The 144,179-nt window shown below is 45.7% G+C and overlaps 1 protein-coding gene across 2 annotated transcripts; it reads right to left on the reverse strand.

The window, feature by feature from the left end:
• Positions 1–34,501: 34,501 nt before the first annotated feature.
• On the reverse strand, positions 34,502–100,817 carry LOC144781736 (cofilin-1-like). Of its 2 annotated transcripts, none has more exons than XM_078660712.1 (4): positions 99,705–99,737; positions 77,865–78,163; positions 37,240–37,316; positions 34,502–35,442 (listed from the first exon to the last, which is right to left on the reverse strand). In XM_078660712.1, the coding sequence occupies exons 1-4, from the start codon at positions 99,720–99,722 to the stop codon at positions 35,330–35,332; spliced, it is 507 nt and encodes a 168-aa protein (XP_078516838.1). In that variant the 5' UTR covers positions 99,723–99,737; the 3' UTR covers positions 34,502–35,329. The 2 variants fall into 2 exon arrangements, with proteins under 2 accessions (XP_078516838.1, XP_078516839.1); XM_078660713.1 differs by lacking the exon at positions 99,705–99,737 and adding an exon at positions 100,660–100,817 and having other exon boundaries at positions 34,503–35,442.
• Positions 100,818–144,179: the final 43,362 nt, after the last annotated feature.

The raw sequence follows: 144,179 nt of genomic DNA on the forward strand, positions 1-144,179 counted from the left end.
TAGTATTGTCGCTAGAAGCTTCACCTCTACATTTAAGAGGGAGATGGGGCGATACGACGCACAGTCATCTGCCGGCTTACCCTCCTTGTGTATCGGGATAATTGTGGCCAGACGGAGATCCAAGGGTAACTCTCCCTCTTGGGCAGCCTCCTCGAAAAGCCCCAGCAGATGGCGGGCCAGCAAATCCACTGTCCTTTTAAAAAACTTCTGCAGTGAATCCATTGTGACCAGGGGACTTCCCCGCCCGGAGCTTGGCTAGGGCTGCTGTAATTTCATCTAATGTGATGCTGTCCTCTAGATCTCTTTGATCCTCGTCCGTCAGGGCCGGGAGCTCAATGTGTTCCATGTAGTGCAATGCATCCTCCTGTGTCCCTAAATCTCGAGCTTCATAAAATAGCTTGTAATATTCGGCAAAGGTCTCCGCTATCTGTTCATCCGTCTTTACCTAGCTCCCCAGGGCATCCCTAACCTGCTCCACCCATCTGGCATCCCTCTCCTTTCTACTGAGCCATGCCAACAACTTCCCTGACTTGTCCCCCACATCGTATAAACGATGCAGCGTCGCCAGCGCCTGCATCCTGGCCTCTCCCATCACCATGTCTCTATACTGGCGCTGCAGATCCAACATACGTCTAAGGATCCCCACTGCCCTAGTTTGCTGGTGCTCCTTGTCCAGTGCCAATATCTGGGCTTCCAAGGACCTAGCCTCCTCCTGCAGTTTCCTCTTTTCCCCCGCCAGCCTATTCTGAGCCCTGTCTCGCAGGACCACCTTAAGGGCTTCCCAGAAAACCACTCTCGAGGAGACGGAGCCCTCGTTCTCAGCAATATAGACTTTCACATCTGCCCGGAGGTCTTTTAATACGGTCGCATTCTGTAAGTCTTAGGCTGTTAACCTCCAGGCCCTGCACAACCCTTCCCTCCTGCCCCCCCACCACAGCCAACAGGGGCGAGTGATCCGATATACCTCTCGCCAGGTACTCTGCCATGTCATTTACAGTGAAGGCATGTCTAGCCATGAAAATGTAGTCTAGCCTAGAGTATACAGTGTGTGCGCCAGAGAAGAAAGAGTATGCAGCAACCTCAGGATGAAGCCATCTCCATATATCTATCAGTCCTAGGGTATTCATCGTCTTGGAAAGCAAGGTTGGGGTCAGGTCCCTGGTCCTGTCCCCTGTCCTATCTTTTGCCAGGGCCATCACATCGTTAAAGTCTCCCCTTAGGATCTGAAGGATGTCTGTGACTACCTTGAGTGTAGGCGCTTGCAATTTCGGTGGTGCATATGCCGAGATGATGGTATATTCCTGCCTTCCCCAGTGTCCCCTCACCACCACATATGTCCCCTGAGGGTCTATCCATGGAAGTGCTATCTGAAATGGTGGATTCTTTTTAATCAGTATGGCTACCCCCCTAGAGCCTGTGGTGAAGCCGGCATGTGTAAGGACTTTATACTGTCCTCTAGCTAAAAAAACACACTTGGTGCCCTGTAGGTGCGTTTCCTGTAGGAGGAGGATGATGATATCAGGGCCTACCCACTTCAAGTATGTATGGACTAACCCTCTCTTTATCTTACTGCCGAGTCCGTTAACATTCCATTTTAGTATCCTAGCCCCCTGCTGAGCCCGCGTTGTCTCCACGGTATTATCCTGGATCCGGCTCGGTGTCATGGTGCGATGTGCATAAAGTCAGTGGCAACAGAGCATCTAGGTCGCAAGTACGTTTCACCAGTTTGACATGCAATAACTCTCTCTCTCTCCCTCCCTCCCGTCCCCTGCAAAACACCCATGCCCCCCTCCCATCCCCTTCTTGAATCCCCAATCGAACATCTGTACACTCTCCCAACTCCCCCCTACCCCTCCCGCAAATCCCATCGTCGCAGAAGGCTGCGAGTAGGACGCCCGGGTAGAGAAGGTTTGTTGCCCACCCCAAGAGTACCCCCTATAGAACAGCTCTTATGCTGCTATCTGAAAACATGAAATACAAAAACCACCAGTCCCTGCAATTGCAGACAAAAAATAGAAACTTGTCAATGAACAAAGAAGCTAAAAATATAGGGGTTGGAATAACCTGCATGCTTCTCGGCTATAAGCCTGCATCTCATAAGTCCAGTGCGCCCCAGGTTCATGAGTGCGAGTCCTGAATGTCTTCCTGGGAGGCTCCCGCCTCTTTGGCCGATTGCTGGTCCATCTCCTTAATTGCCACCACCTACGGGTGCATGGATTGATCCTCCGGTTCCTCTTCTCCTTTCCGAATGTGTGCTCCTCGCAAGGCAGCGAAACCTAGAGCCCGCCTGGTCCCCCAGGGCCGGAGACACCGAGTTCCGACTCCGCCGACTGTCCGAGGAGTGTGCTGGGTATGGTGTCGTCTTCCTACTCCTACTATCCCTCACTCTTCTTGTCCTCTGCTTCTTTGGCAGTCCCCACTGGGTCCCGGCGCTGGTCTTCTCTGCCGCCGTCTTACATGACTCCACCTCCGTTCTCCGTAGTGGGGGGGGCGCTCCTCTAGCCACTGCCACACATCCTCCGGGTGTAGAAAAAAGTACGTCTTGTCTTTATATATAGTTTCGCCGGGAAGAGCAACATGTACTGAATATGCAAATCCATCAGCTTGGCCTTCACCTTGTCAAAGGAGCGTCTCTGCTTCTGCACCTCCTGGCTGTAGTCGGGGAAGATAATGATCTGCGTGTTCTCCAGCCGGATCTCCCCGAGTTTTGTGGCCTCTCGTAATATCATATCTCGATCTGGAAAGTTCAGGAAGCGGGCTATGACCGGCCTTGGCCTCGCCCCCACCAGTGGCCTCGCATCAGTGCTCGGTGTGCTCTTTCTATCACAAAGCAATTTGAAAATTTTGCGTTTGGAAAGTTGTTCACCAGCCACGAGTGCAGGAACTCCGTCATACTGGCCCCCTCAATTCCTTCTCTAAAGCCCACAAAACGAAGATTTTTGCAGCGGGCCCTGTTTTCTGCGTCATCCATTTTCCATTGGAGCTGCTTGTGTGAGGCCTGTAGCTCCGCCACGTCCTTCTTCAGCGTATGAATGGTGTCTTCAGCCTCCCCAGTCTTGTTTCTGCCGTAGTCACCCTCTCTGTCAGATTACAGAGGTCTTGCCGTAACAATGTGACCTCTGAGCCTACCTCCCCTATTTTGACCTCCAAGGGCGCACGAGAGGCCTGAATACCGTCCCTGGATGCTTGTATAGCTTCCATCAGTAGAGCAGTGTCTGAGCACGGTCCAGGGAGATCTGGCGTTGGTGGTGGGGGGGGGGGGGGGAGGCGTTGCGTAACGATCCAGGGTTCCCTGGCAAAGGGTTCTGGCGGCCGTCTCCTTTTTGCCCATCTTGCAATTCCCAATGGCCCAGGAAGTAGTGATGACCCCTCTGGTCCGATCTCCACCTCTGCCGCTCCGGTCTCCGGTCCTCGACCCCCCAATCCACTGCCCTGTTGGGCTGGCTCTACGCTATGCCTCCAGTCCGTGCACTCACGTGAATTGCGCACTCCTAGTAGTCCCAGGAGGAGGGGGTTCCCAGTACCAATGTCCGGTTGCAGTGGAGTTGCCAGCCGTCCGTTCCCTGCCTGGTACCAGGTCAGGAGGCCCCTCAATAGTAAAAATTTGTCGCCAAGATGTGTGTGTGGGTGGGGGAGGGAGTGATCCGGAGTGTGGGCTCCTCTCTTCCAGCTCTCAGCCCGCCAGGCTTGACCCCCTCCTCGGCCCGACCCCTCACCTCAGCCTCCGGGCCCAGCGTCCGGTCCACAGGCCTCTCATTCAGTGCTGTTCTGGCATCTGCTCCCTTGTGGGCAGCCCCTGTTGAGGTGCATTGTCTTCTGACTCAATAATCAGTGAAGCGGTCACTACAAGCAGGCAGGGGCTGCACAGGGCCCGCTGTATGGCAAATTACAATAGTTAGGCCTCTGTCCACTGTTCCGGCCCCAGGCGGCGCAGCCACGGCCTCCGTTTGTGTGCCACAGAATTCTAGGCACAATCTTCGGCTGTATTGCCCGCACCCTCCTCTTTCTGCAGGACAGTAGTTTCCGCCCGCCGCGCTGGTCTTCCCGGCCCCACAGAGCCCAGGGGGACACCACAGGGCTCCGTCCGCCCGAGTCGGGCGCCGATGCTGCTTCCACCGTCAGTGAGGCCCACTTCTCCCGGGCCTCCGCCTCTGCCCCTCAGAGCCGCCCAGGCCGATCACCCCAGCGCGGCCCACCCGAGGTCTTCAGTGTAGTTGCCCCGAATCCCAGGCAGCCTATAGCAGGGTCTGTTGTAGCAATTCACGCTGCTGCCTCCGCTCAACCTCCGGTTCGTCCTCTGCCGCAGCTCCGTCCGCTCCGAGCAGTGCCTCAGCGGGCCGCCATCTTGGGTCCCAGTCCGCGGCGGTTAGGGTCGCTGCACACGTTCGCCTTGGAATGGCCCTTCCACACCGCATCGGTCTCTATCCCGCATTCCCTGAGCTCAGCTGCACCTTCAAAGTGCCAAACGTGGCAAAAACGGGATCAATCCGGCTCACCGGAGCTGCGGAGGCTTCCGACTTACTCGGCCATGCTGTTGGCCACGACACGCCCCCCCCCCCTCCTTTAGAGCACTCTTGAGAGAAGCTCCAGTCACTCAGATTTTCCCTAGCTCAAGAGCCGAAGAATCATAGGAAGATGAAAGGCGAGCATCTCAGGAAGAGGGTGGGTCACATGTGAATATTTGAAAGATTCCAATACCGGAAAACTACAATTACAGGTAAGTAACTTATTTCCTTACTCCAGTATTGGATTCACATGCTTGAATCAGAGTATAATGCTGGAGTGAGGCACATTGTAAAGTCAGTTGTGGATAACTCAAATGTCTACAGAGAATATATGTCAGCAAATATCGAGACATAGCTGAACCCAAAACACAACTGTGTACATATGTTAGAAGAACCTGTTAAGCATAGGAAGACTAAGACTGAAGAAAGAAAAAAACATTTTATTTCAAACAATCTGCAGAACTAGCGAAAGGATGGTGGGAAGACAGATAGCTCACCTTTACCGGAAAAGATGTCTTCGGATCTCTTGGCATACTGCTACCTCCCCTTGAGGAGTGGCATTGAAACAGTAATATTGATTAAAGTTATACCTATTCATCCAGGAAGCTGCTCTGCAAATGTCCTGGATTGGCACACCTGCAAACAGTGCAGTTGAGGTTGACACAGCTCTGGCAGAGTGTGAGCATGGACCGAAGTTTGCAACTGCTTTCCTGCAGCTTGGTGGCAAAATCGAATTGCAGCTGATATCGATCTAGCAATGTTTTGTAGAGAATGGGGCTGACCATTTCTTGGTGCACTGTAAGCTACTAACAACATGTTAGTCTTACGGAAGGACTTGGTCCTGTTGAGGTAGATCTTGATGCACCTCTTAATATCCAAGGAATTAAGAACCCTTTCCGCTGGTGTGGACAGGTTTGAAAAGAAGATGTGAGAAGTTGGCCTGGTATATGATGTCCACTAATTGAAGTGGGCACCTTGCACCAGTCCAAACAACCCTTATGGTGATTTAAGAGGTCAAAGATATCCTTAGAAAGCTATCCAAGTGATAGCTGTGGCGAGCGGCCTTGAGGATTAGTCTTGAAGGAATGTTAAGCAGCTTGGTTTACCAGAATGCAACTGTATAGTATTGGTTAAATGAAAGAAGAACCACACAATAGTTATAAAAATATGTATTTATTAATATAACACTCTAGTACGACACAGTACCCTCTACACAAGGATACTCACAAAGCACACAATACTATAGCACAGAAACAATAGTAAATAGCACAAATACACAGTGGGCCCCAGGGGCAGACCAAACCATATACTAAAATAGTGGTGTAAGAACCACAACTGGACCCAAGACTTTGTCTGGAGGGCGTAGATTCACTGGCACCCCAAGGAACCACCCAAGGTGAGTAAGTAGGGACCCCAAGGAGGACGGGTGCAGTGTGGGAACACAACCACGTGCTCTGTACAATTATATGGGGAAGAAGTGGTTAAAGTTTTAAAATTAAAGGACCCTTCTCGATAGACTTTGAAGAAACCCCGTTGATGAGGTTGGCAAGCCACCCCAGCCTTGGATACTGTAGTATCCGAGTTGTCTATCTCAGGGAAGCCGGGAGCAAAGGCCTGAAGTGGCATCGGAAACCGCGTTCGACTTCAATGGAGGACTTTGAAGAAGAGCCACTGCTAGAAGGAAGAAAAGTGTCTGTTAGAATCCAAAGTTGGATTCCGATCAAACAGTATCTGAAATTAGAGGGGACAGAGTCTGGGTCACTCAGGAGTGACCAGGGGCTCGGTAGACGAATGCCCACAGATGTTGGATGCTTCAGATGCGTTGAGGGGGTTCTTGACTCTGCAGCCATGGGGACCATGAGACGTGGAGGACGAACAGGAGCCGGATACGAGCTGCCCCACGAAGGATGTCCCTTGCTGAGAGGTCGGTGTCCGGTTGGAGCACCAACAAGCCTTGGACACGGAAACCCACGCAGGTCAAAGAAGGTTACGGTTCGGACCAGCAAGGTCCAGGAGACTCACCAAAGTAAGGGAAGCCCGGGCAGGCTTGGAACAACGAGGGGAGCCCAAGAAAAGAAAAGTTGACACTCAAGTGGACTCACAGGCCAGAGGCACAGGAGTCGCAAGAGGACCTCGAGCAATTTCACCAAACAGCAGCCCACGGAGCACTCTGTGTGAGGATGCCAGAGTTCTTGGTAGGAAATGGTGCCAGAGGTTGTGATCTACTCGGAGCCCAATGCACTTGCTCGGAAAACACCAACAAGCATATTCACTTGCAAATGCACACGGGTACGGGTATTGCAGCCCCTACAAGGGACTCTGGCCTCAAACTTGGTAAGAGGGCAGATCTTCGATTGTCCTTGATGCTCCACAGGTCCTGCACGGAGCCTGTAGGGGGCACGAACACAGATGATGCTTTGGACTGAGAGGGAGACAAAGTTGGGCCAAACTAAGTCCAGACGGTCGAAGTTCAGTAGTTTCTGGTTCAGAATCTTGACAAGGGACTCTGGCCTCAAACTTGGTAAGAGGGCAGCTCGGATCTCAAGGGACGTAGGAACCCACCTCCTGTATTGCTGGAGACTTTGTAGTCCATAGGAGCTCAGGTGCAGCAGACTGGTCAGTAGTGATGTGGTGCCTGTGGATGCTGGGCAGTGACTCCACTCCAAGGGAGATATATTCAGTTGTCCTTGATGCTCCACAGAGCCTGTATGGTGCGTGGGCACAGACAATGCTTTGGACTGAGAGGGAGACGAAGTCAGGCCCAAACGAAGTCCAGATGGTCGTAGTTCAGTGGTTTCTGGTTCAGAATCTTTTCCACGTCGAATCTAGGGTCCTAGCCCTTTTTTACCCAAGAGAGAGGATTGGACAGATTCAGGGGACCCTCCCAGGGGAGGGTCTGGACAGTGGGGAGGTTACTCCCATGTCCTTTGTCCAGTTTCACGCCAGAGCAGGAGCCAACAGCTCCCAGGACTAGTTTGAACTGGACTATGCACAATGACACCAAATGTGCCCCTCATGCAGACTTTTGGTCGCTGGCAAGTGCACGCACCCAGCCTTAATACACTAAATCCTGTCTGGGGGGTGGTCACACCTCCTGTGATAGGATGCCTATTGTTCTGTCTTTCTCTGCTCAAGCGTGGCTCAGCAGCAGGAGGGCAGAAATGTGTCTCTGGCAGGCAGCAAACCTTTTGGGCTGCCTGGGACTAGAAGGCTGATACAGGTAACACCAGGGACCACATGAAGCTCCCTTCTGAGGGGTGGAATCATACCTCCCACACTGGTAACTGGTGTGGGAGGTAGGATTCCACAATGTTTGATACCAAACACAATAGGGCTTGATTCAGCCACTTAAGAGTTAGTCAGTACGTAGTCGCATAATGCCACTCTATGTCATATATGGCTGTATCACTGACACCCGGGAGAATGGACTCTGTAGGCTGCAGGTGTGTTCAGCTCGTGCTAGGACTCCCTCTCACTTACAACCAAGCACCTTGCCTTCTGGATTGGTAAGGCTTGCTATAAGGGTGACTTGTAGGTTTTAAGTGCAGTTACTGTTTGGATATAATGAACCTGTATCTAAAGTACGTGGTACATGCACCATCTTACACAGGCTGCAATGACAGGCCTATAGTTCCATTTTGCATCCAATCTGGAGTGTACCCAAGTACATAGCATAACAGTTTAGGGATAAAGCAGATAGACTGGGGTTCTGATTAGCAGGATCCGAGTCAGACTAGTCACAAACTAGTATCACATTTAGCAAAAAAGTGGGGGTTACCATAAGAAGCAGATCCTTTCCTAAAGAAGGTCTTCAGAATTAGTGGCTCATTGAGATGAAAGTTCGAAGAGATTTGAGGTAATTCTATCCTCTCTAATCTGCAAGAAAGGTTCCTGAATTGTCAGAGCTTGGATCTCACCGACCCGTGTGACTGATGCGAGAGCCACCTTCCAGGATAGGAACTTTAAAGCGGATCTGTGAATGGGCTCAAATGGCTGCTTCATGAGTTGTGGGAGGACTGTTCAGATGCGACAAAGGAGGGGAGGGGGGGGGGGGGGGTCTAAAATGAGGGAATACCGTGAATAGTACCTTGAGGAACGGTTTGATTATTCTGGAGGACTGTAAGAAGGGTGTGCTGTGTGAGGTCTAAAATGAGAAATGGCCACCAGATTAACTCTGATGGAGGCATGCGCTAAACCTGAACTTGCCAAGACCAATCAATAGGGTAATATCCGTTCTGACGAGGATGACAGTGGAGGAATCTGTTCCTGCTGGACCCATAAACAAAACTTCTTCCACTCGTAAGAGTAAGTCTTGTTAGTGCTGAAAGGTCTGGCAAGTATGCTCCTGTACTACTGAAGATGTTCAGATGGAAGAACTCATGGTGTTCATAAGCCATGCTGGCAAATGAAGAGATTCAGGATTCGGGTGCAAGACCTGACGCTTGTTCATGGTCAGATGTGGGGAGACTGTCAATGGGATGTGAGGTTTCTCAGACCGCAGTAGGGGCTCTGTGAACCAGTGCTGGTGAGGCCACGTTGGGGCTATTAGTTTCAGTCTGCAGGGCTTGACTTTCTTCTTTGTGAGTATTCTCGGAATTAGGGGCAACGGGCGGAAAGGAGTAAGCAAAGATTCTGTATCATGCCATAGAAAATGCCTTCCCTTATGATCCCGGACGGTGATGTCTGCATAGAGTTGGCATTTGGTGTTTTGTGGACTGACGAAGAGGTCGAGATTGGGTATTCCCTACTGCGAGATTATGCGGTTGACCGTCTTCTGATCTAACTCACACTCATGAGAGGCTGATCTCAGTCTGCTGAGAGTGTCCAATATCTTGTTTTGTTTCCCTGGGACATGGTCTGCTCGTAAATGCACTTCATGTGCGATGGCCCAATTGAAAATGTCTTGTGACTCTTGAGAGAGGACAAGAGACTTTGTACCTCCCCGTTTGTTTAGGTAGTGCATTGTGGTTGTATTGTCCGTTCTGATGAGAACTTCTGAGTTGTCAACCTTTGGGAAAGCATACAAGGTCAGAGAACTGCTTTTAGCTAGAGAAGATTGATGTGCGAACTCCGATGAGGCTTCTGCCACTTGCCGCTGACCAGTAGGTCTACATCTGTACAACAGAGATGGCTGTGGAAGGAAGGAGAAACCAATTGAGATGTGCTTCTCAAGTCCACCAAGTTAGAGATGTGATCATGACCAGAATGACAGTGATATAGTCAAAACCTATGGTGGCTTGAATCCATTGAAGGCTTCGCTCCTCCTGGACGGGCTGTATTCGTAGCCTGCAGAATGGAACTAGCAGAATGCATGATGACATCCCCAATAACGGCATACTGAAAGAGACCCTTTTTTCTGAATGACTATCGCCAATGCAATCCTCTTGCCAATGCAATCAGTCGTATTTGCCTTCCTGCAGTGGGACAGGCTATGTTGGATGTGGTATCCAGGTTTGCCTACAAAAAGGTTGTAGTCCTTAAAAGGTGTGGATTTGACTTTCACCAATTCAGAGGGAGTCCTAGCTCGTTGAATAGGGCTATGCAAGCACTTGTAGATGCCTGTGCCGCTTGAGAGGAATTTGCCTTGATGAGTCAGCCGTCCAAGTAGGGGAGGGAACACCTGGCGCTTTTGTTTTCTTAAGAATGCCGCTAGTTCCAGACAGTTTGTGAATATCCTGGAGGCTGATTTTAGACAAAAGGGTAAATCCCAAAATTAGTAGTGGCTACCAAGAACCTTAGGAAATTCCTGTAGGAAGGATGGATGGATGGGGATAGGAAAGTACGCATCCTGCAGGTTGACATACAACCCCCATGGTTTAGACGCAGGAGAATATCTTGCAGTGTGCTCATGCAGAATGATTGTTTCTGGAGATAGATGTTGAAATCTCGGCGGTCGAGAATTGGCCTCCATTCCTTCCAGTTTTTGTGACTTAGAAAGAAACAGAACCCTTTTCCTTGATGCGAAAGAGGGACCCTCTCTATCGCTACTTTTTGAATCATGGTCTTGACCTCTAATTTGAGTTGCCGTAGTTGTTTGGGAACAGATGAGTGTGGTGGGTTGAGAGGAGGATTTTGGACAACTGCTAGAGTGTGGCCGAATTGAACAAGGTCTAGGAGCCACTGGTCCACTGTTATCTCCGGTCAACGATGAATGAATTTGGATATTCTGCCTCCCTAATCTGAAAGGTGATGGGATGGGTTAGCCAGGGCTTGAGACAGGTCATTGGCGACAAGTAGCATCCTTTCCCTAATGGGGTGCCCTCCCTCTGGTCACAGGTCCTTCGTACACTGCTTAGGGAAGTTGTCTTTGGGTGTATTCCAGACAAAACAGTTGGGAAGTAGACGTGTAGGAGGGTTACTGGTATTGTTGATAACCTACCCTATATGAAGGTATGCCACGTCCTCTGGCTCCACAAAAGGAAAACTTCCTGATCTGGACTGCTCTGAGCGATTTTGCTTTATCAGTGTCATTTTTTAATAGCCTGCAAGGCTTCATTGACATGTTTGCCAAACAAAGCTTGTCCATTGAATGGGCGATCTAAAATCTTATTTTGCACCTCCGGGAGAAATAAGTAGCTTTTAGCCAGCATGGTCTCCTGGGCACAGCTGAACCTGCAAGATGATGAATTGGGGTGGCAATATCCATGGCACCATCAATAATTTCTGCTGATGTCCTCTCTCCCTCTTGTAAGATCTTATTTGCTTCTTGAGTGGCCTCTTCTGGAAGCGAATCCATATATGGGGCGAAATCAGTCCACAGCTGTCAATGGTATCTGCCAAACACGGCTAGAGAATTGGCAGCCCCAACTATCAGTCGTGAGATAGATGACAATACTTTACCGATATGGTCTAAACGTCTGCCCTCCTTGTCAGGAGGTGCAGAAATCTGGATGAAGGTTTTTTTTAGATTGCCTCGGAGCTGCTTGGGTAATTGCTGAATCTGGCTTGGATGACCAGTTAGACAGACCGGATCATCCTCTGGGGCTTTATACGGATTTATCAAGGCGCAGAAGAACAGCTGTGATTGTAGCAGGATTTTTCATTACTTTCAAACCTTCCCCCCAAATGTAGTGGCATGGAGCGCACACTTTCCGGAAATGGCTCCTTAAAGTCATAAAAAACAGTCCATCTGCTTGCATGGCATGGGGAGGGCAAATGTTTTAGCTGCCCTTTCGAGTTAATTATGAAAACTTCCAATATCCTCAGAAGGGGAGTAGACTGTCATGGGAGGAGGAGATGATGGAGTAGGACTCAGCAGACAAACCATGTCTTCCTGAAAAGGGTGCTCATGAGTGGCATAATATTGTTGCTGATAGTACTCATAATATTCCTCCTCCTGACATTTCAAATTCTACTGGGAGGAACTGTGTGCAATCCCATAGGGTCCACCATCGTCCAAGTCCTTCTCTCCCAGAAGATCAGTTGTTAATAGGGGTGTTACTTTACTCGGATAAGTATGTAGAGAGGTCAACAATTTGGACTTGTTGTTTTAGCCCTTTTTCCATTGTTGATGGGGTCATGGATGAGCTATCCGTCATTGGCAGAACAGTCTTAAGGGCCTCGTGGTAAGTAGCACTTCGAACAGCGTAGACGTAGACTCCCTCAGCATTGTCAACGACTAGGAAGGAGCAATCTTGAGAGTTGACAGTCTAGTAATAGAAGAATACGACAATGTCGCCATCAAGGAGGCAGACGTGGATAGCGAAGTGATTGTGACTATCAAGGTCGTCAATGATATTGCCGTACAAGTCTTGGGCAGACACTTTCTTTGATCATGGGGTGCTAGTCAACGATTTATCGGTAGATAGAGCGGAGGAAGGCTCTTTGAAATCATGAGAAATTTTAGGAGGTGGTATAGGCGGCTCAGAAGGTTCTTTTGTAGACCTTTTAGTGCAGGAAGGTTCTTTTCTGTACTTTACTGAAGAATGAGACTTGGGTCTGTGAGGAGACTTTGAAGGGCTTCAGCCTTTGTAAGACCTGTAAGTGGTATTTTTTAGGATGATCAGAAGGATTTGGAATGAGGTGATTTCTCTCTTGTGGAATCTCCTAGATGACGAAGAAGAGTCCTCACTATCAGAGTCTGAAACTGGCTCTTTCCTAGTTTTTAGCTTTTGAAGCCAGTTAAGCAGCCTTGCTTCTCGGTCATTTAATGTTTTCGTAGAAAAAGTATGACATACCTTACAGACCTTTGCAGAATGATCTGGGTAGAGGCAATAAATGCAGTGTTGATGGGGATCCTCCGAGGGTAACTTTTTTTGCTGCAAGTCTTACAGGGTCTGACAAGGTTTTTCTTCTCATTGTCAGTCACGATGGAAGCCCTCTGAGAAGAAAAAAACTGAGAACTGAAGGGGACAACTTTTACAGTAGTAGAAAAAATAATTATAATCTTATAGAAGTATCCAAATAGTGAAGAGCTCAGTGGGGACTCTGTAACAGGACATGAGAGAAAATCTGAGGGACTTCAGCATCTTTCAGGAGTATTCTAAAGGTCATTGCAGTCTTATTGGCTGAGGTAGAAGTTTGGTCTCTTTTCTTAGACTATGATAGATCGCAAAATTGAAGGGCCTATGGCCTTCTTGCTCTATTTTTTACATTGTATTAGTTGATAATGGGGACTCCCATCTCGACGACGGGAGAATCATTCAAGCATGTGAATCTATGAAAGATTCCAATACTGGAGAGGTTCAACTTATGCAGTAACTTCGTCTAGATCTAATTTCCAGAAACCTTTACGAAACACTTGCACTCACTGGATAAGGTCATCAGTGAGGTCACTGACCACATCATGAGTGATGCAATGTGCGAGGTCATAAGCAGTGATTGCAGAGGCATAAGTTATAGATAGCTTTAACTGCTGAATTTCTTTGGATGTATAAAAACTCGGAGCTTAACTAGAATTACCCTGAAACCTTTGTTTTTTCAGTGAGAAAAAAAAAAAATATATATATATATATATATACACACACATACACACACAAGTATGTAAATATTTTAGAAAGGTAATATGTAGTTTCTTTCAACATGTGGAAGAAACTTGTTTCGGAAGAGATCTGTTTTAGCCGTGACACCTCCCCCTGTATATATTACAATGGAGGAGTATTTCAATCTCACCTTCAATTCCAGACTAAATCAAATTAACAAGACACACAGTAGACTCTCCTGTGCAGTTATGGCTTTGCATAACCTAGTTCAGCACCACCAATGACTAACTATTTGGAGGGAGAGACATCCACATATGAATACTTCTATTAATCTTCAGTCCATAAGAGGTCATCAAGAATCTACTTTTGGTACAAGAATTGTATGCCTGCAGACGCATACAATCCAATACCTGACCAGTACCATATATGATAATGCCCTGGTCAAACCTGGTGTCAATCTCTCAGCTCCCATGCTCAAGAGCATGTCATGTTGTTTATCCCCTGCAGCACTCTACAATGCAGTATTCAAAGTAAAATTTGAAGTGGCAGTAACTAGTTCACACCAAATAAATCTATAGATGGCCGCAAAACAGTATGGAAGGTATTCAAAGTGGTAATTCGAGGGGTATGTATAGAGAAGCAGTCAGGAGTACTAAAAGCCATAAGCACAAGACTCTTCTCCCCCCCCCCCCCCCCCCCCAGGTCACGGAGAAGACAGACTGAACGGGACTGGTATGTCCCATGAAAGTAAAACTACGGACCTCACTGTGGGCAATGCTCTTTCCAGACTACACATTGGCAGTACAGCCTCAGAGGAGCTCATTCCTGTCAGTTAAACGCTGCCTTAGCAACCTAAGTGTGCAAAACCCTGTTATCTTCCCAGCCAAACTCAGGGTCTTGCTTGATGGCAAATCACTTTTTCCACTGATCCTAAGGAGGCATGGGGCTGGATTGACACAAGACCTTCATCACAGCAACCTACCCAATTTGGAGATAAAGCACTGGGGCTCTCCCGCTGGGATGGCAGTCCTAGGAAGAGCACCCTCCAAGCATCAGGTCTACCCCTGATCTGGAAAAGTTGGTACAAGAAAGATGCCCTGCTCTGCAGAAGGTAGCCAATATCGGATACAGTGCACCCCAATTGGATGCTAATAAAGACTCAGTGGGGTCCTCGAGCAAGACAGCTTGGTCACAGTCTGGCCTTCCAAGACATGATGCGTGGCCACTGCCAGAGATCACAACGCAAACGGCAGACCATCATTTGAACTTACCACTTATACTATGCTACTTTCTGTGGCACAAAATTATTTACAACAAGGGGTGGTGATGGACAGAGTCTCTGAATTAAGCAGAGTACTCTCACCCAGTCAAGAGATCAGGGCTAGATCCAACACCGTTTTTTAGCTCATTGCACCATCCCAGTTTCAGAACCTGGCTGTATGCAAATTAGTCTGTCCCTGGCCCAGTGCATCATGGGAACAGGGCAGACCAGACTACAAAAGCCAATTCTTACACTGGGAAGGAAACAAGCTTCCGGGGACCGGTTTCTGCCATTTCAGGCGTCTTCGGCCCGGCTTGCTTGAATCCTGATGGTGCAATGAGCAAGGGACTCACATCTGAGTATACCCTTCCACGCTTAGGGTGGACAAAATTATTTACAACAAGGGGTGGTGATGGACAGAGTCTCTGAATTAAGCAGAGTACTCTCACCCAGTCAAGAGATCAGGGCTAGATCCAACACCGTTTTTTAGCTCATTGCACCATCCCAGTTTCAGAACCTGGCTGTATGCAAATTAGTCTGTCCCTGGCCCAGTGCATCATGGGAACAGGGCAGACCAGACTACAAAAGCCAATTCTTACACTGGGAAGGAAACAAGCTTCCGGGGACCGGTTTCTGCCATTTCAGGCGTCTTCGGCCCAGCTTGCTTGAATCCTGATGGTGCAATGAGCAAGGGACTCACATCTGAGTATACCCTTCCACGCTTAGGGTGGACAAAATTATTTACAACAAGGGGTGGTGATGGACAGAGTCTCTGAATTAAGCAGAGTACTCTCACCCAGTCAAGAGATCAGGGCTAGATCCAACACCGTTTTTTAGCTCATTGCACCATCCCAGTTTCAGAACCTGGCTGTATGCAAATTAGTCTGTCCCTGGCCCAGTGCATCATGGGAACAGGGCAGACCAGACTACAAAAGCCAATTCTTACACTGGGAAGGAAACAAGCTTCCGGGGACCGGTTTCTGCCATTTCAGGCGTCTTCGGCCCAGCTTGCTTGAATCCTGATGGTGCAATGAGCAAGGGACTCACATCTGAGTATACCCTTCCACGCTTAGGGTGGACAAAATTATTTACAACAAGGGGTGGTGATGGACAGAGTCTCTGAATTAAGCAGAGTACTCTCACCCAGTCAAGAGATCAGGGCTAGATCCAACACCGTTTTTTAGCTCATTGCACCATCCCAGTTTCAGAACCTGGCTGTATGCAAATTAGTCTGTCCCTGGCCCAGTGCATCATGGGAACAGGGCAGACCAGACTACAAAAGCCAATTCTTACACTGGGAAGGAAACAAGCTTCCGGGGACCGGTTTCTGCCATTTCAGGCGTCTTCGGCCCGGCTTGCTTGAATCCTGATGGTGCAATGAGCAAGGGACTCACATCTGAGTATACCCTTCCACGCTTAGGGTGGACAAAATTATTTACAACAAGGGGTGGTGATGGACAGAGTCTCTGAATTGAGCAGAGTACTCTCACCCAGTCAAGAGATCAGGGCTAGATCCAACACCGTTTTTTAGCTCATTGCACCATCCCAGTTTCAGAACCTGGCTGTATGCAAATTAGTCTGTCCCTGGCCCAGTGCATCATGGGAACAGGGCAGACCAGACTACAAAAGCCAATTCTTACACTGGGAAGGAAACAAGCTTCCGGGGACCGGTTTCTGCCATTTCAGGCGTCTTCGGCCCGGCTTGCTTGAATCCTGATGGTGCAATGAGCAAGGGACTCACATCTGAGTATACCCTTCCACGCTTAGGGTGGACAAAATTATTTACAACAAGGGGTGGTGATGGACAGAGTCTCTGAATTAAGCAGAGTACTCTCACCCAGTCAAGAGATCAGGGCTAGATCCAACACCGTTTTTTAGCTCATTGCACCATCCCAGTTTCAGAACCTGGCTGTATGCAAATTAGTCTGTCCCTGGCCCAGTGCATCATGGGAACAGGGCAGACCAGACTACAAAAGCCAATTCTTACACTGGGAAGGAAACAAGCTTCCGGGGACCGGTTTCTGCCATTTCAGGCGTCTTCGGTAGCTTGTCTCCTTTCTGGTGAAGAATTGGCTTGGTAGTTTGGTCTGCCCTGTTCCCATGATGCACTGGGCCAGGGACAGACTAATTTGCATATAGCCAGGTTCTGAGCTGGGATGGGGCAGTGAGATAAATAACGGTGATGGATCAAGCCCTGATCTTTGGACTGGGTAAGAGTGGTCTGCTTAATTCAGACACACTGTTCATCACCACCCCCTTTTCTGTATCGTTTTTGGCCACTATAGGTGTGGCAGGGTATACTCAGACATGAGTCCCTTTCTCACTGCTCCATCAGGATTCAAGCAAGCCGGGCCGAAGAGGCTGAAATGCCAGAAACCGGTCCCCGGTAGCTTGTCTCCTTTCTGGTGAAGAATTGGCTTGGTAGTTTGGTCTGCCCTGTTCCCATGATGCACTGGGCCAGGGACAGACTAATTTGCATATAGCCAGGATCTGAGCTGGGATGGGGCAGTGAGATAAATAACGGTGATGGATCAAGCCCTGATCTTTGGACTGGGTAAGAGTGGTCTGCTTAATTCAGACACTCTGTTCATCACCACCCCCTTTTCTGTATCGTTTTTGGCCACTATAGGTGTGGCAGGGTATACTCAGACATGAGTCCCTTTCTCACTGCTCCATCAGGATTCAAGCAAGCCGGGCCGAAGAGGCTGAAATGCCAGAAACCGGTCCCCGGTAGCTTGTCTCCTTTCTGGTGAAGAATTGGCTTGGTAGTTTGGTCTGCCCTGTTCCCATGATGCACTGGGCCAGGGACAGACTAATTTGCATATAGCCAGGTTCTGAGCTGGGATGGGGCAGTGAGATAAATAACGGTGATGGATCAAGCCCTGATCTTTGGACTGGGTAAGAGTGGTCTGCTTAATTCAGACACTCTGTTCATCACCACCCCCTTTTCTGTATCGTTTTTGGCCACTATAGGTGTGGCAGGGTATACTCAGACATGAGTCCCTTTCTCACTGCTCCATCAGGATTCAAGCAAGCCGGGCCGAAGAGGCTGAAATGCCAGAAACCGGTCCCCGGTAGCTTGTCTCCTTTCTGGTGAAGAATTGGCTTGGTAGTTTGGTCTGCCCTGTTCCCATGATGCACTGGGCCAGGGACAGACTAATTTGCATATAGCCAGGTTCTGAGCTGGGATGGGGCAGTGAGATAAATAACGGTGACGGATCAAGCCCTGATCTTTGGACTGGGTAAGAGTGGTCTGCTTAATTCAGACACTCTGTTCATCACCACCCCCTTTTCTGTATCACTTTCTGTGGCATAGCGCAGTCTCGGTCAGGAAGAACTGGCCTTCCACTACCGTTCACAGCTGCAGACTCGTGTTGAAGTGCCTTGCACTGCAGACACCTCACCAATGATTCTTATGAACTCACCTGCACCTCGCATATTGATCTAACCTACCTGATTGGTCAGTTGTTGAATGTACGTAAAGTTAATTGGTTAAGACGGAAGCCTGTTGCTGTTCTGCCCTAAGGAATTTTATGGTTGAATGTTTCCTTGATAGGGTCTTTTCTTTATTATTAGATTTTTGTGTGTGCACCAGGCCGACACATACATTGCACCACCTATTTTTTCTGTCTATTTGGTTGAGTGAGGGTTCACCATGCAGAACCCCCACCCCCGCACACTTTGGAACACCGGGACTAAAACAAGTTTGTTCCAGCCCAAAATACTTCCTTACCTTATGTAGATTCTTTAGGGTGATCCCTGGCCGCAATCTAGCTGTATGGTACAGGACTTTTAGAAGGCCTTTGATTCCAGTGGCCTTACACCTTTTGGATGTCTTACAATACTATTGCCTAGGGCATCTCTTCATTAGTTTTGTTAAATTACTCTACACTCCAACTAGCTCATGTAAAAAATGACGTCCTTATCTCCAAACCCATATCAATCCTCAGAAGCACGCGTCAAGGCGGTCACCTTTCTTCTTCTCCTTTTAGCCATCTACACATTGGCACCAACACTCTGCGCCAGATATGGGGAATCCCTTTGGGAGATGGCCTACATTCAGTGTCACTATATGCGGATGACCTCCTATTATATCTTAAAGATGATACCACAATACCAGAGATAGCAGCCTCCATTCCTAACAGATTTGCAACTCTATCATGTCGGAGAGTCCAATGGACCAAATCCGGTCTTTTTCCATTTGACCCTAGAATAGCAGACCAACATTCCACACTTAGTGGAGTTTGTGTACCATTTCAATCGGATATCTTCTGCTATTTGGGCATACATATCTAACATTCGCCCAAACATCTTCAGGATGCGAATCTCATGAGAGCACTGATCAGAGTGTGCCCAGAAGGGTTTATGTCAATCCCTCCCACTTTCAGGGAGGCAGGCCACATCGCACTCATAAAAACGATTGTGGTACCCAATTTCTCTATTTCACTAATCATCCCCTATATATTTGGAAACCCTTCTTCAATCCACTTGAGAGACTGTCGTGATCATTCATATGGCACAACACACTTCATTGTGTGGCGCTACAAAAACTTTATTTGCCTTCAGACAGGGGAGGGATATACAGTCCCCAACTTTAAGCAATATTACTTCGCCTTTTTATCTACAGTGGGTGGCTGGTCTATACATCACTGATACAGAAACTGCCTCCACAGCCTAGGACCTTCCAGCTCCCATTTACCTATTCCAAACCTGTACAGCAAACCAGGCACCTGCCCCACACTATTACGAGTAGCTTATTGCTATTACCAGCGGAGTCTTTTCATCACCAGGGTCGTCCACCCACATGAGCCAGCGCTTACCCTACTTGGCACTTCACACAGAGAACTGACCACCCCACAAGTGGAACTGACCACCTGGCATGCCACTGGGATCAACACGCTCAGAGATCTATATCAAGATAATTTCCTTACCCCACCTGACACCCTGATAGCAGAAGAGGGCTTGCCTATAGGTCAATTCTTCATCTATAACTCACTGATTAGGTGGTGGTGGTGGTGGTGGTGGGGGGACACAGCAGGGGTGATATACACAATACTTACACATCTGACCCACTGGTTCTCTGAATGTTTATGAATGCATATAGCATTTTCAATACTTCCCCTTGCACCTTCACTGGGAACCACAACTGGTTCGCCTGTGCACATATAAGGAATGGGGCATAGCTTTCGAAAGTCCGGACAGGATTCCGTGAAATGCTCACCTCCTTCCATCCATCCCGAATTATGCTCTACAGGGTGTATTTGACCCCACACAACCGATATTTTTTGCGCACTGATGCAGCTGGTCCCAGATGCAAACACAGACGCGGAGTTCCTACACATGCTCTAGTCTTTCCCATTCCTGTAATTATATTGGCACAAGGTCACCACCCATTTGGCAAGATGCACTCCGCAACCAGAGATACATACTTGGAAGGCTTGTATCCTGGAGCTGCAACACTATAGAAAAGCACCTGGCCGCAGAAAGGTTTTTAGATGTGGGTAATTTATTGGCAAAGCAACTCGTCCCATACACATAGCTTGGGAACATTCAGTGCTCGTCTGGGTCCAGGCCTACAAAGGGAGGATGCACTGGGGTTACATAAATAGCCATTAACTGTCAACTGGGCTGCCATACTTGCAGACTTCCATGCCTCCCCTCCTTCGCCAAGAGGACCCCTGCTGAAGACTCCACTGCTACATACTTGCCTGTCCAGACGTTTTGTTTTGCCACAGGCCCACACCTAACATGCCCCTCTGGTTGGAAGATTCCATTTACGATGGTCTCCTATTTGACTGCTCCTCCGACGAGTTTGGCCTTCATGCACAGCCTCTTGTATTTCTACCTAGGTGCAAAACTGTTTGCATTTTGTTGAGCATTCACTTTCACTACATATTAACACATTTGATTCTTTTTTGCAGGTACGGTTACTTGACGTATGTTACGTGACTTATGTGGAGTCATTTCTTATACCTCCTGTTTCTCACCTATTCTGACAAATTTGGTAATGCCTGCATGTATGGCACTTGATTTTGACTTTCACGGACAGTTGCATTCATCTATGATAAGCCTCTACAAGGTACAGCTGCAATTTTATCAGGTTATTTTCTGCACTATATGTATGGAAATTATAGCAATATCATCCCCCTGTTTAAATTGGAATAGAGCGCTCAAATTGTTATGCTGGGGCCACCTGAAAATAAACCAATATTTGTTCTCAGAGGCATGCACAAGATAGCACCAAGGAAGGAGAAGTTATGATACATCCGCAGTTGGACCAGCTAAGGAGGGAAATTAAGAGCCTACCTGAATTCATGATTAGGCTAGTAACAGCTATATAAAAAGCTAATCTAGCAACATTAGTAGCTATCACAAACTGCCTTGTGAAGGATACTAATTACCAAAATGTAATTGGAAATCCCCTGCCGCATGACAATCACGAAAAGGCCCAGAAGACCGCCCAGAGTGGCACAAAACAGAAAGGCACATTTAAACACTCCCAGACCATTAATCTACGGAAGTCTTGTCAGAGGTCAACTGGGTGGTTGGGCTCCAGTCAGGCTTTAGGCCCAGATCCTTGTACTGGGGTGAAAGTATGACATTGTTCTACATTCTGTCCATCAACTGTGTTTTTTGCAATTTTCACACCGAGTGGGCTGGGTATGCTCAGACGTGCGTCCCAGGCTCTCCACACCACTGGAGTCAAGCTATCCAGGCTGAATGAAGGCTGATAGCCAGAAACCAGTCCTTGGATGCTTGATTCCGGTCTGGGAAAGACATGGCTTGGTAGTTCGGACTGGACTGTTCCCATGAGGCACAGGGTCAGAGCTGATTTGCATATAGCCAGTGTCTAACCCAGGGTGGTGTGGAGTGCAAGAAAACGATGGATTTAGGCCCAGATCCTTGTACTGGGGTGAATGTATGACATTGGTGCAAAAAACACAGTTGATGGACAGAATGTAGAACAGTCAGACCAGCAGCATAGGAAGGCATGTTTTTCTGAAAGGCCTTTAGACGTACCATGTGTATGTCCATCTGTGAGGAGTCACTGACAAAATATCGACGTTGAAAATATCGACGCAGAACTATCGAAGGCAAGAATATCGACAACTATCGAAGGCAAGAATATCTACAACATGGCAAGTACAAAAATCGAGAAAAAAAATGTAGATATATCTTTTTTTCTGTAAAAATATAAAAGTAAAATAAAGTAAATAACACTAATAAATAAAATAAACATAATTTTAAACATTAGATATTTATAACTAATACATATATTAATAATAATACATTAAACATACAGAAGATATATAATATATACGCACTTAACAAGTTGTAATAATTATTTTAAGTTCATAAATTAATAAAGAATATTACACATTACAAATACCTTTACAAACAAATAAAAAGTAACGAATTATGTTTAATAAATTAAAAAAATCAAATATACCTTTAATATTTTTAAAATTAATTATATACACTACATTATCTAATTTTATACAAAAAAATTAAACTAAATAAATAAAAATACCATTCAAAATCCATAAATGAAAAAATACATTAATAAAAATGTTGGATAGCATTGAACTTAAAATTACCATTCCCGCTCCAGAGAGCACAATAGTAGAGAAACCGTTGTATAAGCGTAGAGGTAAAAATTACTATTCCAACTCCAGAGAGTGCAACAGTAGGGAAAACATTGGATAGCGTAGGGATAAACCTTACTATTCCAACTCCAGAGAGAGCAACAGTAGGGAAAGCATTGGATAGCGTAGGGGTAAGAATTACTATTCCAACTCCAGAGAGTGCAACAGTAGGGAAAGCGTTGTATAGCGTAGGGGTAAAAATTACTATTCCAACTCCAGACAGTGCAACAGTAGTGAAAGCATTGGATAGCGTAGAAGTTAAATATAACATACTTATAAATAATTGTTGTAAATAAAATAATACTTTTTTTATTTTAAATAACTCTACATCATTTGCAAATACCCATTAATTTTTTACTAAAAGCATAATTACAATTAAATAATTAATACATTAATACCAATAGTTATTATTTAAGAAATATAAATTAACAAATATTGAACACTAAAATATTTTTCAAAACAAAACACAATTAAAAATTGATTAACAATTAAAAAGTGGTAAACACTTTTGTAATGAAAAATTATTTACCAATTAATAAAATGAATTTCCAATTAATAAAAAGTAAAAATATCAATTACCAATTTAAAAAAAATACCAATTACAAATCTTAGTTACCAATTAAAAAAATTAATTGCCAATTAAAAAATGTCATTACCAACAAACTTTAATTACCAATTAAAAAAATTCAGAAGCAATTCAAATAATTAACTGCCAATATTTAAATATAAATAAAATTATCAATATCAATTAAAAATAAATTACTTAATTACAATTAAATTACTTTCCACCCAATTCCCCTATAAACCCACAACCCGCTCCAGCACTAAAACATAACATATAACATTTTTAATATATAAAAAAGTACACAATTCAAAACAAATAAAAAAAACTTACAAATATAATTGATATCGATATTACTTACATCGTTATAAAAAAAATAAAAAACAAACAAAATTGATATTACTTACCTTGGGGTCGATATTCTGTCCAACGATATTCTTCACCTTCGATACTTTAACTCGATATTAATGTTGGTCGATAATTTGGAATCAATATTTTGACTGTGCACCATCTGTGAGGGAGGAGCTAGTGGAACTAAGTATAGAGCAAAGGGGACTGCAGGGAAGAGTGGGTTCAGAAGTGCCTCAGATAAGTAGTACTCCAGCTAATGAGTTGGGGAATGGAGTCATAGAAGAGGTCACTATTAAACTCCTCTTGTGGAATGTGCAAAGCTTAGCAATTTGGAATGATGCAATTTTATAGCCCAGCAGAACAATGCTCTTACAAGATACCTGGGCTGTGGAACCGGAATTAAGACCTGGATTCCTTACATTTAGAGTGCCATCACATATAGGGGAAGCTTCTGGAGATCTGTTAATCAGCCTGAAACAGGACTTCTTCCCAGCTGCCAGGGTTCTTCCATTCAAGAGTATGGATGCTCCGGTTGTAGATTTAAAAAGAAAGCCATTCAGGTACAACGTTATCTAAGCATTGTGAATATGTATCTTAGATCAGTCCCTACATACTCAATTAACTGTGTAGAATTTAGACGCACAGATACAAATAAGGGTGTCCAAATTATCATGGCTAGGGCCTGCAACACAGGTTTCACAATCTTAATGTTGTACTGATGAATCCTCAGGGATTGGGAGAAATGATCAAGTCTTGTGCGGTCCAGGGTATCAGGAAGAAACCTGCCAGGGTGGTAGTCAAACTAGAGGAGCTGGCTGTGATTCGGAGTTTCAGGCTAGTGCATGGGAAACCGAAGCCCGATCGCCTGCCCGACCAACCTTTAAAAGAAGAACATACACCAGCTACCTAGACTATATCTTCCTGGATCATGCCCTCTGGCCCATCTACGGGACAGGACAATTGTTGAAAGATTTGATAGTGATCACCAAGCAATAAACACAGTCTTAAATCTATTCACCAGCCACAGAGCTCTCTAGCGCTTGCAATTCATCCAGAGGCATATAGGTACATCAAGAGATTTATAAGGAATGGGAAAACAACCAAAAGCAGCAATCATTAAGCTTCGAGATGGAAACTGCTCAAGACACGAGATCTGAGAAAGGGCATTTAACCTTCAGTATTGAGGAAACATTGCAGGACCAAAGTTATTGACAACAGAGAAGGCTACTGGCTTAGATGGCCTTCCCAGGGACATGTATTTATTGCACCATGAGTTTTGGGCCCCCTATAATACTTTAAGCAATGGAGTCACGAGGGGTGATGGGCCCATCCCCCACGTCGGCACAGTGCTGTGATAGTGCCAATTTACAAGAAATGAGACAAAGGTTCACTTGCCAACTCTAGACCAATAAGTTTAATTGGCATAGGTCAAAAAAGATAGTTAGTAGACACATTTTTGTCCGGCTTCAAACATGGTTATCTGATCACCACGTTCTTGCTGACTCCCAAGCAGAGTTCAGGAATGGGGTCAGTATTCTTGATCAAGTATTTTGCGCTTCTAAATACTGTGCTGGAAATACATTACCCTGAGACGGGGCCATCTCTATGTCAACTTTATTGATTTAAGGGAGCATGTGACCTGGCCCAGAGGGAAGAGCTGTGGCGGGTCCTTGAATCTTATGACCTGCTCCAGACGCTGAGACTTGCACACACGGACACAGATGCCCAAGGGAGATCTTAAGACTTCGATACCGATAAAGCGTGACTTTAGACAGGGCTGTGTGCTGGCTTCCACTCTGTTGAGTCTTTGCACTAAATAATCTACTGCTCCATTAATGTAAAGCAAACATGAAACACCAAAACTCCTTGTCCTTCCTGTCCCAATCTATGTTTGCAGACGATACCCTCCTTATACAAAGAACCCCAATGGGTTTGCAAGTAGAATTGGACTCTTTTACACAAAAACACAACTTGAAAGAAATCCATCCAAATTTGTGGAATTAAAATCAGCACAAATCGGGGGGGGGATGGGTGTAGGGGATGTTGCCCTAGAGCAGGTGAAGCAGCTTGATTACCATGGGGTAAGAATGACGGATAATCTGTCCTGGGCCCCAAAAATATAAAAAAGTAAAACAATCCTCCATCAAAGGGCCTCAGACATTGGAAAGGCCTCTTCAGGAGGTCCTATTTCCCCCAGCCTTCACGGTGTAAAGCCACAGCAATGACATGGCACAGAATACTGGGGATATAACAACTGTCAAGCCCTCATGCTGTTTGAAAATAAATTCATCAGGTCCTTGCTCAGTTTACCCCCAAGCACCCCACACATACCACTTATATTTGATATGGACCTCAAGCACATCCATTAAACCTTTACTATATTGGGCACACCTCTGGACCACAGAGGAGCTGCATCCTTATAGGGATGCCTTGGTAGAACAGATTTTTCTGGATACTCAAATAAGCACCCCGTGGCGTAGATATGTTAAATACACGCTCATAAAAATTGACTTATAAGGGTTATGGGCATCACCACAGGGGCCCAGGAAGAGTGACATGCAGGACATCAAATTAGGTTTTTGGAACTCTGTACTAACAAAGATTTGGAATGATCAGGCTGAGTATAGTATTACTGGTCAATTCCTTAACAAGTGATTCCCTAATTATGAGCAGTATTTGGACAGAATTTACCAGCCCCAGGCAAAAACATCTCTATGTAAAATTCAGAATGGGTATTTTTGCTCCGAGTACCGTCACAGCCTAATGGGGAACGCTCGGCCAAGATACAAGTGACTGCCCATTATAAAAAGACAGAAGTGCACTTGGTCTTTTTCTGTGCTAAATATAACAGCCCGTGTAAAAAAAATTGACTATCCCATTATGTAAGGTGCTGGTGATTAACGATCAAAATACATTGAGAATCTTGAAAATTAATACAAGTGAACTGATTGAGTTTGAAGTATCTAGATACTGGCTGTGGGCATGAAAATAGGGAGCGAAGGTCTCAAATATGGAGGCTCATGACGTAATCACCTGAGCAAAATGGTGTCAGTTTCACTTAAAGTTCTCCCAAAAAGGTTTTCTGGCTTATTGTACACGCTGAATATAATTGTTGGATTGTTTTGGTATATGATAGTTAGATGCGGTGACAATTTTATGCTTTTATACGTTTTAATTATTTTTAGGTATTATAATTCCAATTTTACATTGGACTTTATTGATATGCGGATGAAACTATTGCAAAAAAGTTATATATGTATTGATCATCATTTGTCATAAGTTCTTTCATGGCATTTTAGCCAATATAAAGATATTACTAATGGTGCAGTCATCAATGACTTTGTCCTAAATTGGGTGGTTAGACAGTAAATGTTAGCAACAATGGAGGCCTTGTAGGCAATGACACCATTGACGATAGGTACTTGGTCTTGCTCACTGACCTCAGAGGACATGGCAGCTAAGCGCCCAGATGCTTTGTCAAATGCAGGTCACTAGAATCAGATCTCTGTACCTTATAAGTAAGCAACAGTGGGTTTCGAGAAGTCCGTGACAAGAGTGAGGAACAGACTAACAAAAAACAATTTTTGATCCATCACCTTGGAAGGAAATGCTACAGGCCGTCTTCACATAGGTGAGTCCTGCAGAGGCAGCTTCCAGGGCATGAAGATGTCCATCACAGTCATGAGGTTGGGTGCTTAAAGTTTGAGGATTGGTTCAATATTTAACCACATATCCAAATATGTGAAGATCAAAACATGCATTTTGAGATTAATCCACAAATCTCTTCTTTACCCCCACCATTGGTATAAGAGGGATTTGTGTTTTGTAAGGCATCAGCCTTAATGATCACAGATAATCCTAGAGTTCAGTCTCCAATCACAAGAGTACATGCCTGGGTAGAAGCGGTCATTAAAAACACAAACATTTTTCAGTAATAAGAACAGAGCTCAAAGGATTCCCTGTCTTAGCTGTATGTGCAGTAGAAAATCTAACAGAGGCTGTGGGGAGGTCCGGGTGGATAGAGTACAGAAAAATCAATGGCAGGTCCAATGTTATTTGCTTGTATATGTACACTTCTACTGTTAGGGAATGATTAAAGAATGTGAATGTATGAAATATTCAATGCCGTCAAAATAATGGACATTGCCTTCATAGGCACACTTGGTCACTTCTTACTATGACATCACACATATCTGCAGCTGCCCCACCAGTGCTCCCTGTAGCTGGTGATCAAGAATTGTAGTGAATCTTTTGAATCCAGCCAAAGGGTTTGGAATAATTTAAGATGCGGAATCTGTGAAAAGATCCATTAGAACACTACAACCTCACTCTACGCAGCTCCTTTAGCAAGAGACTAACAAGTTACTTAACTTTGGTAAAACCTTATTTGATATAGACTCTCTAGCTGCAGATCCCTTAACTTAGAGTAGTGACTCTTAACCGTTTGATTTTTTTGGACCACCACTTAAACCATTAACGGGATCCAGGGACACATGCGCCCCCTACTGTGATCTGGGCACCCCCACTACATTATTGCTGGAAGCAGAGGTCACCTGTTTAAGCATAATAAAGGATTTGAACTGTAAAACTATACACAAAAATACACCAACACACCATTCATCAATAAAATACACAAATTATGAATTTTTATATTTGAGTCACAAGCACCTAAAAAAAACGATTTAATGGAAGGCTGGAGCTTTTCTAAATTCACCCAAGGCGACCAATTGTCCATGCTACGTTTTGTTTGATGCACTTGCACTGTTCCCAGGAATCAATCTGAGGAAACGACATTTTCTGCCCTAAATTTCAAATTCATTTAAAGAACGTTTTAAAAATGTCAAGTTTTACATTTGTCTACTTCACTTCTATACACCTTAATAATCTTTCAACATCATTTAATTTTCTAAGCAGTCATGGACTCCTGAGCACATATTGCAGACCCCCAAGGGCCCCTGGTCCACCGCTGCCATAAGATATTCCCCAAGAATCAGAATAGAGATGGGAAGTCTTGAACAGTACATCTACACACAGGCAGGTGGCATTGAACAGTTCAGTGGCATCTGCAATGGATAAGAAGTGCACAGTGCCTATATAGACACCATCCCTGCATGCGAACTTCAGTTCGTAACTATTCCACACCAGAACGTTTTAGCCCAGTGTGCAAATTCTAAGGGCCTACAGGGAGCAATTTAGGTTCAATTCCTAGAAAGGGGAAGATTGGTAAGGAATGTGAGGCTAGGTCGAGTCTATACCAGATACGGCGTTACCCAAGTAAATTGTTCGTTCATCTGAAAGAAACTTTTAGCCACAGATTACTTACCGTACAATAGATACCAAAGCAACACCATCCCAGAGGTGTCCCTAACTGGCTCAGACCAAAAAGTAATGGAGGACAGAAGGGGAAAAGTGCCCATCACAACAGATCTTACGGTCACGGTAGTAGTGTTTATCAAATGCGTGGAAGGATGTCCATATAGCAGCCTGACAGATATTCAGGACAGGAGTGCCACAAACTAATTCAGTAGATACAGCTCGGACTGTGGTCGAATGAGTCTACAAGCCCTCAGGGGATTGCTTCTCGGCTTATGTGTAGCAGAGCTTGATGCACAGTACAAACCATCGAGAGATGGCCTGCTTCTGCAGTGTTTTTCCCCTTCATTCCAGTGAACCTGATCATCCACCTGGTTTTCATTGGTGCGGTTGATAAAGAATGAAAGTGCCCTTTGAGTCTAGACGATGGAGTCTCTCCTTCCTTTAAGGGGGTGAGGCAGAGCAAAGGTGGTGGACAGTGTGATGCTTTGGCCACCATGGAAAGGGGTCACCACCTCCACCAGAAAAGAGGCACAGGTTCAGAGACCCCGTTTGTCTGGGAAGAAGCTGGTGTACGAAGGGTGAACAGAAGGCCTGCCGCTCCCTATCCTCCTGGCCAATCTAATAGCCACTGAGAAGACTATCTTGATCGTCAGAAGTCTTTGAAGGCAGCAATACATGGGTTCAAAAAGGGAACCCTTCAATAGGTTAAAACTAAATTAACACCTGGGGCACAATAAAAGGTTTGGGAGGAAACGTGCTTTCGACCTTCCTGAAAACATCTCAATGGGTGACAAACTGAGGGTTTGTACGGCAACTGCAAAAAAAGTTGCGATGGTCGAAAGATACCCCTTAACTGTGTGCAGAGACAAGGACAGAACAAACACCACCACTTCAGACAAGGGTACAGAGAGTGGGTCAATAGAATTTTCAGAAACCAGACCACAAACCTATCCCAATGGCAGGCATATACAGCGCTTGTTAATTGACACCTGCCTGCCAGGATGACCTCACAAACTTCAGAAGGAAGATCGAAAGCCCTCAATCATGCTATTTATAGAGGATCAAAAGATCCCTTCCAAAGGAATATTTTCAACAATGTACATAGAAGTCAAATAATTTCTATAACCACTTAATTAGAATCAATTAATGCATGAATTTAATGTAGGGGGGAAAAACGAGTGGGAAACAAACATGACAAAGAACAATTAGATTAACAAAACTCAAAACATTTCCAGAGTAGCTCTACAAATACCAAACAGCCAGTGGCACTTTAAAAAAAAAAAGGTACCAATGCTATCCTTATCAAAATAAAGGTGGTTTGCAATAGTCATGGTAGTCTGTGTCGACGTTTTGATCCCTCATTAAGATCTGGAGACCATCATCAGGACTTAGAATATATGCATATTAGCCTCAGAGAAGAAAAGCCTGTGAAAGGCGAACAATACGATTGGGAGCAGGGCAAGCAAAGATGCAATGCCCAAGATAAGTGCTGCAGCAAGGGCATCTGTTCTGGCATCTAGCGGAACCGGTCATTCAAACGACCAGTTGCTTAAGGCATATATGATGCACGATCACAGCGTGATCAGATCAGGATCCGGGAGGATAGTTGGTCCAATGCTTCCAACCCACGTTTCTGCTCCTGTCCCGCGATTCTGCAACTTGGAGATTTTCTCCACTGGTGCTGCAGTAGAAATCCACTCACAGCAGCTGCTCTCTCCCGGGAAACGGCCACTACAACGAGGCCGTTTCAACGAAAACCATAACCACGCATGCATTACAACGCATGCGTGGTTACAACGACTGCCTTTACCACGCATACTTTTACTACGATGTACGTAGTAAAGGCATGTGTGGTAAAGGGTAAAAATAAAAAAGGGGGGCTTGGCCCCCCAAAAATAAACCACTAACCTTTAGAGGAGATGTGCAGGAAATCGGCGGCGCAGGAGAAGGAAACGGCCGTTTTTTTTGTCTATTTATGACGTCACCACGGAAAAAACGTGGAGAAGGAAAAGCGTGAATATTGTATTCCGTTGTAACGCATGCGTGGTAAAGGCATGCGTTACAACGGAGTTCGTTGTAAGCTCATACAACCCTCTCTCCCTTCGGCTCGGCAACCCAGATGGATACCGCACTTCGCTGCCGTAGATTTCAGCATGACTAGCCGCACTGACTGGACGGACTATCCTCCCGGACCCCGATCTGCTCACGTCGCTATCGCGCATCAGACGCCTTAAGCATCTGGTTGTTTGATTGACCTGTTCCGCTGGACACCAGAACGGATGCCATCGTGGCAGCACCTACCTTGAGCATTGCATCTTTGCTTCCCTTCCCCCCCCCCCCGCCCAATCCCAATTGGATTGTTCTACTTTCTATGGCATATCTTCTCTCAGGCATATATTTTAAGTCCTGATGATGGTCTCCAGATTCTAATGAGGGAGCGAAAAGTCATCGCCATAGAGTACCACGATTATTGCAAATGTTCTTTATTTTGATACGGAGAGCATTGGTACCTTATAGAAATTTTTTAAAAACAAGTGCCACTGACTGTTTAGTATTTGTGGAGCTACACTGTAAATGTCAGTTTTGTTAATTAAATTGCTTGTTGTCCTGTTCGTTTCCTACTCACGTTTGTGTTATTTTTCAATATTTATTCAATTCATGCATCACTTTATTCTAATTAAGTGGTTATATAAATTATTTGATTTCTATGTACATTGTTGAAAATATTCCTCCATAAAGGACCTTTTGTTCCTCCATAAATAACTACATCCATGGTCCCCGACACCTTTGGGTACTCTGGTCTGTGACAAAATACAATCATGTTACAGCACAGTATGCTCCCTCTTCTACTAGAAGGAGCTTATAGTAAGGGCCTCAATTGATAATTTGTCTTAAAATGATCTCAGATATAAGCTTTTATTTATGGGTTTTAGGATATGACCCTAGTCATGTCATACAACAAATTGTGGATGAAAGTACGCGCATATGAACAAAGGGCCGGCATCCCCATTTGTTGCCTTTTACATCTGCAAGTGTAATTCACACTACCCTATGGGCACGCTCGAGGCAGGGCAAGTGCCCTGGGAAGAGGAAGAGGAAAAGGAAGAAAAAAACTAGTGCAAAATTTCACCCTTGGGATATAGAAATTGCGTGGAAATGTTTCCTTAATAGATAGAATAGCAATGGGTAAGAGGGAGAACTGGTTAACACCATAGGGTGCCACAAAAAGTAAATGAAATAATGGGCTTTGTGTATTTATTGAAAGCTCACTTTTTGGTAACATCGAGTGCAATGACGGGATAAGTGCAATTATTACTGTCGGCCGAACTAGGATATTACTGTGGCTGGAAGCAAGAGCTTGTAAATGAAATGTGGAAGAAAGGCTAATCTGTGGAGCTGCTTGTATTTTACAGTTTTTATTCACAAGGATGGAAGGTGGGGAGAGCTATGGTTGCATACATTTTACTGTAAGGATGTTAATCAAACCGCTAATAAACTTTCATTTCACCTGGCATGAAGGTGGAGCATGCAGGTTCGGGTTTAGAACCATCCCAGTTGATGCAACAGGAAATCAGCCTCAGAGGACAGATGTTCATACTCAGGAGCTCTGGATACCAGACTCCACCTAATCCAGCGCCACCAGAATGACTTGGGCTCGGTCAGTTCGGACCTTTTTCAGAATTCAGGAGAGGAGAGGTATCAGCAGGAAGGCGTATAGGAATCCCATATTCCAGTCAAGTTGGAAAGCATCTCTGAGCCTCTTAGAAACCTTGGATGTCGGCTGTAGACACACTCAGTCAGCCACCACTGTAGATTTTTCTGTCTCCTTCAAAATCTGGGCCAGGTTGAAGAGATTCCCCTGATGCTGAGCCCATTGGGCCTTCAGCTGCCACTGCATAGTCCGCAAAAGCCATCGAGTTCGCTTCAACTGCAGAATACCATCAGACCCATCAGTCTCAAAGTCCCCCCCCCCCCCTTGAAAACAAGGAAGGAGGTCGAAACATCTAGCCCAAATGTCCTGTATTCTAGTCTCCACAGGATAGGCGCGGATTTGCACGTGTCCAGAATGGCACCGGTGAAAAGGAGGAGCCCCCCCCCCCCCCCACTGCTGCTAGAAAGCTAGTCAGTGAACCATTGACCTGTGGAGCACTCCAGAAGGGGTCAGGCTGGCCAAATACGATGTGCATGGCCTCCTAAAAGTAAATCGAGTTTCATGGGGGGGGGGGGGGGTTGCTCTAGCAACTACAGAAAAGTAGAGGCATGGAGCAGACCTAAGCTTAGGATTCACTATGCTTAGGATTCACTGGGGAAATCCGGGAGTGATGCCTGATGATTGGAATGGTGCGGCAAATTCTAAGAGTGCTTCAACTTCTTAGGTTTGAGGTTTGAGGCTCTTATCGGACAAGGACTCTGAAAGAGACTATGACCGACTGGAATGACTGAGCGGGCCAGGGTCCTCCCACACGTGAAACCCTGGAGCGTGGAGTCATCCGATTACAGCCCACCACAAGGTTAGTCTCCTGCTCCCGAATAGCTTCGAGATTCATGGGTACGGCAATCAAGCAGCTCCTGGAGTGATTGGCCAGCTCCATGCCCCCCAAACAAACCAGATGGGGGTCCATCACACACATTTGTCTAGGACAGGCTACAAATAGTTAAAAACCCACTGGTTTCTTAGGTGACTCCTTCAAGGTACACTGGCTGCAAAAATGCTCAAAAAGTAGACAAAACGTTGAAGTTTACAAAAAGTGACTGAAGTAGCTCTTCAGGTTCTGCGCTGTTGGTAAAGAAAATAACTGAAATTAGCGTGCTGTGGTCGCACTTATATTGGCACCACGCAAGTCACATCTGGTGCAGATAAAGCCTATGACGCAGCCGTTCAGCACCATTTACCAACTAGCAGTGGAAGTGCTCAAGATTTTCCAGATAAGAGTCCGACACCTAGGGAATATTCTAGGTAAAGTAATCTGCCGCTAGCAGTCTATCAGATAAGAAACCACTAAATCAGGTCTCAGAGGTAGAGAGGGTATTTAGTCTGGATCCTCTGGTCTCCCATTGCCAAGCTTGGAATCTTTTGTCATGGTCATAGCCACAATGGTTCTCCAACCTGATACCATCCTTCTGGAGGCCCATCTCAGAAGACGATCAAGACTATTGAGGAGCACAGCCATTTGAGGGAGGGACTGTGTTTTACTAAAAAAATACAAACATTAACTCCACCCTGGCCATGCTCTCCGTATACAGCTATGTTTCAGAGCAAACCGAAACACAAACACATAGGCAGCCTTCATTCATCTGCAGGGATTGGGAATGTAGAACCTATACAGGGTCCAAGTATTCCCCTTCCTCATTTACCATCTAGGGTAAGTGAACAAATGATTTCCACTACAAAGACAACCACAATGTTTTGAAAACTGGCATCATTACACATTTGTTCGCTCGAAACAAATGTGTTTGTTGCGCAAAAATAAAGTAAAGACATGACTAGATCTCTTTACGCTATCTGTATGAAGCATGGCAGGCCACTACTGACAATCAGGCATGCACCTGGGTACAAAAGGTGGTATTAAAAAAAAAAAAAAAAAAGAGCTACGACAAGCCCAAACTCAAGGAGCATGAATGACAGTACAAATCCGAAAACTGATCCGATCCATTAATAAAGCACATTTATATCAACCACACGCTCTCCTCAGTGCTGTAGGAGTGCCATTATCACTAATTTTGCAGTAACTAAACCCAAGCATTGCTTAAGTAGGCATATGCAAATCTTCCACAAAGGCCACACAGGAACCATCCATTACCAATCATGCACATTACCGTTGGCTAGCATGAAAACACACAAGGATATTACAACATTTGAGGACAACCAAGTAAACTGTGCTTTACAAATACCAAATCCAATACCCTGGCATCCCCCCACCTCCCAGAATGCACCATTCTGTAAGACATACAATAAACAAATCATGTTTTCATTTTTTTTTTAATTAAGCGCTGATTTTTCTTTTTGTACTGACAACAGGTGATGGAAAGTGCTTCTCCATTTTTGAGGGGATATCTGCAAACATCCAGTGATGGTGGGTACTTTAGGATGAGGTTCAGAGAAGAACATCAAAACCAGAGCTGACGTTTGCCACCATGCAAGCCTTGTTTGGTCTTACTGAATTTGGTTATCGGGCTGGAATGGAAGAAATGCTGGATTGGTCTATTTAAAAATTAATCAATCTGAGAAATCAAATAAGTTCCTTTAGGGTGGTTTTAATGCATGTCCATGTAGCCCCTTTTCAAATGGCAGGCTAAGCAGTTGGTCCAAAAAGTTCAGAAGGAAAACAAAAAAAGGTTATCCTTTCGGATTGGTTAAATACAAAAAAATACACATGGTCCAATAAACCGTGGAAATGTGCTGAACCGAATAAATAAAACCTGGAATACTTAAGATGAGCCTCTTGACAGCGCAGTCTGCCCAGACTTCTACACAATGGCATGGGAGTAATACGTACATCAACACCAAGAGTTGCATCAATTTGGCAAATGGTTTGGACAGCAATCCCTTTCAAAAAGAAGCTTGGCAGGCTTTGGGGTGATGCAACCGAATTTTGACATTAAGCTATTAATGTCAAAAAGGCGAGTAACACATGGGGGGACAAGACTTAATTTGAGCACAAGATGCTGAACCCTCTTCCTGAACTCCGTGCCCCATCCCAAATAAAATAAGTTAGCACAAGACAAAGGTGGAAAATCATTCAGCAACTGGCACAGAGACTGCAGCTTCATATTGGTTTGCCCTCCAGGCTGATCACCGTCGTTCCTCCTAGCTTGGTAGCCATATTGCAGCGATCCTGGATGTCTTCCAAGTGGTTCGCCTGAAATTCATGTTTGATACCTGAAAAATACAAAGTTCACAAATAAAACAGAGGCTATACATAATCCCACTAAAATTACATTAACCTAAATTAGCACCCTTGGTTGAAAGAGAAGCCAGTTGTCCCTTCCTTGTTAATAGATTCCAGCTCAGCCCCTAACCTTTCTGAAAGTCCGATAAAACTTCAGCAATAAAGAATGAATGCCCATGGGGCAAGGACAATAATGCTTAATTAAGAATCTAAGTATGCGATTCATAAAAGAGTGGCTAATAACCGGCATAGGTCCTCTGCTCCAATAGAGCAAGGTTTGTCTTCCTGTTCCTCCTGGCTAAATATGGAACACTCTGCCCTCAAAGAGTATATTCCATGGACATCTTTCATCTGCCTCAGGCTACTCCTAACGTTGCATGTCATTTCCCACATTTTTGACCTGAGCCACATTGCACCAGAGACATCAATTCTTTTTCAGCAGGCTAGCATGCTACATTTAGTCAAGTGGAGTCCAATTATTAGCTGGCTACGGTCAGTCCTCAGAAGTATCAAAAATTGTTGAGCCATGGTCAATCAGGAACATGGCAACTATAGGGCGAGGTCGCACTCTTCCTAAAAATGAGAACTTTTTAGTCAGTTAAATGAAAATGTATCTCCTCTAAATCTAGCATTCCTGTCATCTTACATAAAAATTAAGCTAAGATTTTCAAACAGCCCTTGTAACTATCTACATGTTCTAGTTTTCTGAATTAATATGTACATTGTAGGTCTTCATTTAAAGCATTGCAGCCCATTTCCACTCACTACTTATAGCCTTAAGTAGTTTGGAATTCAGCATATACCAGACATCTTTTTTTCGCACTACCTGCAGTTGAGAGATAGTGTCAAGGGGTATTGAGGCTAGAGGACATGGATTAGGATATTTACAATTTTAATGCCTTGGTCTCATAAAATATTATGATACAGTAAATCGAGGAGTTGGAGGACTGATTACTTGAGTAGACCGCAAAATGGACACAATGGCGGCATGTCCCAATATAGCCGGACAAATTCTGTTGCCAACTACGTTCAAGGAAATTGAGCAACAAGAATAAACTCCAGCACCATGGTTTACTTTATGTGCTAATTTACACCAAAGAAAAGTAGCTCAGTGGCAGACAAATCCATCCTCGCCTTAGATGTGGCCACATCAGCAGACAAAGTTCTTTAAGTCACAACGAGATAGTCTTTCATAAACTTTCAGCCAGGACCGAATATATTGTTCAGTTGGACCCAAATTGCATTTGGGATGATGTAGGATTAAGGACTATTATATCATTGGGAATGTTGGTGGATGCCTGTCCTGCGTCAAGGTGATGTTTAGGTGCATAAAATCCTAGCTGTACAAGAGGGGACAGAAAATGTAGAGAAACTTTTAAGTGTAAAGCTAACCAGGTGCTGAGGTTCATCAACAGATAGGTTAAAATACAGTGTCAGAAATCAGTACGCCTTGCTTAGAATCATACACTTCCTTGTATTTGCATTCATATCTTGTTCTTGTGCCTTATTTTAGTAACATATTAACTTTCTATTTAGGGTGCCGAATTGTAATGTTTTTTCTCCATGAAATCACGCTCTATTATAAATGTAAAAATATTAAAACTAAGAAAACATTGTATGCCGTTTAACTTCAACAGCGCCATTCATCCATAAATACCATGCTAGTTCACAGCAACCATCTGTAGATCATACGCCACCCTGGTCTACTCTGCCCCTTAAAAATTGCTTTTCCAAGCTACTTTTCTTCCTCACCCTCTAAATTCCAGAAAGCGGTTGCTGTTCCTTACCTGTAAATTTCTTCTTGATTGCATCCTTGGAGCTAGCATAAATCATTTTACTTTTTAATGGTGCGCAGTCGGGAGCCCTAAAAAGAAAAATATAATGCTTAAGGAGGACCCACTGTAATTAATCAGGCAGTACAAAGCAGCATCAAATTAAGGGGCTACAAGGCGAGTTAGATGCTTTGCTACATTTTACAATTTTAATGTGCAGCTGGGAGGTTTGAAAATCATCAGCAGAGGAATGAGATATAGGAAACTAGATGGACATCATCTGTGTCTAATACCAGAGGGCAGCGGTATGCAAGTGAATGGGCACCTTTCTTTTTAAAACTCTAAACAATTCTAGGAGTAATGTGAAATATTCATCTTGTGCCGGGTTTAAAAAAAAAAAAAGAAAAAAAAATACCCCTGGTAAATGCTACAATACATGCTTTCAGATACAAGTTTAAAAAATAGTTATTCACATGACAAGTTAATAAACTAGAGTGACAAACTGAAGTCTCAGACAATTTTTTGTAATTATTATTATTTTTTAATCAAAGGATCCCTTATGACACATATCCGCATGTTCATGCACAATACCTAAACGGGTTAATCGGATTTTAAAAACGTGGGTCATGCCCCCCCTTCAACAGTTATTGAAATCTTCCTCGAAACTACATTTTGCTACACCATTCACAAACAAAATTAAGCCCTAGTACAAATCTCCAACATTCCATACTTTTGGGCAGATTAGTAAGAAATCACAAATGGGCCGCTTATTCAGCCTCACGTGCTAAATTGTGCCCATAAAGGTATGTAGTCTGAAGGAGTGTACGACGTTTCTATTAGGACATTAGCATTGAAAAACTCCCTTTGCTTGCAGTGGCATATTTCTCACATCCTGATCTTAAGTAGGCCTGTTTTCACCACTGAAGTGGAGCCGGATTAGTCCATACACCCCCTCCCAACATTTTGAAACCTGCATGGACTTATGAAAGGCCACTTTCATTGAGGGATAAATCATTCTAAGTATAGTCGATACATTGTCTGTCAGACAGACAGCATGGAGTACTTTCCAGTTGAAATTACCCAGAACGTTGTAATTTTTAATGCACAATTTTCCTAACTTTGGAAGTTTATGATCACTATCATGCTGTGCTAGGTCATTTGTATTATGGACTTTGTTTCTAACTGCCAGATGTTTATGAATGTTATCTTTTATTAATTCCAACTACATTGTTTTACAAATATGCTATGAAATTTTACAACTGAAGTGTGTTAAACGTTTAAGGTCTTTGGAACCGAATAAAGTTATTCTTGACGTGACCAAGGCAGTTCCAAACGTTCCATTAAAAAAAATGAAGAGCCCTTAAGTGTCCCACAGAAATTATGCCCAGCTGCAATTCCAACTTCATTTGAGATCGCAATGGTGACTTGCACCTATCAATCACCTGCATATCTGCCCTGCACGGCCAGTTTAAAACCAGCAAATGTATGGAGATCATTTAACACATTAACAAGAGCAGCACAAGAATGAGCAAGCTAAGTTTTTTTAAGGTTTTTAAAACATGCGAGGCAAATACAACCTCATTTTTACAATTTCAAATTTCCAGTTTGTGGGAGGCAGGGTTGCAAAAACTACACGTTTAAAGAAGGTGCCCTCAAAACTGAAATAGTTTCGCGTACACCCCATGATCGCAGGGGTACGAGTCGTACCCCAGCGATCATGGGGGTACGTGCCGTACACCCAGTGTACATGGGGTACACACTGTACACCCAGCGTACATGGGGTACGGTGCGATCATGGGGTGTATGCGCCGTACTCTGGGGGGGGGGGGGTTCCGTACCTGTTTCGGGGCGAACTCAGCTTTTACGGCTGTTTTCAGCTCCCGTAGGAAAAGGGTCGTACGGTGCGTACCCAACACGAATCGTACTTGCCGGGTCGGAACAAAATCGGCCGCGAACCGTACAGATGTCGCGTACAGCTGGTTCCGAGGGAGAGTCGTATGGGGATTTCATTCGTACGGTCCCTGTACGATTCGTACGGAGTACGGCTCCTGGTACGGATCGTCGTTCGTACAGTGGACGTTGCAGGGTACGAATCGTACGGGAAAAACGCTCCGAACGGCAATTCGGAGCGCTTTTTACCGGATCGGAATCGACCCCCAAGTGTGTTCCGCCTTTCCAGTTAGCTGCTGGGGGTCTGCAGACCTGGTGTGTCAGGACACGGCAAACCGATCCATAGCCCATTGGATGCCGAGATGGACCCACTAAGTGGGGCAACAGAAAGCCTTTCTGCTGTGGCGTGAGCTGGTTTTTAAGGTATAAAAGTATGCATCCCTGTGAATGGATGAAATGGATTTCTCACCTCAGGGGCGCTGATAATATCGCTCTTCAAAACTCTCCCTGGAAACCTACCAGATGTATGTGGGATACACTAGATATATACTTTACAACACAAACCCCCATGATCACTATACAGGCACTATCTTTAAGAGATTCTTCGCTCACATATCCTCTTAACAATTTTCAAAGATGCATAAAACACTCTTTGGACCCGTAGATGTATTAAACCTAGTAGATTGTTTCCACAGAATGTTTTCTCGAATACATGTACTTGGACATAATGCCCAACATAAGCAGGAGTAGGCCTCTATATTGCTCGGAATCGGAATCGCTTCATTATTCCTATTCCTTTAGTGTTATTAGTTTCTTCTCATCACTTATTTAGTTTTTCTTTATCCTCTTTATTTCGTGGGTTAATTGTAGATTACCCATTAGTGTACAATGTTTTATATCAGCTGGAACTTTGTCCTCACTTTTCTTGTATATTGCTTGGGATAATTGTTTCGTTTTTCATATTGATAAGTCTCATGCTACTTCCCAGCGGTTGTATTGAGTCAAGGTTATATTTCTGTACAATTCACAAAAGGTCGTTCTTTTGTGTTTCTTATGAAAATACCTAATAAAGTTACTTAAAATTACAAGTAGGCACTCCCTGTATTTTAACAGCCAATAACCATGAAAATAATCTGGGAAACAAAACTTTTTTTTCTTTAGAGTCCACCAAACCATAACAGCCCAATACAGGTTTCAATTCGCCTGCGTGATGCTGGCTGAACACAAAGGGGGTAGGGTATTAACACCAGCACCAAGAAGAACTAGGCCTACAACTGCAGTTCAAGAGCTGGAACTGTAGGATGCCAAGTGCCATTATTAAAAACACAATCTCTCGTGAGCTGGGAGCCTGGGGGGGGGAAAAAAAAAAAAAACTCAACGTGCCCCTCCCTTCACTGATCATTGACCGGCTCTGCAGGCAAAGGAGGGACCCTCTAAATCAGGCAAGCAAAATACAAATTAACGTTTTTGCAGAAATAAATTTGAATCCTAGATATTTTGTAGCGTTCATTGGATGGGAGTAGACTACACCGTCTTTAGTTGAGAGGGTAAGCCCGCTTTCTTCTCTTAGAAGCGGGAGAGCCAAATGACCTCTACAGTAAATATGACAGTTACAGACGGGTCCATAAGAAGAGTTCACTTATTAAAATCTTACCTTTAAAGTGGTGTTTCATCTATTCGATACTAGCAGAAAATTGGAAAGGAGATGCGTACTGATTTCATATTCAGGAGGGAAATCTAGGTTTGGTTGGTAGCAGACCTAGCCCAAAGAACAGTTTCAACCATAATTCATGAGTTGACAAACTTTATGAATGAAAACCCACAAACGCTGCAGCATTAGCAGAAATGAGCGACCAATGGCGCAAGGCTTTTGGGGGGGGGGGGGGGGGGGGAGATAAGTCTCTGATGGCAATTTGGTGCTCCTAGCATGTGGTTCCACTTATACTGCAATGCATTTGGTATTGTTTTATATCCAAGATGTCTACTGCGTCACATACACAAAGTCTTATACATGGTTCAAATACAGAAAGAGTAATTTGTTCATTTCCTACTCCGACGGCATAAGGCCTTTATCAGGACTGTAACGCAAGCCTGGGCCAATGATATCCAGCCTAATGCTTGACATTTTTTGCACACTTGGATGGGCCATCTACAAGACTGCCATCCAAAGGTTTGAGATCGGTGCTAAAAAAACAATTCTCAGCAAATTCTTTACGGCTACTGCGGCAGTAGATACCCCTTGCTCGCCGTCACATCGGGTGTTAATGGATCTTGGAGTGTGTGGGTACACGCACTGTGCAAATGTATTTGTGTTACACACGTTCGTTCAACATAAGTCAACAATGTTGCACAAATTAATAAAAACAGGTCAATCGTTTATTCAACCAATCAATATCCTGGTCTCAGTCAATTCACAGGTGACTGCTATTTGATACATTATTTTCATGGCTCTCACATCTAGCTCAGTGGTCTCCCACATGGAGCTCAGGAGCTACTGGGTGCCCACCAGCATCCTAGCAGTAGCGCTCAGAAGTGAAGATCAGCAAGTACATTATTCAGAGGATCTGTGCACATTAAAGAAAACCGCACTGTAGAGTGGCTACCAGGCAAAATATCAGACACTTATGCTAATCCAGAAATGCACATGGTCTCCTCCTCCTGTCCCCACTCGATCTGGCAAAGTAATGAGGATATTAGTCATGTAGTATGCCCAGCACCAGTCATACTGTGTGTGAACAGTGACCCAAGAAAGAAGACTCCCAGTAGGAGTCAAAGTGGGGTCACTGAAGAACGGTCCTGCAAGGGTTAGAGAGAATAGGAGAGTTAGATGCATAAGCCCAGGAGAGGAGGAGAGCAGAGGCTGGATCCAGAGACCAGACAACTTAAGCTCCCTTTCAGATCGATGAGTTTGTGCATCCACATGTGTTTTTATTTTAGTGTGCATGCATCTTCGCATGTGTATTTGTGTTCACATGTGTGCGCGAATGCGTCTCAAATTGTCTCGCCTTGGTAAACAGTATTGCGCCCCTGAAACTGTTCATGTTGTAAAGTACCACCAAAAGATTATACGGCTCCTGATCGCACATTTCATTTCTGAAATAATTGTTCTAATGAAATTCCATTACTACGATAAAAACAAAAATGATCAAAAAAAAAAAAAAAAAAAAGATTAACATGCATGCACACAAACATGGGGATAAATGATCTGCGTACACCATGCGGGAAAATCAAACTGTTACTTTCCAGTAGGACTAGTTTTGCAGCCTGAAGAGTTTTCTGGATTCACATGCTGTGCATCTACTCTTGCCATGTAGCTGTTGGTCCGGAATTGCGTGTTATGCGCTTTCTCTTTTGGGTGTGGGCGTGAAGCACCATTTGGCTGTTGAGTCCATCCATCCCCTGTCACACGGTCCCCTAGCTATTACTTGCAGCGATTTACAGTTAAGTCTTTTTTGTACCATTTACACATTGCCTGGACTGACCACATATGGGAAGAACTCTGGCAATGGGTAGGTGGTATTTTTCCACATGTATCATGCATGTGTGCATTCAACACAGCGAAATGCTCACACAGGGAAATTATAATTATAATTATATAAATATATAGGTTTTACGCTGTGAAGTATGCTGTATTGATTTAACCAATAAATCTATCAGTTTCTTTAAAAAACTTGGACTGGAGTTGCGGCTTCTTTTGGCTGGAGCGCGGGAGGTCCTGGGCTCAAGCAGAGATATAATATATATATATATATATATATATATATAAATAAAAAAAAATCACAGCTGCAAGTCCTACACAGCCATGCAGCTGTCAACTCATAATACTAACTGCGGTTTTCTAAAGGCTGCAGAGGTCGGGCTGCCGATCGCTAACTCTTGAAGTGTCCAAAAGCTTCCCCAATATAAGTTTTATTGTACTGTGACAAGCCAATGTTGCCTACAACTTAATTCAGGGACGGTGCTGAAGACACCTATTGGAGTAGGAATAGTAAATTGATAACTTTAGTGTCCAAAACCTTCCCTGAGATAAGTTGTATTGAGTGGGAATATAGAAGTTTAAGTATCTAGTGCTATAGATATGTTTACTTTGTAGTAAAGTGGGAGTAGCACGTTTTATGTTTATATTAAATAATCTGTTCAAGTACATTTTGCTTTGTATGGTAAAAAGCATAGTCTTTTTGCAATTCATAATTATTTGAGCATTGTTAAGTTTAAGAATACAATACACTTTTATTTTGAAGGAAAAAATTGTAACAATCATTCTTGATATGTTTATGTTTATGTTTATTAAAACTTTTATAGCGCGCTCTGTTACCACGGGGTATCCTGGCGCGGTGAGTGAATTGAGAACATAAGTGCTGGAGCAAAGCCTGGATGAACTACAAGAGGGGCATTGAACAAGTGGGTCTTGAGATCTTTCTTAAACACAGAAATGGTTGGTGAGGCTCTGAGGGGAAGGGGGAGGGCATTCCAGGCAGAGGCTGCTTTAACTGAAATGGATTGACCTCCCATACGTGCATATTTGAATTTAGGGGTGGTTAATAAACATAGATTGGCCGATCGAAGGGCACGGTTGGGAGTGTAAAATGAAAACCTTTTCTGCAGATATGTTGGTCCCTGGCCATGGACTGCTCTAAAAGCCAACACAAGGATTTTAAACAGAATTCGATGTGGTACTGGTAGCCAGTGCAGACTGCGTAAGTGGCTGCGCACGCTTGACCTCCTTGGGAGAGAGAAAAGCAGACGTACTGCAGCGTTTTGTATCACCTGCAGGCGGTGAACCATGTACGCAGGAAGACCACTGAATAAGGCATTGGCGTATATATAGATATATATTCAAGAAAAGGAACATTTGTCATTTTTAATAACATTTTTGTTTTTCTTTAACTGGTATTTTAAAAAAAATGAACACTGAATTTAATATTTTTTTCACAAAAATTTTAGATACATTTCCATAGTTATTAAACAGAGCCAATTTTAATATATTAAATAATTATATGTTATATTTAACAGAATACTAGTTTTGTTATTGGTTAAACAAATATGGAATTGGGGGGTCATTACGATGGATGTCGGACAAACGTCCGACCACCATCGGGAGTGCAGACAGACAGACATTTATTCGGCGGTCGCACCCTTCAGATTAGAACGCACTAGCTGTGTACCCGTCGGAAGCACCCCTTATTCTATTGCAGCTTGTAATGCCGAAAAAGTGTCCCAACAAAATAACAAGCATTGGAAATGCAATAGGTCTCGCATTTGCTTAAGTTAGAGCTAGTGGCGTTGTAAATGGCGCTGTGAATGACAATGTCTTTTTCCATGTGTTATGGAGTGTATGTGGTGTGTAGTTTAGTTCCTGGTTCCAGATTTACTTGTAGAGCTGTGCAGTGTTTGAAATAGTTTTTTTTCCGCAGAGTTCTTTGGTTCTTCCAACAAAAGTGTGTTACTATCTCACTGCCCCATACCGGTCTGCTGGCCTCAGGCTTCCAGAGATTGTCAGCCAATTGGTTTAATACTTGCTTAAGCTGCCAATTATAAGGTGACCTCTACATTTATTTGCCAGCCAAAACCAATCAGTTTGTTGTGACTGGGATTTCTGGGGTGCAAAAGTGCTTTGACTCGCTGAGGTGCTGTTCGACCCCTAAAAATGCTTTCCTGTACACGGGCTGGCTGCAGCTGGCCCGCTCCAGCTTTTCCCAGTATGAAGCATCTTGACAGACAAGGACACGTAGAAAATGTATCCCTACAGTAAAGATAAGCAATTGTCATACAACTAGATCAGTCCCCACCATGGCGCCTTATTCGATATAACACATTTCATTTCCCAACAAGTGTCCACTGTGCGCATTTGCTCTTAAACACGCCGACAATTCAACATCTCTCCACCCCATCCTACCATATAGGGGCAAGAAAAAACAGCTTACTACCCAACAGCAGAAATGGCGGTCATCCACTTACTTACTATTAACTAAAGGACATTTTACAACCAAAGCGAAATTTATTTTAAAATTGATCACACAAGAACCTTCCTGCTCCGGTGTCGGATAGGGGTGGTAGTCACGTATACGTCCGACCGGAGTCTCCCCTGGAGAAACAGATACACATACATATACTCAACGAAAGCCCCCCCCTCCTTTCCAGGCAACCACCACTACATTTACATCAGTCTATGACAAGCTTGTTCAGGATGTAAAAAGGTAGGTCATACAAGTTTCCTCCATGGTGGGGAGTCTTAAACGGCCCTTGGCAGAAAAGGATCACCATGGGATCTTGCTCAGATTGTGGGTCCTTGGGACAGGCCATCTCCCACTGTGTGCGTATACAAGTATCCACTTCTGCCTCTACCATGTACCTTTAGTTCTTCACCCGATCCCTAAAGGGTCGCCCCACATCTCTGCGACTGACAGTTGTCCAGCCATTGTTTTCCACTTTTGGTATAACAATGTGATTTTAGGTCAGCTTTTGATTGGCTATATTGCAGTTTGCTATGGTCTAAAATATAACAGGGTAATTACCCCCACCCCACCTCGACCCCTTATGTTTATTAGCAATCTTGCAGGAACTCCACTCCCAAAAGTCGACCCAGGTGGAGCGTGACATGGATGGGTCCCTCTCAGAAAGAATACCTCTAGGCAACGGGTTAAGACAGGGTTGCGGTTTTGCCCCCACGCTGTTTTCCTTGTTGCTTGCAGACCTTCCAGGGATGCTGACCGATAGTCATTCTCACCGAAAATGGGGTGTAGACATGTGCCTTGCCCCCTTTAATGCAGATAACCTGGCTATTCTTGACCTGATGACCCAAATTGGCCTACAGAGGAACCAGAATAAATCCAACAGCTACTGCGAGGCAAATACGTTTAAGGTGAGTATGAGTAAAAACAAAAAGAATCCCTTATAGGGGGAGGGGGGGGGAAACAAACCTTCCAAGTGGGCTCTGGGAACTAAGATAGTGAAGGTGGTGTCTTCATATACATACTTCGGTGTGATGTCTGCAAAAAGCTGAGCTGGGCCCCTAATAAAGAATTGGTTGAGACCCAGGCAGGGGGCCAAGCCCGCTTTAGGGATACTTTTGGTGGTCTCACCTGGTCTCCCCCCTCCTAACAGCACATAGTGCAATGGTTCCCACTCAATGTGCTTATGGGGCAGAAGTTTTGTCCTCAAGTATGGCAGGAAGTTGGAAGAGATGCAAGAATAAGTGCCTGAAAAAAACTGTTTGGTCTCCCCAAATCTGCAATGGCCCAGCAGTAAGATTAAGGGGATTTAGTACCCTGGAGTTTCTTGGCTCACAGAATAACCCTGAGATTCTGGATAAACTCTGGTCCTCAGAAGATAGCAGTTTTATGTGCTACCAAATGGGAAGAAGTGAGCCAAGGTGAGCAGCGCAGGCCAGCTACAGATTAGACATCATTCCTAGGGCCTTAAAAATCGAAAAATGTAAGGTGATCGAAGCTTCACTTCTCTCGAAGGCCAAGGTACATATGGCCAGCATAAGAGAGTCCAGATTGGCTGAGACGATATAGGTTTGGAAGAAGTCCTCTGCAACTAATAGGTTAAAGTCATGGGAAAATAGAATAGCGCTTTCATACAGAGCTGCTTTCCCTGATGCCAATTTACGTTCACTGCTCAAAAGTTTGAGTGCCGTTGAATAAACGGTATCAGAGGGAGGGGAAAAGTAAAACTTTTAGGATATGGATAATTGTACAAGTGGGCTGAAATTCCGAAACTAATGGCAATTTTCTAATTGATTTTCGTCATTTTTATAGTCCTGTTTGTTCCATTTTCTAAAATATTTTATAAATTATGGCATAAAACATAGCAATACAAATATGTTTGGGCTAGAAATGTAGAAACCCGGCGGTAAGTAGTGTTTTACTGATGTGTAGTTAAATATTGTGACCATGGCTAGGACAAAAGACTAAACCGGTGTTAGAAGTTGCAAATGTTAACATCAATGTAAGTTTTAAATTGTTATGCATTTATGTTTTAAAGACTCAAATATAAACATCAATAAAAAAATTGTGTTCAAGTCACTGCCTTGTCCAGAAGTATCCAGAACTGAAGAATTATATTTAACGACTCAGTTTGGCTGGGTAGGAGTTCATATTTTAGGCCAAGCAGATTTCATTTTGCTTTCACTGCAAAAAATGAATTCCTCTGCTTTTGGAGCTGCAACACAGTCAAAGAAGATGCACACTTTGTTCCTGTCTACATTGTAGGGGGACATGTGCTCTTGCCGCCTGAAGGACTCAGTCTCTAATGTGCAGTAGTCTGGCCTCTAGTGGCATGGGAGGGGTCCATGGGACCGGGGACGCCACAGTAGCCAGTGTGCCTGTTCCACAGAAAAGTATAGAAAAACAAACACTAAGGGATTTCCACGGTCAATATTCTTATGAGCCACTGTTAAAGGTATTGTTCTATACTCCAGACTCTCAGATGCGATTTCTGCATATGCAGCATTCTGAGTTCACTTGGACACGGTCACTGCCAGTTCATCGACTCGAACACTCAAATTCTCCATATCTGATGTCACTTTCCATTGTTTTGCTACACCTCCATGTGACGCAAGGCAAGTTTCCTGTGATCAATTTTCAGGAACCCCACATCAATTGCAAATGAATCAATTTTATCCTCCAACATCCCTTTCATTTTGGCGATGGCTCCCAAAATATTCTCAAACTTTACTGATTGTGCATCCAGTGAAGTTCTCAACATGTTGAGAGGAATGTATGACGTTACAACGAATTCCGTTGCAACGCATGCCTTTACCACGCATGCGTTACAACGGAATTCGTTTTCCACGCTTAACCTTTAACTCGAATATTCCTTTACCACGCATACATTTACACCGTTTTTTGTTGTAAATGTATGCATGGTGAGGGCATACTCTTGATAAAGATTAAAACTCTCCCCTTACATTCCCCCAGCCTCATTCCTTATATTTACCCTTAAAATACATACATATATATATATATATATATATATATATATATATATATATATATATATATATATACATATACACATATATATATACACATATACACATATACATATTTTACTAAAATACCCCTTACCTTTTAACTCGCCTTCCCTCCATCTTCTCTGGTTACGTCGGACGTACGTCGTTAAGAGGAAGCGGAAGTTACTTTCCGTTTCCTCCCTAACGACGTTGATAGCTTCGGCTCCTCAGGTTAGTTTTTTTGGGGGGGGGACCCCCCCAGCCCCCCTTTTTATCCCAGCGCTTTATTTTTTTTATGGGGGAGACCCCCCAAATCCCCCTTCGTTTTTCTTTTCATTTACCACACATGCCTTTACTACGTATTTCGTAGTAAAGGTATGCGTGGTAAAGCCTTTAGTTGTAACCACGCATGCGTTGTAGTGCATGCGTGGTAAATGATTTCGTGGAAAATGCTTCGTTGTAGAGGCCGTTTCCCGTTGAGAGAGGGTTCATCTTGATCTGTACATTTAGCCATGGACAGGTGTGAGTACCTCAGGAAAGAGGCCCCGTCTGTTTTGGGCTTTACCACGATGCAGATCAAACTCCTCAGCGAAGTGGCCCAGATCAGGGTGGAATTCACCAGTTATCCTTTGCTAGAGGGAGAGGCCTTTTGCACATAGGCTGTGTCAGCGACCCACGATCCTAGTAAAGCCCCATAGTTCCCTGTATCTCCCACCACAGGGTAAGGTCAACCCGCAGCGACCCAAAGAGGGCCCTGAGGTACAGCAGATCAAGGAGGAGTCATCCCCTCAGAGACCACTCACAGACAGTTCAGGGTCCCTTCTCCCCACAAGGGCCAGTAGGGTTCAAGACCCAATTCGTTCTAGGGGGCTCTGCTCCTGTCAGCAGAAGGTGTAGGCCCCACCACTTTTGCCTACAATTAGTATCAAGTGGGGGTCCCGGCAAGAATGAATGCACCCCCTCAAGGAATACCGCTGGAGAGCAGCTACTCTCGCCCACTCCAATTTTCAGTGAATTGCTACAGTAAGGAGTGGTGTTTTCCGAAGGGTGCTCGCAGGTGGCAAGTGCATCTGCATCTCCATTCCACCAGATTTGGGGGGGAATATAGCTCCTATTCACCGTTTACAGCCTCTTAGTAGGTGGGGTTGTTCACTCCAGGTGGTCTGGTCAATTCACCAGGGCCCTCCAGGTCATGTATGGCCACATCGGTGCTGGCCCCCGGACTGAGGACTTCAATTGAGGATCACGCTGGGAGAAATAAAAGAGTATATAGTCCTCAAAAGACCCCCCAAACTCACTCAGGTAACTACATCCCCAGTCAGATGTGGATTCCAGATGGGCTCCTGAGCGTGTATTCACTCCCCTGGAAGGGGGCGGCAATCTTTGGATGTGAAATCTTATCCCCAGTGTGTCATGGTCTCGGTCTTCATCTGGGAAGCAGAGATTATAGATATGGGCCATGCACAGCAATTTAAGCCCCCGAGCCATGAACATCGAAGAGGAGAAAGTTGGAGCGTAAGAGAAGTCCGGTATGCTTTAGGGCCCCTCTGATCACCATCCAACTGGCAACTGTGCTCTCAGACCCTTTGCAGTGGCGTTTGCAGGCAACTAACTTGGTCGCCATGAGGCTCCCTCAGCTGATCAAGCCTCCTACTGCGTCACACTGGAGACCTGCGGATACACCTCATGACGCTTGGCAGCATTAAACCCCCACCCCGAAGGTGTCAGAGGTGGGGGTGGTGGTGGGCATTGTTGGGAATCGTTTCAATTAAGGATTTCAGCCTATGGCAGTCAACAGGCATAGCTTCCCTCTGAGCTCTCGTCCTAAGCCGCCTTGGTTTTGTCTTCATATCTCAGCACTGGTTCACTTTAGGTGAGCATTCTCTACCACTCATTTATCAAGGATGGTGTAAATAAGACTATACGTGTTCACAAGTTACTCTACTCTTATTACGAAGATAAGCACTCACATTTTGTAGAACATATTTGGGGAAGCTAGTACAAACTGCTAACTAAATTTAGGGATCTTGCTCTTCAACCTCAAAGGACCATAACTGGGTCATCAGACAGTTACTCCTACGACCCTTGTCTAACAATTTATTTTCTCCTGATCTTTTCTCTGGCATGGGGATTTAAACTGTATCCCCCTTAGAAGAGTACCAACCGGGAAACTCTTTAATTTAAGTTCTCTCACACAGCAACGTTATTATAATCTGGTCTCCTCTCCACCGACACAGGCCTGTGTACAGCACCTCATGTAGTAGCCGCTTCAGCTCACAAAGATCTAAATATATTATTTTCTGCTAAGCCCACTAGTTCTACCAGCATGGCCTCGTACTGATGTCCCCTAGTGTTATGAGATACAAACCAGAACCTGGCAGGTAAACACTAAAGAGTTTGGAATGGGGCTGTTTTGACTAGTTTAATTCAGCAGTTTAGGTCAGAAATGCAATACAGTATTGCAGTGAACCCTAAACAAGGGGGTGCTGGAGTCAAAGAAAAAGTGTACTCGTCATCAGTACAAGAGTCATGCTTTCACACACCCCGAAAAAAGCTCTTTGAGGACAAACTGCTGTAACAAAAACGGAAGGCAGATGTGAACCTATGTTCAAAAGAACTGTGATCAGAGCAATCGTCTCAGTGCAAAATTATTCAAAACGTTAAGCACATGCACCGTGGACTCCACGGCAGGAATAACATCCTTAGTCAATTCAACCTCAGAATAGTCAAGTACTGGAAATGCCAATAGGTCTGGCTTATTACTCCAAGTCTCGTCATTAATGAGTTTAGGCACTTAATAACTCAGCATACATTCACAGTCACGCATCCATCCACGGTCTCATTCAGGCATTCACTGACATAACCAACATTAGCACACACTTCATGTAAGATAAGAGAATACAAGAAGGGGAACAGGAAACATTCTACCAGCTAAACATAGTTAATTTGCTCACAATAATTAAACTAAACATAAAAGCAGATGTATGTCTTGCAGAGATATTGTAAATTAGTCTCATCACAACCAGATTAGCACGACAAACTCACTACCCACCTAGCTTTAACAGACATGAGGCGGGCAATTGTTTTTAAATTAACTAAAGCATCACGTAGTAGCTCACTGTCATTTAGAGACAACATAATTTCCACTGAAATGGCCACTAAATTTACACATGTACAGTTTTACTGAAAAAACTATATTGCACACAAATTATAGGGTGGAAATCGGGCTCTAAAGAATCTTTCATTTGTGCATCATCAAGTAAAATGCTTGGATACTATTAAAATATTTAGCGGTCACATTTCAGAACTACTAAAAAATGCGATCTATTTTTGCTTTCCTATCTGCTGTAGGCGTACAATTTATTTAAACGCATTTACATGTTATGGTGTTAAAAAAATACATCCTTCCACACCCCTTGTAACCTAGCAAGATTGTCACAATTTACTTTTCTTTTTATGACTGCAAAGTGAAGAGTTCGTAAACCCCAATCCCCATTCCAAAAAAAATGAGCAGCAACTTGTCAAAAGTTTGGCCGGTGTCTTAAAAGCCCAGCAGATGTAACCAGGTGAACTTAAAGGACTCTTATGGCTTCAAACACCAAAAACCGGCATTCGACCCACAGTTTGGAAAACACTGAATTAAGGTCCATTGTGTGTTTCAAGTTCTATCTTGACTCCCACATTTAGAACAAGCATTGGAAATGCAATAGGTCTCGCAGCATTAGAGTTAGTGCTTTTAGAATTGTTTATGGGTTTTTTTGTAAATCTTTAGCATTTTTGTTTCCTGTAGCCAATGCTAAAGAATTTAAAAAAAAAAAGCCATAAACATTTCTAAAAGCTCTAACTCAAATGCTCCGAGACCTATTGCACTGTGTGAGGGTGAGTGAGGGTGAGTGAGTGAGTGAGGGTGTGAGTGAGTGAGGGTGTGAGTGAGTGAGGGTGTGAGTGAGTGAGGGTGTGAGTGAGTGAGGGTGTGAGTGAGTGAGGGTGTGAGTGAGTGAGGGTGTGGGTGAGTGAGGGTGAGTGAGGGTGAGTGAGGGTGAGTGAGGGTGAGTGAGGGTGAGTGAGGGTGAGTGAGGGTGAGTGAGGGTGAGTGAGGGTGAGTGAGGGTGAGTGAGGGTGAGTGAGGGTGAGTGAGGGTGAGTGAGGGTGAGTGAGGGTGAGTGAGTGAGGGTGAGTGAGTGAGGGTGAGTGAGTGAGGGTGAGTGAGTGAGGGTGAGTGAGTGAGGGTGAGTGAGTGAGGGTGAGTGAGTGAGGGTGAGTGAGGGTGAGTGAGTGAGGGTGAGTGAGGGTGAGTGAGTGAGGGTGAGTGAGGGTGAGTGAGGGTGAGTGAGTGAGGGTGAGTGAGTGAGGGTGAGGAGTGAGGGTGAGTGAGTGAGGGTGAGTGAGTGAGGGTGAGTGAGTGAGGGTGAGTGAGTGAGGGTGAGTGAGTGAGGGTGAGTGAGTGAGGGTGAGTGAGTGAGGGTGAGTGAGTGAGGGTGAGTGAGTGAGGGTGAGTGAGTGAGGGTGAGTGAGTGAGGGTGAGTGAGTGAGGGTGAGTGAGTGAGGGTGAGTGAGTGAGGGTGAGTGAGGGTGAGTGAGTGAGGGTGAGTGAGTGAGGGTGAGTGAGTGAGGGTGAGTGAGGGTGAGTGAGTGAGGGTGAGTGAGTGAGGGTGAGTGAGGGTGAGTGAGTGAGGGTGAGTGAGTGAGGGTGAGTGAGGGTGAGTGAGGGTGAGTGAGGGTGAGTGAGGGTGAGTGGGTGAGTGAGTGAGGGTGAGTGAGTGAGGGTGAGTGAGTGAGGGTGAGTGAGTGAGGGTGAGTGAGTGAGGGTGAGTGAGTGAGGGTGAGTGAGTGAGGGTGAGTGAGTGAGGGTGAGTGAGTGAGGGTGAGTGAGTGAGGGTGAGTGAGTGAGGGTGAGTGAGTGAGGGTGAGTGAGTGAGGGTGAGTGAGTGAGGGTGAGTGAGTGAGGGTGAGTGAGTGAGGGTGAGTGAGTGAGGGTGAGTGAGTGAGGGTGAGTGAGTGAGGGTGAGTGAGTGAGGGTGAGTGAGTGAGGGTGAGTGAGGGTGAGTGAGTGAGGGTGAGTGAGGGTGAGTGAGGGTGAGTGAGTGAGGGTGAGTGAGGGTGAGTGAGGGTGAGTGAGTGAGGGTGAGTGAGTGAGGGTGAGTGAGTGAGGGTGAGTGAGTGAGGGTGAGTGAGTGAGGGTGAGTGAGTGAGGGTGAGTGAGTGAGGGTGAGTGAGTGAGGGTGAGTGAGTGAGGGTGAGTGAGTGAGGGTGAGTGAGTGAGGGTGAGTGAGTGAGGGTGAGTGAGTGAGGGTGAGTGAGTGAGGGTGAGTGAGTGAGGGTGAGTGAGTGAGGGTGAGTGAGTGAGTGAGGGTGAGTGAGTGAGGGTGAGTGAGGGTGAGTGAGTGAGGGTGAGTGAGTGAGGGTGAGTGAGGGTGAGTGAGTGAGGGTGAGGGTGAGTGAGGGTGAGTGGGTGAGTGAGTGAGGGTGAGTGAGTGAGGGTGAGTGAGTGAGGGTGAGTGAGTGAGGGTGAGTGAGTGAGGGTGAGTGAGTGAGGGTGAGTGAGTGAGGGTGAGTGAGTGAGGGTGAGTGAGTGAGGGTGAGTGAGTGAGGGTGAGTGAGTGAGGGTGAGTGAGTGAGGGTGAGTGAGTGAGGGTGAGTGAGTGAGGTGAGGTGTGAGTGAGGGTGAGTGAGTGAGGGTGAGTGAGTGAGGGTGAGTGAGGGTGAGTGAGTGAGGGTGAGTGAGTGAGGGTGAGTGAGGGTGAGAGAGGGTGAGTGAGGGTGAGTGGGTGAGTGAGTGAGGGTGGGTGAGTGAGGGTGAGTGAGGGTGAGTGAGGGTGAGTGAGGGTGAGTGAGGGTGAGTGAGGGTGAGTGAGGGTGAGTGAGGGTGAGTGAGGGTGAGTGAGGGTGAGTGAGGGTGAGTGAGTGAGGGTGAGTGAGGGTGAGTGAGTGAGGGTGAGTGAGGGTGAGTGTGAGGGTGAGTGTGAGGGTGAGGGTGAGTGAGAGTGAGGGTGAGGTATTGAGGGTGAGTGAGAGTGAGGGTGAGGTATTGAGGGTGAGTGAGAGTGAGGGTGAGGTATTGAGGGTGAGTGAGAGTGAGGGTGAGGTATTGAGGGTGAGTGAGAGTGAGGGTGAGGTATTGAGGGTGAGTGAGTGTGAGGTGTTGAGGGTGAGTGAGGGTGAGGCGTTGAGGGTGAGTGAGGGTGAGGTGTTGAAGGTGAGTGAGGGTGAGGGTGGGTGAGGGAGGGTGAGGGGTTTAAAATGTTACTCAACAAGTGATTACATTGCATCCTAAAGTACGTAACAGCTTTTTACTAACAGAGCCCCTTCTATCACTCAGAGTAAAATATTTATTGAAAAGTTGCAATTTGCACTTAGCACAAAAAAGTCTATGTGCACACTTATAATAAAAGGTGCCCCTCTTTTATTATGTGCATTCCGGTGATGATAAGGTTTTTGTTTTAAGCACAGCAGTGAACTGAAAGAATTTGCTGCAGTGGTGTGTTTACCAAAACATATGGTAATAGCATGCGAGATAGTTTGTTTAAACGCTCTCTCCAAATATTTGTAGGTGAAAGGTATAAATCCATACAGGGCCTGCCTAGCATTCCATCCTTTTGAAGTAGACAAACAAGAACCACGGCGTTGGCTAACAAGCCAGTATATAAGTAAAAAGCGCTTGTGTTTTTTTGCAGTGCTGTAACAATGGAAACGATTATTCCACATTACATTCGTACAGAATTCCACCCTAACAATTGTCAAGCAAAAGCTTAGATTATGGAGTGGCGTGTGTAAAATCATCTTTAATCAGGCTTATTACAATACGGAAGTTAAGCTCTTTCTTTCGAAAATGTAGCCTACTTTAAAGCTGTTAAAAAATGTAGCTCATGTCATAACAACAAACGTAACTATAGACTGCTTGGGTAAATTAACAAAAGGCACATCGAGTTTTCCCGCGCTCACTTGACACAGTCGATCATCGGACAGAGTATTCTGAAATAGGACAGCAGTTTCTACCTACGATTCTCAGGAAAAAATATTTAGGCCCAAAAAGAAATCCACTGAATTATCCATGAACTGCGTGGACGCTTCGTCCAAAAGGGGCCGCGATATTATCAGAGGAAAAGATGGAAGCCAGCTAGTCATATTATTTATGACAAGCCGCACGTGACAAGCTGAAGGGCAGGTAGAGGAAAAAAAACAATATCCCAACTGGTAATATTTAGGAGACAATTAAGTATGTATGCTAAAAGCATTACTAGTACCGAAATAAGGAGACTGAGAACAATTTAAGGACTTGATTTGTTATTCATCATATGTTAAACAAGAGGAGGGAAAAAAGAACAAATAAACAATTATACAGTTATGGCAGCACTGTATGAACAAATCAAAAACAACCCGATTGTACTTGGTGCTCAGGTATGTGCAGGTGACATAGGTGGCGACGCAAGTAACAGAAACGGACAGCGTGAGCGGCGCAAGGTGAGTGATAGTGTCAATATATACAGTGAAAAAAGTGGCTCAAGAATGAATTACAGAGGTGAAAGAATTTAGAGAGTTATTGATTTGAAATGAGTCATCATGGAAAACTGCGCCATGTCTTGCGCTGTGTTGTCGACGACGTTTCGATCCTCGTCAATTGGGATCGTCTACAGGACAAGATTGTGTTGTTTAGAGGGTGCTGTGGGAGGGAAAGAAGAGGTGAGGGAGGGTAGGAGGTGCGTGCAAGACTATAGAGCGGCTCCTAGGTGGGCCGTCTAAGAGACTGCTGCGCATAAGAGCAGGGGGCATGAACACTACCAGGGTGGTGAAGTAAGAGCCTGGACATAAGGTTGTGTGTCAATTCTGGGGCATCTGGGTGAGTAGGCAATTGGTAGGGGAGCAAGGGCGGCCAGGTGGGGGGAAGGGGTGAAACACAGAGTGGCGAAGAAGCTCACGGTGGCTGTGCAGTAAGCGGGAAGAACAGAATGAAGAGAGTAGCCTCAACGTCTGCAATCACGTCATGGTAATGGGCTAGGAAGCCGGCAGGTAGGTGAGTCTAGAAGAACATACCGAGGCGGAATAGCGAGAGGCAAAGGACCCGAACTCGCGATGTGCAATTAAGTCAGACTAAGGGTGACAACGAACAGTTTCAAGGTGGGGGCCAGGAATGGGAAGTATAAAAGCCGTGGGTTAGTAAGGTCAAAGTGCAGGAGGAGGGATGTCGAAATCCTGGGGCTGATTCACTCGCGTAAGGCATAGTATCAGTGTGGCGGCATCTGGAAGTAAGCGCTCAAACCATGGCCAAGTTGTCGGACCGGGTGGGGTGACATACCGGAGCAGTGCGAAAGAGAAGTGGCCAGATGAAGCGCTTAGGCGGCAGAGTTACCTGGAAAAACAATGTAGATCGGAAGATCAGTAATTAAGGTGCTTCCAGTCGGATGGGCAACATCTGTAGTGGGGGAATAAAGGAGTGGAATGAGGGACGAGGGAACATTGGTGAAGCCGGGCGGGTGAGCTGGGGGGAGCGTGTAAATACCTGAATAAAGCGGGAGGCACAGCGCGGGCGATCGGTGCCACATCCGTGGACGTCAGGTGCTTCGCAGTACGGCGTTCCACGCGTTGTGGTAGAATACCTGGCAGAGGAAAGGGAGGGGAAAGGCTAAGGATAAGGACTGGTGGAGGACGGTCGAGGAGAGGGGGGGTAAAAGAACACGGCGGGCTGTGTACCTGAGTCAGTAGAGGAGCTCTCATGGAGTCAATCCAGGGGCCGTTGTTGCTTCGGCAGGGTTACTGTGGAGCCGGTCAACAAAGTTGAATACCAGGAAGTGGTGTGTCACGAGGGGTGTGATGTGGTAGCAAGGGGCCAATCTGGATGTGGTGAAGGGGCGGGGCCGGGGAGGGGAGTGGAAAAAGGGGAGCCTGGCTCTGTATAACAAGCAAATATTTTATTCAAACTGCTGAAGTAAAAAAAACTCTAGCAACTGAATAATATTTATGGAAACAACAAACCTTTGCAAGTCGATGGTTTTCATAAAGTTGTTTTTAAGGAGGGAAGAGAGGGGAGGGGGGAGGAGAAATGCGAGACGGCGGGAAGGGGGCAGACATGGCGGGGAGGGGGCGGAGCGGGGGAGAGGGTGTGTGTGTTGTTAGGAGGGCATTGCGAAATGTGAGACGGCGGGAAGGGGAGGGGGCGGAGCGGGTAAACAAAGACGGACGTGCACGCGCTTTTAAGGTCAATGCGCATGCGCATAAGCTCAATGCGCATGCGCATTGACCTTAAAAGTCACGGGCACTGCAAGGAATCGCCACGATTCCTTGCAGTGTGGATAAAGAGTGGATAAGTCGCAATACTCTCGCTTGCTCGATGCGCATGCGCATCGACAGGCGAGACCTAAAAAACATGCTGGCCATTTTGGGATGGTAAAACAATGATACACCATAGACAACAGCATTTCATAATGGTCTCCTACAGCTGGCCGCAGATGAAATGAGAAACAAGCAGGCGACCAGTTACCACTGCCTGGAGAGCTGTAATGTACTTTCAAACATTAAAGTAAAAAATGTAGAAACAAAAAGAAAGGGGAACGATAACAAGGAAAAAAATTGAAATCTGAACGATTTGGCCTGTTGGCCCAAACACTGAAGCGCATCCATTTTCAGGTTAACATAAACGTGAACAGAAAAGGTAATCATTCGCAAGACAGCACGTATCTAATGAGGACTGAACCATAACCCCATGCACTATCCCATCATGGATGGGAGCAGAGTGTAAATTACACTAAGACTAATGGTAGCACAGATTACTTAAAGGCCCTGGATTCATCTATGTTAATCTATATAAGATGTATGTATTACTTAATGAGTTGTTTTATTAGAAGATTTTGGGAGATAGCGAAGTCATACTAGCAAAAAAGTATTACAGTGTAAATCTCTAACTAGGATTTGTCAAAGGCGGTAACCAACACAAAAATTGCTTCCCAACAAAAATTAATCTGCGACATTTCATGTACCAAAATACCTTTCTGTAGGCTTGAATACCTAGATAGCAATCCACCCTTAAATGCCTTTTTACTTTAACACTCTTTTCACAATCATGTCTAATGCGTTTATCATAACTTAATGTAAACCGATCAAACCCATGACATAAAATGTAGGTTTTCCTAGTGAATCAATCCAGCATCACTGTTAGACTGGCTTTTTAGGTCTCGCACCTGGCGATACAGCGCGAAAGCGCAGTCGGCTGCGAGACCTATAGTTGTCGAGTCTGCTTCAAGGGCCCTAAAAGGGAGACAGGAGATGGTCACGTGCAGGCAGCATGCTGGAATCAGATCAGGCCGCGCGCGTGAACACGCGCTCCATTGACTGAACTGTTGCCTTATTAGCTTTGTAGCTTTCTGTTTCGTTCTTACTCATGTCTAGCTGGCTCTTGCTATCTGCAAGATTTATGTCCTGCACTTTCAAGGTAGTGGCGCCTCGCTGGCGCCATGGCTTCAGTGAGAAAGCGTGAATTTTTTTCCATTATCGGCAATATCCTCCACTAATGATTAAAATTTGGTATCGTGATTTAAGTAATAAAAATATGCTTCACACAGTGTGCTTAATTTCTTTACTTATTTATACAGTACTTGCACCAACCTATTTCGGTGTTCAATGCAAGTCGTGCATGCACGCATACTAAATGAGTTTTCAAAATATAGCCACAGTTCATCGGAACCGTAACTGCTCTATAATCGTTGCTCTTATATCAAAGCACTACAACGCAATTACTTACATAAACGTTTACAAACCAGCCTCGATGGTCGCTCTACCATGTATTCCAACAACATCGATAGCAAACCATTACTACCAAAATATAAGTGTGCAACAAAAAAAAGTGTCAGGCCCTGCATGCACGCCTACAGAAGGCGTTTTTCAAACGTGAGCCGGAATCAACCTCAGCGTTAATTACGTATACAAACTGGTCTTAAAAAGGTAGCTCTACCATATATTCAGAAAACGTCCACAGCAAACTATTGTTAGCAAAATATACGCGCGCACAAAAATAACTAGAAGTACGTCCCGTCTGCATACCTACAGAAGGCATTTTCAAACCTTAGCCGCAACCCAGCTAAGCAACACACATGGGCGGAGCAATATAAATAACTTGTCACTATTAAACAAATTTACTTCAGTAGTGGCAGTTACAAACAAAAAACAAGCCAGTCAATATATATGTTTTTCTGGATATTTACTAATGCTTGCACCATTTTCTAATTTGTGCTGTTCAATTGCAGCAGCCGCAAAAAGTAAAGACATACAAATTAAACACAACTATTATAAACAATTTTACATACATATAGATATTACACAAACATAGACAAATACAATCTCATATTTTGTTACCGCTGCTTTTCTGTCATTTAGTGACTTTTCAAACTGATCTAATCTTGTTATATAGGCCCCTTTACGCAGTACACACAGTCTACTTTTTATCCTGTACTTTAACATCTATGCGTACTGTACTGTACTGGTATGTTGTATTAATACAAGTAAGAGTATCTTTTTAAAAACAGCATAGTGCATTGTAAACTACTTCTTACTACTCATGCACAAAAAAAGGTTTGCTATTATTTGTACAGCTAGTTCTACAATTACTTTGTACAATGTTATGTTTATCTTAAAACTTGCTTAGCATTTCTTCGTTTTCATACAGACTGCAAATTCAATGCTACTGCCATGCCCTGCATGCTCATTTTCTTATTACAGGCGTATCGTACATTTTACAAACCTAGCATATCTTTAATTACTGCACACAATACCACTCCTTCAAAATAACTACTCGTACTAAATCACCGCTGCTACCCACACACCTCACCTGCACACTCATCTATCCTGCAGTGAGCTCTCCTGCCCAATAACTTCTCCTACAGTCACCTCCCCTTTACTATTACGTCTCTTACACTGTTACTGCACCATTTTCACTCTTTTCCTGTAACAAATACTATCCTGTCATCGCTCCTCTGTAAACTACTCCTCAACATTAACACTACAGACATGTGCACCACTTATCTGCACAAACAGTACTCTTAGCCGGTCAACGCTCGTACATTATCACAACTCTTCCCTGTTAACTACTCCTACCCAAAAACTACTCCTGTACAAATAACAGTCCCACAACTCTAACACATTACTTCATCCCACTCTACCGCCTCTCTTTACAAGTTGCCTCTCTTACCCTATCACTACTTCCATCTCAACACTACTCCTTCCGTCGCCACTGCTTCACCATCGCCAATACTACATCGCCTCCTGTCTTTTAACCACTCCTGCTGATTCCTTCTCCAAAACCCTCAACAGTCTTTCATACACTGCTCCTACCTCTCACATGCGCCTAAAAACTCCATCTGCTCCCACGTGCTGCAGTAACAAAAAATACCCACCCCCCTTCCCCCAAGTCCCCCGGCACAGCCCTAACTCACCGTGCTACTGGGGGAGGCTCCACTCCTCTACCGGTCACAACTCCATGCACTCTGCGCAATGGGGCAGGCACCAGCAATGTGCCTCGCCCCCCTCCGCAAAACGACAGGCTGCACTGCTTTCCACGGGCCCCCCTCCTCTCAAAACCCGGAACACTGCTCGGCCGGCAGCGACCGCAGGGCTCTCCCTTTCGCATGGGAGCCCTGCGTCAGCACGCGGAAACGTCGCTTCCGTCCAGCGGCCCTGCCCACAACCAGGTGGGTGGTAATTTTAGCAAAGTAGCAGGGTAGGCATCCACTAACATTAAAATAAGGTGATACAAATGCACAAATAAGTGGTAAACACCCTCCAAATATCAGGGCATAAAGCACAGTAGGCTCCTTCAAATTTAGAATAGACCAGTACTACAAAAACACCTGGATAAATAACAAACACACCCTACCACTTCTTCTGCCCCATCACTTCACAATTTAATAATTTGCGAACCACGTTAACATCCATGCACCATTAACTGCCTCTATCCATTCACTACACCTGTCTCTTCACTACCTCCATCTATACACTACTAAAATATTGTCACTACTCCTATCATTTTGCCACTCTGGCACAGTTACTGCTACTACACATAATCACCATATACAATAAAGATGTGAATGTTTTTACAACAAATATATTTTAAATAAAACTCTTAAAAAAGGTATTCAAATGTGAAAAATTTACTTACAAAGTAAAGAATAACTTTGTCCATAGGTATAGGTAAATACAGTATATTCGCAACTAATGAATAACTTATTACCTCTTGCTCCTAGAGGAACTGTAAAATTAGCTTTACTTGTCCAAAAAACTTTCTACTAATCATCCATAATTACAACAAGCAAGACTATCACTCTATATTACTAACACTGCTTACATAACCCAAAAAAAACTTCAAACAATGTTTATATACCAATTGCACATTTTACAAAATTATTAATGCAACGCATTACCATTTACAATGCCAATAACTCAAACGTTAATGCTGCGAGACCTATTGCATTGTAAATGCTTGTTATCATAACCAACTGAGCCATTCAGTACAGAACTTGAGTTTTTACATAAGGCAGCCGTCTGACAGACATAAAATTACATATCTACTATATCAGTTGCACAAGCAAATCCTAAGGAAGCCTAAACCTATTATAGTGCACATCTTTCCCCACAGTTTGCTCAGGTGGATCACCAAACACAAAGACCCTTGTCTACTACAGTAAACTGTGAAATTCCATCTAATAAACCTGCATACAGGTTTAGAACACAGATAACCATCCACACATAAAAAACCTATGGTCTTTAACAAGTGTCACAAAAGGTGAGGCCTAATGGCTTTGCCATAATGTTTTCATAACAAAGATCAAACCTATGAAATCTGCAATTACTTTTTTCAAAAAATACTATACCATTGGCTTTACACCTTACCAACACCGGCCTATTCAAGTACTCATCAACTGGCAAAAATCATGTATACACTAATAAAATGACAAATATATAGAAAAATATAGCTACACACCCTCTCAATAGGGCCCCACAAGAAAGACCAGTGAAGTCCCCCAGGCTTTGTCAACAGTGGGTGGCAAATGACAAAACAATTGCAAACTACATGTAACAAAATGCTAGCCTCAATGTGATAACAAGTGTTAGGCTGATTGGTTTGAACAAATTAGTTTCACAATTAATAAGCTAAACCACTTGCCTGTGTCTTAACTTTTCATAATAAGCAGACTACACCAATGGCATTTGACATACTGTTTCCTGGTGCACCATTCAGGACTATAGCTTGTTATAACCAAACCGGGCCTACAGTTTTGAACACAAGCTTTTCCAGAAGGCATCCACCACAAAGTCAAAATTTAAACAAGCATTTACAATGCAATGGTCTCGGCATTATTAAAGGTAGAGCTATTGGCATTGCTCATGACTTAATTAATCATAAATAAATGGCAGTCATTTACATTGCCAATAGCTTGATCGTTAAATAAATGGCATTGTCTTTAGGCAACAGGCATCCTTATACACATTTTATTTACTTCACGCCGGCATTCAACAGTATAAATATGTGCTACCTGTTACAAAAGTGCAAGCCTTATGGCACCCTTCTCGCATCTTCTAGAGACTATTATTGAGCTCCGTCCAAATATATGGGTAAATGTTCAGGTATAGATCAAGAGACCACACAAAACATAACAAATAGAAGCCTAAAAAACGCCTGTACCCTAGCCACTTTGTATTTTGTTTATGCACATCTGATCTGGGTGATGATTTTCCACCTAGTTTAAGATACTCTCCTCTGTAAACAATGCAAGATGCACACCATTATAACCGTACTTAAGTGGGGTCTTCCAAGTGTCTATATGTAACGAATGGTACGATTAAGTTGCTATCACGTCTACCTAGCTTGGATTTGACCTGGAAGTAGTCATTCGCTTATTTTGGGAAAACGATCACAGCTATGAAGGTGTTAAACAATTCTTTCATGGCAGATATAGAATCTATAATAAAGGTCTTCTTTAGAATATCTGAAAAATTCCTATAAGATACTAAAGCCTCAATTGTACTCTACTTTTCCACCACAGCTGCAACAAAGAGACGGATAACTTAGGCTCAGAATGATGTTACTGCCATTAAAATCTGTGGGTACTTGCTAGTCCACTACATACTTTTGGTGTACACTATGTTGCGTGGCTGGCCAAATGAATAACTGTAGAATGCATTATGCATTAACCTGATCTTGACATCACTGAGATGTGGGCTTCTAAATATGGCTTTCCGCTAAGATCCATTCGAGCTTCAAAAGGCCCCGCTTAGGTTGGGCTAACGAATTTCCCAAAGCAACTCCCAACCTCTCATCAGTACTATTGAAAGGGTCTAGCCACCATCCCACTATTCTGTCCATCCCACACCCTAACCTGAAAGGTACAGTCACACTCCGAATCGCCGACCAGAAAGGGCTTTTTGGGGGGGGGGACCTCAGTGAAGCCGGACAGGCCAGTTAAAAGTTCTGAATAGGGCCAGGATAAACACACAGCCTGGAATTAAAATGGCTGAGCTAGTGACACATTTCCCCATGGTTTGATTAAACGAATTGCTGCGTGATTTCTAATAAAACGATACTCTGGTACAGCCTGTTGCTGGATGCGAGATTGGAAATGGATACTCGAGAGCAAACTGTGTTTTGGCAACGAAAAGCGGAGGCAGGCAGTGACTGGGGAGTGAGACATAAAAAGAACGAGGGGGTTGGCAGTCTGGAGAGAGGCACAGAGATTAAGACCATGAAACGTAGAAAAGCCAAGGAGAAAATAAATTGATATAGGCGGGCAGAGAAGCAATGCAGGGTTGAAACGGGGAGAACGGCAGATGAAAAGGCAGTGAGAGACTAGGCGAAAGAGGAGATCAGAGAAGGAAAAGAAAGTGGCCACATTCTGGGAGCAGGGGTGGTGGTGAAACAGAGGTGGACAGGCAAGAGCGTGATAGAGAAAAGAGAATGGTAGAAAAGTGGGGACGACGTCGGGGGGGGGGGGGGAAGGGGAAAGATAGATAGATATATATATATATATATATATATATATATATATATATATATATATATATATATACACACACACACACACACACAGATAGAGAGAGGGTAGAAGAAAAAAGGAAGAAAGACAGGAGGGATGACAGCTAACAAAGACACAGAAGTGAAGATAGGGGAGCAGAAAAGGAGAGAATGAATGAGAGAGGTTGGACAAGACCGTCAGAAGAGCGGCGAGGAGAACAAGCATTGGAAATGCAATAGGTCTCGCAGCATTAGAGTTAGTGCTTTTAGAATTGTTTATGGGTTTTTGTGTAAATCTTTAGCATTTTTGTTTCCTGTAGCCAATGCTAAAGAATTAAAAAAAAAAAGCCATAAACATTTCTAAAAGCTCTAACTCAAATGCTCCGAGACCTATTGCACTGTGTGAGGGTGAGGGGTTGAGGGTGAGTGAGGGTGAGTGAGGGTGAGTGAGGGTGAGGGTGGGTGAGGGTGAGTGAGGGGTTGAGGGTGAGTGGGGGTTGAGGGTGAGTGAGGGTGAGTGAGAGTGAGAGTGAGGGTGAGTGAGGGTGAGTGAGGGTGAGGGTGAGTGAGGGTGAGTGAGGGTGAGTGAGGGTGAGTGAGGGTGAGTGAGGGTGAGAGTGAGTGAGGGTGAGGGTGAGTGAGGGTGAGTGAGGGTGAGGGTGAGTGAGGGTGGGTGAGGGTGAGTGAGGGTGAGTGAGGGAGGGTGAGGGTGAGTGAGGGTGAGTGAGGGTGAGTGAGGGTGAGTGAGGGTGAGTGTGGGTGAGGGTGGGTGAGGGTGGGTGAGGGTGGGTGAGGGTGGGTGAGGGTGGGTGAGGGTGGGTGAGGGTGGGTGAGGGTGGGTGAGGGTGGGTGAGGGTGGGTGAGGGTGGGTGAGGGTGGGTGAGGGTGAGTGAGGGGTTGATGTTGAGGGGTTGAGGGTGAGAGGGTGAGTGAGGGGTTGAGGGTGAGTGAGGGTGAGGGTGAGTTAGGGTGAGGGGTTGAGGGTGAGTGAGGGTGAGGGGTTGAGGGTGAGTGAGGATGAGTGAGAGTGAGGGTGAGTGAGGGGTTGAGGGTGAGTGTACAGCCTGCTTCAATAACCACGTTTTCAGGTAGTTTCTAAACTTCACACTTCCATACAGGGAGAGAAACGAAACAATTCAGAAATATTCAGAATATTGGAAGAGCGGAAACTGTGGAGGCTGGGAGGGAGGGGGGAGGCGGGGTTCGAAAAATGGTAGACATTGTGAGAATTGGCAGAGTACTACAGAGAATGAGAAAAATAAATTGTGGGCGTGGAGGGTAATTGAAGAGCGCAATCGGAGAGGCAAAGAAATAATGACTAGAACTAAAGCGACCAAAGGAATTAAAATGAACGGATTAAACAGATATGAAATAAGTGCATCCATTGCATGTGCTTGTACTATCAAATTAACTGTGCAGTTCTACGCTGTTCCCCTGTAAACACTTGTAAAGCACGCAAAGTCCTTCTTAGATTTAAAGATTTGCTTCTCAGCACGAGCTTTTCTTGGTCGCAGTTTTCGATTTTCTGTATATTCTGATATTTCGATCCATTAGCTATTTCTGGGAGAGTCCAACAACATATGACAGGCTGTGAAAGGAAAGTAAAAGTTAAAGAGACAGAAAAGCACGAGACACGGAGAGAATTTCGCGTGAACTAAATCCCGCGGGATCCGAGTTTAAGAGGGCCTGCACGAGGAGAGCGAGCCGAGCCGTTCCATCTGAATGGAAACACTTCTGCAGTGCTCTGAAGCTGGCTATAAATATTTGAAAACATCAAAGGCGGTTGTGTTAAATTAAAAATGCTGTCGCACAGATAGGAACTAGCCGCGGGGGCTGCCAGCTCCGACATGTGAGCCTGGGATCAGACACAAAGAGGCAGAGCAGCAGCAAGGCAAGAAGAGAGCCGGGGAGTGAGCGAGAGAGAGAGCGACAGCAGAGGGGAGAGCAACGGAGAGACGTGGGGAGAGACCAGGGGTGAGGGGATACAGCAGGGGGGGGGGGGTGAGGGGATACAGCGGGGGAGGCAGTCACAGCACGCTAGGAAGAGAATAGACTCAGAGCTTCATATTGTCTGTTTGGTCACGGATTAGCAGCGTAAACTGTGAATAATCACGTTTTTATCGAAAAAACAGTGGTGTGGAAAAATGTATATTTACGACTTGGCTCTGATTTTAACATGGCCATAGCAAATAGTTAAGGCAGCACAGTATCCCATGCTTTCTAGCGGCAGGCAGGCAGGGGAGGAGAGGAGGAGGGGGGAGGAGAGTAGGGGAGGCACGGCCTAGCGGCCGTGCAATCAAGTAGTGAGGGGGCGGAGCTGGGGGAGGGTGCGAGAGAGAGTAGGCAAGGCTAGCGGCAGGCAGGCAGGGGAGGAGAGAAAGAGGGGGGAGGAGAGTAGGGGAGGCACGGCCTAGCGGCCGTGCAATCAAGTAGTGAGGGGGCGGAGCTGGGGGAGGCTGTGGAAGAGAGTAGGCAAGGCGACACGGCGGGAGGGGGCGGAGCGGGTAAACAAAGACGGACATGCACGCGCCCGTGACTTTTAAGGTCAATGCGCATGCGCATAAGCTTAATGCGCATGCGCATTGACCTTAAAAGTCACGGGCACTGCAAGGAATCGCCACGATTCCTTGCAGTGTGGATAAAGAGTGGATGAGCCCCTATAGTCTCGCTTGCTCGATGCGCATGCGCATCGACAGGCGAGACCTAAAAAGGCGGGATAGACAGGAAAAACAGAGAAAGGGGTCGAACAGGGACAAGAGAAATAGTAGAAATGGTAGTCACGGAGCGCACTTCTGCAGACAGTCTCAAATAGTTCAGCTGTAAACTGCGACTACTCCGCTGCCCACATTTTACTTCGAAGTGCAGCAGGAGAGAACAATGTGCTATAGGTTTTTACGAAAGAATAATGAAGTTCTGTTTCCATGACTGCCAAGTCCCTTCCTCCAGAAGTGAAGGTATGCATAATCTCCCGAGTGACTGGTGGCATGGACCGACATTTGGTGGCGAGCTGTCCGGCGCCATACCACAGTCTCGTCTCCCGAGGGACAAGCTTGCAGGCCTTTTCAAGGTGTGCATGCATGGGCAGGGAGGGAGGAATCTGCAGAAACACGTCCACCCCTTGCTTTGGGATGGTCTTCCCTCACTCAGTCGACTCACGACCTCCCAATTCCACCCTGCTTTCAAAAGCACTTTCCACTCTGTCAGCAGCCCCCCCGCCCCCTCCTTAACCACAGTGCGTGGCCGGACACGGCAGGCCGCAGCACCCCGGCTCACTCCTCCCTTACTGGCACTTGTGCGTTAGGGGGCCGACTGTGCATCTAAACAGCCTGTTATCCAATGCATACACCGAGGTACGTCACCTGTAGGGACCATGGGAGAGCGAGGATTGCGAGAGCGTAGGTAATGCAGTAAAGGTGCAGCGAGCAAGAGAAAGTGAGTAAAAGAGAAAAACAAAGCAAGGCAGATTTAGAGAAAAGCGAGGGATAGAGAGCCAGGCGGTTGAGTTAAGGAAGGCAAGGCGAAGGAGCGAAAGACACGACAAAACCAGTGGGGTGAAATAAAAGAAAGGGACTTAGAGAAGTAGAGTTTGAAAGTGAAAGTAAGACAGAAGGGGAGATAGATAGTTACGTCAGTCAGACAGTGAAAGACAACAAAAGCCAGAAAATGGCAAAGAAGCTAAACGAGGAGGGAAAGAGAGTCGAGAAGCGGTTTGAGATAGGGCGAGAATATAGGGCGAGAATATAGGGCGAGAATATGTGATTAGAAACTGCATGAAGACAAGGCCTGGGAAGTGAATGAACACAGGGAGTGGAGGTAATACAAGATAAGGAACGCACAGATTATTACGAATGACAACGTAAAATAGTGGATGGTAGAAAAAAAGGTTAGCATATTAATAAAAGTAAGAAGTAAAAAACATATGTTGGGGTGGAAAGAAATAAAACTCGAGGGCGAAAAGGAATGAATGAAAAGTTAAAACTGAGGGATGTGTGGTATGGAAGCAAAAAGACGACAAGCACATTAGTAAACACTATATATTAAGAGAATTAAAGTAACAAGGTGATAGAGAAAACAACTATAAATTGTAGGAAATATGAGGCAAGGTAAGTGTTGAAATGAAGTTAAATCTTAAGTAAAATAAAGAATGCAAGAAAAGAAATGAGACTGGACGAAAGACATATTAAAGGAGTGACTGAACAGTGGTCCGAAAAAGTGAAAGAAAAGACAAGAGAGTGAAATTAAGGCACCCCAGGTGAGCTTCATGTGAGGTCAGGGACAGTTTCACTTAGTTTGTTTAGTTTTTTTAATCATTAGGTCCCTGTTCACAATCCTGGGCCTTGAAGGTGCTCAACAAGTTACCTTTTTAGAAAATATCCCGAGGAGAAGTTATCTGTCCACTAACTGAAGAAAGCCGATGCGCCATGGCGCTCACGGTGGCCGTGAAGGGCCGGGCGGCGTGTCATGTGAGAGGGCCTAGCTGCAAGCCATCGCCCTCCTCAAACCATCCCTCCCTCAGTGGCAGGCCCGGGGCTCGCGCAATGTGGCAAACGCGTGCTGACCCCGTCCCCGGCAGAGCCAAAATCAACAAGCAATGTGTTAGACGCACTGAGAACTGCGTGAACAATAATTCAAAGAGCAGGCGAGCATGAAGGTAGTGAAAAGAAAAACTATAGGGAGCACAGGCTAGATGGAAACTAAACACGAGGAAACAAGAATAGTAGTATCAGAAAACACAGATGCAATATGTAACAGGGCCCAAGTTTGCATGGCAAAAGGTCGGGTGGATATTTAATGACCATTTAAAAATATCCAGACAATGGCACGGGAGAAAAGGAAGTTGGCGGTGTGAAGCAGCATATGCGCCGACGCTCTCCCTGCTCCACCGCTAGTGCCGCAGTGATCCTCCACCTATGCTCCCTACAAACAGCATTTTGCGCTCCCAACAGATAGCTTGCTGATAAGCTTAAAAGATAACTTTTTGAGTGCTATCCAAGGGCCGTGGAGTAGGGTCGACCCCGCTGATTTCACTGCCTACCTGTGCGTCTGCTGGTGCCGCTGGAGCCGAGAAGACGCTGCCTGCTTCTGACTCTTCAGCCACTGTGCGGTCTGCCTGCCTGCTCGTCTGGCTCCACTACTCACTTCCCAGCTGAGGGTCGCAGAGCTGTGGGATTCGTGAGGCTGCGGGAGCTTCTTCCCGAGGTTTCCTTTGGTCCCGCTGTTTGCCTGCCAATTTTGTGAAGCCGCATCATTACCTGCTGCTTACTGGGGTGGTGTGACTGTGGGAGCGGCAAAGCTGTGGAGACGTGTGGCATCTCTCCCCTGAGGTCTGCTCTGCTCCCGTTACCGTTGGCCTCTGCTCCTGTCCACTCTCCGCTTCTGCCTCGATACATCTTTGTCTGGGGACGGGCAGCCGTGTAGTGGTGAAACATCTCATCTGAGGTCCTCTGAGGTTGCCAATAATAAATCCTGTGGCTGAGAGGCGGGCGGGAAACTAAGCAGCACAACCATGTTTCTCCGAGGCGAGGAAGAAATGCCTCGGAGAAAGCATCGTCATTTTGGGATTCGGGGCGTGGTTTTCGTTCTCTCCTCTTCCCATTGGCTGGCAGGTAAAATTCCAGCCAATGGGAAGAGGAGAGAAAGAAAAGAAAGAAGCTTAAAAAACGCCCCAGAATCCGAAAAAGACTGGGCTTAAACCAAGTGACGCCCCTCTCCTCCAATGGCTGGCCAGCATTTACTAGGCCAACCAATGGAGAAGAGGGGCGGGTTCCAAGCCCCTTTTAAGAATCATTAAATTTTCGGGCTCCGCCCACACTGCTTACAGCAGTGCGACGGAGTCCTCGACCTAAAAATGTATACAAAATTACTGTTGGCTAAGCAAAAGACTATCTGTCCTAAGACGAACTAACAAGGATTTTCTCAGAGCAAACCTATATCAAGGTTTGTCACATGGGGTAACACCAAAACCATTTGCCCACCACGGTATTCTGTGCGATTCAATGTGACAAAATAGCTATCAGTAGGCTTTATGACAGAGTAATAAAACATTCACACTTCAATGCATACTGACTAACATCTACTTTTCACAATAAAGACGTCAGACTAGCACTTTATCATAACATTTCATAATAAAAAGATCAGGCCTATAGCCAGAATTTGGCTTTCCACCACAACCAACTTTGTTCTGCTGTATCGTACGAGCTTTGACACAAGCCAAAAAGCGCAATACTAGTAATCTTTTTAGCGTAATTACACAGATTTGCAACAATCAAATTCCTATGTGTGGGTGGGACCAGGGCCCCTCTTTCATTAGTACTCAGAAAACTATTTTTCACTGATCAGATAACGTCATGCAACTTGCACAGGGTCATGCGTGTATGCCACTGAACGTTCAAGCTCAGGCAGCTATACTGCTGCTAGCATAGGAAACGTAACAAAATAATCACACCTATATGGCGAGGGAATAACTTTTTTCTGTGGAAGCAAACAACTTCTTAAACCAAAGAAATAGTGCTCCTGGCTACCAAGATACTCTGCAAAGCTCTTTTTTAGGTTAACCCAATTATGTCCGGCGAAAGCTGCGCAGTCAAGCCAGACCTAACAAGCATTGGCAATGCCAATAGGACTAGCTTTAAAAGGAATGTTGTATCGCAATTTAACGAATTTAAATAAAATTGCTGGGGAATGGATATGTATCTTGTGGGACCAAATAACTAGAATATTTGTGTATGTTAAAAGCTCAGGTAACAGTTGGACTTCATGTTAGACCTAAACACCCTTTTAGGTTAACGAGGGCCCTTGCTCCCATCTGTGCTGCTGCCAGAGAAAAACACCACAAATTAGCTAGTTATCAAAGACACGTTAATAGCATTACCATGTCATGTGTGTAACCATAAAAATTCATGCTTAACCAGCTGGATAAATTAACAAAATGAACACAGCTATGGAGGGAAAGCCCTTTTTTGTGGAAGCACACAACTTCTGCACTATCAAAACATGTTCTCCTGGCTCCAAACATGTGGGTGAAGCCAAAGTCTCGGTCCTCGCATCCATGGGAAAGTGGAGCCTTTTGGTGGGTTGACACCAAATCATTTGAAGAAGAGACTCCTGCGGAAGGTGGGTAGGGAATTTGAACCCAATACGTTCCACCTGCTGATTCTTCAAAAACATTGCATTACCTGCTGATGTCCTACTGCTAAATGATTTCTCTCTGCAGATGGAAGTGACTAATTCCCCAAAATATACTTAAACGCTTTTAGGTTTACAAACACCACATGTCCCATGCTCTCTATCCACAACTTCACTTCGCCAATACTCCATTCTTCACCTCATCAGCTCCTGTAATACCTCAATACCATCCTCTGGCCCTGCTTAATTCTTCACCCTACTCCCTTTGTCCCACCTACTCTTACCCACTGACAATCCACATAGTACTGCCAAACCTTTTTCCTCCAATTTCGCTGGCTAACCAACACCTTCCAGACTACACAATTAACCCCTACTTTCACACTTGATCTCTACACACCTCTCTTCTATCACCGCTCTTTAATCACACCAGCCCCTCGCCACATGCCTGCACCCCTCCACTTATTTCATACCACGAACCACATCGAGATTAAGACACTGCCCCATCGCTGCTTTCCTCCATCCTGTTTCCACATCAACTGCTCTCCCTTGTAAGCAGTCCTTCCTCTCACCACTTTTCACCTACCTCTATTCAGTTCTGCGTGCCACTTTGAACGTGCATCTATTAAGGTCTTTCACCTCCCTCACCCAGTTCTAACCTGGCCAAATCTCGCGTCTGCCTTTTGATTCAGACACAGCCCATCACTCAGTCCACTATCAGTCCTATCAGTCCAAGGTCGGCTCCTTCTCATCATGCTGCAACTACCAATCCACCTTCTTCCTCCATCCACCGTCTAACCAAGATCTTCCTTAAAGCTATATTAATTAACAACTGCCAAAGAGCAACAATCTCATACTCCAAAGCAGTCAATCCAACCCAGTCACTGAAAGTTTGGTCGCTTACAATGCAGCCCCTAAGCTACACAAAACTCCCCCACAGGGCTAATCATTTCAGATCAGAAAACATCCTACCAAGAAAACAGAGCAACACAGCAGTCGTTTTATATTAGTTACTAATCACCAGCTTCCAAGAGTTTTTAACTGCAGAATGTTAATGTTTTGATATCCATCTTTTCCTCTTTGTTCCTATTTTACAGTATCCCTCAACAACCCAGCCATTAAATACACATTCCTCTACGCCACCATGACATCAGTATCAAACTACACCAACCGCTCTATTTGGGGTAACAAGAACACCAGGTTTGACAAGTCAAGCCTCACACCAGACCCCCTACGCTCACAAGCACTGAGCTTTCACCAACCAGTCTCACGCACAGCCAGACCATATTCAAAGGAATGCTGCAACACTTCAGAAGACTTCTAAATATCCAGATCAACTATTTTGGGAAATTACCTGCTGAGTGGATCTCAGGAAAAACTTCAATCTTAACCACATAATTCAAGAGACTAGTCAGACCACCAATCCAGACCACTTAAGTACAAGTTGCTCTCCACCATCAGTCAGGACACTCACAAGACCAGTGGCCCTACGAACACCCCTACACGCCCATGTTAACTAAAAGTTCTACAACAATCTCAGGAGCACTTCCCAAACCAATCATAAAGAAATCACTAAAAGTTCAATAACAATCTCAAGATCACCGATCAAACCCATCAAAAAGAAATCCAGCCGTGACCCAGCAGTTCTGTTTAGCATCAAAAACATTTTCCCAACAGACCAATTGAAGGTAAAGTCATAGGAAAATCAGCCTATATCCCTAAACCTTTCTAAGCCCCACATTAAATGTAACCCACGCAGAGGCCCTGAATTAACAGCTGTCGCCATCTAGGATGATCTGAAGACCACTCTACATCAACAATGTAGCCACCCACTCTCCTATTGGAAGTATCAGTCTTTATCAAAGTACATCACCATATCCTATTTATTACAACTACGGAATCACACTGGATTTCATGACATCAAATCAATAGACTCACTTCACCATCTTCCTTCTGTACCGTACAAATTAGGAGTGCCACAAGGGGCTACCCATTCCCCTCTCCTCATTAAAACATACCACAGCCGGCTCCAAAATCTTATTACATCCCTAAATCTCGCCTGCCACAATAATGTAGAGGACACCCAGATCATGCTCAGGCTTGTGTGGTATAATTGTGGTAAATCAAGGTAAAGTTAGATTAAGTTTTGTACTTATGAAGCACATTAGGCCATTAATAAACATACGCAGAGAATAAATTGGAGCTCAAAGCACTTCTGGATTGGTTTGCAATTCCAGTGTGTGGATTAGCAAACCACTTCAATGTGTTTCTGAAGCTCAGATTAGCCGATCGGTCCAAGGATTCTGTCTCATACTGAATAAATGTTACACAAAACTCAAACGGGTGGCTTCCTGCAAACCCCCCCCCCCCCAAAACAAAACCAACCAACAGATTTGGGGGGGGGGGGGGGGGGGTAACTGCTACTATGAAAACGCAAGATATTTATAAAGCATTGTCATGTGTACAGCAATCTGGCGCCTGTTGGAGACGGGGTGGTAAAGGGCCCTATGTACTTGCTGAGGCCACAGAGAAATCATGCTCACCAAGTTTTCCGATTAAACCTTTCAGCTTCAAGAAATTTGCCCCTAGAACTCAACGTTTGGACTATACTACCTAAAAAGCTGTATTAGTGGAGAAAGACTGGGAGTGTAAACTGCTTTTTGCATGAAGCAGAGATTGGAACAGGATACATTCTTTTATCAGGAGCCAATGAAGAGTGGCCATGGAAGAGATCGGCTCACTTCTAAATTATATAAACCCAATACTGGGAGCTTCGCTCAAGTTGGTCCGTCCGGTCCCAGGATCTTGTATATAGTTTTTTTAACACGGTGGAATATATATATATATATATATATATATATATATATATATATATATATATATATATATTTTTTTAAACTGAGCAACTTTCTCTGGAAATTTCTAAATGGTGGCTAAGACCTGCTTGGCAAAAAAAGTCCCAACACCATGTCCTGGGGACTGTCAAGCCTCCTAAATACTTTATGATTGAGCAAGTCAAGCTAACTTCTGGAAGGATGGTGGCAACCCTTGTTCACAAAAGCATACACAGGTCCAAAATTTCAGGTAAAGAAAACGTGCTTCTGTTGTGCTGTATGTGCCTGGTGACTTTCTAGTTTAGCAGAGATCCATTTCGCGTAACTACAAGGTCACTGATTTTCCCCTCTCTAAACAACCACTCTCACACTGTGCAATACAAGCTTACATAAACTACGCTTAACGGGTGCACTAAAGTCTTCTTTTATAACAATGCCACCATTAAAGGCAACTTCCAAACACCCATGACTATGAAGGAGAACTGGTTGTTGAAGTAGGATTTCAATAAATAGGAATTCAAAATAGGTCTCAGGTTTAAAGTCTATACACTGGATTCAAAATAAAAGGAACCAGTATTCAGAACGTGTTCGTAATGTTTGCAGGGTGACTGACGCCTCCATTTGCTGCAGCAGCCCCACTAAGTGCATGTTCTATGTAATAGCCTTTCTGGGAGGGCCTCAGCATGATGAATATACCTTTTGCTGATCTATTAGGTAATACTAGTTTAAACCGGGCCACCTCAATTGTGTGGTTGTTTTGAAACGGACAACAGATTAATACTTGGCTGGATTTTTGTCTGCAGCAGCGAGCAAAGTAGGATGGAAAGGATTCCTCATGTTGGTGGGGGGGCTTCATTTATATGGTGTATGCAAAGTCATGTTTACATCACAGACACTGGTCAGAGCCCAAATCACTTCAAGTGGGCACTCTGGGTTTAGAAAGATTCAGAATAGACTAAGACTGCATCACATTTTAAGATCGGCATTCATAAATCCTGAAGTATTCCCCCTAGTGAAACGTTTCCACGATAAACGTGAAACGTACAAGTCTAATTAGCAGGATTGGTTCTTACTGAAAATATGCACTTAAAGAAGCACTACAGAGTAAAAATGGATAACTAGGTTAAAACCGAAGACAAGTTTTAAAACGACTGAGCAGACTGCAAAGTGTGTACCCCCTAGAGCGCGACACCATCCCAGGGGGGGCGTGCCACTCCTCTCTAATCCCTTTGTTCCCTTCGTCCACCGCAACTCTTCGTGGAGAGGAAATCGACGGGGCACTACCTGCCCGTTCTTTTGTCTGGCTAATTCCCAGGAGGGGGTTAATTCACGGAGTTGATAGCTTCAGCTGCAGTGGGAGGCAAGGAGTCTTCTCTGCTAAAACCGAAAGCAAACAAACACACGCTTTCGGTTTTAGCAGAGGAGACCCCTCGCCTCCCCCTGCACCTGAAGCATTTCAGCTCTAAATTAACCCCCTCTTGGGAGAGTTAGATAACAGAGGCACAGCAAGTGCTCCATGGACCCATGTGACTTAGAGTATATCCATTTGTATCTCTTCCTTGAGTGACTTTACTATTTGTACATTTGCAAATTTTCTTTGTTTCTGTTCCTTGTGTGACTTTACATCTTGTACATTGGCAATTTTTTCTGTTTGTATCTTTTATGTAACGCATGTAATCCTAAATCCTTATGTTTTGCAACTGGTTCTTATGTAAAAGCGCTCTGACACCTTCGGGTAAAGTTCGCGCTATATAAAATAGCATTAAATAAATAAAAATAAAAAATTAGCTGGGTAGCTAACAAGGTAGAATTGAAGTGCAGTAACCAGCAGATTTAACACAGGTTCAGAGACCAATGCAGCTGCTACACCACTGGGAGCTACGCTCATGTATTTAAAAAAGCCGTACATATCCCCAAAAGTCAAGATGTACATTCGAAAAGGAATGTGAACACCTGTATTGGATGGAAGAAAACGTCAAATATTTGCAAATTGGTAGTTTCGGTTAAAAGTGCATTCCTGATATCAAAATCCCAAAATAACTGCCAGAACTAGGAAATAAGAGGCAGAGCAATCATTTCTTAAATTGTGACAAACAAATAAATACATACATCCATGCTGTTGCCCACATTTGTTTAGGTGGCTACTGCTGTATGTTGTAAATAGCGTGTTTCCATCATTCACTTTTAATGTGCAAGAGTCTATTACAGACATTTTGCAGACAAAATGTTTATGCATCATGCAACATCCATGTAAAAAGTTTATTTTAGATCAATACATGACCTCACATATGAGAAATGGAAGGGTGTGACAGATTATTTGCAGTAATATTATTGAACTGCTGTTACATACTGAAAACACACATCACTATCCTTGAATATCCAATGTATACATATTTAGTATTTGACCAAAGAAGGCATGAAAGAGCTGAGACTGGATCATAAAATCAAAGCTGGTCCGAACAGGGACCCCGAAAATACATTTGGCCCATAGGCCCCAAAATCCTTAAAACGTCCCTGAAAGTTTTTTAAAATTGCACAGGTTGGCGCGCAAAATGCAAGCCAGCTATGTGTTTAAACAGCCTGCAAATTAATAAATATGGTTATGAATAACAAGTATCTATTCATTTGTAATGTGACTTTTCTGTCTTTGTTCCCTTTTATTATCAGTCCTGGATCATTCATGAAGCTCTAGAAAACAATTAAAAATTCTTTCTATTTATATTTGCTGTTCAAAGTCTGCACAGACAAGTGCTGAAAATACAGCTTTAGGTGACTGCTTATCTTTCTACCATCTGTGACAATAAAATAATGAGTTGGCAACCCTAATCATAAGACTGGAAGTTTGAGGGATCAGCACATTATTTCCTCCACCCTGATCCCTGGTTACTGCCATATTAGCAATGGTTTAACACATTTGAAACCCTATGCTGCCGTCAATAACATGCTGAGTTACTTCAAGTGTCTGGGAATGCACCATGCATTCAGACCACTAGCTCCTCATTCTCACCCTTCACTTTCACCCTCACCCAGCACTCACACTGATCTCGATGCACTCACACCATTCACCCACTTACCCTCCACTCACAGTGATCACTCTGCACTCACAGCGACCAGTGCGCTCACACTGATCACCATGAATTCACACCATTCACCCGCTCACCCCACCCTCACACTGATCACCATGCACTCACATCATTCACCGACTTACCCTCCCACTCACAGTGATCACTCTGCACTTGCGCTGTTCACCCTGTACCTCACCCCAGTCACAAGAGCACACTACTCAACCTGCTCTCGTGACATCACTCACCTGTCCCCCTCACTGCTCCATCTGCAATCTCACTCCAATAAGCCCACCACTAACCCTACATTCATTCGTCCCACTCTGCACTAACATGCACACCCAAATTCATATGGTCACCTCACTCACCCCTGTACGGAATGTGCGCGTGGCGGTCAATTCCAGAAATATCTGTCAGGTGGTTGGGGGTGCAACATCTAAAAAAATTCAGCTGGGGGGGGCTCAACCTACAAAAGTTTGAAGACCTCTGCCCTAGAGTGTTCCTTTGGAGTAGTTTTATTTTATCCACTTTTACCCTGTAAGAGTTAATAACTAGTACTTGAGCTAATAACATTTCGTTCTTTTCCTAAAAATAGTTATCTAGTCTCCTCTTTTTAAGAACCCTGTATCCCCATTGATCGTTCGGTGCTGCAACAGAAACTGGCCACAGAGCGCGCTGTAGAATTTGCCTTTCATAGCATATTTCTTTAATCAACATTTAGTACAAGCGGGTGCACTACTATTTCTCACTGCAGCTGTGGCTTAACAAATAAACTGGCTTACCAGAAGAGGAAGACTAGGTCCTCCTTCCTTGTTTCCTTGGTCTCATATGTAGCATCGTAAAGCGCATAGCGGCAATCGTCTTTTGGAAGCATTTCGATAAAGCACTTGTACACATCTTCCACCTCATCACCAACCAATATCTCTTTTCCTTCTTCAATGATTATGTTTTTTTTGTCATCACTCAGGCGAAACACAACAGCCTTCTTTCTCTTCTTGATATCTTCTTGTGAAGCGCATTTTCTCACCTTCATTTCATTAAACACCTTGATGACATCATCCGATACAGTTACTCCGGAAGCCTGCAAAAAAAAAAAATTTAAAAAAAAAAAAAAATTAAGATTTCAAGTTAGTGACGAACTATTCCTTGACCATTTTTTTTATTTAAAAAACAAATCATAAGTTGTGTGGAAGTGATCTGAAGCAAGAGGGGCCCATCGTAGGCTAAGGTAGCCAGAGTTTCAGAATAACCACAGTAAAGGTCTCTTTTATGGAAGTCTGCTACATAGGTTCCCCTCCTTGTTCTAAAACGCAGAGGCTGAAGGATATTACATAAAAATTGTACACCCCAACCTTTACAGTGATCAAGAGGTGGAAAAAGGAATATATCACCTCAAATGAGAAGCAGACAAAAAATGTCATCTCGGAGGATATGTCGTGGATATAGGTTGCTTTTAAGTGCACCCATGCAATGATGGAAGGAAACTACTGACCTGGTCACTTGTGGGTAATAGTCATTTATCTCCTCGTCTCAACCCCAACAGTGAGCTAATGACAAACCTAGCTGTTCGGCTTCACCCCTTCCGGTGAAGAAAAATCTACCTCTGAAATACTTTCCATAAGGAATTTTAGTCACGTAATCATTATTACAAATCTGCATCTAGAACAGCAAAACAAAAAGAGGATTATGCCTTTCCTCCACCCTCAACTGCAGTCTATGATGTCTTAACGGTATAGGGTATAGACCACCTGGTAGCAAGTCAAAACCCACTTCCAAGGAAGCAGTCAACCACCTCACTGATCTCGCCTGGACTTGAGTTGGCACGGATTACACTTTACTTTCATAACATTACAAAGGGTTTACTTAAGCCATTTGCTCAACGTAAAAAGCAAAGATGATAAATAAATAACGGATTCGAACTGTTATGTGGGTGGCATGTTTTACTCTTGGAGCTACTGCCCATTTACTTAACTCAGTGGGGGTATCCGTACGTGTGCTCTTTTTGCATTTTCGCTGGTTTTGGAAGTTCCCCTAGAACTAGTTTCTCAGGGTCCCTCTTGTGTTTCTTTGGTAAAAATGTGGGTGTCAAGATCCCTCCTCGAAAAACCAAATGTAACTAAGAAAAAGTGAACCTTACTAAAAAGGTTGATTTCCCTCAGGATAAATCCTAAACATTCTTCGTACATCAATGGGGTGTGATAATTCCTCCATGTGGGGAAGGAAGCGGCACAAACTGGTAGTAAAAGTTACTCCAACAATGAAAAAGCTAAAGTACCTTGGATATAAAATAAGAATTAGGCCTCAAAATTATTTTGTCAGAATTTTGTTTTTTAAATGGCTGTGAACTTACCAGGACTACTTGCGCTCATTCTCCTTCCCCCCCAAAAAAAAAAATTGCCACTAAAATGAACACCTTACAAGACAAAAATATCAAGTCCACAGAACTCGGACTCAAATGGAGTTTTCTGAAGTACTTCCAATATTAGAATCCCAAGGGGTGGGGTTCTAACTGGGGGAAAGAGAAAGAAATCAAGATCCTCAACATGGTCGTCAAGACAGCAATATATTCCAGCTGTGGGCTCTTGAAATCCATCATCACTGCCCACTCAGCCTCTGAAGCAGTGACTGCTTCCGCCAGTGGAATCTATCCCAAAAGTCAGCTAATTCGGAGGAACATCCCATGTTGCTCAAATTTGTCTTATGGAGTGCCATACCCACAGCTGAAAGGGGGCGGGTGTCAAGGGCGCCCAAGGAAGAGGACTACCCTTCTGTGGGTAGTGCGCCAATAGAATCATCCTGTGTGCCCGAACAGCTGAAGAGGAAACCATAGCAGACCCTTCCAACATGGCATCACAAAAAGCCTTTCAGTCTGGTCCGCCTACGCGTTCTGTAGCACCCTTGCGGCTGAGGAAGTCAAAAAGGAGCACCTTGGGCCACAGAAAGAACAGGTCATTCATTCTCCAACCCTCTAGACAAATAAAATGTGTGCAGAACCAACACCTAAGAGCATTCTCCTGGGATACATAAAAATCCATCTCTGGCATTCCAAAACTCTATTATCTTATGGAAAGGTTTACTGGGTCAGGGTTAGAGCTACTGGGAAATTGTAAAAGGCTGGCTTAGTATATGGTACACACTTAAAGTGAAGTGCCTTGCACTACCCCAGGCAACACTTATGGTGATTTTAGTGGTCTTTAATAACCTTTTGAAAGTTCTCAAAGTGGTAGCCTTCAGGCTTATATTGGAGTGTTAAGCAGCTTGTTTTACCAGGTGGATTGTGTAGTGTAGGTAAAAAAAAAAAACAAAAAAAAAAAAAACAAGTGTGTATACATAAAAATTATTTAAAAAAAAAAATAAATTTATATATATATATATATATCTATTTATTACACAACACTCACTGACACATTGGTATCTCTTACCCAGAGACATAAATACAAATGCACAATACTTCACTTGCAAATAGGTATGGTAAGCACAAAATACAGTGGTCTCCAGGGAGAGACCAAACCATAAGTGAAATGCGAACAGCGATCAAAGTCGGGACTTGGACCAGGAGACACTGGAGCTGGGGGCATAAGAAACCACCCAAGTTAAGTACCCAGGAAGCCCACAGAGGATGTGCAGAGTGGAAACACAGCTGTGTGTCCAACAGAAGTCAACAGGGAAGTCGCAATTGCAGTTTTGGATAAGGACCCTTCCCAGTGAGTCCTGAAGAAACCCAGTGGAAGACCGAAGGATGGAAAGTCACCCCACCTGTGGATACCCCAGAACCAGGATACCTACACCAGGGAAGCCAATTGCATAGGTAGGTGTGAAGGGACGTCAAACCGCTGTAGACCACAATGGAGGTCTTCAGGAAAGATGCAGCTGGGGAAAACAGTGGAATCCAAGGGTGGATTCTCAATGTGAAGAACCTGTAAGCAGAGGGGACAGAGTCTATGCCACCATGATGTGACCATAAGGCACAGAAGAGCAATGCTAATCTATGTCAGACGGTTCAGAGGTGTTGACGGTGACCGTGTTGCTGCAGCTGTGAGGACCAGGTGACGCCGAGTAAGATTAGAAGCCGCGGACAAGCTGTCCCACGTCGGAAGTCGAGAATTAGGGAGTCAGTGTCTGGCGGGAACACCAACAGCCATGGCAGCTGCAACGGACGAGGAAAGCGAAGAAGGGGCAACGTTGGAACCAGCAAGGGCCTAGGGACTTGCCACAAGCAGGGGAGTCAGAGGAGGCCCAAGCACGCAAGGGAGCCAACTGAAGCAAAATACGACCCTCAAGAAGACCCACAGGCTGGAGGCACAGGAGCCACTAGAGCATGGGTACTCACAAACTTTCTCTCGGGGGCCGAATTTACAGTGTGGTTTGTGGCAGAGGGCCGCATCGGTGGGGGCGGGATCATTGGGGGTGGGGCTGGAGGGGGGTAAAAAAAATGGTGCAGTTTCAAAACATTACTAGACAATGCTGTATTTCCAAAGCAGATGTAACTACATGCAGCACATGTTTATAATATTTGTTTTATTAGCAGACAAGGGCAATCTTAAGTGGGATTGAATAGCAAAGTAATGGGTAAGCCTGCAAATGAAAAACAGGAAGCTTTCCTAAAGCCAGTGGTTTATGCAGGAAATGTGTCACTCAATAGGGATTTGAAATAAAATGGCATGCACACACACATGTATATACCAGCGCACGTTCACCCATAGGTATCTTAGTGCTGAATAACAGATGTTTATTGCTACCCAACTCATTTTATCGACCTCAGATGGATGAAAGGCAGGACCTGCCGGGATTTGAACCTGTGACCATGAGCTAGAACACAGGCCCCTGCAGTGGACGCATTAGTCCACTGAGCCACCAGACCCCGTGTGCACAGTGTGGGAGAGATATGGAGAGAGGAGAGAGGGGGAGAGAGAGAGGTGAGAGAGAGGGAGGGATATGGAGAGAGGGGGAGAGGTGCGAGAGAGGGAGGGATGAGGAGAGGAGTGAGCGGGAGGGATATGGAGAGAGAGAGGTGAGAGAGGGAGGGATATGGAGAGAGGTGTGAGAGGGAGGGATATGGAGAGAGGTGTGAGAGGGAGGGATATGGAGAGAGGTGTGAGAGGGAGGGATATGGAGAGAGGAGAGAGGGGAGAGATATGGAGAGAGGGGAGAGATATGGAGAGAGGGGAGAGATATGGAGAGAGGGGAGAGATATGGAGAGAGGGGAGAGATATGGAGAGAGGGGAGAGATATGGAGAGAGGGGAGAGATGTGAGAGGGATATGGAGAGAGAGAGAGGTGAGAGAAGGAGGGATATGGAGAGGAGAGGGGGAGAGAGGTGTGAGAGGGAGGGATATGGAGAGGAGAGGTGTGAGAGGGAGGGATATGGAGAGAGATGTGTGAGAGAGGGAGGGATATGGAGAGAGGAGAGAGGGGGAGAGGTGCGAGAGAGAGGGATATGGAGAGAGGGGAGAGAGGTGTGAGAGGGCTATGGAGAGAGAGGTGAGAGAAGGAGGGATATGGAGAGAAGAGAGGAGAGAGGTGTGAGAGAGGGAGGGATATGGAGAGAGGAGAGGTGTGAGGGAGGGATATGGAGAGAGGGGGAGAGGTGTGTGAAGAGGGAGGGATATGGAGAGAGGAGAGGGGGAGAGGTGTGAGAAGGAGGGAGGGATATGGAGAGAGGAGGAGAGGTGTGAGAGGGAGGGATATGGAGAGAGGTGTGAGAGAGGGAGGGATATGGAGAGAGGAGAGAGGGGAGAGAGGTGTGAGAGGGAGGGATATGGAGAGAGGAAGGAGGGATATGGAGAGGAGAGGTGTGAGAGGGAGGGATATGGAGAGAGGAGAGAGATGTGTGAGAGAGGGAGGGATATGGAGAGAGGAGAGAGGGGGAGAGGTGTGAGAGAGAGAGGGATATGGAGAGAGGAGAGAGGGGAGAGAGTGAGAGGGCTATGGAGAGAGAGGTGAGAAGGAGGGATTATGGAGAGAAGAGAGGAGAGCGGTGTGAGAGAGGGAGGGATATGGAGAGAGGAGAGGTGTGAGAGGGAGGGATATGGAGAGAGGGGGAGAGATGTGTGAAGAGGGAGGGATATGGAGAGAGGAGAGGGGGAGAGGTGTGAGAGAAGGAGGGAGGGATATGGAGAGAGGAGGAGAGGTGTGAGAGGGAGGGATATGGAGAGAGGTGTGAGAGAGGGAGGGATATGGAGAGAGGAGAGAGGGGAGAGAGGTGTGAGAGGGAGGGATATGGAGAGAGGAAGGAGGGATATGGAGAGAAGAGAGGAGAGGTGTGAGAGAGGGAGGGATATGGAGAGAGGAGAGGTGTAAGAGGGAGGGATATGGAGAGAGGGGGAGAGAGATGTGTGAAGAGGGAGGGATATGGAGAGAGGAGAGGGGGAGAGGTGTGAGAAGGAGGGAGGGATATGGAGAGAGGAGAGGTGTGAGAGGGAGGGATATGGAGAGAGGTGTGAGAGAGGGAGGGATATGGAGAGAGGAGAGAGGGGAGAGGTGTGAGAGGGAGGGATATGGAGAGAGGAGAAGAGATATGTGAGGGAGGGATATGGAGAGATGGGAGAGAGGTGTGAGAGAGGGAGGGATATGGAGAGGGGGAGAGGTGTGAGGGATTGATATGGAGAGAGGAGAGAGGAAGAGAGGTGTGAGAGAGGGAGGGATATGGAGAGAGGAGAGAGGGCGAGAGAGGTGTGAGAGAGGGAGGGATATGGAGAGAGGAGAGAGGGGAGAGAGGTGTGAGAGGGATTGATATGGAGAGAGGGAAGAGAGGTGTGAGAGGGAGGGATATGGAGAGAGGAGAGAGGGCGAGAGAGAGGTGTGAGAGAGGGAGGGATATGGAGAGAGGAGAGAGGGGAGAGAGGTGTGAGAGGGATTGATATGGAGAGAGGGAAGAGAGGTGTGAGAGAGGGAGGGATATGGAGAGAGGAGAGAGGGCGAGAGAGAGAGGTGTGAGAGAGGGAGGGATATGGAGAGAGGAAAGAGGGGAAGACTTCAACAGACTGCAATGTTTACAGAAGGTGTAACATGAGCCCCTCCCTCACTTATTTATCTAGGGAGCCATCAAAAATGCTGTGCCCGCGCCCTTTTTATTTTTTGGGGGAAGTCCAGACAGGGATTAGCCTTTCTGTGCAAGACCACTCCGAGGTGACAATCCTTCGAGCTTGCTGCTTTCCCACGCCGGCAAAGACGGTTCTAGGGGCCAGGTGACCAAAGAGAACTAATAGCACTACCTAAAAATAGGTATAGCCCGCTAAAGAGAGCTAAAACGCCCACAGAGCAACACTTGCTTGGCTTACCTTTATCAGACCATTTGGAACCCATCCTAGGTAATGAGAGAATAAAAGATACATCTACATTCCTGAAAGAAATTTGAGTACAGGGCAGGGACACAGCGCTATTTAAAAATGGATTGAAGAGGAATCCCGGGACCTTGCAGAGAAAAGTTTGTAACAAAAAAAAGCATCAAATCAGCTGAGTTGCCAGGGGTGACAGCTCCACCTCAACTTCAAAAGGACTTTGACGGAGAAGAACGACAATCTTGTAAGAACAGACTTTGGTACCGACTCAGGATTAAGGGGCAAAAGAGATTCATTTACAACTATTTGAACAGTGCAATGCCATGAATATTCAGCAAGTAAAATAATTAATAAGTATTTATTTTAGCAGATACTACACTGACATTTTTATCTACCCAAATGAAAAACCCACAATTTACAGAAGCGTTTGCACAATAGGAACAACTGCCCATTCTGCCCTATCACCACTCTAACAAAAAAGCCATAAAAAGTTTAAAACAATTCTTGGATGGTGGAGGGAGGGGTTGGTTAAGCCCCTTTTAATACACACTGCACTTTACATTCTATGAGACGAACGAAGGCCTCTGGCCGAAAAGGGCCAGTCGTTTTTTTCCTGATGCACTGTTATTTGCTCTCAGTCCAATTGAGAAGCAAAACAATGAAAAAAGAATACAAATTTTGAAGAAGCTATTAACACCGGCTGGAAGGACTGTGCATTGTCTTGGTGGCTGCGGTGTTTACCTCGGCATCCCCGTGAGGTGGGAGACGCCTCCATGCTCACAATTTGTTTTCAAAACAGCGTTAATGATAGTGGGTGTGGGTGGGGAGGTGGAAACAAGGGGACCGAGGAGGGAAACAAGGAATATGCGGGGTCACAGAAGATGCGGGGTTAGACGCATGGTGGGCGGCAGGACTCAGGACACGTACCTGCAGGTTAGGAAGACAAATTGTGAGCATGGAGGTGTCTGTTTTGAGGCACGGGCCAGGCACGAGCCAGGCCCTTGCGACCTCCGTAGAAAGACCTTTCCCACAGGCGAGGGCTGGCTTGTGCCTCAAAACAGACACCCCCATGCTCAAAATTTGTTTTCCTAACACCGCTAATGATAGTGGGTGTGGGTGGGGAGGTGGAAACAAGGGGACCGAGGAGGGGGTCAGAAGCATGGCGGGTGGCAAGAATCAGAACACGTACCTGCGGGTAAAGGAACTTTGAATATTCTCCGACTAGAAGGCTGCTGCAAAGATTCTCCGGGGCTGCAAGGACGTCAGGAAGCTTCCGAAAGGTCCTTTAAGAGTCAGCTGTAAAAGCGCTAGTTACAGCTGACTTTTAAAGGACCTGTGGTTCGCGCCGGCCGGGTGCCGTATGTGACGTCACAGAGGCAGGCCAATTAGAGGCAAGCAGTAAGCAGAGACGATGGCCGCAGGAGCAAACGTAGTGAATAGGTATTGTATACGTATTCACTACGTATGTTCCTGCGGCCATCTTCTCGGTTTACTAACTTCCTGGGAAAAACGTTGGTATAATGGAAAGCAGGTCCGCGGGCCGCCAAGGAAGGCCAGGTGGGCCGCCACTGGCCCGCGGGCCGTACTTTGAGTACCCCTGACCTGGAGGATCTCGAGAAGCTCACCAAGAAAGGCCCGCGGTCCAGAGGATGCAGTGAGGACACTGTACTTGACAGGAAGAAATGCGGGAGCTTCTTGTAGCCCGAAATTCTCTGGAGTGCAGAGCTAACAAGTCATGGCAACAGCAAGTCGACACGGTGCACAGGGGTTTGGTACCAGTGGTTCAGGTGAGGGGTACTGGCCTCAAAGTTGCAGAGAGGATAGATCAGGCCTCGAGGGAGTTGCAGAACCACCATCTGTGTTGCTGAGCCGCTCGTGGACACCAGGAGCAGCAGACTGGTCAGGTTTGTTGCAGTGCCTGCAGATGCAGGGAGATTACTTTGTGTGTCCTTGATGCCAACAGGTCTGTTAAAGATCCTGGCTGAAGCACAGATGAAGAAAACTTGCAAAACAGCTAGACCAGCAGGAGTCTTCCGTGATGCAGTCTCTGTTGAAGGAAAAGTCGGAGTATCCAGATGATTGAAGAGTGACGTGGTTTCAGGCTTGTATCTGATCACACAACAAATCTAATACACCATGCACAAGTAAGCCCTTAAATACCCTAGGGAAAGGGTTGACGGCTCATGGGTCCCTTCCAAAGGAGGGGCTGGATAGAGAGTAGTACATTCCAGTGTCCTTTGTCCAGTTTCGCACCAGAGCAGGATCCCAGGGCTCCCCTAAACTGGAGCATGCAAGGAGGGTACCAAATGTGCCTTCAAAGCAGTCTGGTGGCACTGGCAAGCGCCCCCACTCCACTGAGTTGTGTCTGGGAGGTGGTCACACCTCCCTGTGACAGGAAACCTATTGTTCTACCATCCCCAGCTCGAGGTTGGCTCAGCAGCAGGAGGGCAGAATTAGGTCTGTGGTTGGCGGCAGCACTAGCTTGCCGTCAGACCTTGAAAGGCTGTAACTGGGAGTAAGGGGGGGGCACAACAAGTGAGCTCCCCAGTACATGGGATCATACTTCCAACACTTGAATCGGTGTTAGGATATGATTCCAACATGTTTGATACCAAACATGACCGGGTTCGGTGCAGCCACTATGTAGTTAGACAACTTGTAATGACTGATACAACCATATGTATTAAAATGGCTGACCGCAATAGACTTAATTGTCTGACAAACAACAGTGCAGGCTGCATCGCCGTGGAAACAGATAGGGGCCTTATTTCCATTCCGTTGCCGGATGTTCATGGCTTCCTCACTTCTCTTCCCCAAGGTACAATTTTCTGCCGCTGTTATACGGTATGATCTTCGCTCCGATGAGCACTGCTTGTATGACCTGACCCTAAGATTACGTTGTTTTGGGAAGTGCGGGGAGTGCTGCTCCTTCCCTTACTGGTCTACGTGCTGGAATCCTATGGTCCTGGGCAACTGTCTCAGCTGTGGTGCCTGTTGAGGGTATAGGATATACAGGATTTCTCATTTCAGCGAGCTTTGCTTGTAACACCCTCGAGTGCACCACTACCTGAACACCTGGCTGAACGATGGCAAGAAATTCCTGCTCTGTAAATATGTAATTTATAAGTGTCCAAGCCTAATCGCTGTTAAAATGTAATCCTGAGTGAATTTGCCATATAAATAAATAAAACTAATCACTAGTATATGTAGTAGACCTTTGTACTTACTACCATTCCTATGTGATTTTAGAGTTTATCTGTTTGTATCTCTTCCTTGAGTGACTTTACAACGTGTACATTTGTAATTTTTTCACTCCTTTCGCTCCACTTGTACATTTGCAATTCTTTTCCTGTTTATATCTCTTATGTAACTCATGTAATCCAAAGTCCTTATGTAACACAACTGGCTCTTTTGTAAAGCACTCCGACACCTTCGAGTAATGTTCGCACTATATAAAACAGCAATAACTTATACAAAAATACAAAGTCTGGAGAATCAACTTCAGGGTTTGTAGGGGTGTCCTGCTCATGCAGGGGCACCCTCACAATTTTAACCAAGCACCCAGCTTTCAGGACTGAAAGGCCTGCCATGGGGTGACTTCTGTTTCCTTCCACCTGAGGTCACTACACTTAAAACCTATATCTGTCATGAGAGGTGAAAGCACTAATTCACAAAGGTTGCAATGGCAGGCCTGTAGTCACAGTTTGAATGGTCTCTCATGGGTGGCACAATACATGCTACAGCCCATGGGATACCCCTGGTGCACCTATCCCCAGGGTACCTCAGTACCATATATTAGGGACTTACAAGGGTACACCTGTAGCCAATTGTAGATGTAAAACAGTACTTACCATGGTCAATTTAGGGAGGAATTACAGTGACTGGGGTCCTGATTAGCAGAATCCCAGTCAGACTAGTCAAAAAACATAACACCACCAGTTTTTGCTTTTCGGACAGAAGCGATAACACCTTTCCTTGATCCATTATTAAGCGCACCTCTATGTACTGAAGATACTGACCCGTGACAAATGGGACTTCTTGAGCTTTATCAAAAACCAATGATTTTCCAATATCCTGTAGACCTATTCCACTTTCTGACAAGCTTTCAAAACAGAAGAGCAAAATCAACCAGCTGTCCAAATAAGGGAAGATCGAATTCATCCCCCCATGGATCAGCCCAACCAAAAGTGCTGACACCTTGGTAAAGATGCTCAGAGGTCAGCCCAAAGGAGAGGACTTTGAACAGGACCTTTCTGAGGAGAACCCTGCAGCACAATGTCCAGAATTAATTGGTCTGCACTGGACGCCTTCCAACAGTCCTGAAAAGGCATCAACCTGCTCCCACTACTAACTGGTGATGCCAAACAGTCATGGAGATGAATTTGAAGCTCCTGCAGGCTGTACACGAGAACTTTACAGATGGAGAGACTGCCCATCCACACCAACAAAAGGGCTGATTAACAGCTTAAGGCTGGAAATATGACCCAAAGAGCATTTTCAAGTTGCAGAATACCCCTATCGCAGAAAGCTTTGCAGGTAACAATTTCCTACCCTCTACAGGTTCTCTTTTAACCCATGTCGCCAATGTCCTCCGAAGAGCTTTGAGCTCATAAGAGTCCACCTTCCACAACGATCTGTATTTGCCTTCTTTCAGCTATAGGCGACCCTGCCGCTTCTGCCCCCAGTGAATCAAAAGTAGTCTGACAGAAACCAGACTTGCAGCTCGATCATCAAAAAGGTGGAGGTAAACTTTGGCCCTTGATCAATCTGTTTTGACATTTTCTAAAAGGCCTTTAATAAATGGCTATATTGAATAATAATTGGGGTATGGAGGCCCGGACTGCAAAAGGCTGAATATGCCCTGTTCACTGGCAATTCTATCTTCGTATTCAACAGGGTCCAACAATTAGGCCTTTTCTGATATAAACATCCTGAGAGAAGAAACTTGCCCCATCAACAAGTCCACCCTAACCTGTGAATAAAAACTGCCCCGCAACCCCAGTAGAGTATCTTCTTACCACAACAACAAAAAAAGGTGAATTATCCACCTCCTTCCATTTGTCTGTCATTGCTTTTCTGATACCTGCATGTGGAGGTAAATGCCATAGTTCTTTTCTCATGTACTGGAGAGGTTAAAAAAAATAGTCATTCTCTTGGAGCGAAGCCTCAAGGAACCCTAAATGTTCTCAAGTGCTGAAGCACTTTTTTCAACTTTGCCAGCTGGACCAATCTACCCTCGACTTCCTCCTCCTCTAGATCTTAATCATGGGAACTCATCCAGGGCCTCTTGACAAAAGCTGGGCCTCCATTGCTTTAAAGGCTAAAGATACACCTAATTAAATTATTCACTGTGTACCCTCCCCCTCTCACCCCGTGGGAATTTGAGCTTATGGCTGCTGTAACTCCACATCTTCTGGGACACTTGGCTCCTCCATATGGTGCCTCTTGGTAGCACTCTTCTTGTGGGGATCCATGCCAGCCATCAGCAATCGCCCAAGCATATTGGAGACAGATATAACACAATGTGTCCTTGCTAACAAAATACCTGCAGTTTAAATAAACCAGGAGACTACCAGCAGCTGTTAATAACTCAGGGCACGTTATCCACGAGACTACCAAAACGTTAAACGTCAGTCATTGGTTGTTCTCAATTACTAGTGTTTCCAACCTCTTTCCATCCAAACAATGGGGTCTGAACAAAATACTGGGGCAAAATTGTACACTACACAATCATTTCATGTGTTCCATATGGGTCTGCAAGAGCAGGACCCCCATGCGTGCAAAATGTCACACACAAACAAGCATTTGCAATGCAATAGGTCTTGCATTTACGAGAGTTTAATCTATTGCCATGTTTAATGACAATGCCTGTTTTTTTAAAACAAATAAAAGGCATATGATAGATTGAAAGGGTTCGACAATGTTCGTTCTGGCGGAATCATTTGGGATGGCATCTGTGCAAACGATCATACCTTTCACATCCAAAGGAAATTTGGCAACTTTGGATTTTGCACAATGCATACTTTCAAAAGTCATTTTTTGCATGACATTTGCATTAGAGGACATGTATTTCCAGTTTCAAGCGCTGCTACTTGGGGCTTTTAACATTGCCATGGGTCTTCACAAAGGTACCAGTAGTAGTAGCTGTTCTACAGTCAAGAGGAATTTTGTTGTGTGCTTCCTCGTTTACTAAGGGGCAGTATTGTGTGGAGAGGACAACCAGCATACTATAGGAGTTGGGTGTCATCCTGGATCTACAAAAATGTCAACTGATACCAGTTCTTGGGCCAATGGAATTAGGCGGCTGTAGACGCCCAAAATATGCAGCAGGGTTGAGTAAATTATGCGACAAGAAAAGGAAAATAATGCAATGCAGCACATTTTGTAATAGCATTACTTCATTCTTTTGTCATTTTTACATATTTTAACACTGAGGATGGATTGCACCTCATTTTAACACCCACATATAGCAGAAAGCAACAGGCAGGCGACCAGGGAACCTTTTGAAAGGGCCTTGCTCTTTGTGGCAACCTTATTTACTGCAGCTTTAGTAACTTTTGAACCGTTTGAGCTAGAAACAAAAAAAAAAAGAATCACTCCTGTGAAGTAATAAAAATAGTGTGTGCCAGGTTCAGCTCCTGTAGTAAAACGTTTCCCTGTACTCTTGCATCTAAACTTCATTTCAGCTCTGCCTCACTACCAAGATGCCAATATAAGGTGGGTAAAAATGGATCGCCTAGGCCTCAGAAGCATGCCACCGGCAAATATGAAGCACTGGATTGCCCAGCCCTCAGAAGCCTGACACGGACTACCTAATCTCGGCGTTACAGAATACCAAGGCTAATATTAATTCCACCGGAGTCCTCATTCATCTACCGCCACACACGTTTGCCCTTTATCTCACAGGTTCTTTTTAGGTCTCGTGACCTATCAATGCGCATGCGCATTGAGAGAAGCGAGACTATAGGGCTTTAAACAAAGTTTACCTAACTGTGGCGATTTGGTGCTGTGCCCGTGGCTTTTAGGTCAATGCGCAAGCGCATTGACCTAAAATGCGCGTGCACATCATCAAATCGCCGTCTGTTCCCTCAGCCGCACTCTTCCCACACCTTTGAAGTGAAGCTTAGCTTCACTTCAAAGGCCCCGGCTGCTTCACACCCTCATGCCGCTCTCCCCGCTCCGCCCCCTCCCGCCGTGTCGCATTTCTCCTCCCCCACTTTCACTTTGACGGCCGCAGGCAGTCTCTCGTGTTTCTCCTTGTTTTCCTACTACACTTCCCTTTCCTGCCTTTATTACAGGTACTCTTGAAGTATATCCACGGTGACACCGCCTGGAAGAATGCGGTATAAAGCGATCTGTACACTGAAAGCTTCCTTTGCAAGTAGCCATTTCCTTTTCTGTGTGTAGTAGAGAATAATAATACATACCGAGGCAGATGGAAGTCAGTGCAAACATTTTTATTTGTGAATCACGCACATGGATATCTTGTTTTTTTATGTAGCGCTTTAGATCGCGTCCGTGCCATTTCTAAGCGCTGCAAAGGGCATGCGCTAATGTTTCCTAATGTAATATTACCCGATCTAGCCGCCTCTGAGTGTTGAAAGGCTGGTGGGCCGTCTATGTCCTTACACTAAGGAACTTGTGACACGGAGACCACCGCATGTCTCAGCCGCGATCGTGCAAAATCATGGCGCTAGCTATCCTACCGGCATAAATTAGCTTGAATTAGTGCAGCAGCGTAAACAAGGCTGCGACACAGCACACCGCAGCGACGGACATTAGACGGCCTCTGCTACAAACAAAAGGGAATATCAATGCAATAAATTCGCTGAAGTGCCTGTGTGCTTCAAATAGCGCACTACCACGCCACGCGTCCTTGAAACGAGGTTCACTTACTGCAAGGGAAGACTATTAAACAGCTTTAATGGAAAGCTGCAGACACGGTGTGGTGCTGCATTAAGCTGTCTCTTGGGGAAGTAGGCCTTAAGTGCTTGTTGTTGCGCTGCGCGCTCAGTGCCCGGTCTGTCTGAGCATCCCGGCTTCATCCACCACCACCACCACATCCACCGCATCCACCACCACCGCATCCACCACCACCACATCCACCGCATCCACCACCACCGCATCCACCACCACCACATCCACCACTACATCCACCACTACATCCATCACATCCACCACCACCACCGCATCCACCACCACCGCATCCACCACCACCACATCCACCACCACCACATCCACCACCACCACATCCACCACCACCGCCACCACATCCACCGCCACCACATCCACCGCCACCACATCCACCGCCACCACATCCACCGCCACCACATCCACCGCCACCACATCCACCGCCACCACCACATCCACCACCACCACATCCACCACCACCACATCCACCACCACCACACCCACCACCACATCCACCACCACATCCACCACCACCACCACCACATCCACCACCACCACCACCACATCCACCACCACCACCACCACATCCACCACCACCACCACCACATCCACCACCACCACCACCACCACATCCACCACCACCACCACCACATCCACCACCACCACATCCACCACCACCACCACATCCACCACCACCACCACCACCACCACATCCACCACCACCACCACATCCACCACCACATCCACCACATCAACCACCTCCATCACATCCACCGCCACATCCACCACCACATCCACCACATCAACCACCTCCATCACATCCACCGCCACATCCACCACCACATCCATCACATCCACCGCCACATCCGCCGCCACATCCACCGCCACCACATCCACCGCCACCACACCCACCACCACCACCACCACATCCACCACCACCACATCCACCACCACCACATCCACCACCACCACATCCACCACCACCACATCCACCACCACCACATCCACCACCACCACATCCACCACCACATCCACCACCACATCCACCACCACCACATCCACCACCACCACATCCACCACCACCACATCCACCACCACCACATCCACCACCACCACATCCACCACATCCACCACATCCACCGCCACCACCACATCCACCGCCACCACCACATCCACCACCGCCACCACATCCACCACCGCCACCACATCCACCACCACCACATCCACCATGACATCCACCGCCGCCACATCCACCGCCGCCACATCCACCACCACCACATCCACCACCACCACATCCACCACCACCACATCCACCACCACCACATCCGCCACCACCACATCCGCCACCACCACATCCGCCACCACCACATCCGCCACCACCACATCCGCCACCACCACATCCGCCACCACCACATCCGCCACATCCACCACCGCCACATCCACCACCGCCACATCCACCACCGCCACATCCACCACCGCCACATCCACCACCGCCACATCCACCACCGCCACATCCACCACCGCCACATCCACCACCGCCACATCCACCACCGCCACATCCACCACCGCCACATCCACCACCGCCACATCCACCACCGCCACATCCACCACCGCCACATCCACATCCACCACATCCACCACATCCACCGCATCCACCACATCCACTGCATCCACCACATCCACCACATCCACCACATCCACCACATCCACCACATCCACCACATCCACCACATCCACCACATCCACCACATCCACCGCATCCACCACCACTGCATCCACCACCACTGCATCCACCACCACACCTACCACATCCACCACACCTACCACATCCACCACACCTACCACATCCACCACACCTACCACATCCACCACACCTACCACATCCACCACCACATCCACCACCACATCCACCACCACATCCACCACCACATCCACCATCACCACCACCACATCCACCACCACCAGATCCACCACCACCACATCTATATGTGTGTGTGTGTGTGGCTTTGTGTGTGTGTAGGTGCAAATGCAATGTTCTTGGATTTTCGTCACAATAAAATACACTGAACATAATCTTCACAAAAGTGATTTACAAACGTTTAAGCTATTGCCATTATAAATTACAATACATTTTATTTAAGTAATTATTTACAAAATTAAAAGCCATTGTTATTTGTAATATCAATACATGTAAGTCACGTAAATACAACACATTGCATTACAAATGCTATAGGTGTCACATTTGCGAAAGTTAAAACTATTGACATTGTAACTGACAAAGCTATTAATTTTGCTATTTTTAAAACCAACACATAAATAAAAAAAATCAAACTTTCCTAATGCGAGACCTATTGCATTTCCAATGCTTGTTCATCCCCGTTTTCTATCCTTGTCACTGTTTTCCTTCATTTCTCCTGCTCCTTGTCGCCTGCTTTAGTATTTTTCTCTCGCTTGTTCTTGGTCAAAGCCTGATGATTAAAAATAAGTCCTTGTCCACAAAAAGAGTGCTGGTGGGCCTCACCTACAACCACCGACCCATACTAATCACCAATTGCTTTGCTCCAAGCAGAAAGAAGTTTTAAAATGTGCCTGAAATACGCCTCAATGAGTCACATTGCCTCGCCTGATCATAAACTGAGTTCCCAAGGGGCCCTTCTTAAACCCACAGCTGCAGAAGGGGCCATTTGAAGATTCCTCAGGGGGGACCTTGACCAAAAGAGCCGGGACTAGTCTCTTCCATAAACTCCAACCTTAGTTTTGTGCCCACCTCCCTGACTTGTCTTGGCCTGCCTGTGAGACTCTTGTGGAATCTGCCGGTTTTGTATTTACCAGTATTTATAGAGCGCATCAATCATCCCGGGGGACATCACGGCGCTAGGACAGATTAGAGTCTAGTGCAATTCAATTTGAACATTGGTAGGGTCAGTATCTAGGGAACAGGGTGGTTTTTCGTTTTTCCCAAACAGTAGGTAGTCGTCTGCCAGGGGAAGGTCAAGGGGTAGGTTGTTCCAGAGAACCGCAGCTGATTTGAAGAAGGACCAGACGCCCATTTTGGCCTTGGAACTGCGCTCAATTGAGGCGAGGGCTTGATGGCATGATCTTAGATTACGTGAAGGGATGTGGAATTGTAGCTAATCTTGTAGAATGTGTGGTCCTGTTTTGTAGGGTTTTATGCGCACAACAGAGGAGCTTGAAACGGGCTCTCTGGCGGACTGGTAGCCAGTGTAATTCCTTCAGGCAGAGGGATGATGAACTATATTTTTTTTATTACATATTAGTTTGGCAGCAGCGCTCTGAACAACATGAAGTCTAGTGAAAAGATAGTCAGCCATGCCTACATGCTGGGCATTGCCATAATCAACTCTGCCCGGAAGCGGACCTGACCTCGTCAGAGCCGGTCACTTCACCCGCCGCGTGGCTCCTCCTGAGTGCACCCGGTCTCCCTGCTACCACCGCCCACTCGTCGCCCCTGAGGCTGTGACCTCCGGTTTTCGTTCATTCTCTGTGCCAGCAGTTGTTTTTCTCCCCGTGTGGTGCCCCTGACAGTGATTTTTGTCGTTTCCGCTTTTCTCGCCGTTGCACCCCACTCCCTGCCGCTGCTCCCCCGCCCCCTTTTCTCTTGGACCCTTTCCCCTTCCCATTCGCCACCCCGCTCCTGCCTCCCAGCTGCTCCTTCCTCCCACTGGACATTTAAGGCGCTTCCACGCGACGGGGGAGCGGTGACCTGACCTCGTCGTAGCCGGTCACTCCACCCGCCGCGTGGTTCCTCCTGAGTGCACCCGGTCTCCCTGCTACCACCGCCCGCTCGACACCGCCCCTGAGGCTTTGACCCCTGTGTCTCCGTTTTTCGTTCATTATCTGTGCCAGCAATTGTTGTTTTTCTCCTCGTGTGGTGCCCCGGAGTGATTTTTGTCGTTTCTGCTTTTCCCGCCGTTGCACCCCACTCCCTGCCGCTGCTCCCCCTTTTCTCTTGCACCCTCTCCCCTTCCCATTTGCCACCCCGCTCCCGCCTCCCAGCTGCTCCTCCCTCCCTCCACTTATGGCAGAGTCGGCACGTACGCGCAGATTGTGCGCCAAAGGCAAGCCCGTCTGCACCCAGCACCAGGAACCCTGGATCTCGACGATGCCAACGCGCCCGACGAACCTACGCTGCCGCCTCCCTCCGCACACTCAACACCGGCCGGAACCCCGCCTGCCACCTGGCCACCCCGAAAAGCACCCACGGACCCTCCACCTGCCAAGAATGCAAATTCACCTGCAGCCATCCCGGGCCGGCACCCGCCAAGCCTACCACCAGCAAGAATCACCTCAAGTGCATCCTGCTCAACACCCGCTCCGTCCACCGACACGCAGTCGAACTCTGGAACCTCCTAGACACTACTGCACCCGACGTCGCCTTCCTCACGGAAACCTGGATGAACGCCTCCTCAGCCCCGGACATCACCATAGCCATCCCCGACAGCTACAAGATCACCCGAAGGGACCGCACCAACCAAACCAGAGGAGGCATCACCATCGTCCACAGAAACACAATCCGCATCACAACCAACTCGGAAGACACCCTCACAGCCGCCGAACACCTGCACTTCCAGATACACACCGACCCCAGAACAACCCTCAGAGGCACCCTTATCTACAGACCCCCGGGACCACGCACTTAATTCAGCGAAGCCATCGCAGACTTCATTAGCCCGCTCGCTCTCGCCTCCCCAGACTACATCCTCCTAGGAGACCTCAACTTCCACCTGGAGAAAAACAATGACAGCAACACCACCACCCTGCTGGACAACCTCGGACTCAAGCAACTAGTGAACACCCCCACCCACACTACAGGTCTTTGCACTTTATTCATTATACAGACCGGTCATCATAATTTGGAGGTTTGTCGTGTTGTTGGTTCTTTTTGGAAAAGAAAAACCGTTGGATAAATTATATGTTGTTTTGAACCCAACGGAACCATGTTTTTCTAAATCACCCACTAGATAAAGCATGCTGTGTTAAGAGTGAAGTAAAAGGTCTAGTCCTTATGGGCGGCAACAAATGGAGACCGGGCGGTACCAAGGCAGGACTTAGAAGCCTCATAATGAATTGGAAGCCAGCGTTTACCAAGGACTAGGACACCAGCCTATGAAAAAAATGGGAGGTGAGAAAGCGAGGCTTCCTAAAGCATACTAGACTACAGCATGCCTTGCATGGCGAGCAGCGCATGCGCGCTGCCAAGAGGCTTGACCTAAAAAGGATATATATATATATATATATATATATATATATTTTATGCTGTGGTGTGTCGTCTCCCCGACGAAATAAAATACACTGCTCACCTGCACTTGGGTCTCCTCTCTTCTTCTGCGCTATCCAGGATTGGGCGCCAGGCGAGAGCAAGCAGGGACTGTATATATATATATATATATATATATATATATATATATATATATATATATATATATATATCTCAGGTACTCGATACAACGCACACGCTATCTATCATCTAATTAACATGAATTTTCGCACAAGTGCTGCTTTGCAAAATGTAGTCCCAGATAGTAACTGGGTGGGATAGCTCTGCTGATTCACTATGGGTGGCCTGGCACGAGGAAGACATGTTGGTGAGTGGGGAATGTTATTTTAGTTAATTGTACTGTGAAGGGAGCAGATGCTCACTGTTTGGACTGGGATAAGGAGGACTGATAAGGAGGCAATTTCAGGTCCAAGTGGCAACGGATTGATTGTTCTGTTGCAGGTGAATCCCGCAAGTACAGGAGACTATCTCTGACTTGTCAAGGGTTGCAGCATACAGGTAATGTGGACACCACAAAGAGAATGAAAGTTTGCTTGTACCTCTTAGGCCACACCACACCAACTGCTGCCTGGTACACCAGCAAAACAAAAGGGAATAGAAAGTACCACACTGAAGCACAATTGTGACACGGAAATTGTAAATCATTAAACCAAAGAACAGATCCCTAAAAATACTCAAGTCAAAGTAAGATTCACAAAGGTGCCAGTAAAACTAAATTTGAGATACGATGGGGGGCGATTTATGTGTTCGGACGGGTGAAGAAACATTTTCCAGCTTCACAAAATGCCCTCTAAGACAGCCATACAGTTTTCAGATGCCAAATAAAATACTGAGATGTATTTTACCCAGGTAACTATTTAAAAACAAAAAAGGAGGTCTATTTCTCAACTATAGCCAGGGAAATTGACTTCGTGTTTTCAATACCAATCTTTACTGTGTTCCAAATTCTAGTCACAAAACGTGACCAGTGTTGGTGATGCAACTGTTCAAGTTTACAGAATCACAGATGTAAATGTTACCACCACAAACGTCAGCAGATTACACAAAAAAAATCTGCAGTCTGTTGTAATCTCCATCCCATTTTCCATGCGTCTGCGGGTTTTTACAGTAGGCCTAGTATGTACATAGATGGGTAAGCCAATCATAGAGTAACTGCAATCAGGGCTGGTCCTATTCTATTACCTGAACAATGGGGTTACAACCAGGTAGATGCGCCACAATTTACAAATGCATTACTTGGAAAAAAGATACGTTGGTGTAACGGAATATGCAACAAACCTGAAAATTAACCACGCATACCAACCTAACGGGAATAAAAAGCAACACAGGAATTGTTTTATGGCAACATGGAATATAATTGTTAGTTTTCTGCTCCTAACCATCACAAATACACTTGGTACTGCAGACCACTGGATATTAATGTGCAGGCAGAAAATGGCACAGGAGATAAATGCAGTCAGGGCGAGTCTAGTAAAAATCCTTAAAAGGAAACATCACACACACGAGCATCGCGCATGAGCGTTTTTATCAGATTATATTAGTATCTGGAAACTGGTAGTTTTATTTCGCAATAACTGAGTGGATGTTACTTATTTCGCACATAAACACTATTCATCTCCATCTAGGTCACCATCTCTCAACTGGTCCAGAGAAGTATGGTGCGCATTCTTTCCGTGGAGTCCTCGAAGCCAGATAGAGAGGGCAATAAAGATTAAAAACTAAAACCACGGGAGGGGGGGGGGGGGGCTTAGTGTATTGCAGTACCTTGACCCGAAACTAAAATTTTAAAAAAACAGCTGAACACCCGCAGAATCTTTTTCATTGCGGACAGACGGTGTCACACGACAACCACGCTGTCATTTTAGACGCTTTTTTCTTCCATTTTCTGATCTTGTCACCGGGTTTGGGTACAATGCATTGCAAGAAGAGGGTTTTCTCCAGGGTGATCTTTCCAAAGAAGATAGACTTCTAATGAGAGAATTTAACTTAACCGTTAAATTACATGATGGCTGGCATGGTACTCTCTAGGGGAGTAAAGATTCAGCCTTACGGCCTGCGGCACTATTTGCGATGAACGCCACTCGGTATCTGCGCCCTGTTCCCAGATTCCGCGTCTACCAGTCAATGACTTACTCTCTTTGTCCTCTCCATCTCTGGGTTAAAGCCCTCTATCAGAGTAGCACGTGCGTCTACCACTGGTTTCCCTTGGGGTTCTGCTATGCTAATAAGCAATTAAACAACATTATCGACAACATGACTGGACCCATTCTCCAGTGAGTCCCCAACACACATCAGCTGCCGGGCTGGTCGACACCCCTTTGCAGTGCAGTAGTGACCCTCGCATCCCTTATGGCAGAACCCACGCGCCTTGCACTTCTCGAATCAAGGCCCAGCAGCCCTTCGACAACAAACCCGGTAGACCTAACAATATGACCAATTTATCTACAGAAGTTAGGAACGTAGCAGGTGGACCGGTGCAAGTAAGCTTCATAATTTGAGTCAAAACGTCTCTTGTGACGAAAATAAGGACGAAATAAAAGGGTGCGCGGCATTCAAAACACCCCTTTCAGAACCGGAGGTGGTGGCTCAGTCCGACACAATGCCTGTGACGCCGGACGCGCGCGCGTACTGCGCTCTGCATTCCCTCCGTAGCTATGGTTGACGAATTCGGTCATTGACTGGGTGTGGCTGCGCCTTTGGGAATGTGGGACTCACAACACAACTATTGCTAGAATGTCTAATGCTTAACCAGACAATTAAATAAAAATCACACGACGACGTCCGCGTCAGTCAAGCTACCATCAAATGGCCGCTCGCGCCAGGTGTATGCAAGAAGGGGGCGGGGCTACGCTAGTCGGACCGTTAGGATAACGGTACTTTACCTCCCAACAATAATTACACGTTAAAAGCCGCCGTTCCCGAAGTGCCAAAAGATCAGATAGAGCGTAGCCGTCTTTTCGCCCTGCAACACAAAACCTCAGGGGGGGCAGGGGGTCGGTCTTAAAGCGCTGGTTTGTGGAGGGTGGGCGGCTTCTTAAATCAACTGCCACGGGTGGAATATGCACGAGCCGCTGCAGTGTCCACTTACCATGGCTGGATGAAGAGGTAAACGTTGCCCGCTTCGCTCCGACGGTGAGTAAAGACGGCAATGGTGAGACCCCCTTCAGCTTTCTCAGAATGTGAGGAGGGGCTGGCGCGATGCACGCTGGGAGCTGCTTCACCAATCCCGGCAGAGAGGTGGGGTGACTAGCATCCAGAGATCCGCGGCATCATTCCAGGGAAGGCTGGCCTTTGTGGAAAAGCGGCGGAGAACATAACGGCAGAGGGCATCGCCAGCTCTCAGGATTCAGCCATATAGGGCTCGTGCTATTTTTGCTGAAATGCAGGGTATTATTTAGTTTTAATTAGATTTTGGAGCAATTGTTTTCCCATGTTTTACTAAAATTTGATTAATGTATTCATTTCAACGAGATATTATTCCATCATATACATTTCATGTTCTTGTATTTACAAAACGCTATTTCGAGAACTATGACAAGTATGCAAGCGGTTTACATAAATATATGTGCAGGAAGGTAAAATGAGGACAATTCAGCTGCTTGAATAATTATTGGAGGGGAACTCTTTTCTAGGAGCTTGGCTTTCAAATAGGTACGAAAGATGTGCTGAGGGAGAAAAGCGCAGAAGGAAAGCGGGTGGGGGCGGGTGCCAGAGCTTAGCTGGGCAAATTATTTAAAACTAGAGAGTGCACGCGAAGGCTGGGGAACCAGTTGGGTGGCAAATGGGGGGGGGGGGGGGGGGGGATAACATTGACAGTATAAATGAACGAGTGAGGACCAGGTAATGAGGGGAAAAATTATGGACATATTTAAAGAACAATACATAGGAAATAGGATTGAAGATGGAAAAAAGGAAGAACAGAGAGTAGTAAATTTGCAATCCATGAAGGTTTATTAGCAAAATTGCAAATTCAAATTATTCCTTAATCACGTTACAACACTTTATTTTATTCAGTTTTTACATAGCGCAAACTCGACCCAAAGGTATCAGAGCGCTTTACATGAGCACTAGTTGCATTCCAGATGGGGACATTCATTTTAACGCACACAAAGATTAAGGGTTTTACCAAGGCCAAGAATCACAGGATGTTTAAGCTTCCCGCCAGACTCAAACATGGTTCCCCAGCTTCAAAGTTTCTGCTCTAGCTATTAAGCCACATTGTTCAGTATAATCCTGTGCAGGTCAAAACAGCAAATACAGAGGGGTGATCGCAAAATCTATGGGGGTGTTGCCGCGCCCTTACCTGTGGACCCAGAACGCCGAAGGACACCAAAGGACCGACGTAGCAGCCAGCCTCCCGCCGCCGCACTCCCTGTCACTCGAGTGCCGCTGCTGTGTGGAGAGCTGAACTGGTGGGACTGCATTTCCCAGCACCCTCAGCGGCCGGAAGCCGCGCACCGCAATTTCGCGCCAGGAGGAGCATAAAGAGCAGCGCTACTCCCCGCGTCGCGGGAGCAGCCCGGGACAAGGGCGGGACAGTCTATGACAGTCATAGACAGGAAGAGGCAGGGCTGGGCCATATACTCTGGCTAAACTGGGCCGGGACCCTTGGAGATTTGTGGTATACGTTGCAGGTAAATCGATTACTTGATGTACTGTTTTTCAACCACTTAGATTAGCTGCGGATACACATTCTGTCTAATTTTTCTCCAGTATTACTATTCTAGGTAATAGGATAAAACATGCCAAGTGCTTCAAAGGAGAAATTCACATCGGGGGTAGGCCCTATTGACAATTACCTGGTAAAGATGGTAAATAAAATCAATAATGATAGGAGGGCCTCTTTAGGCAGGGACAGCCCACCAAATTCTGTCCAAAATCCCCCGATCCCTCTGGACAACCCCCCAGAGGTCGCTGCCCCTGAATTGGATCAAACTGTGGTTACCTCGGTGGTTGCTCAGGTTCATACTGAGCCCCCATCAGTAGATTTAAACATAGGAAGTGATGACAATGAAGAAGTACTGCCTATTACTAGACCTGTCAGAAACTGCAGGAAACAACAAACTAAAAGGGGGGTGTAAGCATCCAAAAAAAAGGGTAGTTACCCCCTTACCAACAAAAAAGAACACTGATGAGTCTATCATAGTACAGGATGAAAGCATTATGGCTAATAACAAATTAAGTTCAGATCAATTTGCCCAATTACTTCGCTCTTTGGAAGCCAAGTTCGAAGCAAAATTAGAACAGTATGTCCAACCCCTAGTATGTAAACTCGACAGTGTTACTGCCGAACTAAAGAGGCTAGGAGGGCTGATATCCAAACAATTAGCAGTGGCTGATAGTATAAAACCGGTTGGGAAAGGCACAGGAGGGAAAGAGCAGGAAGTTATAGCTGAGAACCAGCAGCAATCCACCCAGCACATAACTAGATCTGATTCAGTTATAAAGGCCTCTACCACTGCAGTGAGTGTAGTCACACGACCGACAACAGGGCCTGATGTTACTTCTAGCAATAATTTCGTGAGGAGAAGTAAATTCATAAACCTTCCCCCGGAGTGTAGCCCCTATGTAGTTGTTTTAACCAATGTTCCGCCTCATGATATGCACTCAGTCCAGACACCCGAGGAATCGCATGACTCCCTTAAAAACAAAACTGTGTCATGGCTGAACAGGAGGTTCGGTTTCCCTATAAAATTTGCCCCTGATATTATAACAACTAGAAGGGCAAACTGGATTGGCCCCACTAGAAAGAACTGCAATGGGGACTGTATAGTTGTAAATTTCAGACACCCACAACATGTGGCTACAGTTCTGTTAAGGGCAGCCTCCATGACGAACGATGCTAATAGTATCTGTGTGCGACCTCTTGTTTTTTTTTTATAATCACCTTAATAGAGTACCCCCACATAGCGTGAGAATGAGACCATATACACCTGTCATGGCTCAGACACCGGGCTCATTGCAGGGACTCGGAGGAGAAAATCATTTTAAATATGGGTCTAATATTGTCACACATAACAGATTTGATGCACTCTCTGGTTTAGATTTGTGCGATTGACGAGAGGTTTGTGAGGGACCAGGAGAAGAGTCTCTTCCAGACCTGGTTCCCTTGGTATCTGATCACCCTACACTGACCCCTGTTATTGCTTACTGTAACCCCGTAACTATGTGTAATGTCGAGGGGGGAACGGTTAAGATGTTAAGTTGGAACGTTGCTGGCCTGCGCTCCAAAAGAGAGGATAGCAACTGGTTAAATTTTGTTAAACAACATGACATTGTGGCTCTTCAAGAGACATGGGATAGGAACTGTGACTTTTGGATGGATGGTTTCACCTCGCATTTTGTTCCAGCATTGAGATCGTTAGCAGGGAGAGATAGAGGGGGCCTAGTGCTTTTAGTACCTGTGAACGTAAGGGGGAAAGTGAAAAGGGTAGATTGTGCCTCCCACAATTTTCTTATCCTGGAACTAAGACTAACAGATAACACCAAATTAATCCTTGTGAACTACTATAACTCGCAGCAAGGGGATTCCCCAAATGAACATTTGACTTGGTTGACAGATTTTTTAAAATACTTATAATGTAAAGCAAACCACTTTTTGCCAATATATCCTGTTGGGCGATTTTAATGTGCACCTATGTAGTCAGAATTGTCTATTAATCGATAAAGACGGGCCAGATTTCACATCCCCGCAGCATTTAGAGCATACTTACAAGGGGGAAGCCTTGGAGAAACTCCTGTCTAAAAACGATTTGTTTGAAGCAGGGTTTTTTGACAAAAGTACCCGTATTGCCACGTATATAGGCAGGGATTGTGATGGAATATGCCTGCACAGGCTTCACGTCACTGCGCCCTATGTACTAATAGGCCAGAAACTGTGGCCCACTTCCTTTTTGAATGTCCTGACTACGCCCGCCCAAGATCCCACTGGCTTAAACCACTTTGTAGACAATTGGGTACTCGCCAGCATCTGGAGGCTCTACGTATTTTACTAACTGATACATCCTCTCCCATCGTTTGTGCTGTATCCAAATTTTTAAAATGGGCATGGTTGATCCGTTTAAAAAGACTGTCCATATCAATTTAATTCTCCTTTTAATTAATTTATTCTTGATCTAATTGCTACTTCTTATCTGCTTTGCTTTTAAATGTACAGTCTTTTACGATGTGCTGTTTTTATATACTTTTGTAATGCTTTTATGATACTTGCATATCGAAATAAAGCAATCAACCAACCAACCGGATTGTGAAACAATAATTGACTACATATTTCTTTCCTCAGGGCTTTTAAAATATGTAATCTTCTATAATGCTATTCCTTCTTCCTTCAGTGACCACAATCCAGTGAGGATTGAGCTGGTAAATGGTTTTTCTCTTTTAAATAAAACTGTTCCGCCACAGGCTGTTGTGGAGGTTAAAGCCAAAGATCAGGGGAGGAGGCTAAATTGGAGTAGAGTTGTACCAGAGGAGTCTTTCCACACCATTACCGTTAACGCCGCCCAGGATTTAAACATCTGTGGAGATGCCCTCTATAGTGGGGAGGAAGTAATAACTTCATATGAAGCTATTTGCTCCCAAGTGGCTAAGGAACTTACGACTAAAAATCGACCAGCAAAAAATAAATCGGTAATGGGCTGGTTTGACCATAAATGCACTAAAACCCATAACCTCCTTAAAAAAGCTCTTCAGGAGCAACCGAGGAACAAAGCCCGGGTAGCCCAGCTCAGAAGAGAGTACTCAAGAACAGTACAGGAAAGGAAAAATGAAATTAAACATGAAGCATGGGCTGAGCTTATGGATAAAGCAACCCTAAAAGATAGTGCACAGTTTTGGTCCATTATTAATACCCCTTTGTTTTCCTATACTCAAAACAATGTTTTAGAAGTAAATATTGCAGAGGAGGACTGGTTGAGCCACTTCGAAAAAATTTATGGAAGCCATTTAGAGTTGGAAATTTTTGTGGCCCCAGCCTCAGAACCTCCTGTTACGCCAGTAAGGTTTCATTTTGCGGAAGTCGTTAAAGCAATTGAGGGTACAGCAGGACGAAAGGCACCAGGCCCAGATGGGGTACCTTCTGATATGTACAAGGCAAACCCTATGTACTGGCAAATATCTTGACTAATGTCTTTAACACCTCGGCCTGTGTGGGATTCCCTAAGTCATGGTCTCGATCAATAATAATTCCAGTTTTAAAGAAGGGTCAAAGGGGAGACCCTAGATGCTATAGGCCTATATCCTTGTTAGATTCCTCCATAAAAATCTTGGGGAAGGTTATCCTAGCAAGGATAACAGGGTGGGCCTCGGACAATAACATACTGTCCGATGCCCAGTATGGCTTTAGAGCGGGGAGGAGCACGGAGGACCAATGTCTGAACCTACACCTAATCATAGCTAAATACACGAAGGCGGCCAGGGGCTCTATTTTTCTGGGCTTCATGGGCTTGTCCACGGCCTTTGATCTTGTTAATTGGTCAAGGCTGTGGACAATGCTTCTGGAGATGGGCCTTGATCAGCCCCTTGTGTATTTTCTGGCCGAGCTGCATAAAGACTTAAATGCCTCAATTAGGATGACGAATGAGGGGAAATGCACGTCAAGTTTTAAGTCTGGTAGAGGGGTGCGTCAGGGATGCATCTTGGCCCCCATGTTGTTTACGCTGTATGTAAACTCGTTGGAGGTAAACCTGTTAACAGCGACTCCCGACATCCCTCGCATGGGAGGTACACCGATTTCGGTGCTCCTCTATGCGGACGACGCAGTCTTATTAGCTAGGATCCCGTTGGGCCTACAAAGATTGCTGGACTCTTTCGGGGATTTTATGAAAAGCCTGGATTTGTTAGTAAATAACGTCAAATCTCATGTTATGCCACTGGGTGTCTCAAAAAATAAAGTTAAGACCTTTTACTGAGGCAGTGAAGAAATCACCAGAGTAAAGGTATTTACCTATTTGGGAGTAGTTTTCGATGATAGGGGTTTGTGGTCCCCACAGCTCTCAATAAAGGTAAATGCAGTGAGAAGTTCTTCAGCTACAGTGTTAGGTTTTGCTAAAAGGTTGGGGGGGAAACCCTTTGAGGCGATCCTGGCACTTTATAAAGCCAAGACCTTATCTATTGCAAGGTATGGGGCAGCAATATGGGGGTTTACCAAACCCGACCACATCCAAACAGAAGAAAATACATTTTTACGGTCACTCCTAGGCCTTCTGCAATCCACAGCTACCCACTCTGTCCATCTTGAACTGGGGATAGGTTATATAGCTGATATAATTAAAATAGCCCCTATTCTGCTATGGATCAAAATCTGGTTGAATTCGAACCTTTCTCTAAACCACAAGATTCTAAAGGATTGTATCAACCTAGATAATATGAAGGAAATTCAGTGTTTGTCCTATATAAAAATGTTAGCTGTGTATTTGGGGCGACCGGAGATTTTTTACAATCCAGAATCTCTATGTAAGGCTGACTTAGCGTGGGTAAAAATCAATTTTACTATGCTAAGGGAGGCAGAGCGGGAAGCAGCAGAACTATGTAAACCATCGGTTAGGAGCCATGTTCTGGTTACATTGTCACTAACGATGTCTCCCTACTTGTCCATAGTGGCTAATTATTTTCATAGATGGTTATTGACAAAACTCCGGTAAACCAAATACATACGGTACTTTGGGACTTACAGGGCTGGAGTAGACCCGAGGACGCCGCTCCGTGCAAATGTGATGATTTTTCCCCCCAAGATACCTTGCACTTTATGATTTTTTTTGTCCTCTGTACCATGATGCCAGGAAAAGGTTCATTCTTCCATTACTGAAAAAGATTAATTTTATCCAGTGTAAACCTGCTTTATTGTTTTTACAACTGTTGGAATCCCCGGTAACCATGTTTTGTGTCGCCAGCTTTCTTGCCGCGTCTGCTAGAAATAGGAGGGTTAGACAGAAAGCCGCACAAGAAATTCAATCCTCTTAAAATATTGATAATGTATACCAATCAATGGCTTTAAACTTGTAAACGATTGTTATTGATTTTTAAATGAACATGTACTGTATTTTAACCTTGTATTGTAAATTTTTATAAATATTTTTAATTGTTTTATATATGTATAGCATACTTTTATGATTTTAATTAATCGAATAAAGTGGTTTGACTTGACTTGACTTGAGCAAATACAGAGGCAAATTATTTAAAGATAGTCATCTGGAAATCGAAAAAGGTTCTGTTCCCCCCAAATTAAGCTGGGGATTCAGATGTGGTTGCTAGCAGGAGGGAGTCAAGTAGCAGATGTTAGCAAGTGTGGCTTAAAGGCAGAACTACATGAAGGTTCAGTCAGACAAAGAGGAATTGGTTTGCACAAGAGTTTAATTTTAAATAAGCATTGAGTCTTAAGAGATTGGAAAGGGGAATCTGTTCTCGGAAGAGTAGACAGGAGCATCTGAAACTACCTAGTTCAGCAATATAGAATTAAACATACTATTTGTAAAGTGAAGTACACCACCCTACAGTTACCAAGAGGAGGGGACCAATCACAAACCATAGTTTTATGATAAAATAACTTTGCCCTCCTTCCCAGGCATCGCACAACAGAGGCTCACAGCTGCACACATTTCAGGAGCTATTTGACACAGGAGGATACTTTGTGGTCAGGTCGTTCCGAACACAGCTGCATGAAACTAATTATCCAACTTTCAGTGAAACTAACCTTAATAACAGCTTTTGTGGAAATGTAAACAACTGAAACTATTCATTATTCAAACTATGACAGTTTAGAGCTTGACTCCTGAAACGAGAAAAAAGGGTGAGATAACACAGCAGGCAAAAAGCAATTTTAGCATGAGTTGTCAAACTGAGGCCTGCATTTACTATGGATAAATTATCATTGAACACACTCTAATTATGGTAAATTAGAATGTGAAAATCACTATGATCAAACTTTACTTAAAATTACACTTGCTCAATGAATATATTTAATATGCATCAGTACATGTGTAAAGCATAACAAAAAGCAGTGGCAGTGCCTCACCATTTCCCCCCTCTGTGGCTCACACTACACAAAATATTCACAAGTCCCCTTCAATACTGCATTTCAAATGTCTGTTAACTTCTGCTGTTCAATTCGAGACTCCTCTAAGTCTTTGAACTTGTCTTAAATATGACACTGTAGGTCCTTCAGCTCTGCTTCTTCTCTCCCATTTTCTCTTGCTTCCCATTTTCTCGCATTCTCTTCCCTTACTCCTTAAAACACTCCTTCCAGTTATCCATCTCATACACAAAAATTAACTGATGACTATATCAGCAATGATTGGTATGGGTGTCAAAATGGTCCCAGTATCCCACTAACTATGCCACCAAGCCAGCTACCTACTGCAGAAAAATATTTCCCAAGTGCCTCCCAGGCACCTGTTGTTTCTAACTTTTTAAAATCTTTCAAAACCCCAGTAATGTTATTTACAGACCTGTCAATCTTTTTGCTCTTATCAGGCACATACATGCAGCATTGCTGAATGCGTAGCATGCCACAGACTCCACCTTCTTTTGCAAGTAAAATATCTAAAACAAGCCTATTTTGTAAAACCATGACCATAACTGCCACAAGTTCTGTGTTAATAGCTGGCAACGCTCCGGCAGTATTGGACACCAAGCTTTTTACCAACGTGGATAGCTTTTTAACCTTCAGGTAATCCAAAACTATTCCTACAGAAGCAATCAGAGTGTCAGAAATGCCACTTGCTAATTGCAAAGCACTTGCTTTTGTCTTCCATGAAAAATCACATCTTATTTATTTACATAGTACATCTTAGAAAGCACTAAGGCTAGGTAACAACTACCAACCCAATACAAAAGAAGGAGGAAATAAGCATTTTCTCCACAAAAATAATACATTCCAGGAATGAAAGGTTCTCTTCCACCAAATACTTGCTCTCCCAACACTTCAAATCCCTGTGGGCACTCACTCCAGCCAATCATCTGAGGATTAAAACACAGTGTTACTTGCTTTTGCTAATCCAAATTCAACTTTTAGTGTAGCTCTGCACTCTTTAGCTTTTCTTCATCCTTTTCCTACTCAGATACCCTCTCTTTGCCTTGTTCTGAAGTTCTTACCTTATACCCTCCAACACTTCAATAAATTGTTTCTCATAGGTAAACATCTTACATGTCAATCCTTCCTTCTTAGCATTACAAACATCAATCTTGTTCAGAGATCCCACACAGTATCCATGTATCTAGTTTAATATGAGCATTCAAATGTTTTTACATAGGCACCAGGTCAACATTTGAAAAATAGTATTCAAAGTCACCCTGATGATAAAGTAGACCAAGCATTATACTACACAAAAGGGAGTAGGTAAGAGGTAAGTGATGGTAGGTCATTCTATTCACAATGAATGCAGGTAAATCATCTCTGAGATGCACTCTTCGGGCACAACCGCTCTCACTCTCACCAATCCTTGGCAATCTTTCTCTTCTTGGGACACTTCTGGAGGCGCTGCTCGGCCCTTCTTCAGGATCTGACTTATCATTCACAGCCTCTTTAGCTCATTTCACTGTGGCTACAGGGTCAGCACTTTTCTCAGATTGACTTTGAAAAACACTAGTACACTTTTCTCTTCTGGCCGTTTGATGTGCTCTGGAGTTTGACTCTGCAAATTAGTGGTTGTGGTCACCACCTCTTCATCAGCATTTCTCACTATTTGGGTGAGAGAAGCATTTACCCAATTAAGAAGGTCACCGCACTTCATACTAGTGTTGGCCACCAGGATGACTTTAAAGGGGCCACACCAGCAGGTCTTAAGGAACCACTTCCTGATGTGTTTCTTCGCTAGGATCCAGCCCCCTGGACTAAGGTCGTGGCACTGATCTTGGTTCGGAAGGGGAATTGCTTCTCCGACCTGATGAGACAGAACGCACTACATTAGCCAGTCAAGTGCAGTATGCAAGAACCATATCATCTGCTATATTCACAAGAGCAGCTTCAAGCACAGCAGGAAGTCTCATCTTTCTCCCCATGAAGGCACAGTCCTGTCCTCTAGTCAGAGGTACTTCGGAGGCTCATCAGAATCACAAGAGGAGAATCTACCCACTTACGGGATGTGGATTTGGCAAGTCTGGACTTCAGCTTCCTGGTAGATCTGTTTAACAGTACCTTATGCTTCAGGCTGGCAACTACAATTACGTCTCTGATCTAACTGCACAGCATCCTTATTACCTAATTATTAAAACTGAGATCCACGATCTCACTCCAAAGAAACTGGAAGGTGGAACTGATGGATCAACTCTCTCAACAACAGTTTGATTACCATGAGACTCATTTCTCCTGATCGGATATACTTCCACCCAAAATGAAAAAAAACACACTACAAATAAGATGTGACAGAGCCCGTTACACACAAGTATTTCAACAAAATCAAGTTGCATGCAATTGAAAGGACCACCTGATCTCCCTATATCTCTCATGGTCACCACATGCCTTGTGCCTATATGTAGCTGCTGGCAGGTGACATACATTTTCAGCAATGAGATGGAAACGGGTTGAACCAGAGCATCCTAAACAAGCACATCATCGCGTTGCTCCCTATATGAGTTGGGATGAGAAAATGTCTAGCCGTAGCTGGCTACATAGGATCTGGCAAAACAGGCCTCCCGTCTGGTGACACCCAGGTCTCACCCTGATTATTCACACACCCTGCTCTGACCCACTCCTTTAGCTCACTTTCAATTGCTTCCTCCTCTAGATCTCATCCCATGGCTCAGCAACAAGAGGTTCTTAGAAACATAATTTTCAAAATCATTTTAACAATCTCCATTGAATGTGCAAGACCAAGAACGCAGCATCTGGCTACTTCATTTGCGTAGCAGTTGCCAGCAATCACAAAATCACATTCACTCTTTTGTGCTGCACAATTTATCACTGCTATTTCAATAGGCAATGCAAAATTAGTTTGCATTCGTGCCAAGAATTTTCAATTCTATTAAGGACACAGAGGCGAGAATTATGCTTCTCATTCTATTTTAATGCCACTCACAGCAGCCAATCAAAACGTTTTTGTATGAAAATAAAACTACACATCCCATGATGCTTTAGGTATACATCACTTCCTGCATGAGCCTATAAGAGCCACCTTATCCATTACGTGAGCCTCTTTCTTTGCTTGAACGTTTTAGTCCCAATAGAATAATACAAGTCCAAACAAACATCCTCCAATGTGGAAGAAACCAAACTGGAATGTTAACCTCTTCTTAACCTTGAAGTACTGCTACTCCATCTTCTTCTCAGAATCTGGAAGGAAGGAGATACAAGAAACCATAACTTTTGCTTAAACAGAATAATCAATGCAGATGGATGGGTAAACATTACAAATATTGTAATATAACCAGGTGGGATAATCCTCGCCTTCGTGTCCTTAATAGAAATGAAAATTCTTGGAGCGAATGCTAGCTAATTTTTTGTTCTATTACAGGACCGGAGACTTCGGATTATGCTAGTTTAACGCTTATCAAATACAACTGAAGCTATATCACCCACCGGTTTTAATAAAACTGTTTAAAAGTTGACTCAGAAGACCAGTCAGCAGATCGCATGATATCTTGAATAGTAGAGCCCAACATAAAGGGTTTTGAGGCCATGGCCCCATGCACAGAATGAGCTCCATACACTTGGGTATCAATACACCTTCTTGCATGACTGACTTTAACCATCTGGCTATAGTAGCCGCAGACACTGGTTTATAGGGTTTCTGCAGTGCAATTAACAATTGTGCCACACCATCAGGTCGTATAGATGTTGTACATTCCTCATAAGCCTTTAGACATCGAACTACACACAGCTTTGCATTACCAGGAAAATCATGGTATTTAACACTTCTCGACAAAGTCTTAGGCCTGGCAGTGATGTTAAAGGAAACGCCTTCCGGAGTAAATACTCTACCTGTAAGATCCAGGGCTTTCACATCAGAAGATCGCCAACAGGCAGATAGGCATAATAGCATAGCTTACACAATAGTTGTTTCCTCGTCAAAATGTTATTATGTGGCCATTTGTCAAATAAGGAAAGAACTAGAGACACATCCCACAGAGAGGAATACTTTGGTTTAGGGGGTTTGCTACCCTAATACCTTTTATTAACTTACAAATTACCGGATGCATACCAACCGGCTTGCCTTCTATCTGAGAATGACCAGTTGAAATGGCCGAACGGAAATTGTTAACCGAACAGTACACCAGACCGTCTGACGCTTTTTCTGACAAAAATATTACAACATGGTGTAAGTCAGCCCCCACAGGTTCCATATGTTGTTCCACGCACCAACAAACCCAGCCCTTCCAGGCCGAAGAATATCGTTTCCTGGTGGAGGGAGCCGAAGCTTGGTTGATGAAAGCTGCAGCTTCGTCCGAAAATCCAGGCATTTCCAATCTTTGCCTGAATGTCTCCAGGCCGTTAGAGACAACTGTCCTGATAACACCATCGGGTGCATTTCTCCATGAGGGCCCTGGAGCATTGTCGAGGACGTCGGGATCATCCTGGGGGAGTTGCAGCTCATCTCCAATAATATTGGGAACCAAGGCTGCGACTTCCACATGGGGGTTATTAAAATCACTTCCGCCAGATGGCGATTTACTTGTGTCGTTACCCTGGGAATCAATATGAATGGGGGGAAAAGCATAATTCAGGCCCTTGGACCAGTCCTGAGAATCAGCATCCGTCGCCAGAGCTAACGGATCCGGCCTCCAGCTGAAGAACTTCTCCAACTGTTGATTCAGCCTGGTTGCAAAGAAGTTGATCTCGCAACTGCCCCAGATCGCTTTCAACCAACTAACTTTCTGGGGTTTAAGTTGCCAATCGCTGTAGTCCCTGAGGTGCCGGAAATTCCAGTCCGCTACTATGTTCGACTGCCCGGGATATATTCGGCTATCACCGATATCTGACGACTTAGGCAGTAATGCCAGAAGTCCTTCGCTATCTCTGCAAGCAGTGAGGACATTGAGCCTCCCAACTTGTTGATGTACCTCACTGTTGAGATGTTGTCCATCCGAAGTAGGATGCAACACGAGAGTTGTTTGGGTGCCAGTGTCCGGATCGCAAACGATCCCGCTAAGAGTTCTAGGCAGTTGATGTGAAGATCGAGTTCGCGCAGGGACCATCGCCCGCCTGTGGAGATATCTCCTCAACGCGCACCCCGGCCCCGATGTCTGGCGTCAGACTCTATAACTCTCTGTGCCTGTACTTGATTTCTTGCCCAGACTTGTTTTTATTCCTCTGTGCCTGTAATTGCTTTCTTGCCCAGACTTCTTTTTATTCCTCTATGCCTGTACTTGCTTTCTTGCCCTGACTTGTTTTTATTCCTCTGTGCCTGCACATGTTTTCTTGCCTAAACTTGTTTTTCCTTCCTGTGCCCAGTTCTCCAGCGGCCCCGCCGTTTTTCCGGCCGCTGCGTCCCTGTGGCCCTGCCCCCTTGCAATCCCATTCGCTGCCCCGCTCCCGCCTCCCAGCTGCTCCTCCCTCCCACATCCCCTCATATGGAGGCCGCAAAGTGGACGCGCATAAGGCAAGCACGTCCGCGCCCAGCGCCAGGACTCCTGGACCCCGCGAATGCTACGACGCCCGACACCGATACGATGCCAGAACCCGCCACGCACTCAACACCGGACGATCACACACCTGCTTCATTGCCTCCCCGAAGCGCACCCACGGAGATTTCACCTGCCGGAACTGCAGCTTCACAAGCATCCGCCCCACCATGCTGCCGACCAGGAAAGAACCCAACCACCTCAGATGCATCCTTCTCAACACCTGCTCCGCCCACAAGCACACCATTGAACTCTGGGACCTACTCGACTCAACCTCCCCAGACGTCGCCTTCCTGACGGAGACCTGGCTGAACTCCGCCTCGGCACCCGACATAGCCATACGCCCTATGAACTACAGTACCCAGCAGGCAGTGGGGCGAGTCAAAGAAAGACAAAGGGCAGTCCGTATTTAAGCACCCCCTCCTCATGAGGAAGGTGCTTGACAATCGTATTTGGAGATTTAGATGGCGGATGTGTTCCCCGCCGGATTCCAGCAAGAAGCATTTCCGCATCATTCCTGACTTTTCCCACGGACCGAGACTTGGCCGCTTCCTGAACTCCCTGGAGAGGTTCTTCGGCCGTCCAGGTATTTTTGGAAGGAGCGCTGGTGCGCCTCCTTCGTGTGCCCTTTTCTTTTGTTTCCTGCTTGTCAGAGCCGCGGTAACTCCAAAGAAGCTAATAAAAGTCAGTGGAAAATCCCTGGAGAAAACTACTCTTTTGCTCACTCTATTATATCTCATTTATCACATTCAATCCAAGAGGCCTGGTTTGTCAGTAAAAATATGTAATTCCCACACTAAAATGTAACGTTTACAATCTTATTTTATTTTTCATAAAAAAGGGAAGACACTGTCCTCCATGCGTGGATTAAAATTTCAGAAAGACTTCCTGAAAACATACATAATTAAAACATTTTGAGTTTACAATACATAGCATAAGAGACAAATATTCACAATATCTCATCAAATACAGACAAATAAATTAAATACAAAGAAAAAACCTTTCGTGGGAGTTACAGTATCAATAATTCATGAATATCTGTTGTTCCCTGAGCTCTACTTGGATTCTGTATTCAAACCAGTGCGTCAACGCGTTTCGGTGTTAAAACCCTGGATACCAAAAAACCTTCTTCAGGACAAGACAGTTCTTGGGGTCACCGTTTACAAATATTGGGTATCCTTCTTTTTACCGGATGTGCGGGAAGAAATCCCACCCTGGGATTAATCTCCTATCTTTTCTATTCCACGACTGTGGCTTTCAAAATAGTTGAAAAATCTTATTATGGGGTTCACAGGATGGTTCCCTCCCCGCGATTACTCTCCTATATTTTACCACGATGATGATTTTCAAGATAGGTATAAATCTATCTTAGTTGCCGCGACTCGGGTTTTAATTTCTTTTCAAACCCTGCAGTTGCAGAAGAAGCGCCGGAGCGCATTACTTCTGCACCGTGAAATTTGTCTGTCTTTCATTTTGTTAAACTGTTGTCAGTCTCTTGTTTCTAGACTCCGTGATCTGATTAATTTACCGCGGAGTAATACCGGAAGTTGTTTTTTTTATCCCAGATTGTTTTGCCTTTTTTTAAAAATGACATTTTCAGCCGTGCATTGTGTTTAATGTATCTGTGAGCTGGATCTTGTTTTCTTCTTGACATTCACTCCGTATTTCTAGGGCATTAACATTGCAGGAGTTTACACCGTGGATTATCACAAGAAGAGTTTGTGGATTTATAACTCTGGGCAGTGTTTACATGGAACTACTTGAGTTGCTGTGAATTTCAACAGTCGTCTTTTTGTTTTCACTGCTTTGGAATTGAGACGTTCACTTTCCCTTGTTTCTGGTTTCATACTAGTAGTGAACCTTTCTAGTCTTGAACTTCTCAGTGCCTTCTTATTTTGTACCTTAGCTGCAGAACTTCTGGTGCGTGGGTGAGGAGAAATCTTATTAGAGCCTGTCTGACATTAGAGTGAGCTCCTCATACTTGTTGTGTTTTCCTCCTGTCCTGCAGTGTAATATCCAGACGGGTGCCGTACAGTCTCCTAGACAAGACCTTGAAGGAACCAGAGCGCTAGCAGCAAGTTTGTTATTTTATCCCTTTCCCTTTATCCCCCGGGCACAAACTCACGCAGCAGGATTCTCTTCCTCTGTTGGGGGCCGCGTTCAGGGGAATTGGGGGGATTATCAGCTACCATCGTCTCTGCGGGTCACAAGAGAAAGGTTAGTGGTGTACTTTATATCTTGTGCTACTGACGACCTGACACAGGGACCGCACCAACGGAGCAGGAGGAGGAATCGCCATCGTCCACAGGAACACTCTCAGAGTCTCGACCAACACCGACGACACCCTCAGCACCGTAGAACAACTGCACTTCCAGATCCACATCGACCCCAACACCACCCTCAGAGGAACCCTCATCTACAAACCCCCCCCCCCCCCCCCCCCCCCCCCCGGACCCCGACCACAGTTCAGTGACTCCATCGCCGACTTCGACAGCACACATGCCCTCGCCTTTACGGACTACATCCTCCTCGGGGACCTGAACTTCCACCTCTAGAACAACAACAGCATCAACTCCATCACCCTGATCAAAAACCTAGCCAACCTCGGACTCAAACAACTCGTCACAACACCCATGCATTCCGCCAGTCACAAGCTTGACCCCATCTTCTCCGCAAGCCCCCACGTCTCCTTCAACCACACCACCTAACTCCACTGGACCGACCATCGCTGCATCCACTTCACCTTCAAGAAACTCACCACGTTCCACCGCACTCAACATATGCCTCGCCGCTGCTGGAGTAAAGTCAACGAAGACCAGCTAACCACCACCCTTGCCCAGAGCCACCCGCAGACGCCATCACCTCATCAGATCCGCCAAAAGTGCCTCCTTCAAAGACCGCCTAGACAACAACGTGCACAACAGCAAAGAGCTGTTCAACATCGTGAAGGAACTCTCCAACACCAATGACGTCCCACCCTCGCAAGACCTATGCAAATCGGTGGCCAACTTCTTCCACCGCAAGATCGCAGACATCCACGACAGCTTCAATGCCACGCCCGCCCCGACAACCACTGAGACCTCCGCCCCCATGACCACCATCCGCACCAACTGCCTGCTCTGCTGGACCAACATCAATGACGACAACACCATCAAGATCGTGAACACCATCCACTCCGGATCTCCGTCAGACCCATGCCCACACCACATCTTCAACAAAGCCAGCACAGCCATCGCACCCCATCTCCGGAAAGTCATCAACACCTCCTTCAGGTCAGCAAACTTCCCAAAGAGCTGGAAGCCCGCCGAGATCAACGCCTTACTCAAGAAACCCAAGGCGGACCCCAAGGACCTCAAGAACGTCCGACCCATCTCCCTGCTCCCATTCCTGGCAAAGGTCATCGAGAAGAACGTCAATGAACAACTGACCACCTACCTTGAGGAGAACAACATCCTGGACCCTTCCCAGTCCGGGTTCCGCAGCAACCACAGCACCGAAACTGCCCTCATTGCCGCCACCGATGACATCAAGTTCCTGCTGGACAACAGAGAAACGGTGGCCCTCATCCTCCTGGACCTGTCAGCCGCCTTCGACACGGTCTGCCACCACACACTACAAACACACATCCACAACGCGGGGATCCAAGAGAAGGCCCTGGTCTGGAACACCTCCTTCCTCTCCGGAAGAACACAGAGCGTCCGCCTTCCCCCCTTCCGCTCCGAAGCCACCAAGATCATCTGCGGAGACTGGTCCTGGCTGTTCCTCTGGTTCCTTTCCTGTCTCGTGTTTTATTTCGTCTTTGAACCTAAGGAAGGAATTCACAATTAATCTTCCAATCCTGTCTATTCTTCCCTGAACCTTCTCTTCAAATAACTATTATTTATTTCTTAACATATCGGGGAACTCCCAAGATCTGTGCTTCTCTTCTGTTTACTCTCGTTAACTGTTCTAGTCAAATAGTTGGACCTGTAATGTAAGATGTACTATTAATCTCGTGAATTCTCATATTTACTAACTCCCTAGTATTATCTTTTTAGTTGTGTACTTACTTCACTATTTGAACTTTTGTTTGTTAATTCTTCCTATTTTTCTTTTCTTGTTCTGTGTTCGTGTTCTGTTGGATAGATCACACCTCAGATACTAGAATACACAATTTTTATCTTAAGTTACCTTATCGACTATTTTATTACTTCTTTATTATATTCTTAGTATTTACACTTACTTGCTAAGGTTGTCTATCTTGTATTTAATTTCCTTAGTTGGCGTAGTGTGTGTGTCTTAATATCCAATTAACTCTTTAGTGAATTAACCTCTGTTTTTATCTTCTTTTAGTGCAAACCTTCGAATGCACGCCATTGGCGATTGAAGTTTATTAACTGTCTATTCGGTAAGTGTAGTTTCCAATATCTTAATTCTGTAAACAATCATCTTTTACAATGGCACTTAGCTTAATTCTTCTTTCTGTTTGCTCTCGCTCCTTTCCAGGTAGATTACGGACGCTGAAGAACTCCAGTTCGATGCAACCGCTGTCTTCTCTGTGGTTTTTCAGATATGCTGTCAGTATCTAACGTTAGGTTATATTCTCCTCGTTCTATAACCTAATGTCTTTTCGCTCTCTCTAGACTTTGTTTATCTCGGAATAACTTTGAAAATATATTCTTATTTGATCTCCTGACTAAAACTAAGAACGCCTTAATTTAGCTCCTTCTCTGGTCAAACCTCAGGTGAAGTGCGCACTTCATTTCACACTCGCGCCTCACCTGAATTCTCGAGCAGCTGCGGGCAGAAGACTAGACCGCTACTTGATTATCGAAATCGGCAGCCATCTTGGAACGCCGATTTCGAACAAGCCTGGTCCAGGAATGGATTCTTGGTAGTATATTGCTTGTTTGGCTCACCCCTGAGCGGGTTAATGCCAGCAACTGAATTGGGGTTCAGACAGTACCCTCCAACAAGGGAGGTCCTACCAATCTCGGTTTTGCAGGAAATCGCTGATGAAAATACCTTATCAATCTTGGAGCATGAACGTCAGTACTTAATTCCCAAGATCGTTCTTCTGGTCCGTACCCTTTCCAATCTATCAAATAGTATAATTTTCCTTTTGATGTTTTGGAATCTAAAATTTCTTTCACTTCAAACTCTGTTCCTGTTTCTAAGTGGATTGGTTTTGGAGGCGAGTTTCTTTGCAACTCTGCAGATGCCTTCTTTAGCAGTGAAACATGGAAAACTGGATGAATTTTCGATTTAGCAGGTAGCTGTAATCGATAAGTGACTTGAGAAATCTTTTCTTCAATTTGGTATGGGCCTATAAATCTAGGTTGGAATTTCCTATTTCGTTTTAACCTAAGGTTCTTTGTGCTCAACCAAACCTGATCTCCCTTTTCTAAAAGAGGGCCCTCACATCTTTTTTTATCTGCGTAGCTCTTATATTTTCTTTTTGCCAATTCAAGATTCTTAATCGCACTTTGATGAACTCGTTCTAAATGGGAAACTATCTCTTTGACGGCTGGGACTGTGAGATCAGTTTGTTTTATTGTGGTGTTTAGATGTCTGCCATAATTCATGTAAAATGGGGAATAACCAGTAGAAACATTCTTTGCATTATTGTGGGCGAACTCTACCGTTCTGATTTTCCCTGAGCGCAGATTTTACAGGATTTTCCGTATTGTTCTATATCCTTGGTCATATGCGGCCACCAGTAATGTCTCTTAATGATGTCTTCAGTTTTGGCCTCTCCTTTGTGTCCTGCAGACCAATTTCCGTTTTGCTTTAAAAGGAATAGCCTCAAATACTGTTCTAGCTCCTGGTTAACCCACTCTGTCTGCCCATCTGTCTCTGGGTGGTAACTGGTGGAGAATCTGACTTCTGTACCCAGCCCTTCCATAAAGGCCTTCCAGAAATGGGAGATAAATTGCGAACCCCTGTCCAAAATCAAAATTTTAGGAATGCCATGTATCTTAACTATTTGTCTGCTAAAAATGGTTGATAGTTGTTTAGCAGTGGGGACTCCCTTCAGTGCCGTGAAATGAGCCATTTTAGAGAAGGTGTGTACGACTACTAGAATGGTGTTAAAACCCTGACTGAGTGGTAAAGCTACAATGAGGTCTAAGGTCACTGTGTGCCAAGGATAAGGTAGTGTGGGTAAAGGTTGGAGTAAACCTTTATTAGCTTGCCGTTCTGATTTTCCCGGAGCGCAGATTTCACAGGATTTTACGTATTGTTCTATATCCTTGGTCATATGCGGCCACCAGTAATGTCTCTTAATAATGTCTTCAGTTTTGGCCTCTCCTTTGTGTCCTGCTAACACTCCATCATGACATCCATGCATAACCTGCTGTTGTAACTTCTTGGTAGGTAGATATAAGGACCCCTGGACATAATGTAGATCATGGATGACTTTTCTTCCAGTTCCTTCTTTTACCCAGTCTTCCATATCCGCTGGACTCATAACTTCAAAAATGTGCTCTTCTAAATTTATGGAACTCGTACCTCCAATTATTTTTGCACTAGGTATAATAGTCTGATCGTCTGTGGGACTCCTTTGGTTTTCTGTGTTTATTCTGGATAATGCATCAGCTTTTCCATTTTGTGCTCCTGGTCGATAGGTGATCACAAAGTCGTAATCGGCAAAGTGCAACAACCATCTCAATTGTCTTGGTGTAAGTGTTCTGGCTGTCTTCAAGAACTTTAAATTGCGATGGTCAGTGAACACGGTTACCTGGTGTTGAGCGCCCATAAGATGATGCCGCCACTCTTTGAATGCATCTTTAATCGCTAACAATTCTTTTTCAGGGTTTGCGTAATTAATCTCGGCTGGCGTCAACTTTCTCGATCGATGAGCCACAGGGTGCAGCTGGCCAGTCACCTTATGCCGTTGGGACAATACTCCCCCAACAGCTTGATCGGAAGCTTCCGTTTCCACATAAAATAGTTCTGTAGGATCAGCATGCTGGAGGATTGGTACAGTGGTGAATCCCTCTTTCAAGGACTTGAAGGCCTTTTCAGAGTCCTCGGACCATTCAAACCGAATTCCTTTCTTTAGCAGTCATGTGAGAGGAAGAATCTTCCGTTAGAATTCGCTAATGAACCTTCGGTAGAAATTTGAGAATCCTATGAAGCTCTGGACTTCCTTCACGCTGGTAGGAGATTTCCAATTTATCACCGCTTCGATTTTTCGCTTATCCATGAGTATTCCAGTTGGAGAAAGGACAAACCCCAAAAACTCCACTTGAGAAACATTGAAAGCACACTTTTCCAACTTTACGAATAATCGATTTTCTCTTAATTTCTGCAACACCCCTCTGACTTGTTCTTGATGTTTGCTCTGGTCAGAGGAATAGATTAAAATGTCGTCCATGTACACAATTGCACACTGATCTATGAAATCCTTCAAAACATCATTGATGAAGTGCTGGAAGGCGGCGGGGGCATTGCATAGACCATAGGGCATGACTTGGTACTCATACAATCCAAACCTTGTCCTGAAAGCTGTCTTCCACTCGTCACCTTCACGCATTCGTACTAGGTCGAAAGCCCCTCTCTAATCCAGCTTGGTGTAAACTTGCGCCCCTTTTACTTGATCCAAAAGGACGGATATAAGCAGTAACGGGTACTGATTCTTCTTGGTGATCTTGTTGATCGCTCAGTAATCAATAAAAGTTCTTAAATCCCCTTCCTTTTTAGGCACAAAAAATAGAGGCGAAGACACTGGCGACTGTGAAGGTCTAATGAAACCATTGCCTAAATATTTATCCAAATATTCTTTTAGATGATGGTGTTCCTTTTCCGTTAATACGTATACTCGACTGCACGGTAAATTTGAGCCTGGTTCTATGTCAATCTTGCAGTCGTTATGCTCGGTAAGCCAAGGAAGACCCAGTATCAGCTGAAACTGGGGGGCATCTATCAAATTGAACTGAATCATTTCTTTGTGCCCGTCGTTAGAAATTAGTTGTATTAGTTCCGTGTGACTCACAATAGGCCCAGAAGAAAGATTTGTCCCATCTATCGCTCGAACCGGCTCACTTTTAGCCTTCCTGATCGCTTGGATTCCCATCTTATCTACAAATTTCAGATCACAGAAATTCCCTGTGGCTCCCGAATCTATCATTACAGAGATTTCAGTCAATGTTATGTGTCGGAATTTGATTACCATGGACAAAATAAGATGTGGAGCCGAGGATTGCAAAGTTTTGGCTACTTGATGTTCTCCTGGAGTTGTATTTTGATTCGCATCCACCTGTTCAACTCCTGCCACAGGTGGTGCAATTAGTTTTCCTTCGGCTTGAAAGAAGTCTTTGGTTTCTTCGGACAATTTCTGACAAAATGCCCTCCAGAACCAAAGTGCATACACAAATTGCTTGTCCTCCTCTTCTCTTTTTCTTCCTTAGACAAAGGACCTCTAACCGTTCCAATCTGCATAGGTTCGACGCCTTGCTGTCCCTCGGTATTTCTATTACTGTCAGTTCTAACTCGATAAAATCTTGGTACCACCGTTAGAAAATCCTTTCTCTTCTCTCCTTTCCTTTCTCCTTGTCGAAAGTCGATCTCCAATACTAAATCCACCAACGTATTCGGTATCTGAGCTAACGTGTCCTTAAGCTCATCTCTCAAACCGCGATAAAAGACTGCTGCTCTTTTGCTCTCCGGCCAGTGCGTCTCCAACACGAGTTTATTAAATTGCACCAAATAACCCACTAAATCTCGGTCTCCCTGACGTAAATCAAGAAGTTCGTTATCCACTGCTTGGGAGATCCTTCGTCAGTCGAATATCCTAAGGAATTCTCGTTTAAATTCTTCATAATTTCGCAACAAAGGATCATCTCTTGAGACAAGGGGCATAGACCACGATGCCGCATCACCACTTAAATATGACAGCACAAAGGCCACTCTCGATCACGCGTCAGGGAAAATCGAAGGATGGCACATGAAATGTAGTGAACACTGCGTAATGAATATTTGCGCCTTCTATGGATCTCCATGGAAGCACTCTGGGGGGCTAAGGGAATCACTGGGGACAGGGAATTAATTACTTGTGTAGTCATCCTATTTGAACCTTCCAATGTAGGGTCTAAGGTTTCTCGCCCTGAACTAAATGGTTGTCTCAATCGCTGCGCTAATTCCGCAGTTTCTTTTCTAGAATTCACTACTTCCTGTCTAAGATCCTGATTCTCCTCCTTGACTGCAACCAGTTCTTTTTGTATTGTATCTAATACTGCTCCCAAGGTCTGTAAATTCATTCCCTCCGCTATCTCCGTTCGGGTGCTGAGTGCAACGTGGGCACTACACTCTTTCAGACTCTTATCTCGTCGAATTCAATCTTCTTTTTCTTGCTTTGGGCTTGCACGGGAACAGAGATGCTAGATCCCAAAACCCCTTCAGAGATAGTCCAGAGGTCAACTGAGAACTGAGCCTCTAAACTATTCCTCTGGGGGAAGGGGGAATTGGATAAAATAACAAACAAAGAAGAGACTGGTCCTGGCTGTTCCTTTGGTTCTTTTCCTGTCTCGTGTTTTATTTCGTCTTTGAACCTAAGGAAGGAATTCACAATTAATCTTCCAATCCTGTCTATTCTTCCCTGAACCTTCTCTTCAAATATCTATTATTTATTTCTGAACATACCGGGGAACTCCCAAGATCTGTGCGTCTCTTCAGTTTTCTCTAGTTAACTGTTCTAGTCAAATAGTTGGCCCTGTAATGTAAGATGTACTATTAATCTCGTGACATTCTCATATTAACTAACTCCCTATTATTATCTTTTTAGTCATCTACTTACTTCACTATTTGAACTTTTGTTTGTTAACTCTTCCTATTTTTCTTTTCTTGTTCTGTGTTCATGTTCTGTTGGATAGATCGCACCTCAGATACTAGAATACACAATTTTTATCTTAAGCTACCTTATCGACTATTTTATTACTTCTTTATTATATTCTTAGTATTTACACTTACTTGCTTATTCTGTCTATCTTGTATTTAATTTCCTTAGTTGGTGTAGTGTGCCTGTCTTAATATCAATTAACTCTTTAGTGAATTAACCTCTGTTTTTATCTTCTTTTAGTGCAAACCTTCGAATGCACGCCATTGGCGAATGAAGTTTATTTATTGTCTATTCGGTAAGTGTAGTTTCCAATATCCTAATTCTGTAAACAATTATCTTTTACAATGGCACTTAGCTTAATTCTTCTTTCTGTTTGCTCTCGCTCCTTTCCAGGTAGATTACGGACGCTGAAGAACTCCAGTTCGACGCAACCGCTGTCTTCTCTGTGGTTTTTCAGGTATGCTGTAAGTATCTAATGTTAGGTTATATTCTCCTCGTTCTATATCCTGATGTCTTTTCGCTCTCTCTAGACTTCGTTTATCTAACTTCGGAAATATATTCTTATTTGATCTCCTGACTAAAACTAAGAACGCCTTCAATTAGCTCCTTCTCCGGTCGAATCTCAGGTGGAGTGCGCACTTCCTTACACACTCGCGCCTCACCTGAATTCTCGAGCAGCTGCGGGCAGAAGTCTAGACCGCTACTTGACCATCATAATCGGCGGCCATCTTGGAACGCCGAATTCTAACAAGTCTGGTCTAGGAATGGTTTCTTGGTAGTATATTGCTTGTTTGACTCACCCCTGAGCGGGTTAATGCCAGTGACTGAATTGGGGTTCTGACAGCGGCCTACCCTAGGGCTCATCCCTCAGCCCAACTCTGTTCAACATCTACATGGCACCGCTCGCCCGCGTCACCGTCGGCACAACCACGACATCATCTCCTATACCGATGACACCCAGCTGATCCTCTCCCTCACCAGGGACCCCCACACTGCCGAAACCAACCTTCACGAAGGAATGACGGCCGTCGCTAAATGGATGAGGAACAGCCAACTGAAGCTGAACTCAAACAAGATGGAGGTCCCCATCCTCGGATCCACCCCTTCGGCCTGGAACGACTCCTGGTGGCCGACTGCATTGGGAACTACCCCAACACCCACCGACCACGCACGCCACGTAGGGGTCATCCTCGACACCACCCTCTCCATGACTAAACAGGTAAACGCGATCTCCTCCTCCTGCTTCAACGCCCTCCATATGCTCCGCAGGATCTACAAATGGATCCCCACTGAAACGAGAAAAACGTTCACCCAGGCCCTTGTCAGCAGCAGGTTGGACTACGGAAACGCCCTCTACACAGGAGCCTCGGCCAAACTCCTGAGATGGCTCCAACGCATCCAGAACACCTCTGCACACCTGATCCTTGACATCCTTCGCCGCAGCTACATCACACCCCACCTGATAGACCTGCACTGGCTCCCGGTCAACAAGAGGGTAACCTTCAAACTCCTCACCCACACACACAAGGCACTCCACAACATCGGACCAACGTACCTCAACAGACGACTCAGCTTCTACACCCCCACCGCCAGCTCCGCTCCGCCAACCTCACCCTCACCACAGGCCCCCGTTTCCGAAGAGCGACCTATGGCGGCAGATCGTTCCCCCACCTCGCCGCCAAGACCTGGAACACCCTCCCCATCCACCTACCGCAGACCTGCTGACCTTCAGAAAACTCCTCAAGACCTGGCTTTTTGAGCAGTAACAGCATTCCCCACCCCAGCGCCTTGAGAACCTCACGGGTGAGTAGTGCGCTTTACAAATGATATGATTGATTGATTGATTGATTGATAACTACCTCTGGCTGGGACTCAAAAATGGCTCTGCCATTCCATGCCTCCACGTGGCTCAGCCACCGCTGTATCTCTTCCTGCACTTCCTGGGAGAGAGGGACAGCATCCGTGTAAGAGAGACCTATCTGAAGATGTTGTATCTTTAATCTCTGAAGGGCCCGATAATGAAGAGGACCCAGAAAGATTGCTTGTATGGAGGATGCCAGAAGACCCCAAATCCTGGCAATCACTCACAGTGAGACTGTGTGCTTGGATAACAGAGTGGAGAGCTCCTTTCTGATGACTTTCAGATTGAAGTGGAGGAGACTCACCTGGGCCATCTGAGAATTTATGACGAACCCCAGAAAGTCCACAGTCTGAGTGGGAGATAGAGCTGATTTGGATTCGTTGATCACAAACCCCAGGTTCTGCAAAGTAGTTATGGTCATGTGTAAATGATGAACAGCTACTCTTGGAGACTGCGCCATGATGAGTATATCGTCCAGATATACTATCATGCGAATACCTTGTTCTCGCAAGTGAGTTATCACCGGTTTCAACACCTTGGTGAAGCACCATGGTGCTGAGGAGAGCCCGAAATGAAAGACCAAGCACTCGAACCACCGGTTCCGCCATTGAAAGTGTAGGAAACGGCGCTGAGGAAAAAAAGGTATTGACAGATAGGCATCCTTCAGGTCCAACCGGATCATCCAGTCTCCTTCTTTCAGAAGATCCGCCAAAAGGTGGATGCCTTCCATCTTGAAAGTGCTTGTAGGTCATGAACTGGTTGAACTCTTTCAATTTCAATACTAACCTGCGACCTCCGCCTTTCTTCTGCACTAAGAAAATATTGCTGCAAAAACCACGAGGGCCCTCGTAGCAGTACGGTAAAGCCCACCTCCCACACTATGTACCCCTCCCAGCCACTATTGTACAAAAACTCAACCACATCATTACCCCTTTCCGGACTAAGAGATTCAACTCATCTCCCACATCTCCCACATCAGGCTGTGTAACAGACTCCCTTCAATTAGGACAAATCACACCCATACTCAAAAAACCAAGAGTCGACCCTAATGATCTCAACAATCTCAGACCTATCTCCAACCTCCCGTTCCTGGCCAAAACCTTGGAGAAGTGTGTTCTCCAACAACTTAACAAACATATTGATGACCTCAACCTCCTCAACACTTTCAATCGGGATTTAGGAAAGGGTGTAGCACCGAAACAGCCATGCTTAATATTTTGGACGATATACACAGAGCCTTAGACGAAGGTGAAGTCTGTCTTCTCATCCTTATTGTCCTATCTGCGGCTTTTGACACGATTAATCACCTAGCTTTACTCGAAACTCTGAAGGGCCGTTCTGGCATTGATGTACTAAAATGGTTCTCTTCCTACCTCCAGCACCGGTCTCAACAAATTAAAATCAACTCCTGGCTCTCTCAGCCAACACGAGTCACACTCGGGGTCCCTCAAGGCTCGATCCTCTCCCCTACCCTCTGCAATCTCTTCATGGAACCCCTTACAATCATTCTGAAAGAAGCAGGAGTTAAATATCACCTATATGCAGATGACACTCAACTCTACCACAAAATCAAATCACCCAGCGATATTCAACACCTCAATGTCACACTAACCAAAATCCAATCCTGGTTTAACGCAAACCACTTAAAGTTAAACCCAGACAAAACGGAATTAAATACTGTTCGCTACAAAAAGTAACCACCTTCCTATCCATGACTGGCTCAAGAACCTGGATGCCCTAAACTGCTCCCTCGCTATACCCGACTCGGTTAAGTGAAGTGAAGTGAAGTGAAGGAGTTTTGTAAAGCGCGGCTGCTGCCCGAGGGCGTCCAGGCGCTAAGTCGAGGTAACAGGACTCCGAGGAAGGAGGGAAGAGATCCAGGTGGAGAGCTAATTTCTGAAAAGATATGTTTTTAGCTCTTTACGGAAGGACGAGAGAATAGGATTGGAACTAAGTGAGAAGGGAAGGGAGTTACATAATTTAGCAGCGTTGAGCGTGAAGGACCTGCCTCCTGCTCTGGACCTTTTGACTCTGGGAACTGCAGCAAGAAATGCGTTCGTGGAGCGAAGTGATTTACCGGGACAATAGGGGGTGAGAAGTATATGGTTAATCTCAGGTCTAGCTCTATGGAAGGCTTGATGCAATATGCACAGGGTCTTGAATTTTATTCTATCCCTGACAGGGAGCCAGTGGAGTGACCTGATCCCTGGCTTAGCTGATTCTCTGCAAGGGATCTGGAGCAACGTGCGAGCTGCACAGTTCTGCGTGCGTTGAAGTTTCTGCAGCACGTACTCAGGGGCTCCCAAGTAAAGGGCATTGTTGAAGTCGAGCCGGGACTTGATGAGGCCCTGAATGACAACCTGCTTAGCTTCCAAGGGCAGAATTGGCAAGATTTTTCTCAGCATTCAGATAATCCCGAAGCAGGTTGCTGCTGTTTTAGTTGCCTGAGTATTAAAAGTGAGGGTTTTGTCCAGCCAGACTCCCAGACTTTTAATGTCCTCCTTCGGGGATGGAGGAGGGCCCCAACTGGGGGGCCATAGCTGGTCGCTGGGGGTGAGAATAGGGGGGCCGAGGAGCATTATCTCGGTCTTGTTGCCATTGAGTTTTAATGAGGATGCTGTCATCCATCTCCTAACATCCTCCATGCAAGCTGCTAGGTTGGTCAGGGGGAGCCTGCTGTTCTTCTGTGCCAGAGAGACCACCAGCTGAGTGTCGTCCGCATACGAGATGATCTTGATACCGTATTGTCGGACGACCTCAGCCAGCGGCCTCATGTACACATTGAACAGCGTGGGGCTTAGGGAGGAGCCTTGGGGTACCCCGCAGTTTAGAGGTCTGCTGGTGGAGCAGGAGTCGCCATCGAAGACCTGGAAGGTCCTTCCGCTCAGAAAGGAACCCAGCCAGTCAAGAGCATCTCCTGAGACCCCCAGATCGACTAGTCGAGACAGCAGGGTTTTATGGCACACCGTGTCGAACGCGGCGCTTAGATCAAGGAGGACCACTGCCACTGACCCCCCTTGATCCATGATCCTCCTGGATTCTTCCGTCACGGCTAGAAGAGCAGTTTCTGTGCCGTGTTTCGGACGGAATCCTGTTTGGGAGGAGTCCAGTAGAAGATTCTCCTCGAGGAAGTTGGTAAGGTGGAGATAATTGTGCTTCTCCAAAATTTTGCTTGCCCAAGGCAACAGGGAGATTGGACGGTAGTTGTTGGGGTCCGTAGGGTTGAGGTTGGGTTTCTTAAGCAATGCTCTCACCATTGCCTGTTTCCAGGAGGGGGGAACCACTCCTGTTTGCATGGAGCTATTGAGTAGGTCCATGAGGGTGGGAAGAATGACTTGGTTAGCCATGTTCATCATCTGAGGGGGCGCTGGGTCGAGGGGAGAGCCTGATTTTACTTGATGTGCAAGGGATTTGAGTGATTCCAGGTCTAGTGGTGGGAATTCATTCAGGGAAACTCGCGGGGAATGTTCTGTAGCGCTTGGGGGTGGTGGTCTGACATTGATAGTCTCTGGGCTAGGTGCTGCGAAGGATAAGTATATTTTATTAATTTTTGAAAGAAAAATTGAGCCAGCTCGTTGCATCGAGCTATAGAGTTGTCGGTTGGGGCCATGGGAGGGGAGATCGTAGATAGACTTTTGACTATCTGGTATATTTCTCTTGGCTTAGATCGAGCTGCCATAATTTTCTCTTTGTAGTAATTAGTTTGAGCTAAATTTATTTCAAGTTTGTATGCCCTAATGGCTTCCCTATACCTGTCTTTTTCGATGATGGCGTATCCTAGGTGCCACTTCCTTTCCAACTTTCTGCACTGTCGTTTTAGCTCCCTGAGCTTCTCCGAGTACCAGGGGGCAGTTTCTCATGCTCTTTTTAGCCTGGTTTTCCTGGAGGGGATGATGGTGTCGATGGAGTCCTCGATCCACTTATTAAATGTCCTGCTGTCGGGTACAGGGCTCTTGGAAAGAGCGGGTCTGGAGATGGAAAGGAGGCTCGACCACTGCTCTAGCGGGAGTCTCGACCAGTTTCTCATCTTTCGTGAAATAGGGGGGGGCGGGAGTGACTTTGCAGGTGGACCAGTTAAGGGGAATCAGAAAGTGGTCAGTCCATGGGAGGTGAGTGATAGTGCCGACCGCGAGGTCGGGGCAATTGCTAAAGACTGAGTCGAGCAGGTGACCTTTGTTGTGAGTGGGAGACCTGATTAATTGTTCTAGTTGAATTGCGGCTAAGCTGGAAACTAGCTCGTTAGCGGTGCTATCAGTGCTGTTGTCGAAGTGAATATTAAAGTCTCCCAGCAACGTGAAGTTGGAAGAAGACATAGCGGATTCGGCCGCTAGCGAGGGTAGTGAGGAGTGGAAGTGATTCAGTGGGCCTGGGGGGCGGTATACAAGTGCCCCTGTTAGACTGTCGTTAGGAGTGAGTTTGAGGCAAAAAGACATGCTTTCGCAGTCTGGGATTGGATCCAGGGTACAATGGCATTGGTATATAGATTTATGGATGATAGCAAGGCCTCCTCCTTTTCCACGTTTGCAGTCCCTGCGAGCAATTTGGTAGCCCGATGGCAGGGTTTGAATCACATCTGGGTCACAATCTGGGGTTAACCAAGTTTCGGTTAGGAAGATGGCGTCAGGAGACCGCTCATCTAAGAGTAGGAAGATTTCTGCGCTATGTTTTGGTAAAGACCTGCAATTCAGGAGCAGTAGGGTGTAGTTTCGCTGGGCCGACCTGAGCCGAGCGGTTTGGAGGTTAGTGTTGCAGTGTTGACAGTAGGTGGGAAGGTTCAGAGGATGGTATTGGTGAAGGCAGCTTTCTTCCGTGGGAGGTTTGAGTGTAAGAAGGGCAGCAGCGCTATGTTGAGTCTTAAGAGGGAGGCCAAGGGGATTGGCCCCTGTCCCCGGCAGGGCGCAGACGGGCGCAGACGGGCTTGCCTTTGGCGCGCTGACGGCGCGGCCGGCTGAGGCACATCCTTTAGTGGCGGAGGGGAGGGGCGTGGCCTCAGGGTAGTGGGCGTGGCCTCGCTTCAGGCTATGGCGGCGAGAAGAAGATTTTACCCGCGGCAGCGTTTAAATCGGCTGCGCGGGGTGACCACGGGCGAGCTTCTAAGGAGGGGGAGTGCCCAGGGGAAAGTGCATCAACAGGTAGTAACACAATGTAAAAAAAATCTAATAGTTTTAAAAACGAGTAAGCTTTCTCCCGGCTTCCGCCTCAGGAGCTATGTTAGTCTGACTTAAGTCACTAGGCTTTACCTTGGACAAGAACTTATTGATGAAGGACCAAAAACTCTACAAAAAGTGTGCTGTACTCTTTAAAACACCTGAAGAAAATGAAACCTTTAATTCCCTAAGATGATTTCAAGATTGTTGTTCAATCCCTTGTCCTATCCAAACAGGACTACGGGAACACAATCCTTACAGGGATGCCAAAAGCTCACCTAGCCCATCTAAGGTCAGTCCTTAACATGGCTGCTCGACTCATAACGGGGGTTAGAAGGTTTGATCACATCACACCATCCCTCCCCTCCCTCAACTGGCTACCCATTGAACGCAGATGTATCTACAAATTAGCCTGCATCACACACAAAACTCTCCACTCACATTCCCCCAACTACCTTAACAGGAAACTGGTCAAAGCTGGAAGATCCAGATACCTGAGAAGTTCCAACTCACTTCTTCTCATCCCTCCGAAATTCAAAAAGACAACCACTCAGTCCCGAGCCTTTTTTTGTAACAAACCCAGGATATGGAACTCCCTTCCGATTGACCTCAGATGCAACCCCTCCTTTCTGTGCTTCAAAAGGGACCTGAAACTCATTCTCCTCAAGAAATACCTTACCGTCCTAGTCAATAAACCAAGACTCCAATAACCTAGTTGACTCCCTGCTTATTTGTCCATCATGGATAAGTGTAGATTGGACTGTTTTCAACCTCGTGAACTCCCCCTCTATCCTTCACTGCGTGCCAAATTATAATGTGTTGCATATATCCTCATGCACCGTTATGTCCTGCTATGCAATGTACGACTACTTATAATGTTTAGCTTTTATCTGTATGCATCCCTCTGTCATGCTATGTTATGCACCTATGTATGTAAAGCGCTCTGATATCCCCGGGTCTAGCTAGCGCTATATAATACGTATAAAATAAATAAATAAAATTGTGTGTTTCTTCAGCAATTCGTCTAGATTGGTATCTATAAATTGCATTCTAGTTGGGAAAAAGAAAGCTGCCTGGGTCGCTTGTCCTGATAGGGAGTCTGATAGAAGTCTAGATGGACCCCCCAAGGGTATTAGAAAGTTGTCGGGAGCACTTACATGCAGAGTCTGGGGCTTGAAAGCCCCCTCGGTGGCCACCCCTGTGGAACAGCCTCCGGTTAAAGGGTTGTCTGGTGGGGTATTAGGTTCCCCCGCGAGTGGAATCCCACTCTCTGTGGCCCCTTCCGTAGTCTCCCCACTGAGGACCTTGGGAAAATTGGCGGCCTGGCGAGCGTCCTTGGCCTCGCCCGGCCCGGTGAAAAAGGTCAGCCTGAAAGACTTGTTTGATGCCAGACAGAGCCTTATCGAGTGTCGTAAACGTGCCCACATACTTGGAAACATCTTTGACAAAACGTTCTCCGAAGAGATTGCCCCTGCCAAGGGGCCCAGGTCCGCTGCCGCCTGGTTCTGCTGCAGGCAATTCAGTAAGGTTGGAGTCCATCCGCATGAGGAGCGACTTGTGCCGCTCCATAGATATAGCGCAATTCCCGTTACCTAATAGGCATATGGCTCGCTGGGTCCACCCTGCAAGGACATCTGGTTTCACCGCAGTGCCCGGCTCTTGTGCCTCTACGGCCATTTCTAAGATCTTGGCAAGAGGGCCTGCCACGTCCAGGAGTTTGTCCTGGCAGCCTCGCCAGGCCCGATCAATACCTTTCTTTGGGTCCTTCGAAAACTTCTTGAGGATGGTAAGTAGGCTTGCGTCGATATCCGGGGTGTCCGCAACCTTGTCCGGAATATCGGGCCTGGGGCATTCTGAGCGTAGTCTATTACGCACCTCCTTCGGAGATTGTCATGCAGATACGCCGCCACCTCTGGTGCAGGAGCCCAGTCCAAAGACCTAGGATGGACTGTGTCGGCAGGGTTGAAAGTGAACGGGGTAGACATAGTTTGGGATAGGTCTGGCTCCATGTTTTTTGTTTTCTTAGCCTTTTTCTTCGGGGGAGCCTCATCAGGGGTGTCAGTCCCTATGGTATTAGTGTCCTTGTCTGCATCAGTGTCAGGACGCTTGGCCATGCCAGAAGGAGGTAGTGAGGAGAGAGCATCGGCATGAGGCCAAGACTTAGACTGGGGCCCACTAGTCATGGTATCCTTTGCTGGTTCAGCAGGTTGTTAAAGCTGTCACGTTTGGCAAATCGCTTTAGTTGTTTTGTTATTGGCTTCAGCGCAGAAGCCAGCGCTTGCTGCAGAGTCCAAGGGACTGCCTTTTCAACTGCCTTATTCACGGACTCCTGGAAAGAAGCATCCAGGGCCTCCACAATATTATCCTCCAAGGAAGGGGTTGTCACTTCCTCTTCATATAAGTTGTCATCCTCATAACTGACCCAATCTTCCATTGTAGGGCAGAATTATAATTGTATTGGACAGAATAGAGGAGTAAGAGGGGGAGCCAACCCACAGTACACAACCAAATAAAGTACCTAGTTCCTCATCAAAGCTGTATACATATTCTTACAGCCCACAGGGCATAGGGAGAGCCAACAGAACAAAGATTTCTAAGGAGTCTGTGCACAGTCCAAGGCCAGACAACTCTTTAAGCCACGTCAGGCGTAAGCAGGATCTCTTCTCTGAAAAAGCTCTGAGTTAAATGAGCTCCGGAGCAGTTTAGGGGCAAAAACGTCATGCGTAGCCCAATCCTACTAGAAAGAAGCCCAATTTGGCTACGCAAGTGAAATCAGTAAAAACTCTCCTGAAAACGCAACGGCTATTAGGGGAAGCCTGTAGCGTTAAGCATAGCAGCTGATCACTGCCGACCGCGGTGCAGTACCAGCGTGGGGTAACTCCGAAGCCCGACTGGGCACCAACATACACTTTAATTACCGCTTCTTAGCGGGAGTCTGACAGAGCGTTCGGGGGCTGAAACACCAGCGCGATATACACGCTAACATTTAAATGAGGTTATACGCACCATAAAACGAAGTGATTTAAACATTAGCGCAATATATACATATATTCAGCAAACAGTATTATGAACAGCAGTGCAATGCACGCGCATCCAAGAAAAACAAACATTAAAGTTATCGCAATGTCTGCGCATGCATTAAATAAGCATCCTTATCACATAAATCATGAATAAAACTTTCAGCACTTAACTTCCTGCGTGAACAGCAAAGAAAGAGGATATGGTGGCTCTTATAGGGTAATGCAGGAAGTGAGGTATACCTAAAGCATCATGGGATGTGTAGTTTTGTTTGCATATAAAAACATTTTGATTGGCTGCTCTGAGTGGCAATAAAATAGAATGAGAAGCATAATCCGAAGCCTCCGGTCCTGTAATAGAATTGCATATCCTCAAGTTGGTCCATAACATAGTTCCCATTTCGGATGGGGGAGACAGCGAAAATCATGACACTTCTGTGACCACAACCATGCGAAATCATGCACCATGACAAACCCATATTGGCTAACAGTGTAGATGGAGACTCTTAAATTGTTAGAAACGCAACAGGCTCTTGTGAGAGCAATCTGTTCTATCACCTGTGCAGAGGTTACATTGCGCAAACAGGAGGTTTCCACTATACCCTCTAAAGTGCAAAGGGAATAGGCTGCTTTCAAAATCCTTTGATCAAAGAGCAGTCCACAAACAAGATATAATCGGGCTCTTCCAGAGGGATGTCTTTAATGTAGGGTCCTGGCTTGGTACGCAATTCCGCAACATCAAGATAGTCATGGTGAACCCCATCATCATTTTTATCAGTTTAAGGTAAGGCAACGATGTGGCAGGGTTGAGACAGGAGCACCTCCACAGAGTGATGTTCTCTGCAACTAGGATAACATGCTCATAGCAGGTCAGGCAATCCAGCAACGCACCAGCTACTGGTTCAAGAGTGGCAAATAAGTATTCCCCAGGGCATTTGGAACTGCCATAGATCTGTGTGAGTACAAGTGAGAGAGCACCCGTCCCTTTCACTGCACTATAAAACTAAATCCTTCTCATAGTGAGACATTCCTAGAGACGGGGCATGGCAGAAAATGTTTCTCTCCATTCGAGGTAGGTTTTCATGCTTTTGTTGTACAATGGTGGCAGATCAGACACATCTTTGCGTGTAAGCCTCTGTAAAGCCCTTGCCATTAGGCAGAAGTTGGGAATCCACTGAACACAGTAACCCTCTATTCCCAGAAACATCCTGACTTCTCTTTATGTGGTAGGAGGATTCATTTTGAGTATGGTAGGGATTTTCCCTTTAGACACCTTTCTAGTTCATATCTCAATATGATGTCCCAGATATAGGACTTCTTTCTAACTTCATATCTCAATATGATGTCCCAGATATAGGACTTCCTTCTAACACTATTGCAATGTTGTTGGGGAAACTTTGTCCCTTTTTAGTTAAATGGCTCAACTGGGTGATTTTGTCTGCATGCCTCTTGCTTTGTCGATGCCACCAGTATGGCATTAATATATTGGACCAGGACTGAGTTGCACAAGAACTGCAAAGTCTCCAGATTATCTTTCAGTATGTGATTAAAGATTGAGGGTCTTTCTGTATATCCTTTGTGGGACTTGACAACAATGCCAACATTTTGATTTGAAATCGGAATGCAAAGAGGAACTGTTTGTCCTCATGCAATAGAATGGATAACCATGCTTGGCACAGGTTGATGATTGTGAACCACTCAGCATCACAGGGTATTTCAAACAGTATCACAGTACGGTTTGGTACCACATGATAACAATATTATTGACCTTTCTAAGGACCTGCACTATTCACCACTTTTTATTTGGTTTCTGCTGGTCCATTATAGGGGAATTGCATGGACTACCTAGTATCTCCTTTAAGATGCCCTGCTCTAACATGGACTCAATTACAGGGGTAGTGAGACCAGTTGGACACCGTTGTCCGTCAGCAAGCATTTAGGTAGCCCTTCTTTGCCAAAGATCCAAAAACCTTACGACATCTTTCGTCTCAATGCTTTGTGTAACTTGCACCGCCGGCCAACTAGAGAACATGTCCATCAAAACAAGAACATATGACTGGCCTGTTCTACTGGTGACCGGCCCTATTATGTCTAATGCCACCTCCTGACAACTCAGTTTGGGAATTTCTCTCATAACCATGGGTTGAACCCTTGTCTTGCACACCTTGTCACACGCATTACACTCCATGCAATCTCTCACCACACGTTCTACCTGGACATCAATGCCCAGCCACCAAAAATGTAACCTGATTCTTTCCGTTGTCTTCGAAATACCTTGGTGACCTTGATGTCCTAATTGGAGTATTTTCGTCCTGACTGATACTGAGGGAATGTGTTTAGTGCCTCTCCAAAGCAAGCCCCCACTCACGGACAACCCGTTCCGCACATTCCAGTACTTTCAAACTTCCTCACTTAAATCTTTTACTCCACTCCATCCATTGGTCACCATCTTATGTACTCCACAAATCTCAACGTCAGATTTCATTAAATTCCTCCACTTCTTTTCACTTTTAGCCTCCTCTGCGACTTCACACACTTTATAGTCATCCTCTTCTCACAACTTCTCAGGATCATCAGTCCTGTAATCAGACTGACTGGTAACCAGACGAGAAAGGCAATACGCAACTCTGTTTTCAGTTCCTGGTATATATTCTACCACAAAACTATAATCTTGTAAGGCAACCACCCACCTACATATCCTGGATGAGAAGGCATCCCAGCTCTTTTTGCAAAATACATCTTTCAAAGACTTATGGCCAGACCCGACCACAAAGAAATTTCCCCAGAGAAATGTCTTCAATTTCCTGATGGCCCAAAAGATAAACAAAGCCTCTTTTTCAATTACGGAATATTGTATTTCAGGGCCAACAAGTGCCCTAAATAAAAACATGATGTTTACCTTCTTGCCATCTTTCACCTGTTTAAGCACCGCCCCTAACCCTTTAGAATTCACATCAGTAATCAAAATGGGAGTGGCTGAAGTATCAAAACTCTGTAACTAAGAGATTTCTTTTTTTTAAATTTGTTTATTGATCAGTTTGTATAATACACAGGAGGTCCTCATGCAAGAGGCCAATGCGGACATCAAGAATTAATAATAGTGCAAGCGTTTGTTTGTTCCCATAGAGCAAAGTAACAACCCCAAAACTCCCCACCACCTTCCAACCTGTTATCCCAATGGCACTGAAAAAAGGAGAAATTGTGTCCCCAAAGGAGCATCTCATCACATTCGGCAGCGGTACAGCACATGGCAGTCCCAAGTATAGACACAGCAAGAGCATCAGATTACAACATCTATTGTACAACAAGGGTTGTAAGAAGATACACAGAGAGCGGAGCCCAAAAGTCTTTAGGGCAGAAAGTTTCAGGCAATTCCTCAGCATAGGTCTCAAGTTTATCTTTGCAATACAGCAAATCCCGGACCCACTTATTCCGGGTTGGGGTGAGTCTAGAGCCCCAGTACTGCGCCACTGCTCTTTTTGCTAATAAGGTTGAGACCGCCACCAGCCTGTGATTGCAGGGCTATAGATTCTTTACCCAGCCTAGCAAGCAAACCTCTGGTGTAAATTGCACAGTTTCCGACACCACCTTCGTAAGCAGGCTAGTAACCTTAGCCCAAAAACGGTATATACCTTTGCAGTTCCATGCGAGATGCAAGAAGCCCCCATCGCCCTGTCCACAACGAACACAGCAGGAGCTCTCCCGCAGACCAAATCGCATCATTTGAATCGGAGTATAATATAGCTGGTGCAGGTATTTAAACTGGATGATGTGGAGGTTACAAGTTAGTCGGCCAGTGAGAACGTAGCAAAACCTCCACATCTCCGGTGACATTGAAGTCCCCAGTAGCGCCACCCATTTGTTATATGAACGGGAGTCGAGCTGTTCTCTTTCCCTAAGAGACGCAGCATACAATTTTGTGATCATGCCTGTGCGACCTGCACCTGCTAACACTGCCTGCAGTGCTAACAATGGCTGGGTAATCGGGGTAAATGGATCGTATAGCCTGCCTCACACGCACATAAGTGAACCCGAGCATAAAGTCTCGGTCCCTACCACCCTGTATGTCAGAGAGCGATCTGAACTGGCCCTGTTTATAAAGGCCCCCAATTGAGTAACTCCCACCGCACCCAATGCTTTAAAAGCAGCCGGCTCTTTTGCAGCTGAGATCTCTGGGTGCGCAGAAAGCGGTAACCTTGGGGCATAGAGATACTGCAATTGTGTACACTTCGCCAGCGTCTTCCATGCCCATGCCGTGCAAAGTGCGGAGTTCATTTCAATTCTTGGTCCACCACCCCCACTATACAAGGTGGTCCTAGCCAGGGCCATCGGGAGGACTGCGTCAGCTTCAATAGCTACATGCGGCTGGAATCGTTGTGGGTAGAACCTATAATGTACATACTGGGCCTGTGCGCAGAGATAGTATCAGCGCATATGTGGGGCTTCAAAGCCTCCCCTCTCAAACGACAATACCAACACCTCCCAGCTATATCGGGGCTTCTTGCCACCCCACACAAAGGAGAGCAGTGCTGACTGAAATGAGTTAAACAACGCAAGATTGAGGCGAATGGGGAAATTAATGAACAAGTATAGAAGTTTGGGCAAAATTGTCATTTTGACTACCGCAATGTGATCCGCTAAAGAGAGCGGGAGGTTGGCCCATTGCGCTGTAGTGTAGTTTTTATTTCCCTAATAGGCTCTGCTCATTGGAATAATATACACTATAGGTTTGGCATAGGACTGAGGTCAGTATGCCCCTATCAAGTATATTACACTTAATTACTTTGTGTGCCAGCTAACTCAGAGGCCACTAGAAACTCCATGTGAACAAGAAGGGAGTAGTTTCTGGCAACCGCATAAGCATGACAACCTTGTTTCCCTTTAGAATCGGAACACTCTCAGAATCGTGGAAACAATAGATAACAGTTTCACTCAGCTAATCGTGCATGCTTAGTTTCTTCAGAGTTACACAGAAAGAATAGACGGGCGTTTCAATAAAAACGATTTATTGAACAGTCTTATTTCTCGTGTAAGAGATACGAGCTGTTACAATCATAAGACAGTATGTGAGATATATTATGTACAGCGTAAGCAGTAGGAAGAAATAATACTGCGCTAGCATTATCTTTTAGCTATGACACATATATTCATATACATGAATAACATACGCTAAAAGATGCGAGACTCATAAGATGCTTCTCTAACTAGTTCTACCCCAGTGTACCTAAGTGTAGTACAAGGTAAGAAGTCGGTGCTATAGGCTATAGTATGGCAGGCTATAGTTTGTATGCCAAGTTTGTATGCCAAGATTGTATGCCAAGAGTCCCTCTAGGTTCTAGTCAGCTTCATACCTTGAGAATGAGAGAGGTGGGAATCTCTTTCTCGGTCTCGAACTCTAACACCCCACGAAGGGAGTCAGAACACTGGAAACTGCATTCTCTGCGAGCAGGGATGACAGCATCTTGTCAGTGCGTCGGGCCGGGACACGGGCTCCTCTAAAGTTGAGGTCTCCTCCTACTTGCTTGGGCAAGGGAAGGTATATTTATACCTGGTAGGTGCCTTGGAATGTTAGCATTGATGTAAAGTCGGGCAGAGGAAGACGTCAGAAATGAACCCTTAGGGAATAGCGGTTCATGCATAATAAATGAGTTCTTGGAGAAATCAATAATCCTGGGCTAGGGAAACTCCCAACAGCTTAAGTGTCTGGTTTCGAAGAACTCGTTGTGACGTTGGGGTGGACGGATGTAGGTGACCATGTCTGTATTTGGATAGCATGGCTAATGCCTAAATAGGGACTGGGATCTTATGCCCATATAAGGGCAATACGAATTGTGCCTATATTAGGACATGTATCAGGAAAACCTATATACGGATAACTAAAGCGGAATACAACAGCACTGCTCATTCAGTGATTTGGATCAGGGCCCGGACATAATTCTCGGAGACAACTACCTCAGGGTCTCTGTGAAGCCATACCCCTAAATACTTTACTGGCTCAGTTGACCATGTTAGTGGGAAGTCTAGCTCGACTTATTGCGTACCAGCCGTGAGAGGAAACACTGTAGATTTCGCCCAGTTTATGCCGAGCCCTGAGAAGCGTTCAAATTTTATATATTCACGAAGCAATTCTGGGAGAAATGTTGCAGGATCCCAGACATACAGAAGCATGTCATCGGCATACATCGAGACTACCAATGTGTGCTGTTTAAATCGTAGTGCTGCTTGTATGTGACTTTGGCGGAGCTTGCAAGCCAGCGCGAAAAGCATCAGTGATAGGGGGCAGCCCTGCCGGGTGCCTCGCCGAATGGGGAACGCAGTAGATACCCAGCCACTGACCTGGACCTGCGCCGCTGGTGCCCCTTATAAGAGGTGTATCCACTTCAAGAGAAAGGGGGGTAGCCCCATTCTACGTAGGACAGTGGACATAAACTCCCACTACAGGGAATCAAATGCTTTTGCTGCATCATGTAACAGCAACCGCTTGAAAATCAGCCTCAAAGTAATGTAGGGTGGAGAAGACCGTACGTAAATTGTGCGCCGTAGACCGGGCAGGGACAAAACCCGACTGATCCGGGAGGACCAGGTTAGGGATAAGGGGTTGAAGCCTACTGGCAATCATTTTTGCAAAAATGTTGTCATCAATATTTATGATGGAGAGTGGGCGGTAGGAGTCGCACCGGTTAGCAGGCTTGTCAGGCTTAAGGAGCATAACCTGAAGGGCCTCTTTTAGCATGGGGGAGGAGAGTACCACTGTCATACGCTTCCCCCAAAGACATCCAAGAGCCTGGGTGCCAGATCATCAGCGTAAGCCTTGTAAAACTCACTGGGGAGTCCGTCCGGGCCTGCAGCCTTGCAGGTGGACAGCAACATAATGGCCAATTTCACTTCTTCCACGTCAAAGGGCTGAGTGAGGTATTCGCGTTGGTTAAGAGACAGCTAGCCTAATGCAACATCATCTAAGCAATCATTGATGTCGGTAGCCGACACATGCCCGGCTCTCCATAGAGATTGGAGTAGAAGTCCAGCACCACCTCACTGATTTCACGGGAGGTATAGTGCGCTATTCCTCCAGAGTCTAGCATTTCTGTGATCTAGTCCTGAGTCCGTGGTGCAGCAAGTTTCTGAGCAAGCAAACGACTGGGACATCCCCCTTCCCATAGTAACACGCAGTAAAGTGATGTGACCTATGCACTAGTTCCTGATCCGCTGTGTCGTTCTATTCCGTTACCAACTCACGTATGGCAACTATATAGTTGAGGCTGGGTTTTGGGCATATTCGCGCACTAAAGCGGAGATATTGTCAGCCAGTTTATGCATCCGACGTCATAGGTTTTTTAGAACCCCTGCCTGCACTCCCATGCAGATACCCCTGATAATTACTTTATATGCCTCCCACAGGGTCCTAGGACTTTCTATTGACCTAGCGTTTTCTTAAAAAAAAAAAATCACTAATGACAGCGCCCGCTGTGCACCTGAACACCTGGTCCATAAATGAGGAGGGCTGCAGTCACCATTTAAACAGGGGCGCTGACAGGTGGGAGCATGCATCTCTAAGAGCACGGTGGAGTGATCCGATAACGTTGTGGCCAGGTGGCGAACATCCACAACCCATGTGCATACTATTTCTGAAAGGAGCCAATAGTCCAAGTGGGACCATGTGCCATGCCCCGTAGATAAAAATGTGCTTTCGCGGATTCCCGGGTGCCGAATGCGCCAAATATCCTGTATAGCCCCTGCATCTAGAAAACCCAATAGCGCCTCAGACGCCAGGCTATGTCGCGTTGCACCACTTCCCTGTCTGCCAAGTTGTCCATCTAAGCAGGCATTAAAGTTGCCACCCCAGAGCAATTCAGCCGAAGGACATTTTGAGATGCGGCACCAAACATCTGTGAAAAAGGAGGGATCGTCAAAATTTGGGCCATAGATATTCACTAAGAGGACTCCCCCCCCCCCCCACCCCCCAAGATGACCATGGACCAACGCCACCCTGCTTCGTGTATCCATTTCCATGTGGAGCACAGTGAATGGGACCCCTCTCTTCACCAAAACCATCACTCCCCGAGTGTAAGAGGAGTAAGAGGAGGCAACCCACAGCCCAGCCCAGCGGGCACCAACATTCTTCTCCGACTGAAGTGTAAGATGCGTCACTTGCAAGAACGCCACCTGACTGTCCAGTCTGTCTAACTGCACTAGCACAGACTGTATCTTTTTAGGACTATTCAAGCTGCACACATTCCAGGTAAGGAACTTTATATTACTGCCCATGAACTTGTAGAGTCAGAAGTAATTAGTAGTGTGAGAGATAGTGTTGGAGCCAGACCGAAGAGGTACAATGAAATTATAATAAAGAAGTGCCCATTGACCCCCCCCAAGCCACCCCCCACATCCACCATCCACTTCAGTGACCTAAACTTGACAAAGCCATCCCACCCGGCATTAACAATACCCAACATAGAGAACAAAAGATGCAGAACTTTTTGGGGGGAGCACCCAAAGGGGGGAGCACCAGTGTGCTATGAACCTCCCACGTGACAGGAGGTGGCTTATCAAGTAGAAGAAATGTCTAAAGATTTACAAGCAAACATCGATAGGCATTGCATCAACATGTTCTTTCCAAAGTGTGGTGCCGTCCCTACAAGGCAGTTGGACTGGGTGATTGAGGATTGCAATGTATGCAGGTAGCGTGATTATCCCCGGGGGGTGAACCAGTGAGAATTACTAAGCTTAGTCCTATAAGTGGCCAACATTGGAGCTCGGGTAACCGGGGAGGTGCAAGAAGGCGGGAATAACCCTCCACACGCCCCAAGGTTCTTGGTACCAGATTAGTAGGGAGAGAGACTTAACACTATTCGTGGATTTGAGACTTGACCCTCTAATGGACCAGAATCCAGGGTAAAGTCAGGGAAGAAAGACAGAGCGTTCCCTTGGTGGTTAATTGCGCCCTTCTCTATAGTGAGCCTCAAGATGACATCCCGGTCACGGTAGTTCAATAGGCGTGCTATTATAGGATGCGGTCGGGCACCTGGCACTGGTCTCGCAGCCAGAGTACGGTGGGCCCGCTCTAATATGAACATAGGAGATAGGTTGTCAGAGCTGAATATGTCCTTGATCAGGGATTCAATGAAGGTCTCCATTCTGCCAGTATTGGTGGACTCCGGTAGGCTCGCGATGCGGATGTTGTTGCGGCGTGACCTGGCCTCCAAATCTTCATTCTTCGCTTGAATAAGCGCTAACACCTTTTCCATGTGGAGAGACTTGCCCGCCTCCTCGCTCAGGCCATCCTCGTTTGTGGAGACGCGCTGTTCTATTTCACCCATCCTCATATTCTGTTTCTCCAGTTGGGAGGACATATGGTCAAGTCTGTGATTCACTGCGCCATATGTCCTTCAATGGATTGGAGACTCTTCTGCATGGCAAGCAAAGTTGATTCCAGCTTGGAGGGGCCCTCTCCTGGGGTATCCGCCTTGGAGTCCGAGGCCGCTCGTTGCTGTGGCTTGGCGGATTTACGCGCCTCAAACGTGAGGTGAAGCTGCTTTTTGTCTGTGCGCCCCATGGCAGCAGAGAACAACGCAAATGAGGGTTATTTTCCTCCACCGTATGAACCCTGAGGTGCACCAACAGCAGCCAGTAGATGTAGGCCCGGGACGGAGCAGCCCACCATGCTGACCTCCCTCCTGGGACTATAAATGAAACGGGGGAACAGCAGCAAAACAGGCACAAGTAAGTGCGAACAAGCAGCAGTCTCTGAAGGCCTGGGGCAGTACGGGTTGACAACCCCAACCAATTCTGTCAGAATAAAGCTGAAATTGAGTTAAATAAGCCGCCACAAGTACCACGTAGTCTTAGATGGGTTGCAACTTGAAGGTGATGTAAATCCGAGGCACCCGCAAGATCCCCGGGGAAATGCAGCAGGTTGTCACCAGCAGTGCAGGGGACCCGGAAGCTCCACTTTGAGGGGAAAAAGGTAGCAAGAAGGAATGCACCAGGGTACACCAAGTCCCAACTCAGCCACTATGCAGGGTCGCTCCGGATTTCGCTGACTCAGAGCACCCCACACCACGCACACAGGCCACAGCTTGCAGAGCGCGGCCTACCTCTACACCCCTCACCCACTGCCGCAGCTAAAGACCAAGAGCCCGGCCGCACCCCACTCACTGCCGCCTGCTGTTGGTGCTGTCCGTCCCACAGGGCGTTCGGCTAATGGCAGCTGGAGAC

Source organism: Lissotriton helveticus, chromosome 9, assembly GCF_964261635.1.
Source record: "Lissotriton helveticus chromosome 9, aLisHel1.1, whole genome shotgun sequence".
Classification (NCBI taxonomy): domain Eukaryota; kingdom Metazoa; phylum Chordata; class Amphibia; order Caudata; family Salamandridae; genus Lissotriton; species Lissotriton helveticus.

Excerpts from the sequence above, each read along its gene's own strand:
- LOC144781736 (XM_078660712.1), bottom strand. Across the intron at positions 37,317-77,864 it reads GACCTAGTCTTCCTCTTCTG|GGCTCCCGACTGCGCACCAT; the intron begins GTAAGCCAGTTT and ends TTTTCTTTTTAG. Across the intron at positions 35,443-37,239 it reads AATCAAGAAGAAATTTACAG|GTATCAAACATGAATTTCAG; the intron begins GTAAGGAACAGC and ends TGTATTTTTCAG.